This window comes from Biomphalaria glabrata, chromosome 10 (assembly GCF_947242115.1).
Source record: "Biomphalaria glabrata chromosome 10, xgBioGlab47.1, whole genome shotgun sequence".
Taxonomy (NCBI): domain Eukaryota; kingdom Metazoa; phylum Mollusca; class Gastropoda; family Planorbidae; genus Biomphalaria; species Biomphalaria glabrata.
In genome coordinates, this window is record NC_074720.1 from 45,154,339 (window position 1) to 45,298,517 (window position 144,179).

Below are 144,179 nucleotides of genomic sequence, written 5' to 3' on the forward strand. Positions count from 1 at the left end.
AGAAAAATCTAGATCTATTACAAGTTGGATAACATAACTAATACAAAACAATGGACCTCATTCACCAATCGTAAACAAACAACATTTAGCCACGTGGTGCTTCATCTCTTCTATATAATTTACGATCTCATGTTTAATTCATGATGGTTGTCACGTGACAGTTTTTCCCGTTGTTTTATCAATAAGATCACGTGTTTCATCTAGACTCGGCCTGCTAATTGTCTCTTCTAACACAGTTTTTCCAAAGTGTGTTAGCCTACGGCACTCTAACCGACTTTCACATCCAGCAGGGGTAACCTCCCATGTATAGGCGGGTTGTGACAGCTGGATAGCTAAGTTGATCGAGCATAGCGCTAATAACAAAAATGTCGTGGGTTTGATTACATAATGGTCTTTGTTTCACTTTTTTTGTTTGCACAATGACTAATAGGAATGTTCAGTTCATTCTGTTATTTGAACATTAAGTAGGAATACATTTTGCAAAAGTTAAATTTATTCACTGTGGTGTCAGCACTGACGGATGTCACCTGGTGAGGTAATTCCCCCCCCCCCTAGCTAGGTCACTTGCTATGTAACTATTAATACATAAAGCATTCATCTCACCATTGAATCACCCATTCCATCAATTGATAGCGTAACTTCACACCGTAAAACGACACGAGAGCATTTACATAAAGAGGTTTCCAACTTCCCATAAGTCAATAGTTATCCAACCTCAGTGCCGTGTTTAGAATTGAAAAGTCCTTGATCTATTTGAGATATGGGGTCCTTTTACGTGCCGGAGATGCTAGAGGCCTGTAAGCTAGGCATCACTGCCATAATTAGTATCTCCAGAATCCAGATATCCCCCATTCACACGCCCTATGAACTAGTACAGTTCCCCTTTCAGACCTTGCGATCTATAGGGCAGATCGATGTAATGGTCATCTGTTTCTGTGGCCTACGATTAACGAGGGTGTCATGTGGCCAGCACAACGACCAACCGCCTTTACGTTTCCAAAACTAATGTCAGGTACCCTTCCCGAAATTAAGAATCCCAGTCTTTACCAGGATTTCAACCCGTGACGCCCGGTTCGGAAGCCAAGCGCTATACCACTCAGCAGGCCCCCTCCGAATGAGCTCAAAAAGAAATAAACAGTTAATGTAACCGAAGATTCATTTTTCTCATGACAGTGCTGCAATTTTATCTTCTTTCACTTCGCATCATGTAAATCTAATTATGAAGATAACGGAGACATTGTTCCCACTCCAGGCCACGGATTTTTTTCACTGTCTTCTGCTCGACTGATGCATAGATATAGGGTCACATGTCACGCTCTTCAGGATAAGAAATCATAAGAAATCTATCTTCTGCGTTTATCAAAGTATTTTAGTAGGCCTTAAAAAGGGAGAAAAGGGGGGGGGCGAATTTCTTGATTTTACGTCTAAACATTACAAAAGCGTTTGTTTCCCTCTCTTTTTATTTTTCATCCTGTTTGGTTAAAACAAATGTTCGAGGGTCATGGCCGCTTTAGTTTTTGGAATGTTCCAGTTTCAACTGATCATTTCAAACATTGTAAATTTTGGTGTCTTATTTGTAAGTCACCTGCTGCCAGGTGCTCTCTTCTATGTCATTTAAAGCAAGCTGCCTGACCTTTAAAGCGTTTCGGGGAAAAAAAAAGGGGGGGGGGCTTATTTCGACCACCTTTCAGCTCACTAAAAAAATATTGCCTTTGGCATATGGTAGTTGTCACAGCTTTCCTATTATATAACTCTATCTACTTATAACTCGATAGAATTTACCTTAGGTCTAGATACGTCTCTATGTGTCCCTGGTTCAGCTGTAGTTAACGAAATAAAACAATTGAATCACTAGATCACATAAACTCTAATGATCTTTACTGCATATCACACAAGCTGGGCTCTGTCTAATCACCCTCTGAGAACAAACACACTTCCGGTCAATCTATATTTAATCATGTTTATTTAGGCAACCGTTTACCGGGTAGCCAACTAAAGAGACTTCATTTTAGGGGTGTGGCTGGGTGATAGTGTAAAACAGTGATGCCCAAAATACGGCCCTCGGGCCAGATCCGGCTCGCGACGTCGTTTCATCCGGCCCGCCGAAACGTCAGCACAGAGCGTAGAAAATCTTCCCCCTTCCGAAAATAAAAGATGAAAATGTATTTTTCCCTATGTTAGGACAGTCACGCTTTCATAGATGGATTGGTACCATGGCCTTTTAAACTTCAATTTGAAATCTTCCTGGAAAAGTGAACGGACCTTTACTTGTTTTTTTTAGGAACATGATAGTGAGTCAACATATTTGTTTGATAAGATACTGTGGATGTTTTAAAAAACAAAAACATAATGAAACAGGCATATCTGGTACCGCTTAACTCTTGGTATTTACGGTATAAGCAGCAATTTTGAAATAATAGAGGAGTTAATAGCTATGAGGAGGATGCATGGGACCATCACGCAAAGACCTGCTCAAAAAGGTTTCAACCATCATAAAGGATATTTTTCTTGGGAGAAATTTATGAGAGTGACTACTGATGGCGCCAGAAGTATCTTATATAATACAGACGTTACTTCAAAAAAAGAAGATGATTACGTCCTACGCGTCATGCATTTAGTCATGCATATTAACCAATGACTTAAATTAAAAGTATGGTTGGATTCCACTGTGGACTGGAAGCAAGAGTTATTAGAAAGGTTGTCGAGTCAAATGGAACCAAGTGTCTGCAGCTTCATTGCTTTATTCACCAACTAAACCTCTGTGACAAGGGTTTAAACCTGGAGCATATGATATGGTACTAAAACGTGTTTTTTTTTTAAATCAATATTTGAGACAGAGCATTCAAAGCAAGTATCTCAACTGAACTACCACACAAAGTTGTGGGATTTGGCTATTTGATGAGACATTACATCACATCGGAATGAACTCAATATCAAACTACAAGTTGATTTCTCTTAGCATGTCTTATGCTGACATAAGCGCTTTCGAACAACATTGCAGCTCTTCATTCAGCATGGGAAGGGGTGCATCTTTTCAAGTTCTAGCCTGTACCGCTCTACAAAAATACAAGCAGCTTAATATGTCTATCCCAAAAAGATCAAAAAACGATCTAATTTCTAAGGCCACTGAAGGATTATTCACTGAAAGATTTATCGATTTTCACATTTTTAAAGAATGAAATAAGTCTCTTCGAAAATCCATTAGCGGCTGATGTCAAGAGCTCTGTCATCCCTGTAACTGGAACTGATTGACTTACAAAGCCAGACATCATTTCTTGATACATTTCTAACCATGCAGACAATTGATTTCTACTCCGTGGTGCCTGCAGAAACTTGCCTAAATCCGCCGAAACAAGAGTTAAGGATGGTCACCTTGTTTACAAGCACAAACTTTTTCAGTGATGAAACAGGCGAAACCAATATTAAATCCTCGTATCACGGACGAGAGTCTGGATTCAGTGCTCTGACTTTGTGTCTCATCTATGCAGCCGGATATTCAGAAGTATGTTTTCGAATAAATTTCTAACAAGCAATTAATGTGTGAATAATTACATAAAAATGATTTCAAGTCAATTTTCTTTCTTTTTTATTTGATCATTTCGGTGGTGTGGCCCGCGACACGAGTGTCAAAAATTAAAATGGCCCACGGAACGAATTAGGTTGGGCATCACTGGTCTAAAATGTGAAAATGTCCGGCTTTTAATTGTTGTATACTACAAAGCCAAATTATAACGCCATCTAAATCAATCCTTTACATCTTCTTCTTTAATCACTTAAACTCACCCACTAATGATGAATTGAATGGGAGATGGGTTTTGAATTATAATCATTTGTGTGACCAGAATTATACAAATCGTTTAGAGAACAGAAATATTGTATTCTACGTGGATTCTTAGAACGCTCATAGGTCCACCTAATCTAATCCTAATTCTAACTCTAATTTAGCCGGACATCTTTTAAACAAATATCCATATAATAAAGTACCAAAATCAGTCTCAAGTCTTACGTAACAATCTCTTGTTTACTTCTACTCTAATGAACTGGGTTGCTATAAGAATACTTCTTATCTGATGTTATAAATTACATACGTTTCTCAAAAAGATAATTACGTCCTAATCGAATACATTTGTTAATCTAGTCACGCGTGTTAATTAGGAACTTAAACTCTCAGGTTTTTGGTTTTCCTGGCTGATTCAGGCAATCTATTTTATGCTCTAATGGCACTATGGAGAAGAAGTACTTGCAAAAATTTGTTCTAGTATATAGGATAAGAAATGTACCTTTATCGTTGTGTCTGAGTTTCTTTTTTATTGAGTTGTATTTTTGCATTTGTAAGTTATGGTTCAATGTATTAGTGCTACTTTATTGTCATTCTTCTGTGCTAAAGTGTCTCTAAATTGCGTGATTTGACTAATGGCGTCACTCTAGTCAGATCTGAATATTTGTTTGCTATAAATCTCGAGGCCGCGTTTGTTCGAATGTCTTCATGTTTTCTTCAGTTGAAGGTTTGCAAAATGTTTTACGTTCGTATGTTCTTTCAGATTTGAAGATAATTTTATCCGAGCTCAAACATCGAGCAGGTCAACGCAGGATGGCAGTGGGCAGGGCATAAACCTAGGACCATTGGGACCATTCGAATAACAGTCAAGTGTGCATACCACACGCCCAGGCAGCCAACCCAAACAAAGGACGCATATTGAGATATTCTATTATTCACATATACTGATGTCACATAAATTAAATACACGATTTGAAATTCTGAACTCGGAATAAGAAAAAGGGAAAACATAACATAATCTGAATATTCTGAATGAACTTGTTTGACATCTTGATTAAGTTGCCAGCTTTGAAGGACGTGGTCAGCATTCTCTAGATTAGTGTTTACGAAACTGTGTTCCGCAGAACTGTAGGGTTCCGCGAGGCCTGAATAGGTGTTCCGCGGACTACTAGAATAATTAACTAGTAGGCCTGTTGTTACGGCGCCTTCGATATATCACGAAAGTCACGGTTGTTACCGGTCGTTGACTTGTAGCACCAGACTGCTGGAAGACAACTAAACCGTTGTTAGGCGTAATGCATCTTAATTTAAAAACTTCAAATAACTTGAATAACTTTTGTGAACAAAACTAAATAACATTTTAATTATAATATAGACTAAATCAACTTGTGATTAATGAAATAGATGTAGTAGACTTAAGTAATAATTCATATTTCTTAACAAAATCTAACTCACTACAATAAATCAACCTTTCAGTCTTCCGTTCTTGAGTCGTCTGTCCTAACTAAGACCAAGTGACGTCAATGCCACCTATGTTGCATCATTCACAACCGCTAACCTCTCCCCACCATCACCATATAAATACACACAAACACACACTCACACACACCATAACAAGGCCACCACGTGAATAGAAAAAATAAGCGAAGTGCTCAGCTAAATACTCAGAACGTGCGAAGTGTTCCTTTAAAGCAGGGGTCTCAAACTCATATCAGCATATGGGCCGCAGTGGGAACTAACAACCAGTCAGCGGGCCGCACCACGAAAATAGTATGTTTTTCCATTAAATTTTACGAACACTGCAGTTAAATGCTAAAATAAAGTTTTTATAATTATTAATTACATTTAGTGTAGTTTATAACATGCACAGGCAGTTTAGATTACTAAAATAAGTTGACGTTGTGTCTGTCACTAATAAAAAAGCAGAAACTGTATTTCCCTCCTCCCCCCCCCCCCCAAAAAAAAAAAAAAAAAAAACTATAATTACTAGGCCAACTGCAGTTAGCTCGTCACTCATGTTTCTGTCCACTCATCTGAGAGCGTTTGGCAGAGACCAGACCATCGACGTTAGGCATGCAGTCGCGTGTAGTGGCAAGCCTCAAGGTTGATAGTAATGCTGTTTTGTTGATCTTCATTCTGGAGAAAAACTGTTCGCAAACGTACGTACTCCCAAACATCGCTAGAATTCTAGCAGCTGCGCAGAATAAGTTTGGAAACTTCTCTCTGGGAAGAAACTGGTAGAAAATCTGGAACGCCAACATCAGCGTATTTTTGCTTTAGAACAGTGTCACACTGCAGGTCCAGTAGATCCATCTGGACTTCCTCTGGAACGTTTTTCACGTCAACTACGATACAGCAACTTTTCTCATTCCGTTTCTAAATCAGCTAGAAATTACACAAACTGTCTGTGGTTGAGACCCCGTGCACGTATGAAGTTCACCATCTTCACGACAACATCCATCACGTTCTTCATTTGTAGACTTTTGCCACAGAGTGCTTCTTGGTGCTGAATGCAATGTATGGCTGCAGAAGGTCCCGCCAAGCTGAGCTGATTCCGTTTCTCTACAATTAATCCAACAACACCAACCTTCTCTGAACACATTGCTGGTGCACCGTCCGTAGCCACTGAAACAAGTTTTTCCCACGGTAGCCCACACCTGTCAATACAAGCTTCCAGTTCTTGAAACACGTCTCGTCCAGTCGTCGTTCCTTTCACAGCGTCCAATAGCTCTTCAACAATGTTCAAGTTTTCGTCGACCCCACAAATAAATACAGCACAGTATGCGGTGTCTGTTACACCAGTAGACTCGTCCAGTGCAATGGAATATGCTACAAAGTCTTTTGCAGCGGCAATCAGTTGCTGTTGAACATTTGTCGCTGACTCGCTAGCGGCCAGCGGTTAGAATCAGGCCACCGTTCACCCAGCTTCTTCTGAAAGCCTAAGCGGTCGGTGGGCGACAGTGACACCTCATTTACTGATTTGTGGAGTTGTAAATCATTTCACGGCTTTTATGTGGTCATTGTAAATTTTATCTATTTTTTTTTTTTTTTAAATTTGCGGAAGTGTCCGCTGGCCACACAAAATAGTTTCGTGGTTTAGTTGCTCATGCAATAGCGCCGACTTTTATCTAGGTTTGCTCTCAGTGGACAGTGACTTGAAATACCCTCCCCTCTTAAAAGTTAGTATATGAAAAAGAAAATATAAAAAAATACTTAAAAAAAAAAAACTGTACAAACTTTTTACCAGACAGACAGAGAGAGTTGATATACGCTTAGTAAAAAAAAATGTGTGGCCGCCTGTTCGAGTGATATGCGTTTTAATTCTAGTCGTCAATGACGTCATCCCCTGACGTCATGCATGATGTTATGGTCTGGAATGAATTATCTTCATTTCAAAATAAGTGTACGAAACTTGAAAAAACAAAACTTTAAATTGGGAGATCACTTACACAATCAACTTGTCTTTACACAGCTTAGATCAACTCACTCTGTCTGGTCTAAAGTTTTAACACGTTATTTCTCCCATACCCATTCTTGGATCATGCTTAAACTTTGCACAATTATTCCTTGGTGAAGTAAATACATGAATCGATAACAAAAAAATTAACCAATTAATCAATGCATCCTCTGTTTGGGACCCCTCAACTCAAGAAAACATTAAGAAACTAGAACAGACACAAAATAGAGCAGTGCGATTCATAACAAACGAATATTCACATTTGACTAGAGTAACACCTTTAGTAAAATCACTAAATTTAGAAAGCCTTCAAGACAGAAGGCTCAAAAGTAAAGTAGCAATCATACATAAAACACTGAACCATAATCTTCAAATACAAAAACAAAATTTAATAAAATACACTGAAAGACACAAAGATAAAGGCACATTCCTCGTCCCATATGATAGGACAAATTTGTACAAATACTCCTTCTTCCCTAGTGCTATTAGAGCATGGAATGGGTTGCCTGAGCTAGCCAGGAAAACCAGTGACTTGGCAGAATTTAAGTCATTGGTTAATATGCATGACTAAATGCATGACGCGTAGGACGTAATCATCTTCTTTTTTGAAGTAACGTCTGTATTATATAAGATAAGATTTTTAAGTACTGGTAATTAAATATTTTGTTTAATGCCAACAAGGGAAGTTAATCATTCAACAGTCACAGATATGCTAAATATGTAGGGTTTCGTCCCCATAGATAATTGTGCACGTTATTTCTCCCACATCTATTTTCGGATCAAGTTGAAACTTTAAACAATTATTTTTTTTTTTACCTAAAAAAACATGAATCAATTAAAAGTTAACCAATTTGCCAATGGACCTCATTCACCAATTGTAAACAAACAACATTTAATCACGTGATCTTATTGATAAAACAACGAAAAAAAAAAACTGTCACGTGACAACCAACATGAATTAAACACGAGATCGTAAATTATATAGAAGAGATTGGTGAATGAGGTCCATTATATATTGGTTATCAATTATTTTGATATGGAAAAAATAAAATAGCTTCTACAATATTGAAATTTATTGTTGCGAAGGTGGAGTTCTTCCTCCTATAAAAGTTTTTTTTTTAAAAAGTATTTCTATATTTTGCCCTTTTCTTGTTCCTATTGTGTCCAGATAGTGTATCCAGTACTTCTGAAAGACCTTTTTTGTTCCAGGTTATTTGCATTGCTGGATAGGAGTAAGATCATTCAAAAATCTATTCAGAAAAGCAACAAGTACACTACAAACTTAAATTCCTGTTTTTTTTTTGTTTTTTTTTTTAAATTAGATTTTAGATCTATATCTAGACTTAGCTATCACAATGACTTGTTCAATTAAATGAATCATCTGAACATGTTAAGAGGTGGGGAAGTTAACAACGTACACAAATCATTCGTATAATGTTTTATATGTTTCGGATGTTCCTTCAGGACGACGGGGGATGGGAGCGGGCAGGGTTTGTACCCGGGACCCTCGATGAATCTGAACGACAGTCCAGCGTGCAAACCGCACGCACCGGGCAGCCATCCACGACCAGGCAGCCATTCAAACAATGAATGACAATTGATCTATATTTGTTTTGATAGTATTCCTTCTTATTTAGATCGATCTAAAATTACTTAATTCGAGATCATCTAAAATTTAGAGCATTTAAAGTTTAAAAAAAAAAAGAAAAAGCGAAGACCAGAAAGTGAGGACTTAAAATTATAAATGATGGCTCCCCATGTATCAGAAGACAATGGATGCTCCCATTAGATCTATAAATACGAATTAGAAAAAAAGATGACTTCCGCTACAAGTTTTTATTATTGACGTCTGAAACTAACATGACTAGCTAGCTCTATTGACTATTAGACTTTAATTTACAGTCTGGTATATAGACGCTAGATATTTCATCACGGTAATCTAGATTTATATAGTTACTAGACTAGTAGAATCTACTCTAGTATTTCCTGAATCATTCATAAATTTCATACATTTATTGTTTATAAATCGATGGCGCTGAAGACCATGTCATGCGCATGTCCATATAGGCCCTATGGCATAGGGGCATAGGCATAGCATGATGATGATGATACTAATGATAGCCCAGATAGACTCACTGGCAATATAAGTTTAAAAGTTGTAAGTTACAAGTAACTACAGTGACTAACAGTGACAGTCTGAGTTAAGTTAAGAGTCAGAGACAATCTCTTACTCACACTCATCAGTGACTCTCAGTGAGTAATTTAATCATTTAATCTGTTTTTTGTGATCTTTTGTGAATCAACAACCCATCAGGTACGTAGATATTTCATTATTCTACTGAAATGTTAGCTTATTACAAATAAGTTTGATTGCAATATCCTAATCGAAGTGCTTTTTTATTACGAGGTTACTAAATTTAACCATTCAATCATGACGTCACGTGAAGCGTCTTGAATACAATTTAGTCTTAAATCGTAAAGTTAATTAATTTTAAAGCCTGTTACTAAACAAAAAGTTTATATTTCTAAAACAATTATGTTGATGTAATAGTAGACGTGTGTAGGGATTTTAAAAAATTAATTTGTTTTTATTTTGAGAAGTAAATTGGATAAGGCATTGAGGTGCTCCATGGGACCCCGTGTTGGTGTTTTCCATGCATAAATTGTGGCGTCACATGTAGCGTCTAATACGAGTTCAGGATTTGTTAAGTTTTCTGTATTCATGGAAAGTTTCAATTAAGATTAAATGATTTTAATATATGTAATAAACTATTTTCATAATCATTTTAAATGAACATTTTTTTTTGACATCTTTCATTTTATATTTTTTTGTAATTTTACTTTACATCGTTTGGGGCGTTTCAGTGGACACTACTCCGTTTATTTACAAATGGTGTCCTAGTTTACGTCTGTTAAGTCCAAATAGATTTTAGTGATACTTTGTTAAAGATTTTACAGTGTCAGATAATATTAGCTACATCTAAAAGAAATAAAGCGGTACTGTTTAAGAAATATTAAATAATTAAAATTTACTTATTCTGTAAATAAGATTTAGAACTATTTGATCTTTCGTTTGAGGCGCATCTCGGACACTTGTCTTTAAAACTTTAAAAAGCTAAACTCTAGATCTAGAAATCTAGACTGACTAGACCTCTAGACCTAAATCTAGATTTACTCTAGATCTAGATCTAATTATGTAATTCATTATCTACATTTACTCTAGATCTAGACCTAGATCTAATTATGTAATTCATTATATTATAGCTAGATTTACTCTTGATCTAGACCTAGAGTAGAGTACAAGAGTCTAGAATAGTCTAGTCAGTCTAGATCTAATTCAATATCTAGATTTAGATCTAAACTAGATTATTAGATTAGAAATCATTAGATCTTTTATGAATCTAGACTAATGACTCTAGACTAGGTCATTAATGACTAGATTTAGATCTAAACTAGATTATTAGATTAGAAATCATTTATCATTAGATCTTTTATGAATCTAGACTAATGACTCTAGACTAGGTCATTAATGACTAGATTTAGAATCTAATTCTAGATTTTTTATCTAGAAAAGTATCTAGATCTATATTATAGACCTATTCTATATTAAAATGTAGATTATATCTAAAACAAAGTTTGGTTTAACCTGCACTTAATTTCCATTGTATTGTTTATACAGTAGATTCAATTATATTGTATTCAGTTCTTTCAGTCTTAACTTAAGTTAATATAATTAACAGTACTAGTCCTATACTATTGATTGAGTCTATCCCTATCAAGCAATTATGGGCATTACTAGACTAGATTTAAATAATGCACCAATATATAATATATGTTTATGAAAGTTATTAGTAGGCCTATATATAATAGATCTATTTATTTTGATACTTATACATTTTTATAAATTACAGATTTCAGTAATGGAGTATCTGTTAGAGTTTCAAGGCGTCTACAAGCCAAGAAAGACTCTAAATTTACAAGCATCAAAGCCTGAGCCGTGTTGCTGTTTTAGAGTGGAGAGAAAAGGAAAGGTTAAGAAAAGCTGCATACAGGGCCTAGTTAAGCCCACATGAAGAAGCTTGGATAAACAGAAAACGCAAAGAAAGAAAACAGCAAGCTAATAGTCCACTTAATGTAATCTCAGCAGAGGTTGATGAATCACTAGGTACTGGATTCCAGACTCCAGTGGCAAAAAGAATGGCTGTTTCAAGGGCTTTGATGAAATTGCCTAGATCACCCAAGAAATATGCTGCAGTTTTTGATGGTCTCACACAAATATGCTCCCCAAGAAAAAGTAAAGCTGTCAATGACATACGCTTTCTGCGCCTACCTGAGAGAAGAAAGCTCATCTTTCTAAACAACATTAAAGAAAGTATCAAAACCTAACTACACTCCACCAACAAAAAAAAAGTCAGATGTCTAGTGCTCATAGACATGTACTCTGCAGTATCCTTAGTAAGTACAAGAAACTCAGAGGTTGTGCTACTCATTTCTAACATTTTGGTCTTCCAAGAAGTTTTATGTCCAAGTGCAAATCAGAACAAATTGCAAGAAAAAAAACGAAGTGATTGCATTGCACAAAATGCCTTGGAAACAATATTCATTTTTTACAGTAGAGAGGATGTCTCAAGAACTGATCCCTCTCAATCATCTGTTAGTGCTCAAACAGGAAAACGTTTCATGCAAAAGCTACTTAACATAAGATGCAGTCTTGCTTATGTGAGTTCTGTTTGAAGATTTTTCTTTATATAGAGGGCATTAATAAATTTCTGATCAAAAAAGGACATAGAGAGCTGACATTAAAAAAATCCAGCTTCATCACTCGACGGTGATGGTACACTGCGAAAGGTAACAAAGTGGCGACCAGTAAATAAAGAAGGATCTTTCAATGACCTAGTGAGAGGTATTACATCTAACACTATTGCTTACAGAAATAGAAGCTGTTTCTGCTTTCCATGCAGAAATTCATATGGCAGTCAGTGCCTGCATGATGAAATATGTGGATCTTGGAAGGTGTTCAAACTTCAGAAACAAAATGGTAAGTACTTGTATTTATTTATTTTTAAATAGCACTTAACAATTATCTGAGAAAAAAACATTATTCATTTTAAAATTACCTAATTGATTTCTAAATGAAATTGTTTCTTTTTCTTCAGTAGTGCTATCTCAGTCAAATCTTGAAGACTCTTTGGATGTCAGTCCCATATGCTCAAATTCAAAGGTAAAGAGCTTTTACATATAAACATTTTAAAAATTTTCATTGAATCTTATGTTACCTGTATTGTATAAGTTGTTTTTTAATAATATACCCTGCTAAATAATTTTAGACTCACTTTAGAAATTAAGTATTTCAGCCCCATGTTGTTGTTTTTTCAGGCCCAAACAAATTCCTTCACTAATCAAAAGTACATTGTAAATAGCTGTGTGATTGTCAAGTATGGGGAAATATTCTATCCAGGTATAATTTTTTGCACTGTGTACCTTTTAATTTCAATAAACAAGTTCAAAGTATGTTTTAGATTGAAGTATTAACTTTTCAACATTGCTGGTAATTTTTTTTCTTACAGGTGTTGTGATAGAAGTCCTGGATGATCAGCGCAGAAATAATTTTTTAAAAAGGCACAGACAGACCTGCCTACCGTTACGCAAAATGGGTATTCGTTATGCAAAATCTCCCAAAAATGACCGTCAGTACGCAAATACGCTTTCAACCCGTCGCGTTACGCATTTCGTATCCTTCCCCCCCCTCTCTTGCCTAGCTTACCATCGGTCACGGAGGTCACGCTAAGCCGTCCTGTTGAGGGGGGTGGAGGGAACAGAAAAGGTGGGGGAACACATTGTGTTCAGATCTATACGTTGATTGGTTCTTAAAAGCATAGATTTAGTCTAGAAATGAAGAACGCGAGAGTGAGGGAGTGGCGGGTTGGTACCGTCAGTTAGCTGATACACCAACGTGACTTTTTTTTTGTAAGTTCATTAGTAGAAAATAATTATGTTGAATCCCTGATTCCCGTATTCATTTGTATAGAAAAAAAAATATCGAAGTGCTATCGATTCAAAACACATTGAGTGACATTGTAGATATCTAGTCTAGATCTAGATCTGGATTCTAGATCTAGAATTTAGATAACTTGTTATACAGGAATAGATCTAGATAGACATTACGACTGATGATTACGTTATGTCATGAGTCTCTACATTACTCTACAATCTAGATCCAATTTAGTTGCAGTATGATTTAGATTGACTAAATCTAGATCGATAACATCTACTACCATCTAGTCTAGATCTAGACTAGATTAAATTCTTAGTCTTAGTATAGAATAGATCAAGGATGAAGGTAGGCTTACGAAAGTTTGGAGTAGACCTACGTTTGTAGCGGATCCACGGCATCGGTAACACTCTTGAGCCCAGATCTAGAGTAGATTATATTCATTATATAGACATAGATCCAAATCTAGTCTAGATATCATCTCTATTGTCGTATTGATTTAGATTGTAGATCTAATCATGACATTTAGATCTAATATTATATATATATATATATATATATATATATATATATATGACAAAATAGTGGTTCGCGTAAGTGTTACGCATTCTGGTACCAAAATACGCATTTTGACCATCAGCGTTACGCATTTGGACTTTTTTTGGTAGGCAGGTCTGCACAGAAATAAAAAATATATTTGTATATCCAGAAGTGCAGGACATACAGTTAGTGTATGCAGACATGATTGTTACTGAAGTGATGTTGATACCAAATGGCAATAGTTTGAGAGTGGAATGTTTTGATTTCTGAATTTGTCAAATAAAATTTGTGTACAGTTTTATGCCTTTTCTTTTCTTTCTTTTTTTTTCAAACCTTTTTCTGTGTGTTAAAACTAACAAAAGATATAAAATATATATTGTCAATAATTTAAAATAATAACGATCATTGACTTGTGCACAGATAAGACAAAAATGTACACTTATAAACATTATTTTAAAAAATGGTGTCCCATGAAGCACCAGCAACATTTTGTTAGTCATATTTAGCCTACCTTTTTTTAGTGATATAAACTAAAACTTATTTAAACTCATACAAACTGAAAGTCATATATACCTATCTTATTTCATTTATACCTATTTCAATACAAACAGTGGCCACCAATATAAGACTTATTTTTTCATGCACTTATATCAAAATTAGTTACATTTAATTTGATTCACATTTCTGATAATGTGTGTTGATTTGTCTTATTTTGAAATGTAATTTTTGTATGTTGATGTAATTATGACATTTAAATGTTAAAACAAAAAAAAAGGGAACCTATACACTAAGTTTGGTCAACACCTTTATGTGTGAATTGTCCTAGAAATGTGAAAAAGTAGCAATTTTTTCACAATTTTTGCCCTAACATAAATATAACATTTCTATTTTTTTAGGGGTGGGGGGGGGGGGGTCAAAGTGTCCATAGTAATAGATTGTAATACATTGTAATAGATGCTATGCTTAAGAGTTAGTAAGACATAATTGGCAACACATTTATTCATATTGAAAATCAAACAAAATTTTTTTTAAACTCTAATTATTTAACCAAAAAAAAAAATGTTGTGCAGTGTATATGATAATGTGTATTCACCTTTTTGAATTTCAAGATTATATCATTACACTGTTAAATGGATAGAGATGGAAGGTAGTGAATAATGTAATGATAGAAGCATGCAGATGCTATTAGCTAAGGTTGACCCATCAGGGTGCCAAGAAAGATTCCAGTGCTTTTTAAAAATGATGTTGCATTAAATACAAAGTATCTTAAAGAACTATATCCATACCAGTAAGAACAAATTAGTTTCAATGTAGACTTAAGAATTCTCAACATTTAGATCTGTACTCTTATTTTCCAGGTAGATATCAGCAAAATAAACTCATTTTGTAAGTTGCTTGAAGCCATTTTCTTCTACAAGCTTGGTCAATTTGACTGGTCACTAGAATCCTCCAAGATGTTTCGATTTCTGTGCCAGATCTTTGTGTTTTGTTACCTTTGGGCTCTTGGGGGTAACCTCAATGATGAGTACAGAGATGCTTTTGATCTGTTTATACGACAACAATTTGATGAAAATCAAGATGCCAAGGTAACTGAAACAATATTATGTGTTGATAGTTTCAATCAGATATTCTATTTATACATCATAGACAATTTAGGGCTGAACTGGCTCAGAGTTGATTTCATTGTTGGATAATATAACAACAAATTTGGACCTTAAAGAACTGGGTATATTTCTTCTACTCACTAAACCTATTGACTTTATTAAAAACTAGACCCATCTAGTAAAAGACTACATTGGTAGTGATAGTAGAAAACAATTAACAAAACATACACCAAGGAGTCTTCTTTATAAGCATAAAAAATAGTTTTTTTGATTGGATACAGAGACGTGAGTCTTGAGTGCATTTTGAATACTGATGCTTGCTTATAGCTTACTTCATTGAGTAATCTAGTAGCTGGAAAGAAGTCTAGATGTAGTGTATTCTAGATGCACTGCTGAAGTACTATTGAAATGACAACATGTTCTGTTTAAATTTGATGTTATGTTGTCCTTAAAAAGAATACTGAAGTTATGAACATTGAAATTATTTGCAAGATGGAGTGTTTCTCTATTATTAATATAACCTTTCAGCTGCCAGGAACATATCCTTTATGGAGCTATTACATTGAGGTGGACTCAAAGAGAATGGATCTGTGGGAACGTCTTGTCTCATCCTTTCGAATTGACAAATCCATTTCATTTTTTAAAATGATGGTGCCCACTGTGGACACAGCACGTTATGGCTACTTCCTAGAGCAGTTACTTTCTGTTCAAAAACCAGTGCTCTTTACAGGAGGGACAGGCGTGGGCAAGGTAGTATGAAATTAGTTTACCAATTTACCTTCATTAAAGATATGATTATAAGATGTTGATTTAATTTTTTTGTTTAAACTATAACTAAAAAAAAATGTTGCAACTTCTGAATATTTCTTGATTGGTTAATGTTTGTGTAATTGAAATAATTGACTGCATATCTGAAAGAATGAATATATTGTCTCCTTCAACTTTCTCTAGTCTGTGATAGTAAGAGATTTACTTGATCGCATCTCTGAGAGAATGAACTACGTACCAGTTTACATTAACTTTTCTGCACAAACCAGCAGCGGAAGAACTCAAGAAATTATTGAAGGGAAGTTGGAGAAACGAAAGAAAAATGTTATTGGTAAATTTATTTTTTTGTCTATAACTGTAACATTTTAACTTCTTATACAGTCTTATGTTTTAAACTAAATGTCTGATCTCAGTTTTTTTTTTGTTTTTTTTTGTATGTCTTTTTGGTTAATATCCTGACTTATTAATTTCTTTATTTACTCTCTCAAGATATTTTTAGTACTAAAATTAATTTCAGTAATTATAAAATTAAATATCATTTTATGCTAAAAATTGATTACTTAAAATAAAATAATTTTCTATATTTTCAAAACCCTACCAATTGAGTCAAGGTTTGCAGGCTATATAGGCTACTGTTTTGATCTTATGTGCAAAAAGAATCGACAGGGGCTTATTGCAAAAAAAGTCATTTACATGAAGAGCGCAAGTTGAGAAAGAGATCATGTTCTTCCTCAACTACTAACAAACATTTTGTGTTCAACTGCTAATATGCACTTCTCTAATGACCAACAAAAATCTTTTAAAAACTAACATATATGTCTTTAATGACTAACACACATATAGTTCTATAACATCTTCAATGTTTGAAACACATATAAAAAAAAGTTATGTTCACTTGATACGCTTTGCCAGCTATGCTTTAATGATCTAGAGTGGTTCCCTGCCCCAAATGATTGTCTGGATGGGTTACATCTGTTTAACAAATGATTGTCTGGATGGGTTACATCTATGTATAAGTAACATACTTCACACATTGCAACAAATGCATTCAAACAATTAGTAGAACAAACGAAATAGGCTACATTTCTTTTTTTTTTTTTTTCTTTTTTTTTTTTAAAGTTATAAAACAAAAAAGTTGTTTGGTTGAAGTTGTGGCATGTTACCCCATACAGGGGCAACTTGACACATGGCTTGGGGTAACAAGTCACCATAATTGGATCACGGTTGTGGCTAAAAGCAGTATGAAAAATAGACTTTGTCCTTTCAATATACCTGCTGGTGGTGAAAGAGTGGTTTTTATATCCTGTTTTGGACAGTTCCAATAGCAGCTACAACAATTTTTTTCCCTTTCAGCTTTGGCATTTCTTTTTATAATGCCCTGACCCAATGAACTCAGCAAGCTGATTTTTAGTCTATGCTTTGTGTATTTTTAGTTATTTTTTTCCTGATTCTCTCAGGTCTACCTAGTAAACTCATGAAATGTTTCTGAGGCAGTGATCAGTTGCACCATTAAATGTTTTTTTCAAGTTCTTTCAAGAAAACTTGTCAGGTCTTAATTTAACCTGCATTTCTTTTTTCTTGTTTGCTTTCCACACATCAACTGTAGTTTTGTTTTGTACATAACATTGTGCTGTTAGGTAGTTCAGAGTAATGACAGCATAGTGACATGGTATCTGCTTGCAGCCTAATTGTACTTTTAATATTTCCCACATGCTTCATCATGATTGGGGGTCAACATGTCCTAGAGCAATTTTTAATACATTAAATTAACCAACTTTTTGATTGATTGAAATTAAGAATAAGAAAAATTTCAATGTTTAACTAATGCATGGTGACATTATAGTCTAAAACTGACCTAATGTTTCAGTAGTATTAATGTTTAATTACAAAATTTCAGAAAATTGAACTCCACTTTTAGAACAATTAAAAAAACAATACAGTCCAATAGATGTAGGTGGTGAACAAAGAAGTGGCAGGGGCTATAATTGACCATCATTTATATATGTTTCTATAAGCATCTCAATTGTAGTCTTACATTTTCGATAGCGCATCAGATTATGTTTTTGAGGATTTGTGACGACCTGCCCTTTTGACTTAAAGCCCCGCCTTTACCTACATATTTGTAAAATGTTCTTTCAGAGTTGAAGATAATTACTTCCTAGTCCAAACCTCCTGCAGGATGACAGGGATGGGAGCGGGCAGGGTTTGAACCCTGGACCATTGATAAATCTGAATGACAGTCCAGTGCGCAAACCGCATGGCCAGGCAGCCATTCTATCCTTAATGGCTGACATACAAGACCATAGTAGTAACATACAACTCTTGAAAAGTACCGGTATAATTACATCTTAATTCCTGCTCAAAACTTTTATCAATGTTCATTATTATTCATACCAATGTCCTTCTGTCATGCTTTTCTCTGTGTACAGGTGCACCTCAAGGTAAACGAGTGGTCATATTTATTGACGATCTCAATATGCCCAAACTTGACACGTACGGCTCTCAGCCACCTATTGAACTTTTACGACAGTATCTAGACTTTGATGGTTTATATGACAGAGAAACAATGACCTGGAAAGAGATTCAGGTGCTAAAAATAATTGCAAACGTTTTTTTTTCATAACAAAATGTTTACTGTTTGAGTGCATGTGTATGAGTTGAAGATTTTTGATTAAACTGATAATAATAATAATTTTATTTATAAAGCGCTGTTAACAAACAAAATGTAGGCTCAAGGCGCTGTAATAACATTTCAAACACAAACACGACAATAGAAATAAAAAACTAATCTAAAAAAGTTTTAAACAAGTAGGTCTTAATGTCCTTCTTAAAAGTGGTATAGCATGTTGTCTGTCTGAGATCAATGGGGAGTGTGTTCCAAACCTTGGGTCCGTGCACTGAAAAAGCCCGCAGACCGTAGCTTTTGAGGGAGAAACATGGCACCACTAAAAGCGTTGAGTCCATTGAGCGTAGGGCTCTCTGGGGGACTTATGGAGTAATCAGTTCTCTAATGTACAGGGGCATCTCATTGTTTTTATATACACTGATGACAAAGTGTGGCGACCTTGTAATCGATTCTTGTAAACTGATGTACCTGGCATGATAACAACAGCCAAAGAACAATGGGGAGAGTCTTGCAATGTGGACCACTTTTTTTTACCCTTTATGTATTTAGAGGGTAGCATTCTTAATATACTGGCTCGCCATGATATAAAATGTTAAATAATTTTAAAAGATTCAGAATGGCTCATACTGGAAACCCTCATTGACTGCAATTTTGAAATCATTAAAACTAATTCCACCTTGGACTGACAAGCTGTGAAGAGACTATAAAGTTGTTTTAAATAGGCATAAATATAAAAGTATTCAATTTTGTCATTGCAAATATCATTTAAAGAATTCACCTATCCCTTAGCCTGTTTAACTGTTGGGACACCACGCATGATCTGTCGACTGTCTTTCTCCATTCCTCTCTGGTTGTTTTTTTTTGCCTTTAATAGAATCTCTTTCAATGACTGGTCATCCATTCTTTTATGTTGTCTTCCTATCTCTTTCTGTGCTGCCTCTTCTATTTCCTGGTTCTGTTCCCTGCAGAAAGTTTTTTGCGAGCCCTGAAGACCTTGTGGTCATAAAGGAATATGGTCATAAAGTTTTAGTTTTCTGTTATTGACAGTGGTTAGCAGGTCATCTCTGGGCCCGATTGTCATTGTGATCCAGTATCTAATCTTTTGTTTATGTTTCAGTCTTTGTATGTGATAATTAGGATCATTCTGTAGCATATATCTATGGCCAGGATCCTCCTCTATAGTTCTGCAGTTCAAGCATATAAGAATGTGGCCATGGCCAAAGTCTGATTTAAGTATGGAGGGCTATACCTTTGTCTTTCTAAATTGCTATGAGTTAACCAAGTGCTCCTGTGAACTGGCCAGTAGTTCAGTTTTGGTTTCTTTATCTGAAACAATAGCTCTTAGGTATTTAAATTTACTTGTCAACTTTCTTTAAGCCTCCAATACTAATGTCTGTTGGCTATTAGAGTCATAATTAGTGTTTTTTCAACATTGATTTGCACACCCTATGCTGTGGAAGTCTTGTCTTTGAGCAACTAGTAAGCTAGTCCCTGCCAGACCATCTATGTATTCAGCAAAGCACAAGTTAGTAATTTTTCTTCCTTTAATGCTTGCAGTACCTTTGTAACCTTTTATGTTGAAAGCTTTCTTAAAATCTATTAAGACTTGACAGAGTATCCTGAAGCTTAGGATTTTTTTCTGTTGTGCTGTGACCTTGTCTAAAACCTGCTTGTCCTACTAAAATTTTTGTCATCTATTGGTTTTAGATGGTATAATATAATTTTTAACAGGACTTTGCTGGGATGGCTTATGAGGCATGGTAGTTTTGACAGAGTTGCAAATAGCCTTTTTTTAGCAGGGTGATGATGAGTGATTGAAACCAGGGCTTGGGCCAGTCTCTTGACTGCCAGATCCTGTTGCAAATCTTAAAAAGTGTCTTTATCATCTTTACTCCTCCAGCCTTGTAGAAACTTACCCCAAAAAAAAGTATATATGTGTGTGTGTTAATGTCATTAAATGATGGGATAGATTTTGATAAGAGAATAAATAGGCTTTGCAACACAGAAGTTCAGATGATCAATTTAATTCAAATATTTTCACCCAGCAAAGAGTTTCAAGTAGCACTTTTAATATTTAACATTCTTAAAGATATTTTGAGTGTTTATTTCACTTAAGAAATTTGGTTTGAAATGATAGTCCTGTTTCTGAATCTATTCTGAAGTGAAAGTTGGGCTACCAGAAGTTATATTATCAGAATTATATAGAGAATTTAGTGCTGCCAAGAAGGTACAGGTGTGGAGATATATAGGCTTTCACAAAATAATCTATCATCAAACCAGAGAAACCATTACTGACAATCAGCAAAGTGGACATATTTAATCCTGTGTTCAAGATTCCATGAAATAATCTTTCAAATTCTCTTTTAGTCCATTTTAAAAGAAAAAAAGCTGATGCACTGCTACACAGCTTTGTGCACTGACTCAAACAATTTTTTCTGTTACAGGATGTAACACTTGCTGCTGCCTGTTCGCCTCCTGGTGGCGGTAGAAATCCTGTGTCACCAAGGTTATTTCGACATTTTTCCATGTTCACTATCCCATCCCCAACTGAAATGAGCCTAAAACAGATGTTTTTAGTAAGTTGTTTTTTTTATGGATACTTTTCTTTAGTACAATATTTGTTTTTGCTTTTTATGTGTTTTCGATGTTCCTTCAAAATTAAAAGATTATTACATTGTAGCCCAAACCTCCCTGAGGTAGTGGAGGATGGTGACTGTGTTTGAACTAGGAACCATTCAGACAATAGTCCAGAGCTCCTACCGTATCATCAGGCAACCATTTTAACAAGGGCCTCACTTAAACATGTTATAATTTAATTTTTAATGGTATTGATATTTTGTACTTAAAATATTAATATTGAGTGTAATATATATTTTCAGTTAAAAAAATAGTGATTGTAAATTGTATTGACTGCATTCTCAAATGTCAGGGTAAACTGCCTGGTCATTTAGTATTTGTGAATGTTGTCATGTTGGTCACTCCTGTCAGGTCTGGACTAGGATGTTCTAATCTTCAATTCAGATAGAATGTCTGTCCTGTAACACACATTGAAATAAATTACAATTTATTGAAATATAAAATGTTTTCAACTATTTGTGGAAAAAAAAAAGATAATTAGATAAAATATAACTTTTTTGACTAGTAAATTAAAATACATTTGATAAAGACTTTGTTGGCCTCTTTCAGTCATTGAACAAAGTATTTACTTAATAATAAAAACATAGTTTAGGTTATTGGGCCTATTATGTTCGACTTCACTTTTACTTCCAGGCAATCATCAATGGGTTTTTACTAGACTTCTCTCGCAATGCCAGTACATTAGCTGAACCAATAGTCAACTCAGCTGTTGAACTCTATTTTAGAATGAGCTCAGACCTACTTCCTACGCCTGCCAAATCTCACTACGTTTTCAATCTGAGAGACCTGTCTAAAGTAGTCCAAGGTCAGCATTCTACTTTATAAATTGTCTGCTACTAAGCATTTAAACAACAAAATTTCATGAAATTTGCACCTTTTCAATATCCCATATTATAATAATTACTGTTGATATAATTATAATTAATTGCAAGATGATATGAATATAGCTTTAAAATACCACCGAAAATATTGTTCAACTAGTACTATGAATCAGAAACTATGAAAAGAAAACAAAGCTTTAGAATGTCTAAGTGAAAGAATTGTTGTTTAAAAATTATTATCACCTCAAAGCTCGAGAGTGACCATAAGGCCTAGAATGCAGACTGGTTCTGATTACAAATAAAAGTAAACTAACATTATTGAGAAACAGCTCTTCAATGAAGAAGTTGATAAATTCAATATCAAACAACTTAAAATAGTTCCACAATTAAAGCACAGATTTTTTAATTAGAGCTACATTAATTTACAGTAACAAAAGCAGGGAGTTAATTAAACAAATGTTTTTTAAATAGACTGCAAAGTCTCACAACAATGGTTTAGACTTTCTGAAATTTTTTTTTTAATAGTATTTTTAGATTGATATTTTCATAGGATGAAATTATAGAAAAAATTCTATTTCTTCTTTCACTTTTACTCTTTTATTTTTTTTTTATAACAAACCATTTCCTTGTAATTTTATTTCTAGAATTTCAATTTCATTTTCTGTTAATATTTTCAAATTTGTAATGACATTTTATTGTTTTGTAGGTATATTGCAGGCTGATGCAGGAATCTTCCATGAAAAAATTCAAATTGTTCGTCTGTTTATTCACGAGACTCAAAGAGTGTTCCATGATCGACTAATTAACAATGAAGACTAGCTTTTCTTCCACAAACTTATGGCTGAAATTGTGTACAAAACATTCAATGAGGTTATGTTTAAATTACTGTTATCATTATTTTTTATTTAATTATTGTTTCCAATCTAATCAGTAATGTTAATTAGAACTGAAATAAATACAATCATCAATAGAAGTAATAGCATCAATAGAGGCAAATTAATCTTTATTAATAACTCTTTAAAATGTGAACATTTAGGTCAATGCTCTTAACTTGGTGTAAGAAGTGCAAACAGTCTTGTTCCTATTCATATTACAATGTGAACATTCAGTCTGATTGATGAATGTTTGTATAGAAGTTTATTGCATTGTTGATGAGCTTGTCATTGTGTTGTAGTTCTAGTAAGCATTTAGCTTACTTGATACAAAACTCTGAATAAATTCTGAAAATGTTTCAACACCTACAATCAACACACATTCTGTCTCTCATCTCCTACTTCTTTCATCAGCTGTTAAGCTTCTTTTCCCAACTCATCTGTAGAAATCTGACTTTAGCACCAACAGTTCTCTGTCAATACAAACATACATGTTTAATAGTTTTTAGTTAGCTCAGTGCAATGGAATCCATATTTCATTTAAAAGGCGGGGGGGGGGGGGGGGGGGGGATCTGTGAAGAGTGGTGGAAAAGCTTAAACTGCTGTGCTATCCATCAAAGGGGCTCAAGCTCATAACCCGACTAAGAGCTGAGTTGTGTTTGTTGGGTTCCTGAAGGCAGCACAGAAATTTTCTCCCAGATAGCACAAAAAAAGAGATTGGGCCATAGCGCACTACCATAAGCATGAATAATGAAGCTACAAACCAGCCTAAATCTCATTCATTCTCCTGACCTGAACTGAGATTGTCAAGATCTTACTACCCTATTTATTAGACCATCATTGTCGAGATCTTACTACCCTTTTTATTAGACCATCATTTTATCACTTGGCCATCCTATCTAAAATACAAATGTCAATTTTTTTTCATTTTTAAAATTAACTCCAAACATCTGACCCTCATCAAAAATCAATGCCAGTAAAGAATTCTTTTAATTATTTTCAGAACTTTGATCCGCATTCGTTTATCAAAGATCCTTTACTGTTTGGTAATTTCATGAAGATGGGATGCCCACCAGAAGAGAAATTTTATGAGGAGATATCTGACATGAACAAACTTCAACATGTTTTAGGGGAGGTAACAAACTGCTATTTAATGATTTCTAAAATTTATATTTTGTAATGAAAATTTCATATGAAAATAACAAAATAGAACGATAAAGTTCTAGACATTTGGAAACTTAGTTTTATACTTCAAATAGTTACATAGGTATAATGTTTTTAACCATCTCAAAAGTTATCATCAAGCACTTCATAGTCTAACCTCTATATTTTATTTAATCATCTAAATTAAAATACATCTTATATAGAACTCTACAAAACTTTTAATACTTACTGATATAGAAATTCCTTCTGTTTGAGACAGTATCTAGATGACCTTAACCTTACATCACCTAAAGAAATGTGTCTTGTGTTCTTTATGGATGCAATGGAACATATTACTCGACTAGTCAGGATGATTCAACAAGAAAGAGGCAATGCCTTATTGGTTGGAGTGGGTGGAACAGGAAAACAGTCATTAACAAGGTTCAATATATAAATATGTATAATATTTTTACCAGATTGTTGAGTTAAAATAATCATTTTTTTACAGTTTTAAAAGAACATTTATATATACTAGTAGATAAAAACACACCTAAGTATGTGATTATTTTTTTTGTGTGCAGATTGTCTGCCCACATGTGTAACTATTGCTGCTTCCAGATTGAGCTCTTTCGAGGCTATGACTATTCTTCATTTCACAATGACCTGAAAAAATTGTATGATACAGCAGGCATTCAAAATAAACCCACAATTTTTTTATTTACTGATACACAGGTTGGCAAAAGAGTTTACATATATATATATATATATATATATAGAGAGAGAGAGTTACATATGTATGTATGTGTATATCTGTGTGATCATGTGTGTTTGTCAAACTGTATGTATGTGAATATCTGTGTGATCATGTGTGTTTGTCAAACTGTATGTATGTGTATATCTGTGTGATCATGTGTGTTTGTCAAACTGTATGTATGTGAATATCTGTGTGATCATGTGTGTTTGTCAAACTGTATGTATGTGAATATCTGTGTGATCATGTGTGTTTGTCAAACTGTATGTATGTGAATATCTGTGTGATCATGTGTGTTTGTCAAACTGTATGTATGTGAATATCTGTGGGATCATGTGTGTTTGTCAAACTGTATGTATGTGAATATCTGTGTGATCATGTGTGTTTGTCAAACTGTATGTATGTGAATATCTGTGGGATCATGTGTGTTTGTCAAACTGTATGTATGTGAATATCTGTGTGATCATGTGTGTTTGTCAAACTAATGTGATACATATTAATATTTGAAAAATCTAATACTGGTACTATACTATATGGCTTCTTCTATTTGAAAGACAATGGATAAGCCTAGATGTGTCATTGGTTTTAGTTTCTTCTTGAGTCTGGGCAGAATCTGGTGTGATTAAACAAGCCAATTCTTAAGTGTCAATGTTTGCCACAGTTAGTGTATATGAATGCACCTGTTAAAGGGCTATGTGACAGGACAGCTTTCTTTATCATCTTTTTGTCTCTAGCTGCTTCATTCCTTTTGTTCTCAATGAGGTTTGTACCAGTATGCACATTCTATCTTTATGCTGACCAATCTTGGGTGATGTTTGTACCAGTATGCACAGTCTACCTTCATGCTGTTCAATCTTGGGTGATGTTTGTACCAGTATGCACAGTCTATCTTTATGCTGACCAATCTTGGGTGATGTTTGTACCAGTATGCACAGTCTACCTTCATGCTGTTCAATCTTGGGTGATGTTTGTACCAGTATGCACAGTCTACCTTCATGCTGACCAATCTTGGGTGATGTTTGTACCAGTATGCACAGTCTATATTCATGCTGTTCAATATTGGGTGATGTTTGTACCAGTATGCACAGTCTACCTTCATGCTGTTCAATATTGGGTGATGTTTGTACCAGTATGCACAGTCTATCTTCATGCTGTTCAATCTTGGGTGATGTTTGTACCAGTATGCAGTCTACCTTCATGCTGTTCAATATTGGGTGATGTTTGTACCAGTATGCACAGTCTACCTTCATGCTGTTCAATATTGGGTGATGTTTGTACCAGTATGCACAGTCTACCTTCATGCTGTTCAATCTTGGGTGATGTTTGTACCAGTATGCACAGTCTATCTTCATGCTGTTCAATCTTGGGTGATGTTTGTACCAGTATGCACAGTCTACCTTCATGCTGTTCAATCTTGGGTGATGTTTGTAACAGTGTGCACATTCTACCTTCATGCTGACCAATCTTGGGAGATGTTTGTACCAGTATGCACAGTCTACCTTCATGCTGTCCAATCTTGGGTGATGTTTGTACCAGTATGCACAGTCTACCTTCATGCTGTCCAAACTTGGGTGATGTTTGTACCAGTATGCACAGTCTACCTTCACCCTGTCCAATCTTGGGTGATGTTTGTACCAGTGTGCACATTCTACCTTGATGCTGTTCAATCTTGGGTGATGTTTGTACCAGTGTGCACAGTCTACCTTCACCCTGTCCAATCTTGGGTGATGTTTGTACCAGTATGTCCAATCTTGGGTGATTCTTCTCCCACATACTTTCATTGAAGCCTGTGATCATCAAATCTTGCTTGGTTAGTCTTGGGCATCCCTTGGGTGAGACTCCATAATCTTGGCATAGTGGTTGGGCTTAGGAAACTTCCATTTGGCATGCAAGTGACATGTCCAAGCCAACTTAGTCTTTTTCTGTGTCATAATATTATAGATCTATATTGTGTGTATTGGCTAATTTCAAAACTTCCTGATGGGAGACACAAACCCTGCAGGAAAAGGACATTATGTGTCACAGGCAGTGCAAGGTTAAACTGTTTAATCTATTCTCGTGATGTATGCTTGTTGACCAGCTCTCACTACCATTAAGAAGAGTTCACACTACGCAGCTTTTTTGGTCGCTGTGGTCAGTTTGGTATTTTCCCAGACATAATTAGAGAGTCTTGCCACTGCTGCAGAAGCTTTTTCTTGTGCAAGACTTGAGTCTTGGTGAGACTTATTGTAAGTCTGAACCCTTGACATGCAACAACCAGAGCATTTACTAGTTTTTGTGATCTCTCTTGCAAATGGTAGGTGTGCACCTTATTGTCGTGAACAGCAGTCCCTGATCAGGAGATGCAGTTTCTTCATTTTGATGATAAGTCAAGACAGGTTAAAAAGCCATTGGATCTACTGTAGATAAAAGTAGATTGGTGTAAACTGTCTATTTGATCAGTTTCATAGTCATAAATATTTGATATTTAAATAACCTAAAAATTGTATATTGCATACACAAATATTCATTTTATGCCTATACTGAGATCATTAAAGATAACAAACATTTTTAAAATCATTAGATCTATATGAAAACTTAATTTGTAAAATCCTGTATAGAACTATGCATATAGTACTTATTTTAATTAATTAGTCCATATTATTATGTCTTATTAAAATATTTAGTGTTTATGCACTTTTTTTTTTTCAATTAGCAACAATAGAATCTACATTTTAACTAGTTTTAGAAATTGTTTTTTCTTGCAATGCAACCCTTCTCCCATCCTCTTGGAATTTTTTCCAAAACAAAGCAATCCATTATCTTGAAGCCTTTCTCAGTACAATTACCTTTGACTATCTGTGTCTTGCCTTTATGGGTGTCCACTTAATTTGTTTAGATAACATTACTTTACAAGTAGGTCACAATGATGCAGATTGAAATCCCCTCTAAATATGGCCACAACAAAATAACATCCACAAAACTTGTCTTACAAAAGATGGTGGTCAAATGCCTTGTCATCAATGTTTCCCTTGCACTAATTTCAATATAATTGAACATAAACATCAATAATCATACATGTGCACCACTGCGCACTAGTTTTTTAATGTGCTAGCTATACTACAACATAAAGACAGAAAAAAACATGTGAGTTTTGTCATCTGACAGATTGTGGTATAAGAATTTCTAGAAGATATTAACAACATGCTGAACTCTGGAGAAGTTCCAAACTTGTTTGAACCTGACGAGTATGAGAGGTTGATAATAGGCTGCAGACCAGGTGCTAAAGAGGCAGGAATTCCTGAAGGAAATAGAGATGCTATCTATGACTATTGTATCCAGTGTGTCAGGTACAGTTGACATTATTGTTTTAACCGTCAGGCACATATGACCTTACTATATTTCATGTATAAATGACACTAGACCTAACTGTATCCAGTGTGTCAGGTACAGTTGACATTATTGTTTTAACCGTCAGGCACTTATGACCTTACTATATTTCATGGAATGTGCCTTTATCTTTGTGTCTTCTTATATAATACAGACGTTACTTCAAAAAAGAAGATGATTACGTCCTACGCGTCATGCATTTAGTCATGCATATTAACCAATGACTTAAATTCTGCCAAGTCACTGGTTTTCCTGGCTAGCTCAGGCAACCCATTCCATGCTCTAATAGCACTAGGGAAGAAGGAGTATTTGTACAATGTATAATGTCATGTCATGTATAAATGACTCTAGACCTAACTGTATCCAATGTGTCAGGTACAGTTGACATTATTGTTTTAACCGTCAGGCACTTATGACCTTACTATATTTCATGTATAAATTATTCTAGACCTAACTGTATCCAATGTGTCAGGTACAGTTGACATTATTGTTTTAACCGTCAGGCACTTATGACCTCACTATATTTCATGTATAAATGACACTAGACCTAACTGTATCCAGTGTGTCAGGTACAGTTGACATTATTGTTTTAACCGTCAGGCACATATGACCTTACTATATTTCATGTATAAATGACACTAGACCTAACTGTATCCAGTGTGTCAGGTACAGTTGACATTATTGTTTTAACCGTCAGGCACTTATGACCTTACTATATTTCATGTATAAATTACTCTAGACCTAACTGTATCCAGTGTGTCAAGTATGTTTGAACTTTGAACTTGTACCTGGTCATTTGACTTTTCTTTATCCATTTTTCACGTTCATTTGACTTTTCAATGTCCCCCTATAACAGTTTCATTTGGCTTGTTGATGGTCTATTTTGTTGATGATTATATATGTTAATGGTGCATGTGAGTTCATAGCAGACACAACAACAGAATGAATAAATAATATACTTGATAACGCAGGCTGATAACTTCAACAATTTAATAAACAATAAAAAGGGCACAGTCCTCTGTCGTTGCTAGCCTAGCGTCGTCCTCTAAGGCGTCTTGTCCGTTATTCTTCTAGTTCGTAATCCTACTCTGTTCTTACTCGTCACATCACTTAGGAAAAACCCGATTAACCTCAACTTCTATGCATCTTGTGTCATTACAGGCTTATTGTATTCACTGTCAGGTACATTTAGCTTTTGTTGCATTCAGTGTGTCAGATAAGTATCCAACATATCATGGCTTATGAAACCAGAATATGTTCAATCCTTTACCCTTAGAAACTGCCTTGTTCATTAGAATGTGTGGGTGTAGGATATCTAGCACCTGTTCATAGAAAGTCATTAATTCATTGTCATCATGTTCAGAGAATCGTGCTTGTCACTTGACTGGTGTGTAGCACTACATACATATGGTCATCTTCACCTTACGCTGTCATTCAGTCTGTCTGACTGTTGGGGCACCATAAACATCTGTTCAGAGAATTGTGCTTGTCACTTGACTGTTGTGTAGCACTACATACATATGGTCATCTTCACCTTACCCTGTCATTTAGTCTGTCTGACTGTTGGGGCACCATTAACATATGTTGACAGAATTGTGCTTGTCACTTGACTGGTGTGTAGCACTACATACATATGGTCATCTTCACCTTACCCTGTCATTCAGTCTGTCTGACTGTTGGGGCACCATAAACATATGTTCAGAGAATTGTGCTTGTCACTTGACTGGTGTGTAGCACTACATACATATGGTCATCTTCACCTTACCCTGTCATTCAGTCTGTCTGACTGTTGGGGCACCATAAACATCTGTTCAGAGAATTGTGCTTGTCACTTGACTGTTGTGTAGCATTACATACATATGGTCATCTTCACCTTACCCTGTCATTTAGTCTGTCTGACTGTTGGGGCACCATAAACATATGTTGACAGAATTGTGCTTGTCACTTGACTGGTGTGTAGCACTACATACATATGGTCATCTTCACCATACCCTGTCATTCAGTCTGTCTGACTGTTGGGGCACCATAAACCTCTGTTGACAGTTTTTCTCCATTTCTCTCTATCAGGATTAGAGTTTCTTCCATAGACAGCCCCATCCATTCCTTAATGTTGTCCTCCCAATCCTTTCCTTTTACACCACCTTCTTTATTTCCCTGGTACTGTTACCTGCAGACAAATTTTTGTGAGCCCTGAGAATCTCACTGTACAGTCTTAACTTGTGTTATTTAACAGTGGTAAGAAGGTCATCATGGGGCTTGGTTACCATTGTAAATTGTAATCCTGTTTTGGATTTCCAAGTTTGAAAATATAATCTTTGTATGTGATACAAGTTAACCATTTGTTTGAATTGTACTATGCATAGGTAAATATATATTTGATGAATGAACAGTCACAGTAAAAGTAAAAAAAAAGTAAGACAAGATGATTAGAAGGCACTCAAGAATGAACTATTAGTTGCAGATTGGTTGAGAGCAATTAAAGTGAATTAAGAGTATAGACATCATGTTGTGATAGAGTCATACTGTTACCCCATAGATCTTCATTTGGACATTCTTAAAAAGAAAACAAAAGCTGAGATTACAAAAGTGTTAAGGTCTAAAATTAATGTGCATAACTAGATTAACAAGGAATATCTGTAGACTGATAAGATAAAAAAAATTATTTTGATGGTTATGAAGAAAACTTTTCAGAGAAATAAATACTTTAAGACTCTGTACTGTCGTAATATTTTAATCCAGACATAATAAATTTGTTTAATATTATTTTCTGTAAAGCAGCCCTTTAAATTTAATGGCACTTTATCTGTCTGTATTTTTTCCAGAAATAATCTGCACATAGTATTGTGCATGTCTCCGGTGGGCTCTGCCTTTCGATCAAGATGCCGGATGTTTCCATCTTTGGTCAACTGTTGCACCATAGACTGGTTCATTGAATGGCCGAAAGAAGCTCTTTTAGGAGTGGCACAGTCTTTCTTCAAAACCGTATCTTTAGGATGTTCAGATGAAATCAAAGTAAGTTTTACACTAAATTATTATTTTATTGAGCATTAGAAAGAAAATGTGATTCTCAAATATCTATGATCATTAACATCCATTCAAGACTTCACTTGAAAAACTTGACCTGCATTTTTCTAGAAAGTACCACTTAAAAAATATGAAGCAAACTAATCTTCAAACAAATAATGTTTACTATTTAAGTAAACAAACAAAACTCAATAGTTAAATTGTTCTTAAAAAAATATTAATATTGACACTTAATACAATAGACATACAAGAAATGTTTAATTTAGAGCAAAACAAATTTGAATATTTTGTAGCAAAATATATTGTCAACAAGTTACAATTAACTGTAGCATCTGAACCATTACAACAAGAAAGTTCTTATTCATTTTACATTGGTGTTTTATCAAAAGGACTTGATTACATAGGTTTGACATTGCTATTTTATTGCCCTAAACACATATTATATAGAGGTTCCTCTTTCTGAACTTGTGATCTATGGAGGCAGATGAATAAAACTTGTGTTGCCTGGTCAAGTAGTATTCACTCCAGACAGACTGTCATCTCGATGGTCAACCTGAAGGAGGTGGGGGCTAGGAAATAAGTATATTCTATTCTGAAGAACATCTGAAACATGTTAAACTAACAAAGCTTATCTGTTTCTATAACCAAAGGTTAACTAAGGTGTCACATGGCCAGCAGAATGCCAACTGCCTTTTCTTTCCCTATCATATATCGGGTACCCATTAGAGTTGGGTGCACTCAGGGTCTTCCAAAGATCATATATCAGGTACCCATTAGAGTTGGGTGCACTCAGGGGCCTCCAAAAAATCATATATCAGGTGCCCAGACATAATAATAATAATAATAATAATAATAATAATCTTTATTATCCGTAATGAAATTTGTCTTACAATTTGTGCATTACACCAAACAAAAAACATTATAACTATAAGAAACCAAAGTGTACATTCACACCAGACGCACTCATAATTTACATGTGACAAAGCATAATAAAAGCTCACATGTTCCGCCGTTCCGCATTCACGTTTTTTTGTTCCGCCAAGTCTGAACTCCGACACAAAAAAAAAAAAAAAAACGCCGATTTTTCATTATTTATTAATAGTGCGAAATGAAAATACTGAATGAAAATAAAATATATATAGGTCTGTGTTTATTGTTTACATTTCATCTTCTCCCGGACCCGGTGTGTCCTAAATTTACGAAGATATGGTTGAGCTAGATCTAGACATAGATCTAGATCTAGTACTCTAGGTCTAGATACTAGATCTATTCTTAGAATCTAGTAAGTGCTAATAAGCCAAATGTTCTATTCAAATCCCTTTCTTTTCCCGACAATGGCTCTACTCTATAGTCTAGACTCTAGAATCATTCTAGACGTCTTGTACTACTACTCATACTAGAGTATTTAAACGTTTGGAAACACGAACGGTTTGGAAACACCCATCGTATTTTTTTAATCACGGCGCTTTTATTGTAAAAGGAAATAGAAAACTACTACATTGGTAATGCGCATGCATCATTTCTGTTTCTTTCCTGCACGTCTGCTATTCGTTGCTATCCAGACGATCGAGGTTACACGAGGTCAAAGACCACAGGTTCATGAACTTTTTTTTTTCTCCTACGTAGGGAAAATGAAACCAGGTCAGGGGTGATTGCTATTTTTAAGCATCCTGACATATTAGCTATAGCAGACTTGTGTTTTAGGGTTTAAAAATGGTTGGAAAACACGCACTAAACAGCCCAGATTATTCACTGAACAGAATTAGAAATAAAAGGGGGGTGATCACAATTATTTACAAATGTCATAGAGAAGCAAATGGAAACAGTAGTAAAATATAAGAGTAGAGCTAACTATGACTAAGTTAGATCTAATTGCTTTATTAATTTTATTTGTTTATTATACTTTTTTTTTCTCTGTGACAGTCTAGATACCCGTATCCAATACTTGATCATCTATTAATGTCTATGTATATGGCTTCAGAAAAGAAAAGAAAATATATTCACCACAAGCCTGAAATTGTTAAAGCTGCCATAAAGGCAATGGATAAAAATGAAATGTCTATAAGAAAAGGCAACTAACAAAGTTGTGAAGGACAAGGAAAAAGAAAAACAAATGCACAAGCAAGTAATAGAAAGGAAGAAACTAGAAGCTAAGAAAATGAACAAACCGAGTACTTCAAAAGACATAGATGAAGACAGCGATGACAATCCATTATTAAGAAGGGAAAGATGGAAAAAGAGCTGGCTGCAGGTGTTGATGGTGCTGACCAAGTAATAAATCAAACCACAAAAGATACTTGCTCAGGTTGTGGCTAAAAAAGGTGGAAATATTTAGATCCTGTGTGAAATATGTGATCAGTGGCTTCATGTGAAATGCACTCACATGTCAAATAATTTGACAACTGAAGAACTTGAAGATCTTTCTTTTGTGTGCCAATTATGTTGCCCAGATCAATGATCTTGACTTTGGGTGGTTTCCATGCCTTTATGCAAATTTTAATTGTACAAAAATGAGTTAACATCTGCTGTATGTCTGTATTAGTGTATGTAGTATGTGTATAAAATGTATATATATGTAAATATCTAAATGTAAATATGTTTAAAACTAACATTTCCTTTTCAGCTAAATAAATACTTAAAGGCTAAATATGTATATAAATATGTAGACTTTTTTTTTGTGTAAAATTGTAAAGATCAATTGTAAATATTGGCTGTAAATTTGTATATATATATAAATGTAAATATATATATTTTATAATATATATGTTTAAAAAAAACATTGTGTTGTTATTGTTTTATTTCTTTGAAATCAAATTAGTAAAAATACCAAAATATTTATAACAGAATCTAAATATTAAACATCTCCTGCATCAAGCAAAAAAAAAAAAAAAAAGAGAACGAAAAAAGAACATGTATTTTATAAGGGGGAGGGGGCATTGATATCACCTAAAATACTACAAGTCTAGGCACTCTAGGCAACCATATTTATACTCCAGACTAAATAAAAAGAAAGAATAGATGCTGAAGTAAATGTTAAAAATGACTTTAGTTAGGAATCTTAAATTAAAATTAATTTTAAAAACATTTTAATTAACGTGTTTACAAATTCTTCTCAGTGTATTCATTTGTTGCACCTCGAGAAAAAGTGTTTTCAAATGTTGACGACCCTACAGTAAGTTTACATGAATTTCAATATGAAAAATGCAATGCAGAGACTTGCAACTGACTTATTATTATAGATTAAAAGTTGAAGATTTTCTGGGTACTTTCTTTTTTTTTCTAGGTATTGCCATTACTGAACTATAAATAAAAAACAAAAGATCGTGCCAAAGTGTTTCCAAACGTTTAAATACTCTACTAGATTCTAGATCTATAGTAATCTAGTAGTTACTAGTACAATACTGTCAATACAAAGTAGTAGAGACGACTCTAGATCTAGATCTATTCTAACACTAGTAACTCACTGTCTACTCTAGTTAGTAACACTAACTCAACTGGTTTCTTAGGTTTCTAAGTAAAAGGATTTTTTTTTAAAAATACGTTATTAAAGATCTACACCTAAATGATAATAATGATTTAATGTAATTAACTTAGACACAGTAATGCTAAGGCCTAGATCTAAATAAGGCTATCTATATTATATCTACTTATTACTTACATTATTTACAAAGTCTAAATTGGGATCTAGGCCTAGCACTAGATTAGATTACTAGATATTATAACTAGATGATACGAACTAAATCTACATCTATCTACAGAAATAGACTTATAAGGTGATAGATCTCTAGATTTCTATGTCTATGTATCATTATCATGATTATGTAATAAATTTAGTTCTCAATAAGTCCATAGATCTAGACATAAATATTTAGATCTATGATATAGATCTAATTATTATAATATGTGTTCTTAGACTTAGAGGACTTATTAGATGTAGGTCTATTCCTAGACTAGTAGACAGACTCTTAAATTATTTTAGATCTAGAACTAGAGACAATTTCTAGAGTGACTAGAGTAGAGCCCTAGAAAAGGATAGATAATCAAGTAGATCTAGAATAATCTAGATCTAGTCATTATAAATTAGAATAATTAGATTTAGATCTAGTACTAGTAGTAGTAACTAGTTAATTAGAATAGATTTTTTTTAGAATTCATCATATAGCAGTTAGAACTATTGATTTCAAACAAAGGATATAATTATGAATTAAAGGTTTTCTTACTTTTAATTATATAGTATACTATTTACATCTAATGTATAAGAAGCAAACTAGTATTGTTATTAAAGTAATTATAATTGAAGTTTTATTTATATTGCCTACAGTATGGCTGACAAACGTAAACGCGTGTATGTTCCACATCGGGGTCCAACATTCCACATTTTCAACCTGAGTGTTCCACATTCTGGGTCTTGGGGGTAGGCATGTCTGGGTGCCCATTAGAGACTCAGGGGCCTCCAAAAATCATATATCAGGTACCCATTAGAGTTGGGTGCACTCAGGGGCCTCCAAAAAAATCATATATCAGGTACCCATTAAAGTTGGGTGCTCTCAGAGCCTCCAAAAAATCTCAAAATTAAAACTCCAAGTCTTCACTGATTTTCAAACTTGAATCCCTCTCATCAGTTTAAAGCCAAGTGCTTTAACACTTGACTTGGATGGCTGCCTGGGCGTGCGGTTTGCGCGCTGGACTGTCGTTCGGATTTGTCGAGGGTTCAAATCCTGCCCACTCCCATCCCCCGTCGTCCTGCAGGAGGTTTGGACTAGGAAAGTAAACTATCTTCAACTCTGAAGGAACATCCGAAACATGTAAAACAAACAGACCATCATGTCCCATAAATTGTGTAATAGTTTGAGTATTTCATTTACAGGACAATGTATCTAAAATGTGTGTAGAAATTCATATGAGTGTTACAGAAATGTCGGAGAGATTCTTCACTGAGCTAAAGTGTCGTTACTATACCACACCCACCTCCTACCTTGAGCTGATCAACCTGTACATTACCATGGTACAAGAGAAAACAAGGTACACTCGTTTCTTCTAAATAAATATAATTTGAAAGAAGTGATCGTAAATTGCACTTCATATTAAATCCTAGAATAGAAACTACCTTCTATTGTTCTAATATTTCAAAGTCAGTTCTTCATTATAAATATTTTTTTATTAAATAAAGCCAGACTTATTTCACATTTTTGGATGTTATTAATGTAAAAACACAAATTTATCTTGGATTGTACTAAATCTTGCTCTTCCTTTTCGACCATTGCACAAATCTATCCTTTTCAGAGAGACTCTTCTCAGCCCTTTAATCTTTCTCTATTTTTTAATCCTTAAAGTAATGTTCTTTTGCTTGACTTTGACATGAGTATATATTATTGGTTTAGAATAAGTTATTAGATTTGTCAAATGAGGTTAGTTAAAAATAGCTAAGTTGTAGTAGAGCTGATGGCTGTAAACATAGTGAGCTAAATCTGGATATAACTGAAGTTTGATCTTTCTATCTAAGTTATGACTGTCACTAAATGGTTCATCTCCTTGGCTCTAATTAAGTCATTTTTTGTGCTGTTATTCTATAGTGCAGTTGCAGGTCACATTTGCAGCTGGGACTGTGTAGCCATGTAAAATTGTGAATTCCTCACTAATCTTTGGACTCAAAGAAAAAGCCTTACTATTATTATAGTGCAGTTGTATTAAAAAGTGATACTTCAAATGGTATCATTATAAGTGTCCATAGACATCAATTAGTTTTATAGTCATATTTTAAAGCTAGGATTATCTTTAGTCATAATAAGAGTAATATATTTGTCACACAGACATCTTATAATGCAAGCACAAATCAGGATCAACTAAAGAACACTAACATATTAGTTTAGGCTGTAGAAAATGTTAATAGCTTTACTCATGTTGGTTTATTTAATATACTTCTGTTGCATATTTTTCTTGTAGTAATATTAAGACTGCTCGTGAGAGGGTAGCTAATGGACTTTCCAAGCTGTTTTCGACCAATGATTTGGTTGACAATATGAAGAAAGAACTTGTTGCTTTAGAGCCTGAACTTAAACAGAAGTCTGCTGACACTGCTGCATTGATGGAAAGACTTAAAATAGATCAAGAGAAAGCTAATGTTGTAAGTTGACATTTGAAAATAGGACGTTTCTATTTATAACATAATGCATTATTTTTGTGCATTCATCATTTAATTATCTTAACTATTTAGATTTTGAAGTTGGGACAAGTAATGTTGTATGAGTTCAAGTTTCATTGAATGATGGAATTAAATAAATGGTAGTATTGGTAATTATTAAGAAAGTATAGGATGATTGCTGTCAAACTCTTATTTAGCTTTTGAAAAAAAAAAAAATATATATTCAAAGAGAGACAGAAATGAACTTTATATTATCACTATATTTGAAATAGGAATACAAAACTTGACTAAAGAAGTCAGAATGTTCATAAAGTTTACTTTAAAGAAACAATCATGTCAAAATATAATTTGTACTTTAAACTTACTGATTTTTATCTTATCTTATCTTATATAATACAGACATTACTTCAAAAAAGAAGATGATTACGTTTAGTAGTAATATAGTATTGATGTTCCTTTTTAAATGCGATGGATAAGAAAATAAAATTGTACATAGGTTATCGTTTACTAATTGTACTTTTTAATGATACATTTTAAGATTTGATGAACAAAGGGCTGTTTTGGCAATTAGTATTTTTTAAAAAAAGGACAAGCTATGGCTGAATAGTACCAATGTTTGATTTGTAGGAAATAAGAAGAAAACAAATCTCTGCTTTTTTCTATATTATATTGAAATTCAAGGGCTATTAAAATTACTGTTCTTGTTTCAAATACCTGAAAAGTCAGCACCTCTAGACCATGAAAACATCACCTTCACTTATCCCTTAGCCTGTTCAACTGTTGGGACACTACACATGATCTGTAGACCATTTTCCTTTGTCTTTTGCCTTAAGTAGAATCTCTTTCAATGACTGGCTTGTCCACTTTGATGTTGTCTTCCATTCACTTTCTTTGCCTCTTCTTCTTTTTCCTGGTACCGTTCCCTGAACAATTGCAGTGTAATAAAATTCACTGATAATAACAATTATAAATTGAGTGATTATTAAAGTTAAAATTTGATGTAGAAACCAGCTATCATTTAAGAACAAAAGACCTCTATCAGTATTTCAATGCACTAATGAGATTCTAGGCTGCTTTTGATCTATTTGACTATGTTCTGGTTAGGCTCAGAAATGGCTGCTGTGGATTGTTTCAAACCTCTAATCAACATGAAATATTTAATATGTATGGATAACATTTTCTTTCAATTTATCAATCAGGTTCAGAAACAGGTGGCTATCGATGAAGCCAAAGCGAAAACAACTGCTGAAGAAACTCAGGCTATAGCAGATGATGCTCAGCGAGACTTGAACGAGGCGCTACCTGCGCTGGAAGTTGCAGAGAAAGTAAAACATTTTTATAAATTACAGACACTCTTTCTAAACAGAAGAGAGTTATAGATTAAGCATATCCATTTGTTAATCTGGTCATGTAAGTTAATAACAGACTTAAACTCACCTAAGTCTTGATTGTCCTGGCCGATTTAGGCAACATGTTCCTTGCTCCAATAGCAATAGGGAAGAAACATTTGTACCAATCGTCCTACCAGATGGAAAAAGAAATGTTCCTTTATCTTTGTGTCTTTTGGAGTATTTCATTAGGTTGTGCTTTTGTATTTATAAGTTATGGTTGAGTGTTTTATGTGTTATTATTACTTTACTTTTTAATCTTCTGTCTTTCACAAAGTGTCATTACATGACAAGGTAGTTGTTCCTTCTCTGTCATTGAAAAATGATCTCATTTTCATTTAACTCAAAGACTGCTAGGGAAGATTATCTTCATTTGAAAAACTGGCATGAAAAGGTTGGGTATCTTAAAGTTGCCCACTTTGATAAAAAAAATTTGTGTAAGAATGTTCTTTACTGATGACCATAATGTCCTTGTCTTCAATCTCATACACGGCTTCATGCCATGAGGTGTAATAATAAATAGCATTTCACATTCATGAATGTCAATTTCATTTTCTTTGTGGGATCTCTTGAGAGTTGCCTATATATCACTTGGGAGCACTTTCCAGCTCACAGCTCCACATAAAATGTCATTTGGGGAGGTAATTTTCAGGCAAAAGAACTACATGTTCAGCCCATCATAGTTCTGACCTTTTTGCTGTGGCAAAAGATCTTAAAATCTCATATGTAGTCAAACATTTTTAACTGGTTAAGTTTTTAGACATCAGAGATGGTAAGAGTTCAGCTTTTTGATGTGACTGGAACATAAGGTCCAGGAATCTGAAGCATAGAAGGACTACAGTATTGTCAATTTTTAATTTTTGTACAAGTGCTTAGTCTTCTTGACCATACTTGTTTTTAAAGTCTGAGGCACTGTGGCATGCAACATGGAAGTCTACCTCAGCATATAGGCTGGCATTTAGTTACCAGATAGACAAACATTTTTACGCTTACTAGTTTCTGGCCATCTTTAAAAATGTCTTGTTTCTTGGCAATTTTATTGGGAGGAGGTTGGTACAGATTTTTTGTCTTTGCTGCATTGATATTGAAGCCAAAGTTTTTGCCTTAGTGAAGAGGGTCAAGCTCTTTTGAAGACCCACTATATTTGAGGGAAGTAAAGTGCAGCCATATGTGAATAGCAGATCTCTGATTTAATCATATTTGACTTTTGCCTTTGCTATAAGTCTCTGAGATTTGTCTTGTTTTATGCTGGTTTTTTTTTCAAATTTTAAACACATAAAATAAATTTTAAATTTCATATTAACCACTTCATTAAAATTTTAAACACCTAATGTTAAGTTAAATTTAAACTTTAAAAAACTATATATATGTGAACTAATGAAACTCTCAGAAAAGATCTACACATAACCACTATGCATATGAAGTATTGATAACTTATCACTCTAGAAGAGTTGATTGCTGGAAAGCACTGAAGAGTTTAATGCTGGGGGAAACAATAAATTAATTTTATTAAACTCATGAGCTCTACCACATTTTCTCATCTTCTTCATCTACTCAGCTTAGCTGTAGGCTCTCTGCAGTGGCATGCTGTTCTTCCTAGTTGTTCCACACTGCCTTACAGAGTGTTAGTTATTCTAGGTTGTTCAGTTCAATTAAATTGTGACATTCTATAAGAAAATAATTGACAGTCTTGTAAGAAGATGACAACATCCTACGCGTCATGCATTTAGTCATGAGTATTAACCTATGACCTAAATTCTGCTAAGTCACTGATTTTCCTGGCTAGATCAGGCAACCCATTCCAAGCTCTAATAGCACTGGGGAAGAAAGAGCATTTGTACAAATTTGTCATAGCATATGGAACGAGGAATATGCCTTTGTGTCTTTCTGAGTATTTTATTAGGTTTTGTTTTTGTATTTGAAGATTCTGGTTCAATGTTTTATGTATAATTGATTCCTTACTTTTGAATCTTCTATCCTGAAGGCTTTCTAAATTTAGTGATTTTACTAAAGGTGTTACTCTAGTCAAATGTGAATATTTGTTTGTTATAAATCTCACTGCTCTATTTTGTGTTTGTTCCAGTTTCTTAATGTTTTCTTGAGTTGAGGGGCCCCAAACAGAGGATGCATATTCTATTATGAGCCTAACAAACATTTTAATTATGCTTAATGAATGCTTTGTTTGATTTTTTGATAGTTTAATCAATAATCGGGATTCCATGGCAGGTTTTCATTTATTATAACACCTAAGTATTTTGCGTTTTTAGTCTGTGTTACTGGTTAACCATGAATAAGATAAGTGGAATTTATTTGTTTTAGTTTTTATAATAAGAATGACAATGATCTGTTATGACTCTGCGCTTTCAGGCTTTGTTAGCACTAGACAAAAATGACATTGCTGAGATACGAGTATTTACCAAACCTCCAGAACTTGTTCAGACAGTTCTAGAAGCTGTTGCCATACTCTTAGGCAACAAGTAAGTGGAATAAATAAACGAAACATTAAGGTTTTATACTTGGTGAACGTCTAATGACCGTGACCTTCAGTAATTCATTGCACTAAAATGTTGATTGCATATGCAATAATGTCTTTCAGGACAGACTGGGCGAGTTGTAAAGCCATGCTGGCAGACACGAACTTCTTGAAAAAAAATTTATGAATATGACAAAGAAAATGTCCCAGCTGCCAAGCTGGCTAAAGTCAGGAAATATACATCCATGCCAAGTTTTGTACCTGACGTTGTAGCCAAAGTTTCAAAGGTAACTTATTTTATTGTCAGAGGAATCATTAAATTATTTCTAAAAACTCATTAGACTGAGTCCCAAAAAGCCTGTGGAGTCTGGGAGCACAAGAGGCAGGCGCCCTGACTGCACTCCCCGTGGTGGAGGCTGTCCAGGCCTGAGCAAGCTATTATAGCACAGTGCAGGACAGGCCACTGTCCTGTTGGCTCATATTTCTCGCGGCTATGGCCAAATTTTGATTCACTGTGCCCCCGCTGCGGGGAAGAAGAGGAAACCCTGCCTCATATTCTGTTTGACTGCCCCAGATTTGCTGATCTCCGTCTCGACAGGTCTGGGAAACCCAAAATTCTCTACCTGTATGGCGACATTTATGCACTACACTAGACAGCAGGGTTTCTGTCCAGGGCTTTTGCAAGAGAAGATTTGAGCCTCTCAAGCCCTCACTCTAATGGAGTTTGATGATTATGATTAGACTGAATAATGAAAAGGTAAAAAGCTGGCAACACATGCATTCCAAGGACCAAAAAAAATGGAGGATCTAGATTTCACAAGATGATATCTGCCTCCAAAAACTACAACATGCTCATTTAAAATGAAACAAGATCATTATAGAAGTGGAGAAAACTGATTTAAAAAATCATAGAAGCACAACTACAACTTCAAGGAGAAAACCTAGTAGAAAGAGATGATACTGTCTATATTGAAAGCATCATAAGCAAAGAGGGATGATTAACATAGATGTTTAAAATTAGATCAACTAGGCTAGTCATGTGTTTAATATTCTACAGAAGATCTGGTGTTAAAAAAAAACACAACAAAATGTGAATGTGAAATCATTTCTTTTATTTGGATCAGAGACTTGAAGAGTAACACAGTCTAACATTCACCCACAAATGTTGTAATAATAAAATGATCTGTCTGATAAGTTAAGCCCACAGTATGTCAAAACAACTCCACTTTTCATTGAATGTTGTTTTGTTTGTTTTTTTTCTTCTTTTTTATTTGCCAACCAGCAATCTTCTAAGCTGAAAAACAATTTCTGTATTTGGTGGGAAAAAAAAATGTCTATAGATGCATTATTGTTTTTTTTATCTAGTAGACATTATATTTTGTAATTACATTGTTTATGGAAAAGTTTCATAGTGAATGTAAATCTTAAATCATTAACTACTTATCTGAAAATATTTGTGATATAATGTTTTGAAGATTCTTATGACCACCGAGTAATGATGGAATGTTGTTTGATAAATCTATTCTTCGTCTAGGCTTGTAAAACTTTAGTCCTATGGGTTCGAGCAATTGATGTTTACTCTGCTGTAGCTAAACAAGTTGAGCCAAAGAAACAAGCGTAAGTAATTGGAAGTCAAAGGATTAAATAATTAGCTGACAAAGCATTAAATAATTAGCAGTCAAAGCATTAAATAATTAGCAGTCAAAGCGTTGCTATTTTTTAAATCATTCTAGGTATAAGTAAAAAAATATTCAATTATATTTGTTTTCTTAGACTTATTTTAATATAACTTTAGTGGTCATTACTTAGTAAACTTTGTACTAAATCATAATGATGTCACTTTGAACATGGGATATATATAGTTTTATTACAGAAGTATATGTATAGTTGGTATATTATTATTACAAGATGTATTATCTCTTCCTTGTCAGACTGGCTGAGGCTCAAGATGTTCTCAATGAGGTTTTAAGTGTCCTCAAAGCTAAACAAGACCAACTGGCTGAAGTGGAGAAACAAATTAAAAATCTTCAGGCTGTCTTTGACAAGAGTATGGCTGAAAAAAAAAGTTTGGAAAGAAACATGGCTGTGACTGCCGCCAGATTGAAACGCTCTTCCAAACTGACAACAGCCTTAGCTGATGAACAAGTAGGTTATTTTAAAATCTATGAGAACTATTATAACATTAAAATATGATTCTTAGTCAGACTTGGCCTACTGGGCGTAGTTTTTATAATATCAAAGATAAATTGAAATGATCAAACAAAAATATCACCTTGAGGAATAAATTAACGATTTGAAAATATGTGCATTCATTCACTAAAACCATATTTCCATACTGGAGATGAGACATGCATGGCACACAGTCTTAGAAAGAACTGTGAGACTACTTTTGTCACTTTTTTGGTGTGATTTTTTTTTCATATTTCTACTTTAAAAAAATATACATTTCAATAGCTCAACTATCTTTGAAACAATATCTCAATCTAATGATTTCATGTTTAAATAAGGATTGGACATTACTAGAAACTCATTTAGTTCTCATCTTTATCATTGAAATATTTATTCTCTGCTCCTTGAAATATTTATTCTCTGCTCCTTGAAATATTTATTCTCTGCTCCTTGAAATATTTATTCTCTGCTCCTTGAAATATTTATTCTCTGCTCCTTGAAATATTTATTCTCTGTTCTGCAAGGTTGTTAAAAGTGGTAATGGATATAAGCACTCCACTACCTAAAAAATACTTTCAATGGCTTTCAGATAGCCTCTGACAAACAGCCTCTACCCGTTAGATGTTAGATATGGGAGAATTGTTATCATTAACTGGGGAAAATGTGTAACCAGTGCCTAAACCAGTAAGCTTCAGGCTTAAGGGGCTCATTAGCCTTGGTTGGCTACCCACCTAGGAGAAGGAAAACTGAATTCAAACCTCTGCTGCCTTGCGGCTATACCCAAATATGTGAAAGGCTTTGGGAGTCTATCTTGAGGAAAAAATAAGGAGCAGACAACCTTAAGGCAGTTTGCAGAGCCTGCGCCACCGCATTTCGCATTCTGTATCAGCACTTGCTGTTCCTTTGGATTCATCAGCTGTGCTGAGAAATTGGAAAATAGCTGTTTGGGTTACATTGTTCCAACCATAACTAATGCCCAGGCATTCATCTCATTTCTCATTTCCATAGTAATTTTGCAACTGAAGGAGGCCATTGTATTTATTCCCTTTCTACATCATGTTTCTTATAGGTTCGCTGGGAGGAAAGTGTTGCCAACTTTGATGTACAGTTGAAAAATGTAGTAGGAGATGTTTGTATAGCAGCAGCTTGTGTAGCTTACTATGGAGCCTTTACTTCTACTTACAGGCAAAAACTTGTAGAAGGTAAGTCTAAACATCAAAAACAATGTACTTTTAAAATGTTTAGATACAGACACCCTTGAAAACTAGTACCATTAAGAGAGCAAACTGGTCGTGTGGTATGCCTTTAGAACTGTCATCAGTTTGAACCCTTCCCACTGCTGTCTGCTTTGGTTCTCAAGAAGTTTAGATTGGTACATGATAATCTTAATTTCTGAATGAATGTCCAAAACTTAAAAAACGAAACCTTTATTAATGCAATGTCTGCTTATACCATATTAACTGATTGTTTTTTGACTAGCTTAAGTCTTGTGTTGGATACATAAATACATTTTTTAGACCTTTGTAGCAGCTTTTGATTCATTTCAGTTGTAAGTTTTCCTAATCGCCCATTAATCTTGATACATGACAACTAATCATCCTCAATAAGAAAATATGAATAGTACAAAATGAATTAGGTTTTGAAAATGGTGAAGGCTGTTTCTAAAAAATGTTTATAAAATGTTTTACATGTTACGGATGTTCCTTCAAAGATAAGGATAATCTACTTTCTAGTCCAAACCTCCTGCTTTCTGCTTTTGAATTGATCATTTGAGACTGTATACCTTCCTGGCCAAACATCAAATTATACAAACTTCTTGTTCTCATAACTCTTGAAAATATTACTAGGTCTAGCTTGATTTTTCATTATTTAGTTATGCTTTACTCTCAGATATATGATTGAGTAGTTAGAAACAAAATATTTTACTTCAATTATTATTAACTTAGGAGGTGCGGTGGCTGAGCGGTAAAGCGCTTGACTTCCAAACCGGTGTCCGGGGTTTGAATCCTAGTGAAGACTGGGATATTTAATTTCAGGATCCTTGGGCGCCTCTGAGTCCACCCAGCTCTAATGGGTACCTGACATTAGTTGGGGAAAAGTAAAGGCGGTTGGTCGTTGAGCTGGCTACATGACACCCTCGTTAACCATAGGCCACAGAATCAGATGACCTTTACATAATCTGCCCTATAGACCACAAGGTCTGAAAGGGGAACTTTACTATTATTAACTTAACTGTATCTTGTATTTCTCACATTTAATTATTTGTTAAAAACTTTTAGAAATATTTATATTAATATATATATATGAATGATATATATTTATATTAAGAAAGAACATTTTTAAGAAAGTAGCATAACATAACCTAAATATTACCGCAACGACCAATTGACATGACTGAAATACTGTGATGTATCTAGCATGAATACTTAGATTCATTATAAGACATTTGAATGTATTTAATAATTTGGATACAAAAACTTTTCTACAGGTTGGACTAAACGATTGATTTAGCTTCAAATACCTGCAACAGAAAATATGACGCTTGTGTCAGTCTTGGCAGATATATATGAAATTCGACAATGGAATGCTGATGGTCTGCCAAGAGATGCTGTGTCAATTGAAAACGCTGTTCTTGTAACTAAAGGTCGCAGGTGGCCTTTGATGATTGACCCACAAGAACAGGTAAAGTTTCTAAGTAAACAAATAATGTTTCTAGTATGTACTTGTATTGATTAAAGCTGAGTTTTATTGTTGACACTTCTTTCAGGCCAACAGATGGATCAGAAATAGAGAGGCTCTAAATAAGCTTAAAATTATTAAATTATCCAATTCCAACTTTCTGAGAACACTGGAAGCGTGCATAAGAGCAGGTTTACCTGTTTTGATGGAGGATGTTGGTGAAGCTTTGGATCCAGCACTAGAACCTGTCTTGTTAAAACAAACCTTTATACACGTAACATTTTTCTATTACAACTAAACATTTAAACACTTTACTGTATACCAAAATTTTCTCTGTGTGTGTAAAAGCTGTGTTTGTAAAAGCAAAAAGATTTAATGATGGAGTCATGTCTCCTGACTTGTTACAACTTTACGTAATCTACCCTTGGACTCCAATATGTTTTGAGGGTTTGGTCAGTGCAACATTCAATTCATTTCTCCATCTATAACTAAAGTGCTTTACATTACAAGTAACATATCAATCTTTAAACTCCTTTAGGTAATTGAACCTTTTATGTAACCTTATTGACTTTTTCAGTTATATATTCATAAGTAAGGTCACTTTTATCAAATTTGACACTATGAAAATGCTTCATTTCTAAGGACTTAACATGTTTCTTTATAAGAGTAGATCCAAAAATTTTGACTTTTTTGGGGTGCCTAATTAGGTATATGTGAAGTAAAGCTATTGCTTGTTTTAATCCCAGAATTCTCAAAGAGATGCACAGGACTGTGTTAATGTGTTCAGATGCAAATGTATTGTTGAACAGAGAGGAAAAAAATGTTACTGTAATCTTTTAGAACACCTGTCTTGGTTGCTGAAGTTATCAAAATATATTTTGTACACAAATAAATAGTATAGTGTTGTAGGTAACTGTGAATGAAAAAATGCGAGGCTAAAATGATAATACATAAAAGGTTAAGGATGATTTTATGGAATGCCTCCCCCCTCCCCATTTGCCAATGCTTTCAATGAATTTCATAGTGTTGTATCTGGTCTCCTTAGTGGTTTTCTTGGAATGTTCCTGGTTTTAATTGAATAGAGTATATGTAGTCATAACGTATGTCCAATTAGAAAATTATTTTCTGGTCAGAGCCTACTTGTTATAATATAGCAGAGAACAGATCATCTTACCTTATCTTGTCTGCCTACCATATTCCTTTGTAGATTGAAATCTTGATAATGATATTTTAAACATTCTCGAACATCATTCTCATTATAACTATGTTATGGGCTGATTTATGATAATTTTTCTTTCCTTTTCTAAGGGAATGAACTAAGTTTTATGTTTAGGCTCACAATAGATTTATAGGAAATATAAGAAAATATAAGATGGAGTTCATTTGCCCCTGAGTCCACCCAACTCTAATGGGTACCTGACTTTAGTTGTGGAATGTAAAGGCGGTTGGTCGTTGTTCTGGCCACATAACACCCTGCTTGTTAACTGTTGGCCATAGAAACAGATGACCTTAACATCATCTGCCCCATAGATAGCTAGGTCTGAAAGGGGAACTTTACTTTTACTTAGCTCGTGTCTCATGTTTACAGGAAGTATTCAATGAACAGCGTTTTGGATGTAATCTTTAAAATTAAAACAAAAGTTAGTTTATCTTGTAATATTTCTAAAAGTAATGAAGTCTATTCACATGTAAAATATTTCACATGTTCCTTCAGATTTGATGGTAATTTCATCCTAACCAAACCTCTCGCTGAACTGTAGGTTATGAATCTGGTACTATTGAGACCATCGAACAACAGTCCAGTCAGCATATCACACTACCTGGCTGCCGTCAATGAAACGATAAGGAAAAATCTTAGCATGAATAATATTATAATAAATGAAATGACCATAAATAGAATCATGATGAATCAACTAGTAATTAATAAGATTATTATAAATAAAATCAGCATAAGTGAAATTATAATTGAATTTGTCATGAATGAGCTTAAAAGGGATTGGAAGGATAGAACTTGCAGTTAAAAACTAAATTTTCAAAGTGATACCCAATGTGTAGAGTTTTAGGCCAACATTCTGATTAAATAAAAATTACTTTTTAATCTTTTTTTTTCGTTGTCTTTTTTCAGGGTGGGCGTGTGTTGATTCGCTTGGGGGATAGCGATATAGACTATGATCGAAACTTCCGTTTCTATATGACCACCAAACTGTCTAATCCACATTACTTGCCAGAAGTCTGCATCAAAGTAACAGTTATCAATTTCACAGTCACCAAGAAAGGCCTTGAAGATCAACTTCTTAGGTTGAAAATTTCTTTTTCATCTGTTTTTTTTTTAGTTACATGCATTTTATTTTAGCTCTGGCTTAATATCCAAAGCATTCTTTCTAGACTAAATTAACCAGTTGAATTGTTAAAAAGATTTTTAAAAAAATAAGAATAGTTAAACTAAATACATTACAATTTTTATTACCAAAATAAAACCTACATTTATGTAAATGTTGTTTTATTGTTTTGATTATGAAAATAGAAATAGAAATTTTTTTTTGGAATACAATCTGTTTTTAAATAGACTAATTTTCAACTAGGAACAGTAAAAATTTCAACTAGTTACATTTAAAAGGTCAGACATGAAAAGGTTGTTGTTTTTTTTTCTTTTGGTTGTAGTGATGTTGTCAGTTTAGAGAGACCAGACTTGGAAGAACAAAGAAATGAACTCATCATGAGAATCAATGCTGATAAGAACCAGCTGAAATCTATTGAAGATAAAATTCTTAAGTTACTTTTTGAATCGGAAGGAAATATATTGGACAATGAAGAGCTTATCAATACATTGAATGATTCTAAGGCAAGTATCACATAGGCCTTGAAATGTGAGAGTTTCACATGTGTGAGTTTCACTTGTTTCCATTGGTAATGTGGGTGTTTATGACCATTAAAGCATCAATCAAATGTCCCAAGCACATCTTGAGGATCTCTCATTCCTTATATCTCTCGGCAGAAGTAACACAGCACTAAAATAATTTTTTTTTATAATTCCAGTAGCAGAGTTTAATATATAATAATGATCATATAATTATAATGTGATTTAGAAAACAAAGATGTAGAAGACTAGAAATCAAACAGAAAAAATACCATTATGTTTTATTAGACTTGGTTCAAGAAAAAACAATGTTCATAAAGTTAAACAAAATTCTAAGATTAAAATGGGTCTAACAATGTTACCAGAAAATTATATCATGAGGGTGTCTACCAATAAATTTTACTGCTATTGGGAAAAAATTGGTTTTAGTTACCAATTTAAAGTAAAAACATCAAGTAACAGTGTAGATACTCTTGTTGAAATAAGTTCAGATGTAAAATGTATAGCAGACATGTATTAACTAGTTTTTAATTCTGATCAACTTAAAGAAAAATATTGAATGGTTTCTTGACAGGTCACCTCAGCAGTTATCAAAGACTGACATTGAATTGTTTCTTGACAGGTCACCTCAGCAGTTATCAAAGTCTTACATTGAATTGTTTCTTGACAGGTCACCTCAACAGTTATCAAACAAAGACTTGCTGAATCCGAGACAACAGAAGAAAAGATCAGTGAGGCCCGGGAGAAATATCGCTGTGTTGCTGAGAGGGGTTCGGTTATGTACTTTGTGGTGTCTGACATGGGGGAAGTAGATCCCATGTATCAATTCTCTCTCAAGTATTTTAAACAGGTAAAGGAATGGATAAGCCAATAAAATCATCACATTAGTATGTGTAATTTACATTCCTAAACCAATAAGTATTGATCTTAGTACCCAAAGTTGGTCTCTTTCAAATTGTAGTGGGCCCATGCATAAATGTAAAATTTTTAACTTTACCCATATTTACTTCATATACATTTTGCAAGTATTTAAAAAGGATATTGTTATAAATGAACTTATTGATATGGGTAAGGTTAGATGTGCATATGACACGCTCTCACAGGTGACAGAAGCCATCTACTGCTAGCATTAAACCAGGATGAGGGATGGCCCTTCAGGAACACTCTACTTGAAAATAGGTTGTGATGTGGTCATGTGATTTGTCTAAAAAAGGTCTGGGGACATTCTGTCATTTCCTAGAAGGCCTTCATTGGCCCTTTATAAAGAGAAGAGGTGGCAGAGTCAAGATAGTCTGGTAGAGTCCAGTATGAGTTCAGGACAAAACAGATAGTCTAGTATGATTCAATTAAGTAGAGCAGTACCTTTTTGTAAGGTTCTCTACAGTGAAGTGCTTGTGCAGTCTTTCTAACTTCCAACTGTACAGTATTTGACATAGTTTATTAGAGTTGATAAAGTACCTGGCAATCTGAGTTTATTAGAGTTGATAAAGTACCCGGCAATCTGAGTCCAGTGTTTCCAGGCAGCCAGATAGATAATTTACTCATGTATTAGCACATGTGTTTTTTTCTCATATTCTTTGACAATCAGTATATGTCTTATCCAAAATATCCATTATTTACAGTTAAAGTTTGAAATACAGTGTCATTATTAACTAATTTAGAAAATTCATTTTAAAATGTTTAGCTTCTTTGTGTATTGTGTTGCTGATGGGCAGAACCACTTTAAACATTACCCATGTAAACCCATTATAATAATAATCTTTATTATCCATGAATGCTTTGCTAGATGGTATATTAGATGACAATGACGGTATATAAGATGATAATGACGCCAACCTGCAACAAATTTTAGCACTGCAGCTATGGTTCTTGACAAGGCTAGATGGGATTCTTCTGTAAAATCCATTGTTTCTTTGTGATTAAAAGAATGAATTACAAGGTGTCAACATTTTTGTCATCTGTGCCTCTGTAATAAATTGGTAGGGTTTGAAAACAGGACTAGGCAGTAGTCAAAAGGACCGAGGAGCCATCTGTATGAGTATGGTGTAGAAATTAGTTTGGTGTATTTTTTAGAAAATCTGAAACAAATTTGAAAAATGAAATGATGCTAGAATAGAGTAGTTTTCTCCCCTACACCCACATTACTAATAAAAATTTAAAAAAAAAAAAAATCTCCCTCCCCATCATCTGATTGTCTGAAAGGAAAATTGGTCCAGTCCAAAGTTAGGCAATCATGTCTGAGTTTAATTTGAATTTTAGCCTTTATTTTTCCAATGTTTCAAATGCTTAGGATTTAGTCAGAAACATCTTAACCCTTTTATTATTTTAAAATTTTATTCAGCTATTTAACAATACAATCTCAACCAGTGAGAAGTCCGATGACTTTCAAACACGACTGGACATTTGCTTAGAAGAGACTACAGTATGTATTTACAAGAATGTTTCTAGGTAATTCTTGTATTGTTACCTGCATTGTGTCTCATGGTTTCAGTAATATTGACATTACTGGAATAGGTGTAATGCAAATAAGCACTCCACTGCCTATAAAAATGCTTCCAATGGCATGCGTCTCAAATAGCCTCTGACAACTAGTCCAACTAAGATATTGGATCCGGCTTGAACTGTTATCTGTAAAGAAGAGCACTGGTGCTTTAACAAGTAATCTTCAGGCAGGAAGGGGCTCCTTAGCTTGCTGGCTACCCACCTAGGAGAAGGAAAACTCTAATTCAAATCTCTACTCATTGCAGCTATATCCAAACATGGGGAAAGTTTTCAGGAGTCAACCCTGAAGAAAAATCAAGAGCCAGTGACCCTTGGGCAGCTTACAGTGCTACACCCTGGCAGAGTCTGGGATGCCGATAAAATTTACTCCTTAACTTTATTGGCATTAACCTTCATTTGGATAGATCAGCTGGTTGCAAGGGGAGGGGGGGTGAGGACTGCTGCGTGTGTGACATGGTTCCAATCATAGCCTATGTATTCATCTCAATTACATGAGACAGTAGTTGTTTCATGACTGAAGGAGGCCATAAAATAATCAAATGTATCTCATAGTGTCTCTAGTATATGGTTTTGTGGGTCATGCTTTATTTTGTAGTATGCTTGGTCCCCTTTCACATCCTTCAGATGCAGATGATGCAAAGGTCATCTGTTTCTATTACTGATGGTTAACAAGGGTGTTATGAAGCTAGCCTTTTCTTAGCTAATGTCAAGTACCCATTATTTATATTGTAAATCTTAAAGAATTCATTAACTAAATTAACTTTGATCTTACTTATTGATTAATGTGACATGTGAAATGAGATATTCCTCTAGTGGTTGCTTTGATTTTCTTTCAGAGGTCTCTTTGAAAAACACAAGCTTGTATTTTCATTTTTGCTTTGCTCAGAGATTATGAAAACTGAAGGGGAAATAACTCCCTTGGAGTGGAATTTTTTTCTCCGTGGACCTATTGGAGGTATAGAGAAGGTACTAGACATTTTGATTATTATTTATCTTCTTCTCTTATTTCAACTTCATTTATATTAGGAAATGCCTTCACAGAAATGAAATGACTTTCTAGAGATCCTATAGATATATAAATATGTTATCATTTTATTATATACATTAGGAATAAAAAGTTTTAAATAATAGTACACTTGTATGGAATAGTGATTTTCTGTGACCGTGGCTGTGTATCAATGATTAGCCTCTTTATGCAGAAGAGAAGTTACAAAGGGAAGATTGTAAATTTCAAGAGATGTAAAATGCTGAATGCCACAGAATTTTCTGTACATCTTAAAGATTGTAGCTTATTCAAATCAATTAAATTTGAGAGTTTAAATTTATATAACCATTGAGAATCAACACACTTTGTCACCACTGACAACTTGACATATTTATGGATTATTTAGAATCTTATTGAAAGAGGAAGGTTAAACAATTATAGAACTCACAACTTCTATCAAAATAAAAACTTTTTTTCTTTTATTGTAATTAAAAGCCATTACATTTTCTACAGCAAAATGTCCCCAAACCAGAAAACACAACGTGGCTTCCATTAAATGTTTGGAAAATGGCCTGCGAGATGAGTGACACATTTGAAGACTTCCGTTACATCCATTATGATTTGGATAAAACACCTGTATGGATAAGACTGGATGAAGGCCCTGAGGTAATGATAATGATAACAAAATGCATTACCCATATAAAAAAATATTAAAACAATCAGTCTCAATCAAACTGAAGACTACATATCTTAATAATTAGGACATATCTTCAAAAAAGATCATTTCATTCTTTGAAATCTGTCTCTTTAATCTATTTGTACATAATAATGAGAGACTTAACTCTGCAAAGGCATTGTTTTTCTGGCTGATTTAGGCAACCCATTTCAGGCGTAGGAAATAAATAGCACTTTTTAGAATTTGTCCTAGCATTTGGAATGAGAAATATGCCTTAATCACTTGTCTTATATTAAATTGTTTTATTGTGGTTTTAAATTATACAAAATATTTTACAGTTTGTGGCATAGTAACCATGGCACAAATGGGTTCGTGAGCCCAGGCTCATTACCAATCTCTTAAAAAAAAATGTGTTTTAATGTTTTGAATTATTACATTATTTTATTTCCCATTAATTCTGTGATTATAATTTTTAAATATTCTGCAGTATATTGCCATTTGATAAAGAAACTGATGGGGCCTCCATACAGGATGACTAAATTTAGTTTTGTCATTCTAGATTCATTGTTTTAATCCTGTGCCCAAGAGTCTCTTGCTACCCCTTCTGTTTACTCTGTAATGCTAGCCAAACACATTTTCTGTAATAGTATATAGCCTGGTGAGCCAATACACATAAAGCGATGAACAATCAAAATAAACCCTATATTTCTTATGGCCCTAAAGAATTCACATTAGTCTGAACACATTTGGATGAACCTATAATAAAAATCTGTCGTTGAAATCATTAATGTATACCGTGTACAGCTCTCTGTATTTTTAGCTCCAGTGTTACTGAATTAGACTCAGATGGCGAGTCCAGTCACATTTATTGGGTTGGTCAGTTCTTGGCTTCATATCAGGATTTCCTGACTACAAAATCACTCACGAAGCTCTATTGCTATCTTAAAAAGCTGAACACATGGACCAAATGAAGATCTTAAGATAAAGAGCAGATAGCTGCCGTCTTTGCACCAAAAATGCAACAGCTTTTGTTGAACCTTATGATGATAATATTCTTGAGGTCAAATTGCATTTTATTGATGAAGCCAGTTACCTGATGAAAAAACAACCACAAAAGTGCAAACATAAAAAAAAAAAAAAAAAAAGCAGAAGATGCAGATTAAGGAGACGCCCACAAAAATTAAGACTTAAGAGACAACCAGCAAACTTGCAGACAAAAGAAACAAGCATGAAGATTAAGACAAGAAACAATTAGCAGAAAATGCAGACATAAGAAAAACACCTTGAAGATACAGACATAAGGAACAACAGGCAGAAGATACAGACATAAGAAAAACACCTTCAAGATACAGACATAAGGAACAACAGGCAGAAGATGCAGACATAAACCTTTAAATTCAAGGGTGTAAATTTGAGCCTCCAACGAGGAACAATTAAGTGACTTGGCATCTTTCACACAAAAATTGTAATGCTTGTGACAATAACAAAACAATAGTGCCTTGTGACAAAAATAAAGTTTTTTATTTCACTTTCTCTAGTGGGTATTCCCATTTTACATAATGATTTATCAATCTAAGCAATGGACATAAAGTTTATACAATAACTGTTGTAAATAAAGATAATGAACAAGATAAAGATTATTTTGGTGTATGATTAGTTTAGTTCTTTCCTTGTAAATCCTAGGCACAATTTGAACCGGAGGGGGTATGGGGTGAATGTTATGAAAATGATTTAATGTATCAGTTGTCGTTGTTATGTTAACATGTGCTTGTAACTCTCCATAAGAATGTGTTCAGCAAATATTAGAGATGTGTGTTGTGTAGTCATTCAGTGTATTTCGACTCTATTGTACTATTATGTTCCTAACAGGAGGCAAGAGAAAAAAAGTGTTTTTCTTTACAATAATTGTTACAGAATTTTAAAAAGGCTCATTTTATTAACAAGGATGTATTTTATATTCAGCTTGACTTGGGCCTTTAGGTCTAGGTTTTACATTGTTATGAATGCAAGAAGCTTGTGAAAGTTTTTGCGTTTTAAAATTGTATAGATTATAACTGAGAAAGCATGATTTTTTTTATATCAAAAACTTAAGTTCGAGCAAATCCTCCTCCGGAGCGCTATCTCTACGCTGTCTTGGATCCCCCTGAATATAACGATGGTGATCTGCCTCTTCCAGATAGAGTTAATGGAAATTGGAATGATCGCCTGACAGCTTTTCAAAAATTAATGTTTGTTAAAGTTTTCCGTGAGGAAAGGGTGAGTTTTCAATTAAAAGTTTTGTTGTGTGCCCAAATGAAAGAGCATCACACTCACGTCTTACAAACCAGTACATAGACCTACTATTCTAACTGTGAAACTGGCAAATGGGATCAAAGGATCTTGCGCCATAGCCTTAAGTTTTCTTACCATGGTCATAGTTTAAATATTAGATCTATGTTCTGCGGCACAGGTTCTCTGTAAAATCACATCACATCTTAGATCCCTGGGTTAGGGCAGTTAAATGGATAATCTAGATCTATGGCCTGCTAACCAAACTCCTTCCCAGTTAAAGGCTCATTCTGGCTTTTTACAATATGATGAATTAAAAACAATGCTTACACTCACAATGTTCAAATGTTTAAAAGGAGTTGATATTCTCTGTAACATGAATTAACAATGTTGAGGTAGAAAGACTAATTGAATAGATCTAGATCTAGATTAATCTAAATTGATTAATCTAATAGATATCTTGGGGCATTATTGAGATTGTTGATCCATTGAAAATGATAGAAAAAAGTAGCAGTTAGGATCAAAATAATCTTCTAACTATAAAGCACTGTGTGTAAATTTTTTTCAACGAAGATATTTTTCTTGGGTTTTATGTGAATAAAAATTAATTATATCCTTTTTGGATTTATTGTTAACTTTTATATTATGTCAATTCTGTTTTTATCCTAGACAACATTTGCAGTGACAGAGTTTGTTTCTGAATGTTTAGGGAAACAATTTGTTGAAAGTCCTCCTGTCACATTGCCAGAACTCTATGAAAGTATGTCTAATACTACTCCACTTGTCTTCGTTCTTTCTCCAGGATCAGATCTAATGATATCATTTTTACGTTTTGCTAAAGATATGGGAGTTCATGAAAAGTAAACACAGACATTTTTTCAATAAATATATTCATTAAATTATTTTTCTACCATAAATGTCTTCTTTAAATTAAGCTAAATTCTATGGGAATTTAAATATGATTGTTATGGAAAAGAGAAACATAAATCTTACATGGAGAAACTGCTGCCATTTTTGTGACATCTTTTTTGTCTGGTGTCAGTCTGCTGCCCTTTCATATCAGTTAGTTACTTCTTGAAAATTAAGTTTTAAACGAAACAACATAGGGAACTAGATTTCTTTGCAACACTAGCTTTTAATACAAGTAGATCTACATCATCTCATTCACAAAGTCAAGGCTCTAACTCTAGTTAGACTGAGAGTTTCTTATTACAGTGTTCCCCCTGCTTCCTCATTTTCCAAGAGTTTCTGTAATCTCCTCAAATTTACCCATATGACTGAAACAGCTCAGCTTTGTCTTTTCACATTATAGACTTGAGAAGTTCCTCCTTTTTTTGTCATCCAGAGTGTTGACTTGTAAGAGTAAAAACCCAGCATTTTTCTGTAGCATTTATTTGAATTTTTTCTTTCTGTGTTCAGTATCCAACTTACACAACCATGTGGGGGTTCAGAGACCACTAGGGAAGAATGCAGTTTTAATTTTGTTGGAAGCTGTTACTTTTCCAGATTCTCTAGATTGCTTATGACAGCAACTGCCAAGCTTAAAAGGGTTTTTATTTCTTATTGATTTGAAGTCCATCTCTTCCAATGTTTGACCATAGGTATTTAAATGAGTCAACTTCTTCTAATGTTAGTTCGTTCGACTGTACCCCAACATCCTCAACATCTCATTATATCTCCAGCACAAACTTGTATTTTGAATTTATCAGCACTGATTTCCATGCAGACTGCTCTAGTATACAGTTTTGAAGTAATATCTTGTACCTGGTCTGAAATTTCCCCAATGAGGTCTATATCCTCTTCAAACCCGAGATGGACAAAGGCTGCCCATATAGTCAAGTAGGAGTAAATCCTTCTTGAGTTTCCATCATAATATGCTTCAGAAATATGTTAATAAGAGCTGGAGAGATAGTGCATCCTTACCTCACTCCAATGGATGTCCTAAAACTTTCTCCAACTTTGTTGTTCAGAAGTATTGAGCTGTTTACATTAGGGTATAGGGCTTTGATATTATTGATAATGTTTTTATCCAAGCTGAACTCCCCCATCACTTACCACATACCATGATGCCAAAACCAGTCAAACGTTTTTTTTTTAAATCTGTGAAGTCGTGTACCAGTTTATTTAGCTGTTAAAGACATTTTCTCCTTTAACAGTCTAATGTTAAATATATGTTCAAGAATGCTTCTACCTTTGCAAAGGACCTCCTCAACTTTTGAGTCTGTTGAAATTATTTTCAGCATTATTTTGCTTGGATAACTATTAGACTTTATCGTTCTATAGTTTGTTAGTTTTTTTATTGTCTCAAGTTTTCTTTCTGGAGCAGTGGAATAAAAAAAAATTTGGTTTTATTCTTGTGGCAATATTTTTTTTAATCCCATATTTTCTGGCAGATAGTCCTAAAAATTTTGTTATATTTGAGCCATTGTATTTTAAAAGTTCTGATTGTATGTTATCCCTCTGATGATACAATATAAATACCATCAGAAGGATAGAAGTGTTACTTATTTGAAACCTATCAATTTTTTATTTGTTTTATCTTTATACAGTTTAATTCTATATTTGATAAATTCTTCTTTGTATAACTTTTAATTTGGAGCAAGCTGGCTAAGGGAAATTTCTGTGGCATTTTACGTCAGGAGAGACGATTTTTTCCCTTTGCAACATCTTGTGTGACTAAAGAGGCCAATCCTTGATACACAGCTGTGATCGCAGGTTGGGCATATGTGATCACCAGGCGCCATTGCATTATCACCCTTCTTTCTGCTTCTGTAGTGTATGGCATCTGCAATCTGTGACCCTTCCTTTATGCTCTCTCTTCTTGTAGATCTATCAAGTGCTACTTTTTCCCAGCTGCTAGTGTCGATTTTGAAGAGCTTCATGTTGCGTTTGCATACATCCATATAACGTAAAAGTGGGCGACCAGCGGCTCTCCTGCCTTCTATTAGATCACCATACAGAATATCTTGTGGAAGTCAATCTACTGGCATTCTACGAACGTGGCCAAGCCAGCCAAGGCATCTGCTGCTGATAACAGAGCGCATGTCCTGGCATCCTGCTCTTTGTAGCACTTCCTTATTGGTTATCCTATCTTGCCACCTTATTTTAAAGATCCGCCTTAGGCATCGGAGGTGGAAGACATTCAGCTTTTTTTCTGCCATGAGTAAGATGACCAAGTTTCACTTCCGTATAGCATAGTGCTCAACCACACAGGTCCAGTAGACTAGGGCTTTAGTATTGTTAGTCAGCAATATGTTGTCCCACACTCTTTTCTACAACCGTGACATGGTGGCCATTGCTTTGGCTATCCTGTTGTTAATGTCTTTATCCAGTAGAGTATTGTTGGATATGATGGAGCTGAGATAGCAAAAGTGATCCACAATTTCTAGTGGTTGGCCATTAATGTTTACTTGAGGTGCAGTATTTGTGTTCTGGACTAGTATCTTAGTCTTACTTTGACTAATGTTTAAGCCTAACTTCTGGCTAGCAGCAGATAGTTTGTCAACTAGGAATTGAAGCTGAATATCAGAATCAGCCACAATAGCTGCATCATCAACATACAGGAGTTCCCTGATAAGTAGCTTCCTAACCTTGGTTTTTGCCCGCAGCCTTGATACATTAAATAGCTTTCCAGAGGATCTTGTATGGAGAAACATACCTTCGTTGATGTCGTTGTACGCATGATGCGGTAGACAGGAGAAGAATATGCCAAACAGAGTAGGTGCAAGCACACATTCCTGCTTGACACCACTGCTTACCTCAAAAGGTGTCGACTGGGCTCCATTGAATTGACAGTTCATTTCGTTTCCTCATGAAAGCACTCAATGAACTTAGTAGTTTGGGAGGGCAACCTATTATCCTTAGGAGTTTGAAAAGGCCACTTCTGCTGACCATATCAAAGGCTTTAGTAAGATCAACGAAAACGATGTAAAGGGGTCTGTCTCTCTCTGAATTTCTCCTGAGGGAAATTTAATTATTATGTTATTATTAGAGCTAACGAAAGACATGACATTTCCTAAATTTTATTTATGGATGATTAGTTATTGCTTAATTACATTGTGGTTGTTTTTATTAAATCCTCATCACATTTAGAAAGTAATTTGTAGGTTTGATTCCTTATTTTAACTATTCACTTATAGTGTGAAATCAATTTCACTTGGCCAAGGTCAAGGTCCAGTGGCGGATAAAATGATCAAGAATGCAACCAAATTTGGTGAATGGGTTTTTGTACAGGTAAGGAACAGAAGCTAGCATTTTTTTTTTCTTAGACCTTTCCAATCGTCATTTTCAAAAAGTATATAGGTAACTGTTATATTATAATCTCTCCTAGCCATTGACTAAACAGAAACCAATGTTTGTTATTTTTGTATAAACATAGATTTTTTTTCCCCAGATTTATAAATATATTAATTAAAAATTTGATTGTATTAATTTTAAAAGACTTAACATTTTTTGTTTTAAAAAGTTATTTAAACCAAAACATTTAGTTTAAATTTAACTGAAAAATTCTTTTTAGAATTGCCATTTAGCCGCTTCATGGATGAATGCCATGGAAGACATTATAAAAAATATCCAGGAGACCAGTTCACTTTTACACAGTAACTTTAGACTCTTATCTGTCTTCAATGCCTGCCAAACATTTCCCTGTCAGTGTTCTTTAGAATAGTGTCAAAGTCACTAATGAGCCACCTAAGGGCATTAGAGCCAATCTAAGAAGGGCATTCATAGATATGTCAACTTCATTTTTTGAAGACCACCGTAAGACTTTTTTGTTTTTGTTAGAAAATTGTTTAATAATTAACAATAAATTCCAACACTTTGATAGTATTGATAGATGATAATGTAGTCCTCTGTGTTAATAGTAATAATGTTATTTACACTATGTATTGTGTATGGATTATTATAGTGTTGGTTTAATCCTGTGCACTCCCAGGGGAGCATAGGGCCGCAGCCACACCTCTCCACTGAACTCGGTTCTGAGCAGCTTTCTTAATCTGCTGCCATGTCATTCCAGTACCCTCAGCTTCACTGATGACTGACCTCTTCCAGGTTTGCTTGGGTCTGCCCACTTTCCTCTTTCCTTGTGGGTTCCAGTCAAGTGCCTGCCTTGCAACATTGGTAGCTGGTTTTCACAGGGTGTGTCCTATCCAGCTCCATTTTCGTTTTGTGATGTCTTGGGCTATGGGCTTTTGTCTAGTTCTCGCCCACAAATCGATAGTAGTTATCTTTTCTGGCCACATAATTCCTAATATGCGGCGTAGGCATCTGTTAACAAAGGTCTGGAGCTTTTCCATATTTGTTATATTTGTTAATATAGTGTAGGTTGATTGATTTTTTAATTTAAAAATGACAAAAAAAGACATTTTAAAGATTAGTAATAATAATGACTGACTTAACTTGTGTTATTGTTTCTATATAAATTTAAAAAAATTTTTATAACAGCTCTGGGAATGGACTGGAGGAAGATCATTTTTGGCATTTGTTTTTTTCATGCTGTTATTCTTGAGAGGAAGAAATTTGGACCATTAGGCTGGAATATTACAGTAAGAGTCATGTTAAGACTGTAGAACTGGGATATTACAGTTAGAGTGTAGAACCATAATATTACAGTAAGAGTAATGTTAAGAACTGGAATATTATCTATTAGTGTAAGGACCCATTCAATTTTTTTTGTTTTTTAGATACTATTAAAGCTATTACATAACAGACATAAAACTCAAGTGTTAAAATGACCCATTAATCTAAAAAAAAAGTTTTGAACAGATAGGTCTTAATGTTCTTCTTGAATGTAGTAGTGAAGCAAGCTGTTTGTCTGAGATCAATGGGGAGTGAGTTCGAAACCTTTAGACAAGCACTGAAAAGGCCCACAAACTGTAACTTTTTAGTGAGAAACATGTCACATTGAGTCCATGGACTGCAGGGCTCTCTCTCTAACATATGGAGTGATCAGTTCACTAAAGTAAAAGGACATTCTTAGTTTTGTAGTCAATTCTTGCATTCAATGGAGTGTACACAAGAGAGCAGTAGCAGAATCACTTCTTGTTTTTCATAGGACCATTCATGCAGCATTGTTCTGAATTTGCTCTAGCTCAGCGGTTCTCAACCTTTTAAGGTCGGCGACCCCTTTTAGAATCCCCCACTCTAACGCGACCCCCCCTAACACACACAGACACAGCAATAGAAGAATAGAAAAAAACAATCTTTATTTTCGATGGTCTTAGGCGACCCCTGGTAAATTGTCAATCGACCCCCAAGGGAGGTCGCAACCCACAGGTTGAGAACCCCTGCTCTAGCTGAATGATGTTGTTGTCCTGTATACCTACCTGCTAGCACGGGATTGCAGTAGTCAAGGCAGGAGAGTATGAATATCACAGCTAACTTTTTTTTGTTGACTCTGTTGTCAAAGATGGTCAGATCTGGTCTAATCTGCACAGCTGCAGATAGAGATCTTTGCAGAGCTAACTTATGTGTGGGTCAGAAGAAAAGAGTTGAGGCAAAGAAAACTCATATTAGCTTAATTTAAAGAACTAAGCCACGAGCTAGCACTAGTGCTCAAAATACTTTTTCAGGCAACTCTTAATCAGGGTTAGGTACCTAAGATTGCAAACTAAGTGGATAAAAGAAACCTGGCAGTTCATGATGAATAGGGAATGTATACTCTCTACATTTGTCATGTAGTTTTCTTAATTGCTTTTGTCCTATCTTTATTCATAGTAATATATATATATATATATAATCCTTCAGTCACGAAAATGAATGCTGTAGTTGACGACTTATTTGACTTAATCCTGTGCACTCCCAGGGGAGCATAGGGCCACAACCACACCTCTCCACCAAACTCGGTTCTGAGCAGCTTTCTTCATTTGCTCCCATGTCATTCCAGTAGTAGTATAGTGCTTATTGCCATTACCACCTCCAGCAAAGAAAACCTTACAATCTGAACAATGAAAAGGAATAGAAAAGCAATCTCAGCAACATGTGTCATGAAGTTATCTAAAAAATCAAAAGTTATTTATGTTAAAAAATAGCTGGAAAAAAAAACAGTGAGGCAATAAAGAAAAAGCTTAGGAATTATGTTGTTGTTTTTTCAGTGTTTCTATTGTTATTATTAGAACTTAATGTTTGTTTTTATTCCAAAAGAATCAACTTGTTTATTAAGGCTTGTCCCATTAAATTAATTATGACATGAAGCTGATATAAAATAATAATTTGACGAGAGTTAGCCTTACTTAATGCTAATTAGGCATGGGGCATCTGACTGTGTTAAGATTATTAAATTTCATTTAGTGCTGGATATTCAAAAATAAATCTTTTCTCTAGGTTACTAGGACAACATTTTGTAAAACATTTATAATTGTCTAACAACCTTTTTTTTTTGAGAAAATTCATCTACCTGGTATATTGAAAATACATTTTTTGACCTTTCCTTATAACAATTGTGAAAGACTATACCAGTATAGAGTCAGAATTAATTGAAGCTGGATGATTACTTATATAATATTGTTATTAAATCTTATTTGGATAAAAGATTCCTGGCAGACATTAATCAACTGGCAAAGGAAGTTATGTATTAGAAAAATGTATTCCCTGTGCTGTGTAGAAAAAAAAAAGAGAAAGAGATAATCAATGTTTGAAAGTAATGAGAGGCTGTATTATGGGAGTAGCTACTGTGATATATGGTAGACTAGATTTGTTCAATTTAAAATAGAAAATGCAATTAGGGAAGAAAAATGTGTTTTTGTTCAGTACAGACCATCCTGGCAATGCAAGTTCTAAAATTGGTGGCTCATGAATATAAAAAAAAAAATGCTCAACACACACAAAAATATAATAAACACACATATAAAGTATAAATATTTCTTTTATTTTTTAAAAAAGAAAATGTTCAGCATCAAAACATGCAGCAATATGGACCTGTTAATTAAACAACTAATAAATCATAATGAACCTAACACAGTTAACAATAATGATATTGTTGTGTCTCTCTCCTTTGTTTCTTGATTGAAATCAAAACAGCTACCACCAATTGCGAGAATGTGGCAACTCAGATTCTAAATAGGCTGATACTTTATTGAGTCTAATGTATTACATGCCAAATAGTGTACTTTATTGAGTCTGATGTATTACATGCCAAATAGTGTACTTTATTAAATCTGATGTATTACATGCCAAATAGTGTACTTAATTGAGTCTGATGTATTACATGCCAAATAGTGTACTTTATTGAGTCTGATGTATTACATGCCAAATAGTGTACTATTGGCAACACAAAATTTCTAATTGAATAACTGTTGTACTGTTCTGATCTTGTACTGGACTCCACTGTGCTAGACTGTCTTGACTCTGCAACTCTCTCTCTCTTTCTTTATATAGGGTTTCTGAATGTCACTAGTCCTCTCTGGATGATCCTTTCTTCACTTTCCTAAAGTAATTCATTTCAAAATATTATCTTTTTAGAAAAAAAAATGTATGTATACAGTTTTTCTTATAAATAAGTCGTATCTATTTTTATTTTAGTACGCTTTTAGTGATAGTGATAGAGAGTGTGCATTGCTCAACATGGAAATGTTTTGTAAAGATGGTTACATCCCTTGGGAGACACTGATCTATATAACAGGAGAAGTAGAGTATTGTGTGTATTGTCATTTGCGCATGAGATATAAATATTTTAGTTTCTTTCTAAAACACTAAGCCAAAAATATTTATCTCTTGACTTTTCATGACTTTGTTATAAACGTGTAATTAAAAAGAAAAATTTTAAAGGAAATTATTGTAATAGTTTGAGACAACTTCATTAATAATTTTGTAATTGGAATTGACCAGACATGGATGCCCACTTCATGTGGAGCGAAAATGACAAAACAGTGCACATTATATCATATATTCTATATGGATTTTGCTCAGCAGCTAGACATGCAATATCAGGCTTTGAGACCAAGCTGGATTAAAGGAGTAACAGAAGTGGGCTAAATTGAGTCAAGAGAGAAAAGTATCATTTTGTCATCAGACCACAGATGGCTCACATTTAATTATTATCGCATTTCTTAAAATGCAATTGTGCATTTTAACATTTTAAAATAAAATACCACCACAAGTTTCAAACTACATACATCCATAAAAGACTGCATACATTAATCTATATTCGTTAATTTTCAAATTTTAGGTTAACATTTTTGAAGGATTATTTTTTTGTACAGTATAATACACAATTAGTTGAATGATTTAAAACTTCTTTTATCACCACAGATTACCTATGGTGGTCGAGTCACAGATGCCCAAGATCAAAGATGTCTAAGGACAATTTTAAAGTTTTTTTTCAGACCTGAAACCTTAAAACCAAAATATAAATACTCGGAATCAGGTAATTGTATGTTGAATATAAAGTACATTCTAAAGGAAGTCCTATTCATTATTTGTGGCAGATGTTGATGTTGATGGCCAGGGGTGTCAATGGGGTTAAGCTCCCATTGTCTATAAAATACTCCTAATGGCATGCGTCTCAAATAGCCTCTGACAACTAAGTCCAGCACCTGGCCTGCTCGTGTGGCTTAGATATTAAGCCCGGCGAAACTGCTCTTACTAACAGGTGAAGGGGTGAAGGCGGATACCTGGCGCCACAAAACCGGGAGCTTCGGGCAGATGGAGCTCGTCAGCCTAGTAAGGCAGTTCATCTAGGAGAGGGGTACTCTGACTTCAAACCCCCGCTGCCTTGCGGTACTGAGGCTTCAGGAGACAACCTCGAGGAGAAATCAGGAGTGAAGCCCCTTAGGCGTTGGGAGTATCAGCTGCGAAATTCCCTCCGGCAGCTTCTGCAACTGAGTTGGTGCCAAATGTAATGCGATGCGTTCCTTTGGATCACATCAGCAAGGTCGAGAGAGGGATCATGACGCATGGGCCACCCATGACCCCTTTATCCAAGGCCCAGAAATGCGCCCCAGAGAGGAAACTCTGGTGCTGCTGCAAAGTGGCTAAAACAACACGGGAGACAACAGTTACGGGTTATAAGTCCAACTTGATTGGCGTAATGTATGGACGCCACGGGTTGTCTCTGACGGTGGGAGAGGTCTTCGCGCCTCACTGATCAGCTACCGCCCGCCTCATCCTGGGCAGCCCCCAGTCAGTTAGGTGCTGATCCGCCACAGCCTGCCTGCTCTAATGGGTGCTTAGAGCTTAGTTTAAAACGACAAGTAGGCTGGAAACTTGCACCAAGCAACAAAAGAAGAAAAATTAAACTGAAAAAGAAAATCCCTGTCATGCGACTGGCCACTTGAAATGTCAGGACAATGTGTCCTGGTCTCACTGATGATCTAAGGCAGATCGACGATGCAAGGAAGACGGCAGTTATAAACAACGAGCTAAAAAGGCTACATATCGACATTGCAGCCCTGCAAGAAACCCGACTGGCCGAAAACGGCATGCTCCGCGAGACTGACTACACTTTCTTTTGGAAAGGGAAAGCACAGGATGAGACTCGAATACATGGTGTGGGCTTTGCTGTCAAGAACAGTCTTCTTCCCATGATAGTCCCTCCAGTTGGTGGCTCGGAACGGCTACTAAGCATAAGTATGATGACAGCATCTGGAAAAGTCACTCTAATTAGTGCCTATGCCCCCACACTAAGCTCGCTTCAGGAGGACAAAGACAAGTTCTATGAAGACCTCAAAGAAGCCATTGCAAACATTCCTCAAAAAGAACATATGATCCTTCTAGGTGACTTCAATGCCAGAGTAGGATCAGATCACACTACCTGGCCAGACTGTCTTGGGCTTTTTGGAATCGGAAAGATGAATGAGAACGGACAAAGACTGCTTGAATTCTGCACATACCATAAGCTCTGCATTACCAACACATACTTCAGAACAAAACCACAGCACTGTGTCTCATGGAGGCACCCTAGGTCTGGGCACTGGCACCAGCTGGATATGATACTGACATGAAAAAAGGACATTGGAAATATACTGCTGACACGTAGCTACCAAAGCGCGGATTGTGATACTGATCATACTTTAGTGTCCTGCCGGACAAGACTGCTGCCAACTAAGATCCACACATCACAGGGAAAAAGAAAATCACGCCTGAATACTACTAGCACAAAAAATCCTGATCTTTGCACCGAATTTGAGAACAAATTAGAGGAAGCTTTTAAAAACTTCTCTGTGACTGAGGTAGAAAAAAGCTGGACGTTTATGCGTGATACAATCTACCAAACATCATCACTGGTCTTTGGAAACAAAACCAAGAAAAGCGAAGACTGGTTTGAAGCTAGTCTACCAGAAATGGAAACTGCCACTACGAACAAGAGAGCAGCCATGCTAATCTACAAGAAGGATCCCACCCCAAGCAACTTAAAAAGGCTCAGAGCTGCACGTAACAATGCCCAAAGAGTAGCGAGACAATGTGCTAACAAATACTGGCAGGAGCTATGCGAAGATATTCAATCTTGTGCCGACTGTGGTAACATAAGAGGACTATATGAGGGCATGAGAAAAGCCTTTGGACCTCACACCAGCAAGTGTGCTCCTCTCAAGTCAAAAGATGGCTCAATCATCAGCGATCGTGCGCTGCAAATGGAACGATGGGTTGAACACTATGCAGAACTCTACTAGATTGAAAACGCCATCTCACCAAATGCTGTTTCCAACTTTCCATCACTTCCAGTTTTGACGGAATTAGACGAAACGCCCTCAGTAAAGGAGCTGAGCATTGCCATTGACATGCTTGCACATGGGAAAACACCCGGAGGAGATGGCATTCCTGCTGAAGTAATTCAGGCTGGAAAACATGCCCTAATCAAACCACTCCATGAACTGCTAAGCTTGTGCTGGGAACAAGGAATGGTCCCCCAGGAATTGAAAGACTCCAACATTGTTACAATGTATAAAAATAAAGGCGACCGCTCTGATTGTAACAATTACAGAGGCATCTCACTGCTTAGCATAGTCGGAAAGGCTTTTGCTAGAGTATTACTAAAGCGATTACAGATCCTGGCAGATCGTGTTTATCCAGAGTCGCAGTGTGGCTTTAGGGCAGGTAGATCTACAACAGATATGATTTTCTCTCTTCGGCAGCTACAGGAGAAGAGCAGAGAACAAAAGCAGCCCCTCTTCATAGCATTTATTGATTTGACCAAGGCCTTTGACCTTGTTAGCAGAAGCGGTCTGTTTGCTGTACTAGAGAGAATCGGCTGCCCAAATAAGTTAAGAAAACTAGTGTCAGCTTTTCACGAAAATATGCAGGGCACCGTTCAGTTTGAAAGTTCTTCCTCCAGGCCATTCTCCATTAAGAGCGGTGTCAAACAAGGATGTGTACTGGCCCCTACACTATTTGGCATCTTCTTCTCAGTCGTACTATCCAGTGCTTTTAAATCCCTGGAAGACGGAATATACATCCATAGCAGATCCGATGGAAGGCTCTTTAACCTGGCACGTCTTAAAGCCAAAACGAAAAGGCGTCATATCTTGATAAGGGAGCTGCTTTTTGCCGATGACGCGGCACTCGTATCTCACTCACAAGGAGGTCTACAGAAGCTAGTGAATGCCTTAGCAGCTGCTTGTCAAGAGTTTAGCCTTACTATAAGTCTCTCCAAGACCGAAATCCTGGCACAAGACGTCACAGAAATACCTATAATACAAATTGGGAACCACACCCTTTCAGTGGTGCAGGAATTTACCTACTTGGGTTCAACAATTGTCAGTAACCTAGACTTAGACATCGAGCTGACAAAAAGGATAGGAAAAGCTACCACAGCATTGGCAAAACTCTCCAAGCGCGTCTGGGAAAATGGTAAATTGACCACAGCGACCAAAATCCTAGTCTACAACGCCTGTGTTGTGAGCACTCTCCTTTATGGCAGTGAGAGCTGGTCAACATACATGTACCAAGAGCACAGATTGAATAGTTTCCACTTGCGCTGCCTGAGACGCATAATGGGCATCTCTTGGAGGGACCATGTCTCCAATCAGGAAGTTTTAAGATTGGCCAATATGAACAGCATGTATGCTCTCCTGACACAAAGAAGATTACGCTGGCTCGGACATGTCACCCGCATGCCAGATAGCAGAATCCCGAAAGATATCTTATATGCTGAGCTTGTGGAAGGAGTCAGACCCAAGGGCCGCCCAAGACTAACATATAGAGATGTCTGCAAGCGAGACATGAGAGCCTCAGGCATCAGCGAAAGTATGTGGGAAAACATAGCCAAAGACCGGAGAGCATGGAGACAACCCTTGCTGAGAACAAAAGAATTGAAGCGGCTTTAATCAAGAGGGATAAAAAGAAAGCCGCCCTGTCTGCTAGCCCTAAATCAGAGGCATACACATGTACGAATTGTGGCAAAGTCTGCCGTTCTAGAATTGGCTTGATTAGCCACACCAGATTCTGCCCCGTCTCAAGATTAAGCCAAAACCAGTGACTCATTTGGGCGCATCCATTGCCTTTCGAGACAAAAGGAGCCATATATGATGTTTATTAGCAGGTTTCAAACTAGAACTAAAATAAATTGAATATGTTTCCTTTTTTTCTTTTTATACACCATATCTGTGATCTAACCTTTGAAAGTAGCATCTTCGTCTTCGTACAAGTATTACTTCATTCAGTACACACACACATACACACATTGTCCTTAACACAGATCAACATATTTTGATGTAAAATACAAATATTCAAAATTGATTTCTCATCAGTAATGTTTGTATAATGTTCTACTAATAATTTGTAAAAGATTAAGATGCTGGTATAGTCAATAGCTTATGGCACATCAACATTATTTAGATCTCTATTGATTGTAGAGAAGCTGCAGGGTTTAGAAGCGTTGACAACTGATCAAAAAGTTTGTATTGCTATTAAGATCAATGTCATAGAGAGGGGTGTAACATGCACTTTAAAATAGTTGCATGGAGTGATCAAAGCAAAATTCCTTTTCAAAAATATGCAAACAAAAAACATACATAAATTATAACCAGTTACAGAATTGAAGTATGAGCCTAATCAAAATTGATATAACAAATTAGATTAAATCCATTCTAATCTGACTTCAGAATCCTATGCAACTTGAGCAAAGATTTAACATAGTGAAAGTAGATTTGATTAAGACTGTTTTGGTCTGTCAGGGTGAGGAACTTTTTAGCTCGTGATACATTGTTTATTTTACTATTCCTCTTATCAGCTGGCAAAAGGGTTAAAAAAAAACAACAAACTTGGATGGACACAGATCTCAAAAATAGCTCTAACAAATTTAACAGTTTAAGTATAACTTTGGGAAAAGAATAACCAGCTAATTGGCCGCACTTGAAACTTGTTTGACCATTATAATTTTTCAAAATATAAATTTCTTACAATTACATTTTGTCTGGAGGTCAAAGAGTTCAATAAATACATTCAAACTTTTTCAAGAACATTTGACATCTTTGAAACTTTTATTACTTGTATTAATATCTAGATCCAGTATTCTAGTCTAGGCTACCCTTTTTTAAAATATTGCCATGTCTGCATCTGTATCACTAAACTAGAATTTTATATATTCTGACTAGATTTATACATGCCCTTAACCTTGATTTATTTCAGGTATGGGGGAGAGGGAATTGTTCTTTTGTTTAAAATGTATTATTCATTAGTAATTAATAGCAAAGTAATTGCTTACAAAAAGTCATCAGCCTCATAAGAAAGAATGTCTTTGAAAAAAAAAAGTTATGTTGTTTTGTATTAAATACAATGGGCCATGGAAGGTAATTTTTTAAATTTAATCTATTTTTAATCTAAGGTATTTACTATCCACCTCTTGTCAAGACATTGGCTACTGTCAAGGCTTACATAGAATCTCTACCACTTATAGATGAGCCAGAAATCTTTGGGCTCCATGAGAATGCAAACATAGCCTTTCAGTTGAATGAAACCAATGCTTTACTTGGTAAGTCTGTGTTTGTTTTGGTAATGGTTGTATAGAAACAAAAACAGTCGCAATTGACTGCTATGTACACTTACACTGGTTTTGTTTTGAAATACTTTAGTTAAGAATATGATTCATTGTCATATAATAAATTGTCATATAATCTTTTTTACACTGCTTTATTATGGCTTACAACATTGTAGCCATCAGTGAGTCTTATGCTCTATGGACAGACTCCTTTGCCACTTTTCTCCCTAAAAAGATACAGATTGTGGGTCGTTTAGAACTTGCTTTTTGTTGATCTCAGGAGAACCACATTTGATAATGTTCAAGAAGAACATTCAAACCAGTTCGAAACTCTTGCTTTATATATCTGTTTTGTTCACCTATTACCTTGAGCCTACTGTTTTGTTAGCAGCACTAATAAATCAATTGATTCTTCTTATTCAAATAAATCAACAAAAAAAGGGTGAGATGTTTGGAATTTAAGACAAAAATTTTTGTTCATGCAGAACTAAAGGAGTAAAACAAATTTTTATCTAGCTACAATACTTGATGTTCAACCGAGAATCGTAGCAGCTGATGGTGGGATGTCTAATGATGATATTACTTATGAACTTGCTGAGGCTGTCCTGGATCGATTGATTGACAAACTGGATATTGAAAGAGCGAATCCCAATATGTTTACAGTACGTACTAATATTATTAGTTCCAAGTAAAAATGGTAGTTTTTAATTCTTAGTACTTACTTTACTTAGAGTCCATCACCCCTATTTAAGTATGGGCCACCAGCAATGGATTTCCATATTCCCATTTATTGGGCCATCCTTTTAATTCTTAGTAGGCCTTTCTGTTTCTAATATTGTTAGTGATCCATAGTTCCATAGTTCCTAGTATTACATGATAGTCTTTTAGTTCTTGTGATGCTTTAGTGTCTAGCTTTATATAGTAGTGTCTTAGTTTTTATCATGCAATACCTAACATAATAGTTTGCTCTCTTAGCATGCAATAATACCTAACAGTAGATTGCTCTCTTGGCATGCAATAATACCTAACAGTAGATTGCTCTCTTAGCATGCAATAATACCTAACATAATAGATTGCTCTCTTGGCATGCAATAATACCTAACAGTAGATTGCTCTCTTATCATGCAATACCTAACAGTAGATTGCTCTCTTAGCATGCAATAATACCTAACAGTAGATTGCTCTCTTAGCATGCAATAATACCTAACAGTAGATTGCTCTCTTAGCATGCAATAATACCTAACATAACAGAATGCTCTCTTGGCATGCAATAATACCTAACATAATAGAATGCTCTCTTGGCATGCAATAATACCTAACATAATAGATTGCTCTCTTGGCACGCAATAATACCTAACATAATAGAATGCTGAATGTGAAAACTACTACATTATTAAAAGCTTCTTATTTAAAGAAAAACAACATAATAGTGCATACAATATTTTTTAAAATATCAAAAACCATGTTGTTGTTTTTTTCAATAATATTAGATATGCTTAGTAGTAATTGACAAATTGATTGCGAAATATTGTTTCTTTATCCACTAGCCTGACGCCAAAGGTCGCATAAACTCTTTAACCATAGTATTGATGCAAAAAACTGAAAGATTCAATAAACTGCTTATAATAATCAAGGTACATGTTAATAAGATTTAAATATAGAATAATTAATGAGTATGTTTTATATTATTGTATACAAAGACCTTACTGTTATTATAAAAGGTTTAATGTAAACGAAATCTTAAGTCTAGATTTATTTAACGAATAGTTCACGAGGCGAATTACAAGAAGATTGCTTATGATATGATATTGACACAGAATAAGTTCCCCTTTCAACTTTGCAATATTTATGGCATATGATGTCAAGGTCATCTATTTTGCTGGCCAAGGTTAACAAGCAGGGTATCATGTGGCCAGCACAATGACCTACCGCCTTTTCTTTCCCCAACTAAAGTCAGAATTTGGATTAGAATTACAATTTGAATTAAATTAAAATTAGAATTTGGTGGACTCAGGGGCGTCCTAAAATCACAAAGCCAAGCACTTAACCACTCAGCCACCGCACCCTCAATATCTCATGTAGTGAAATCAAAAAATTCTTAACTGGCCGTTTCTTGTAAAAGCAAGTTGGTAGCTCCATTCAATTTTCTAGGCTTTCAATGCATTCATCAACTTGAAAAAATTACTCTGGAATCCTTGATACACTATAATGAATCTCCACCCTGGGACGAAAGCCCTCTTCCTACTATAAGGGACCATATTGAAAACATAAAAAGAAAATCTGACTACAGACCAACAGAGCTCAAGGAAATAGTGAATTGTTTTCTACAAACCAATTATCCTAGCAATCAGTGGATCAGAGTTTACAGGGACGGCTCATTCCATAAAGCCACCACAAATGGAGGAGCTGGAATACTCATCGAATGGCCAGATGGAGGAATACTAGAAAAATCCATTGCCACTGGAGAGCTCTCTGACAGTCACAGAGCAGAAAGGGGAGCACTAGCACTAGCTGCTACCATGCTAGCAAATCATCCACACAGTTCCCCACACAGTCAGATTGTCTTTCTAACTGATGCGAAAACAACCCTCCAAAGCTTGCAAAACTCTGATTCCTCTTGTATTAAAAACCTCAGAACAGCACTTACAAAGCTCAACAACAACAGCAAAAAAACTGTTATTCAATGGATACCAGAATAGAAAATACCCAGCAATAACTGTTGGAATTCTCGTGATAATGGTGAAATGATAGTAAGTCAGAGCTTCATTTTAAGAGATAATTTGGTCAAGTTTTTTCAAATTTATTTTTACTCCTTTAGACATCATTAGAACAACTGAAAAAAGCCATCAAAGGTTTCGTAGTGATGAGTGAGGAATTGGAGAATGTATACAATGCTTTTTTAAATAACCATGTAAGTAATTTATTGTTTACATTTAGAATGAACGTAGATCTATCTGTTAAATTTTAGTTTTATTTTTCCCGAAAAACTTCACACATTTTATTGGAAGCTTCAACTTAACGTCAGCTTCTCTTATACAAATTTAGTTCAAAAAGAAGATAATAATTCCAACCTGAATTCATCCTGTTACCCACTGGCTCATGTGAAACCTTTACCTTTTACCTTTACCTATCCCTTAGTCTGTTGGACCGTTGGGGCACCAGGCAAGATTTGTCGACTGTCTTTCGCCATTCCTCCCTTTTTTTTGCCTTGTTTAGAACCTCTCTCAATGGCAGGCCCGTCCATTCTTTAATGTTGTCCTCCCATCACTTTTTCTGTCTGCCTCTTCTTCTTTTCCCTGGCACTGTTCCCTGAAGGAAAGTCTTTGTAAGCCCCGTAGATCTTGTAATGTGGCCAAAGGTTTTAAGCTTTCGTCTTTTTACAATAGTTAGCAGGTCATCATGGGCTCCAATTGCTACAGTAACCTTGTCTCTGATTTCTTGGTTTGTGATGCGGTCTTTGAATGTGATGCCTAGGATCCTTCTGTAGCATCTCAATTCCATTGCTAGGATCCTCCTCTCAAGCTCTGCATTCAACGTCCATGACTCGCAAGCATATAAAAATGTGGCCATGACCAGAGAGCGCATCAGTCTGATTTTGGTGCCGAGGGCTAAGCCCTTATCTTTCCATATTATTTTAAGTTTTGAAAGGGCTGCTGTGGGCTGTGCTATTCGGGCCAATAGTTTGGGTTTTGTTCCCTCATCTGAGACAATAGCTCCGAGGTATTTGCAGCTTCAAATACCTCATGTGAAACAGAGCTTAAAATTCTTTTAACTCATTGTTTTTCTTTTCCTTCCTTCCTTTTCATTCTCAAATTGTTCTTGGAAATAAAGATTATTTATATTAATTTGTTCTAGCATATGGAATAAGAAATGTGTCTTTAGCCTTGTGTCTCTGAGTATTTATTATATTAGGTAATGTTATTGTACTTGCAAGCTATAATTTAGTGTTTTAGGTATTACTACTACTTTGTTTTCTAGTGTTTTGTCTTGGAATTCCTCTAAATGTTTAGTGATATCCTAAGTTGCTAATTTAGTTTAATGTAAGTATCCATTTGTGATATGCCTCATAGCTCTATATGACATCTTTTAGATTCTTTATCTATCACATGTTGAAGGATCCCCCAAATTAAGATGCAATTTTGCATTGTGGTTTAAGGTGAAATAGAATTTTGTTGTGATATTACTGTCTGATTTGCAAACATTTATGATAAACTATAGTCTTTTGTTTGATTTCTTTATTATGTCAATATGGGAATTCCAAGATACTGGTAGCTTTTCATTTATTTATGTACGGTATTTTGAGTTTCTAGTCCTCACTCTTCATTCAATGTATCATAAGATTAAACATTCATCAAGTCAATATATGAATTGTTGTAGTGGTGTTTCTTGTTTGACATAATTGATTAACTGTGTCAGGGGGCCAGGACAGATAAGGCAAGGCTTTAAAATACAACCTGACACATGTATGGATCAACTTTCCATTCATTATGTTTTTTCTAACAAAATCATTGTTGTGTAAATTATATGACTTACTCAATTTCAATAGATTTTTAATTTGGTTAGGGTTATTTCTTTCTGTTTGTAAAGCACAAGTTTCTTGCTTTATAGCAAGCTTCTTGAATTATAGTCCAATTCCTTTTGTGGATCAGGGGGAGACAATGGGTTGCCTTCAGGCACTCAGCAAACACAAGTCTGGTCAAGTTTGGAATAAAACTCAGCCCTCTCCCCCCTCCTCTCGATGGGTTGCCACGGAATTCTTTTTACTCAGCCACACATCTCACATATTATAACAAAAAAGAAAAATAGAACTTCAATGAAAATAAATTATGGAATATCTTAAATCAACTGTGCTTACTAATGGTTTAAACTTATCCAGAGTTTTCCAATCACTAATGTGTTTTATGTAACAATAATAATCAAATATTTTTAACAATATGTTTAGAAGCACTTTAGTATATTTGATACACATTTTGATACACATTTTCAGGTCCCAGAATTATGGGCCAGAAACGCTTATCCTTCGTTAAAGTCTTTAGCATCTTGGGTTAAAGACCTGATAATGAGATGTTGTTTTATTGACAATTGGATCAATAATGGACCTCCTAAGTCTTTTTGGTTGTCTGGCTTCTTCTTTCCACAAGGTTTGTAATTTTGTTGGGAAGTTGTAGATCTAAATGTAAGATACTTACAATATCTTTCCACAAAGTTTTATGTGCCCTATAAACATCATGAAAATGTGTTTGAAAATAAATTACTGTGCTACCTGTTTTTTCGGAGTATTATGTTTCTTAAGCTGTAACATAACATGATTGGGTATGACTTTATTGCCCTATATTAAAGGATGAGTTTTGATCTTCCCATTTATGATCACCTTGATTTAAGGCAACTGCAGGTGATTGCTGTTAAAGCTAAAGTGTCAAAACCATGTCAGGAACAAGTGAAATATAAAAAGTACTTTTAAAAACAAATAGCATTACTTATTTTGAATTAATAATCTAATTAATTTTTAACAGAGCTAGACTAATAATAATAAACTTGTGCAATTGGAAATACTTTAATTAGTTGTTTTTGTTTATTGCCACTTTAATGCTAATAGCTTGCTCAGTGCACTATGGTCCAATAAGTTTCTGTTGGGGAAGGGGTTGAATCTGGGAGAAAGTTTTGGTGCTGCCCTTTCAAAACCAATTTTTTTTTTTTTTAAACTAAGAAAGTTGCTTGATTCTGTATTTGAAATGGAGGTCTCAAGTATCTAGGATGGAAGGCTAATGTACTAGTCACTGAGCTGTTCAAGTACTGATAAAAAAATAGAAGGTTTTACAGTCTTAAAAAAAATGTGTCACCTTATTCTCTACACAAGGCTTATCTCACTTTGCTTAGTACATTTAGGACTAATAATGAGAAGGCATGTATTTGAGTCTCAAGGGGGAGTGCAGCATTTCACTCGGCTAGGCTGTCCTAGCTGTGACCTACATATTTTGCCACACCCAATGCAGACATAATTGTTGTAGACATTGCTGTGATCCGTTTAGGTTCTCTTTCAGTAGTCTACGTCTGTCCTCTGTAGATTTCCTTTAGATCTCAAATTATGTATCCTTCTGCCTTTGTAACAGACCTACTGCTGTCTTGTTCACAATAAGCCTGCTGTCTGGTAATTAACTGCCTGGTCGTGCGGTTTTCGCGCTGGACTGTCGTTCGGATTTATCGATGGTCGAGGGTTCAAATCCTGCCCGCTCCCATCCCCCGTCGTCCTGCGGGAGGTTTGGACTAGGAAGTAAACTATCTTCAACTCTGAAGGAACATCCGAAACATGTAAAACAAACATTTTAACTATTTGCTTAATTTTGTGATTGATTCATGTGTTGTCATCAACAATCAATAATTGTGCTCATTTTCAATTTGGTTTAAGAATGGGAAGTGGAAGAAAAAATGTGTAAAAGATTCCACTTGTACTTAGTTGGCAAGCATTTTTTTTTAAACAGTAAAAAAAAAAAATTAAAACTTATTGAAGACTATATCTTCTATTTATTTACAGGTTTCTTGACTGGAACTCTTCAAAATTTTGCTAGAAAGTACAACCAGCCTATTGATCATCTCTCATTCAAGTTCATTCTCCTGCCATATTCTAGAGAAGAAGCACTAGTTATGGAGCAGCTGCGTACAGTTAAAAAGGGCGAAACAATACCTATGGATCAAAATGTAAACTCTTAGTTAAAATCAAATTATTTCTCTAATAAATCAATATTTATTTTTAAAACAATGGTTAAATCAGTTTACGAAATCAAAATATAGAACTTCAAAATTAAAAACACTAACAAATGATCAGACTTGATATGGAAATATAGGAATTTAAAAAAAAATTAGAGAAATTTAATTAAACTTTTGTGGTTTTCTCCTCCTCGTCATCTGTTAGATTTTAATTTTATCATAACATAATGAGGAACCTAAATGCTTCCCAGGGGGTGTGGTGGTCAAATGGTTAAGGGCTTGGCATTCGAACCTGAGGGCCAGAGTTCGAATGTCAGTGAAGGCTGGGATCTTGAATTTCAGGATTTTTAGGGCGCCCCTGGGTACACCCAACTCTGGGGAAAGTAAAGGCAGTTGGTTGTTGTGCTGGCCACATAACACCCTGCTCGTTAACCGTTGGCTTAGAAACAGATGACCTTAACATCGTCTGCCAGTGTAGAAAACATGGTTGGAAAGGGGGAAACTTTTACTTTACTTAAATGTTTCCCAAACATGTTTAATTTTTAAAAAAAAAAGCATATCTAGTAAACTTATATTTCAATCCTATCTATTTTCAGTTGGATGTTCCTGATGTGCTTGTACATGGACTCTATATGGATGGTTTTGCCTGGGACTGGGATCACATGACTGTTGGTGACCAATTGAAAGGCCAGATGCAGGCAAAGTAAGAGCTCATAAAAAAAGGCCACATTGGCATTAATGTTTGCAACACGATCTTATTAATATTGTATACAACTTTCATTCAGCTACATATCATCTAGCTAAATGAACCAATACTTAAATACTGTCTGAATAGAAGCCATCTGTCTTCTACTGACTGAATAGAAGTCATCTGTCTTCTACTGACTGAATAGAAGTCATCTGTCTTCTACTGACTGAATACAAGCCATCTAACTTCTACTGAATGAATAGGAGCCATCTGTCTTTTACTGACTGAATAGAAACTGTCTTCTATTGACTGAGTAGAAGCCATCTGTCTTCTACTGACTGAATAGAAGCCATCTAACTTCTACTGACTGAATAGAAGCCATCTGTCTTCTACTGACTGAATAGAAGTCAACTTACTTCTACTGACTGAATAGAAGCCATCTAACTTCTACTGACTGAATAGAAGCCATCTGTCTTCTACTGACTGAATAAAAGTCATCTGTTTTCTACTGACTGAAGTCATCTTACTTCTACTGACTGAATAGAAGCCATCTAACTTCTACTCACTGAATAGAAGCCATCTGTCTTCTATTAACTGAATAGAAGTCATCTTACTTCTACTGACTGAATAGAAGCCATCTAACTTCTACTGACTGAATAGAAGTCATCTGTCTTCTATTGACTGAATAGAAGTCATCTGTTTTCTACTGACTGAATAAAGCCATCTAACTTTTACTGACTGAATAGAAGTCATCTGTCTTCTACTGACTGAATAGAAGCCATCTGTCTTCTACTGACTGAATAGAAGCCATCTGTCTTCTACTGACTGAATAGAATTTGTCTGTCTTTACTGACTGAACTGAAGTCATCTCGTTGAAGTTCAAAAAGCAAGTTTGAAAACATGTTTCAACTATTAAAAAAATGACTGACAAAATGGAAGATCCAAAATAATGCAAACAAATATTGTTAGACTTAGAGAAAGTGATGACAGAAATGAAACCAAGAGTGTCCTAGTCTCGTCACAATTTATGTGAACATGACTCTTATACACACTACAAAAAATTCAGCCTGAAGAAAAAAAAATAAAATTAACTCAACTACATAGGACAATGTAATTTAGAAATGCATTCCCTGGAAGATGAAAATCTGAACCAGCGACACAGACCCAAGTAGAATAGTTCTAAAAAATGTTGTTCAGATCTGTGCTTTTCTTCATAAGAAACTGGCCTCAAGCTAACCTTATAAAAGTGTAAAAAGAACTAAGCAGTTTGAAACATGTAGGACTATTTATGACCTCCATCAATTGACCGTAATATAAAAAAAAAGAAACAACTTTCTGTTTTGATAGTCATATTGAGGGGAACAAATCAGAAAAAAAGAAATTACTGCTTTCATTATTTCTATACAAATTGAGTCATTTAATTCTTTGTTTCTAAATGATATCCAGTTTGCCTGTAATGCACATGGATCCTCGCCTAGACTATGAACCAGATTTATCTCTCTATCCAGCGCCACTCTACAAAACTGCTGCAAGAGCTGGCACACTTTCCACTACAGGTAACAAGTTAACAAATTTCTTTACAGCTGGGATCAATGTTCTCACAAAACACTTTCTATCTTTTGTTAACTCCTACCATAGCTTTCATGGGCATGTCTGGTTAAGTCTTGCTACAGCTCTCACAGGTTTATTTTCTCCAAGACCTAACTTGTTTACTTTAAGATCTAGCTCTCACTTGTTTCTTCTTTGTATATCTCTCACTGATTTACTCTGTATATAGATATTGTTAAGGCTTCCGCACGGTGTTGATTCTTTGAAATATAACTAGTGTAGATCTACGTCTGCCTGGAAGTAACACTGAACTCAAACTACTTCAGTAACACCGGCGAAAGGCCGAAACAATCAAAATATGTAGTCGACGCTGATGTTGTTCTACAAATATATTTAATAATCAAGAAGGGAATTGTCCGATGTCAGCTATGTCCGTAAATCCGTATATCTATGTTACTGCTCTACACGAAGCGTCTTCTTTTTAGTGTCACTTGGAGCGTTCTTGTTTTTTAAAGATCTGTCACGTCACTTGTCACTAAGTAAAACTTTCCCCTTATTCCCGAAACAAATAACTAAATCCTAATCATGTCATAACAATATACAACATTTTTTTCTGTTCATAACAAGATTGGTTAAATATCAAGATAGATTTTTGTGTTCAATAGTTTCTGTAGCTAGTACAATTAGTCTTTCTGTGAATAAGAAGAGGATTCCTGAATTTCTCAATCATTTCTGTGTTGAGAACATCCTCATTTGCACAGCTATTCATTCAAAAATTCATTTAGGAAATGGACTAAAGTCATGCCTACTACATACCCAGCCCAGCAGAGTTTGGACATTTTTTTTTAAAGTATGGACACTGTTGATTTGAGATGTAAAGGATCTTACTATTACATGTGAAATTTTTCTTAGGAGGCACAGATCAAAAAAGAGTTCAGCTATTGAATGTGTCAAGACTATAGAGACCATGGCTTATAAAAGTGAGGGAAGAACTGTGGACTTTCAGCTTTGTTGATGCTGAGTCCTCGCCTTGGTCCTCCTTGTTCTTGAAGTCTACCCAATGCTGCACTAGCATGTGTAACACAAGTTTGTTTAATCATCTATATTAGCATATATTGTTACAGTGCTCCCCAACTGGACACATTATTGCATGCTGACTCTTTGTTTTAATACATTGTGGATGTTCCTTTAGAAATGGAGATTGTTACCCCTTAGCTCATTCCTCCTGCATGACGGCCAGCTGGCAGGCTTTGAACTCAGGACTAGGTTGATGACAATCCAAAGTGCATACTGCTCAACCTATCAATCAATGACCTGACATCAGGTAGTTTATGGTCATAGTATTTCTGGTTCCATGCCTACTGTGTTTGTGAAGCCAAAATGTGTACAGGGATAAGATCTGCTTCATTTGAGGCATTCAGGGTGCAAGCATCAGTCCATAGCAAATCTCTAATGCAGACATATTTTAGTCTTCAGTCTCTGTGTGTTGAATAGACCTGCATCAGAGAGATATAAGATGTCATAGTATTACTATAAGGCTTCTAGCCATGTTGTTTGTGTTTCAGGAACTCTCAGATTTATTCATTGGTTTCATCAAATCAATAATGGTGTTTGCATTTTGGCTGTGCTAGTCACAGTATATAGAGTGCATGTGATCTTTCTAGTGGTTTTCCAGTGTAAAGATTGTAATTGAGGTATTTGATAAGTTCCTGTTTGCTTTCTGTTGTTTTTTTAGCTTTAGTACATCCATTGGTTTAACATGATTAGTTTCCTGAAGCTGTCCATTTTCTTTACAGCTTAGTTTTAATATATGTCCAGATCTCAGCTCAGCACATAGTTTTTGTGATTGTCTGACAATAGTTAGGTATAGATCTATTTGATGCCACTGTTTGGGATACATTCAAGGGAACTGAAAAAGTGTATATGTTATGATTATAAAGTAAGGTAAAGTTCATCTTTCAGACCTTGTGGTCTATAGGACAGATAATGTAAAGGTCATCTGTTTCTGTGGCCTATGGGTGTCATGTGGCCAGCACAACAACCAACCGCCTTTACTTTTCCCCAACAAATGTCAGGTACCCATTAGAGCTGGGTGGACTAGAGGCACCAGAAGATCCCAAAAAATTAAAATCTGTCTTCACCAGGTTTCGAACCCTGGACCCCAGTCATCCACCGTGCCTCCTATGTTATGATTATGAGCTGAGTGTATTTCTAATAGCAATATGCCATTACTTCTATAAAATGGCCGATGACATGTTTGCCCAGAAAATGACTTCAGGTTGTCCAATCAGATTATGTATTTCAATACTGGTATAGTAGGCTTATCTGGTTTCTTTGTTTGTTTAAGTTTAAGTTTGATTAGAAGCTTTCTTTGATGTAGTATGGATTGGACCAACTGTACTTTATAGAAAGCTAGACATGTTTCCTATTCTTTCCTATATGTTGACTGAAACAAGAGATGTACTATTTTGAGAAATGATGTTAACAAAATGCTAAAAATAAGAAACTTAAAAAAAAAATCAACCATTTAGTAGTAGAAATTACTGAATTTAAAATTATGATCAGGCTTCAGTGCCTGCTTTGAGCATTTATTTTTTAATTGCTTGCTTTTAATGTCTATTTTTTTATGTTCTTATTTCATCATAATTAATTTTATTTTACACTTTTTTTTTCTGATTTTAAATAATAAGCATAACGTTATATTTATATATTATAATAGAAGGCTAAAATAGGCAATAATTTATTAGGGTTAATGATGAAATGTGTTCACATTGACATTTCTAAGATTACCTTTGACCATTCAATAGATTGGTTTTTAATATTAAGTAGATTTAAAAAGTGTTTTATTTGTGTAAGATTGCAGCATACAAAACAGATTGGCTGACATCTAGGGGTGTTTTTGTGTTTTAGAATATTGTTATTATTGATTCATGTAGGGGTAATTGTGTGTGCAATCAGCTGACACTGATAGCACAGGCCAGAACTAGGTAAGTGGTCTACTGTGATGAGGGATGACACTTCAGGAATGATCTGTATTCTGAATACTAAATATGCAATTGATGATGATAGTCTTATGATCATCAATCACTTTCTAGAACAGGGGTCCCAAACTCATTTCAGCATGTGGGCCACAGTGGAAAGTAACAACCATTCAGCGGGCCGCACCACAAAAAGAGAATGTTTTTTCATTAAATTTTACGAACACTACTGTCACTGCAGTTAAATGCTAAAATAAAGTTTTTATAATAATTAATTACATTTAGTGTAGTTTATTACTTGCACAGGCAGTTTAGTTTGCTGAAATAAGTTGACGTTGTGTCTGTCACTAATTAAAAAGCAGAAACTGTAGTTCCTCCCCCCCCCCCCCCCCCCCCCCACAAAAAAAAAACAAAAAAAAAAACCTACTGCAGATGGCTCGTCACTCATGTTTCAGTCCACTCAGCTGAGAGCGTTTGGCAGAGACCAGACCAACGACGTTAGGCCTGAAGTCGCGTGTAGTGGCAAGCCGCAAGGTTGCTCTCAGATGCTTATCAGTCAGTCTTGATCATAATGCTGTTTTGTTGATCTTCATTCTGGAGAAAAACTGTTCGCAAACGTACGTACTCCCAAACATCGCAAGAATTCTAGCAGCTGCGCAAAATAAGTTTGGAAACTTCTCTCTGGGAAGAAACTGGTAGAAAAATGGAACATCAGCGTATTTTTGCTTCAGAACAGTGTCACACTGCAGGTCCAGTAGTTCCATCTGGACTTTCTCTGGAACGTTTTTCATTTCAACTGCGAACGGAGTGGCAAGAAGGAAAAACTGTGGTTCGAGAGCAGTGAATTGATGAAAGCGGTGTTCAAAATCTTCCAGTAGTCTGAAGAGGATGTCTACGTAGTCTTTCAGGCGCTGTGGTTCAACCGTAATGCTCTGTAGAAAAGACAAATGAGCCAGTTTTCCATCTGCCAGAAGAGTGGCCCACAAAGTCAGCTTGTATCTGAATGATTTGATGTGGTCAAACATCGTGATAATCAGCTGCTTTGTGCCCTGTAGTTGTGAATTGAGTGCATTGAGATGTTGCGTGATGTCAGTAAGAAAAGCAAGATCTGACAAAAACATTGGGGCACTGAGGTGTGTCTCCGTCTTTCATTGCCATGAACAATGCTATTTCCCGTCTCAGTTCAAAAAATCACTTTTCCACGACTCAACCATCTGACCGTATGATAAAGCAACTCTCCGTATTCCGTTTCTAAATCAGCTAGCAATGACACAAACTGTCTGTGGTTGAGACCCCGTGCACGTATGAAGTTCACCATCTTCACGACAACATCCATCACGTTCTTCATTTGTAGACTTTTTCCACAGAGTGCTTCTTGGTGCAGAATGCAGTGTATGGCTGCTAAAAGTCCGGCCAAGCTGAGCAGATACCGTTTCTCTACCATTAATCCAACAACAATAACCTTCTCTGAAACAATAACCTTCTCTGAACACATTGCTGGTGCACCATCCGTAGCCACTGAAAAAAGTTTTTTCCCACGGTAGCCCACACCTGTCAATACAAGCTTCCAGTTCTTGAAACACGTCTCGTCCAGTCGTCTTTCCTCTCATGGGTAGTAAGTCCAATAGCTCTTCAACAATGTTCAAGTTTTCGTCGACCCCACGAATGAATACGGCACAGTATGCGGTGTCTGTTACACCAGTAGACTCGTCCAGTGCAATGGAATATGCTACAAAGTCTTTTGCAGCGGCAATCAGTTGCTGTTGAACATTTGTCGCTGACTCGGTGATCCTGCTTGCAACTGTGTTCGCAGACAAACTTATGCCTTCGAAGAGTTTCTTTTTCTCGGGGCAGATAATTTCACACGCCTGTAGCATACACTCTTTTACAATCTGGCTTTCAGTGAATGGTCGTGATGCCTTTGCTATCATCTCGCTAACAACAAAGCTTGTCTTCACAGAATCTTCGCTTGCAGTGGGCGGACACTTCATTTACTGATTTGTGCAGTTGTAAATCATTTCACGGCTTATATGTGGTCATTGTAAATTTTATCTAATTTTTTTTTAATTCGCGGACGTGGCCGCGGGCCACACAAAATTGTTTCGCGGGCCACATGGCCACCTGTTTGAGACCCCTGTTCTAGAAGGTCTTTGAGAACCCTATATTAAGAACAAAGGTGTCAATCTAGATGATTCATGATTGAGTGTCTCACGATTCATTGTGAAGGCAATAGGAAACAGTTAAATCCAGGATGAGGTGGAAAGGCCTGTAGAGTTTGGTACAGCTGTCGTTATAATATTATATATCCTTTTTTTTTTTTTTTTGGTCATTCCTTTGGAATTAGCAGCTGCCAGGTGAGGGGCTTCTTTGTGGATGACAAGATCTCCTAACCAAGACCATAGCTTCAGGCTTTGATTTAATAACCCTATAGATGTAGGCAGTAACATTCTTTATGCAATGATGTTAGGAGCCTCTGCCCTGGTCTATTATATTCACATTTTAGAGATAATTAAAAAATAAAAGTTTTTTTTAGCTGCTGCAGCCTAGGTGTATAGTATGATCTATAAATATTTGAACTCCACTGTTTTAACTTTGCTTTCCTTGTTTCTTTGGCAGGACATTCTACTAACTTTGTTGTAAGTGTCCACCTTCCTTCAAGCAACACAAAAGATTACTGGATAGCCAAAGGTGCAGCACTCTTATGTCAAATTTCTGATTAATTTTGCTTACAGATAAGTTGTAAAGCATTTAACAATAAAAACAATGTCCATTTCAAATGGTTTTTTAGTTATTACTTTGTGTTTGTTCTCCTGTTTGTTTGTTTGTAGGCTCACACAATGTTAGATATGTTAGTGAGCAACTTTCTTCTCTGATCACTATCTAGAACATCTTGTGTTCATATCACTAAAATAAAGTCTTTAACTACTTTAAGATAATTATATTTTTTACCACTATAAAAATGAAGTAAAAAATACTTTATAAAAATTTCTATTTAGTCATAATAAAATACAATTTTTATACATTGAGCTTCTCTTGACACATGAAAGAAAATAATATGAGACTATGTATCTATACAGTTGAAATTATATGATCCAGGCATTCAAATCCACTCTCATTCAGTCAGAATCACATTGCATAGTTAAGCAATAAATTATTCTCAAGGTCCGCAAAGTTGTAATTGTTGGAAGTGGTAATGGATATAAGCAATCCACTACCTATATCTGCTTCCTAATGGCATACATCTCAAATAGCCTTTGACAACCAGTCTAACAACCAGTCTAATTCATGTGTGGCTCATATATTTGAGTCCGGTGGAAGTCGGTTTGGTTCTTAGTGGGGTATCATACCATGCCCTCAACTGTAGAAAATCAACTGTGCAAGAATTATGGGTGTGATACTAAATGTATAGCGCAATGAGTACTGGTCATTTAAAGTATAAATATTTATTATACTCGGGTCATTTAAAGTATTGTTACGATCTTCTCTACCAGGCCTTCTGCAAACACTACTTAACTACAAAACACAGCACATCTAACTCAAGAACTTGACAACAAGAGCTTCTAGTAACAAAGTGGCGGTTTAATGACAATTACAATTACATCAACAGCCAATTCAACACAATTGGCTACATCAAATTCAAATGCTTTAACACAATAGAACTGCCTAACTTAACAAGTCTCTCTAGCTCGTACAGCTACATTTTCAAAGGTACCACAGTCCTTACTGCCTTACTGTTCTGGACTCAACTGTCTCTCGTTACACACCGTGTCTCTCGGTCGTGAAGGCTCTTGATCACATGACCACAACACAGGTCATACTTGCGTGAACTAGCAGTACTGTCCCTTGTCTATCGACACCCGTTGACCTGTGTGATTGACCTGAGTCGTGTGTATCAGTAGGCCGCACACACATTAACCCTTTCGGTCCGCCACTGGAGTTACTACAGTATAATAAATAAATATCTATATCTATTTATATTCAACTTGATGGAGATGACACAGAAGTCGACTCTCTGATAATATTATTATAGACCGCACAAACTAGTAAGCTTCAGGCAGATGGGGCTCGTTAGCCTTGGTGAACAGGATACTGTAAAGAGACTTGAATTGATGCATCCATGACTTGTAACTTATTGTATTTAAAGGCTGGTATACTAGAAATATAATAGAAATATGGAGTGTCCCGGCTTGGCCTCCGGTCTTTGCATAAAAGAAAGTGTAGGCTATCATGGTTCCAGTTAAAAATCTTACCTTTCCTAATTTTTATATTGAGGATTAACAAAACTCCCACGGGATGCCAGGAAAGGTTTGACCCGGGATTTTCCAGACCACATATCACTAGACAATATCCCACGACCAGGCAGCCATCCGTAGTTTCATAGCTCACACTATGCACAATAATAAATGTGATATATTATTTATTGCATACATATGTTTGTGTTTCACATATGTTGGCTTGAGCATGTTTGTTTATTAAGTGGAACATTTTTTAAATGGTTAATTTAATTTCATTAATTTATGGACTATCCAGCTATATATAGGCCTGCTACATTCAGTGAGGTCTTGTCTTCAGTTGTTTGCCTTTATCGGTGCCAATAGAAAATCCTGTTACCAATATCATCCTTACCCAAAATAATTTTTTCAATTAAATCTACCTTTTAAAAAGTTTCTTAGCTTTTACAGACATTTTAGCCTAAAAGTCTTTTGGAAATAGAAATCAATGGATCTAATTTAATGCGCTTGGCAGAGCTCGAAAATAATATAGGGGGGAGTGAAGCTTGATCCTAATAAAATGACCATATGTCCATGCGACCAAAAAAAATTAATGCAACATTACCAATACCAGGCAAGGTTGACTCATCCAGCTGCACAGTCATACAATAGGTCAGCGTGTGTGTGTGTGTGTACTGTATCGTTATGAACTGTTTTGTCATTCGTATGTAAAAAGCCTTAGTGTTCTATATAAGGTTATTACCATTGTGTTATTCCACTGCAAAGTCTATGTCAGTGATGATAAAAATGTAAAAAAAAAAAAAAAAGGGACACGAAAGGTCATCTGACGTCATCGAGAAGTACATAGAAGTCTAACTTATAGAGCGCTGGTTGTAAGTATGTATGTGTTCCGTGTGTGAATCTTGTTCGTATTTGCATCTATATTGTTATTGTTACAGTAGTTACTTGAGGTGGTCAGTTCTAGACAAACAATTTTCATTTGATTGGGTCGATAAAAATTATCTTGCCTGAAAACAAAACATAATAAAATACTCAGAAAGACAGATGGGTAAAGCACATTACTTGTTCCATATGCTAGGACAAATGTGTACTAGTGCTCCTTTTCAATAGTGTTACTAGAGCATGGAATGGGTTGTCTGAATCAGCCAGGAAAAGCTATGACTTGGCAAATACTAAATCACTAATTAACTAGCATAACTGTATTCTCACAGGCCGTAATTATATTTTCTTTTGATGTAACGTCTGTAATTCATCAGATAAGACAGGCGCAGTCGACGCAAAAAAAAAAAAAAAAAGAACTTAGACCCCAGAGAACCTGCTTTTTTGTGGCAAAATATGCAGTTCGCAACTGGGTCTACTTGGCCACTTTAAGGGCAGGAGAAACACTCAAAAATGATAGTTTTGGGAAAAAAAATCGATTTTTAGTTTTGACATGTTTCAAATAGTTCAACATGTTTTGCTCGTATTTTACTTAATGATAACATTGAAAAAAAAATTAATATGTAAAAAATACATTTAATAATGGTCATCTTTTCATAATAAGAGCTGAAAATGACCAAAATACTAATTATTTTTACTTGATTTTCGTTAACAATAATTAAAGGGAGCCCGCCATGTTTAGCCTCATTTAAAATAAACATTCTGTCATCGAGAATTCATAGAAGTCTATTTATAAAGCGCTGGTTATGAGTGTGTATGTGTTTTTCGTGTGTGAATGTTGTTCGTATGTGTATCTATATCGTGCATCTATATTGTTATTGTTACAGTAGTTACTTGAGATGGTCAGTTCTAGACAAACAATTTTCATTTGATTGGGTCGATAAAAATTATCTTACATATTACAAACGTTACTTCAAAAAAGGAAAATAATTACGTCATATCACGTGTCAATCTAGTACCAAGTGTCTGCAGTCAACCCCGCAACGTGTCATACAGCCCAGAAGTATCTCCGTGCTTCAACACAGCCATCGCGTGTGTCCATTAGCGCACGAGTTTCTCGTCAAAATAATGTCAACATTGGCAAGACTGCACTGGGTCGGAAATAATAATAATAATAATAATTTTATTTATAAAGCGCTGTTAACAAACAAAATGTAGGCCGTGAACTGAAAAAGCACGCAGACCGTAGCTTTTGAGGGAGAAACGTGGCACCACTAAAAGCGTTGAATCCATTGACCGCAGGGCTCTCTGGGGGACATATGGAGTAATCAGTTCTCTAAGGTACAAGGGCATCTCATTGTTATAAATACACTGATGACAAAGTGTGGCGAAATTGTAATCGATTCTCGCTTTCACGGGAAGCCAATGGAGCGTGCGCAAGAGCGTAGGAAAGTAATTCAAGACATTATAATAGGTTAATGAAGGCCTGCTGACCACTGTAAAAAAAAATATATTATGGCAATACCATTATGTCCTCAGTACTTGCAAAGTCCTTCATTCAGAGAACAATACCAGGAAAAAGAAGAGGCAGACAGAGAAAGCGATTAGAAAACAAACATAAAAGAATGGGAGGGGCTTGTCTTTGAAAGGATAGACAGGGATGGAGGAAGACGGTTGAGCGATCATGAGTGGTGCCCCAACGGGCTAACCAACCAAGGGATAGGTTGAGGTCAATAAAGGCGCCACGACAAATGGTGCAGAGACAGCTGGTTCAATGACACCGAGTTAATTCCAGATCCCCCTGGCCTTAAGGTGGCGCCTCGATAGAAATGTTAGTGGAAGCAGATAGGCGAACATCGGGTAGTGAGTCTCGCTTCTGTCCGTTTTTTTTTTTTAGTTTTTTTTTTAAATATCTTTGTAACATTGTTTTTTGTTTTTTTTTTGGTGCTGTTTAAAAATGTTATTTTATGTTTTTGTTATGTTTTTTTTTCAATGTTTTCCAGTGCCTAAAGAGAGAATCTTTAGTCACCTCCAGCCCATTGTACAAATATTCGTGCCCCTAATGCTATCTTCAATTTTTTTTAATACAGTTTTGTAGAAACAAAGGGAGGATACTAGAATCAAAGCATACCAAACGACGAGAGAGAGAGGAAGAGAAACACAAAGAGAGAAAGAAAAAATTAGAGATGTTGACATAGTGTGGATGTGGATGTGTTTGTGTGTAGAGTTATTCCCCTTGGTAAGAAACCTCCTATTGTTGTGCGTGTTATGTAAGAGTGTGTTATTAAAGCAGTGTTTCTCAAACTTTTTTGTCTGGCGGCACAGTAAAAAAAAACTACAAAAGTTTCGCGACACACCACGAAGAGCAACAGATGTTTTATAATAAAAAGAAAACAAATATATTACCTGTTTTTAAGTAATATATTTAATGTTAAGGGTGTGCCTGTTGTTGAGAGCAAATGTGATCTAATCGAGGCTCCAGAGTCGACAAACAAACTCACATTTCATCGTCTATTGTAAGAAGTCTCTCTCTTTTCTTAGACTTGATTTCAGTCAGTGCTCAAAATCCAAACTCACAAAACCATGAAGATGCAAATGGAAGAATTATTTTGATTGCTTTTAAACTGATTGCAGGATATAACTTGTTGATTGAAATCTAAAACACATCCAGGCTTTTCTCGGCAAAACTTGACTTAAGAACGGCATCGTTGCTTTAAATCAATGAGCTTCTCTGCTTCTTCAGTTGTCAAATTTGTAGCTTCATTGTTTCCAAAGTGATAACTGACCCATCCAATCCATACTCATTACTTCCAAGTGTTGAAAATTTATGCCACAATGCTGACTGCAAGTGTGTCAAAGTGTCCAGAATTTCGGGGGTGATTTCTTTAGTTGAAGCACATTCATTGTAAGTAGGAAACCAGTCGAAGACTCCTTTCGAGATCTTACTTTGCCACAAAGACAATTTTTCACCAAATGATTCAGTTTGAGGATGCAGTGATGATGGTTTCCGATGGTCCTTGAATTTAATTTGTCAAATAAATCAGAGAGAAACGTCACATTAACCACCAGATCTCGTCATGAATAGAAAATCCAACTTGAAATCAATCCCTTTTCTGGCAGCTTTAGGTAGTTCGTAAGTGTCTTAGCTTGTTTATTTTGTTGAGCCCTGATGTTTTCAAAAGTATTTCTTCGGTTGCGCTTTTACAGCAGGATATTTAGTTTCCAAGTGTCTCTTCAATTTGCTTGAAACAAGCGTCTCATTCGACAGAGTTGCATTGCAGATCAGACAGAATGGCAATGGTTCAGAAGATATGAAACCATATCTGGTGTAATCTTCTTTGTACCTTCGTTTGGTTCCTTGCTTTTCATTTAACGCTTTCGCAGTTTCATTCTTGCTAACGTATTTCTCCATGGATAACAATGAATAAGGCTTATTATTAATTTGTTATTATTAGCATACACCTAACCAATTTACTTGAAACACATCGCTTATTATTATCGTTACCAATTCGAGAACTGCTGTGCGTCTGCTAAGGCGGCCAACATTTTATTCATTATAATAATATATGTATAGTGGACAATTCCATAGCCTGAATAGCTAACACCCCTTTCCGTCATAATGGAAAGATCCACTACTACTACTGGTCATTGCAAGTGGAGATGTCATCGCAACGTAAAATAAAAATTTAATATTAGGCAGACCTGTGTAACGCTGCACGTGTGGCGTTCTAAAAACTCCCGCGGCACACCTGCAAATCTTCGGCGGCACACTAATGTGCCGCGGCACACAGTTTGAGAAACATTGGTGTAAAGAAAGGACAGTTGAGTCCAGGACAGCAAGAGAAAAACTGTGCAGTACCTTGAGAGTCCTCGAAGATGTAGCTGTACGAGCTAGAGAGACTTGTAGGGATTAGTTAGGCAGTTCTGTTGTGAAGAAAAGCATTTCAGTTAGTGTAGCCAATTGTGTTCATTGGCTGTTGTTGATGTAATTTGTCATTAAACCGCCACTTTGTTTATTGAAGCTCTTGTAGTCAAGTTGTTTTAGATGTGTTGTGTTGTTGGCAGTGTTTGCAGAAGGCCTGATAGAGAAGATCGTAACAATATAAACACACACATACACAATCCATATTAAGGCCACCAAGTGAAAAACAAATAAGCGAAAAGTTTCGCTAAATACTCAGAACGTGCGAAGTGTTTGGGAAACAATGCACTAGAGACACAATAGCGCTGACTTTTATCTAGGTTTTCCTTCAGTGGACAGTGACTTGAAATTCCCATCTTAAAAATTAATATATGAACAAGAAAACATAAAAAAATACTTTTTGAACAAAAAAACTACAAAACTTTTTGACCAAACAGACAGAGTTGATATAAGCTTTGTACAAAAAAATGTGGGGGGGGGGGAGTATTTGAAAATCCCCACGGCCCCCCCCCCCCCCCACTTGAGAAAGCACCCAAATTAGTGTGTTTTTTACATTAAAAAAAATATTACGCAAAATACAGAGGCCTCAAAAGAGGTCAAGCCCTGGGCCCCCCAACGATGGAAAATTCCTAGCTAGGGTCCTGGGTCCGAATCTTGGTGAAGACTGGGATTTTGAATTTCGGTCTACCCAAATCTAATGGTGACCTGACTTAATTTGGGAAAGTAAAGGCGGTTGGTCATTGTGCTGGCCTCATGACACCCTGCTCGTTAAGCTTTTTAAAAAGTATTTTCATATTTTGCCTTTTTTATGTTCCTATTCTTGTCCAGATAGTGTATCCAGTACTTCTGAAAGACCTTTTTGTTCCAGGTTATTTGCATTGCTGACGAGGAGCAAGATCACTCAAAGTAATCTATGTGCGTATTCTGAAAACCAATATGCTCATTACAAACTTAAATTCCTGTATCTAAATTTATCTATCACAATGACTTTTTCAATGAAAAAACATTTTTAAACGAATCATCTGAACATGTTAAAAAGTTAATAGCGTACACAAATTCTACGTTCAAACTATGTCAGCATAGCCTAGGGCCTGGCCTAGATTATTGATCTATATTTGTTTTATTAGTATTCCTTCTTACTTAGATCGATCTCAAATTACATAATTCGAGATAATTTAAAATTTAGAGCATTTAAAGCGAAGACCAGAAAGTGAGAACTTAAAATTATAAATACGAATTACAAAAAAAGATTACTTCCGCAAGAAGTTTATCTTATTGACGTCTGAAACACAAACATGGCAAGCTATAGAGTCAATATTTAACCATTTGACAACTAGAGTTGCCGGGAGTCGCCGCTACTGGTAGTCAACTAGCCGGAGGAAATTCCAGCTACACGTCGCCTCAGCGTGGCCCTCCGGAAGAAACGTCTAGTGATGGAAACTAGATAGTCTAAGTACGTGTAGCGAACCAGGCCCGGCCGGGCTTCCCTGGGTGAGCTTTTGTTTTTTTTTCTCTCACTCGGGGTTGGGATGGAAAAAACGCCCGGAACCCAGTCCAAAAAGTCCGTCACGCCGTCCCACAAGGGGGCCGTCATCAGTGTCCCGTTAGCTGGAGTGGCGGTCCTTGTACGGAACAGTGGCGGTTACAGTATTAGTATAGGAATATGAGACAAGCTCCCCTCAGTTAGCATTGCTCTCAGCCACTTGTAGCGAGTGGGGCCCAGGAACGGTGCGCTGTGTAGCCTACACGTCACGGTCCGGTCTGGCCCAGTCAATCGATATGGCCGTCTACCGTTGGGAGCCCTCAGACAGAACAGGGGTAAAGAGCCCCACGTCCAGGCCTGGTAGTTAGAAAAAAGCCTTTTTAACCACCAATGGGATAATGGCGCCTACAGGCGCCGACGCCCTTCTGGACAACTAGAGCGTGACCTCAATGTCGAAGGCGCCGACTAAAGTCGCCGATTTTGGGTTGTTTCGTTTACGCACGCACTGCTAGTTTTTAAATAAAAATTTATACCTTTACTAACTCTGACCTAGAAGAGCGATAGTGAAGCTATTTTTAGATGTTTATCTAGATCTATATCTCTACAGCATGGAGTTTTAAGATTTTTTGAAAATTATTTTTTTTTGCTAGCCTTTAAAATGGAACATATTTAGGCTTATGTGTAGGCTTTAATAGAATAAGATTCTAATGGGAATATTAATGTTTATATGGATATAAACAATGATTGGGGTAAGTAATTTACTTAATTTAGAATTTCAATTGAATTTTTTAGTTTTACTTTTGTAACTTTTAAGTTAGATCTCTAGGTCTCGACTACTAGATCTAGTCTAGATCTAGATCTAGATCTAAAATCTAATACTATTTACTAATAGTGTTATAGTCTACTTTAACTTTACTAAGTATTGACTTAGGACTAGGCTAGGACTACTCAGGGTCTAGACTAGATCTAGATCTAGACTAATCTAGAGTTTCTAGAATCTAGAGCCATGGCCATTTGTATAAATTTGTTGAATTTGTCTCATTTGACTATGATTTGACAAATTTGAGTTCAGAACGATTTTTTTTAGTAGTGAAAATGAATAAAAAAAATTGATGCTAGGCAGCTAGATTAGAATTCAGTATTGAATATGTTAGATCTAGTGAAAGTGAAACGGGAGATTGGAAGGCAACTAGATCTAGATCTAAATATGACGTGATATTTTAATGTTTTTGAGCTCTGCAGGCCTATTTATGACTTAAAACATGATGAAAGAATCAGTCACCAGTGACCCAGTGAATTATCATCATAATAATTAGATCTAATAATAATATCATTATAATCATTCAATGATGCTGAATGTGAACCCTAGGTCTATTGTATTTTTTTCTATTATAAAAAGAATGTTTTTGACTTTTTTGTTAGGTTTTATTAGATCTAATCTAATTAGTTTTTTCCTGTGAAATTAGTCATAAAATTGATTTTTTTAAATTCTGATACATCAGAGTTATAGTTATATATCCCTTCTCTAAGCCTGTCTTCGGTGATAGATAGTTTCTGACAACTGTTTAGTGGTGAAAGGGTTAATATAGACTAGATCTAAAATATAATAATATATAGATCTCTAGAGATAGATTAGATCTAGATCTATAGAAATCTATACTAAACTGACTAAATGGTATAATACTATTATAATGTGTATAAGTAGATCTACTGACTAGATGACTACATTGTCTAGATCTATAACTAGTTAGTAGTGTAACTATAATTTAATACTATAATAATTTAATAAAGTATAGACTCTATAAGTACTATATATAATATAAAAATATAGTATAAATAATATTAATGGACCTCATTCACCAATCGTAAATAAACACATTTAGCCACGGCATAATATTGTCATATTGATAAAACAATAAAAAATATGTATCACGTGACAGCCACTACGGATGGCATACTTTGTATAGTAATAGAGGATATAGATAATCACATGGCTAAATGTTTGTTTACAATTAGTGAATAAGGTCCATTAACTATATTATAATTTTATTTAGTATGAAAAAATATAGTATAAAATAGTAGTATTTTAATTAAGTATAGTCTAGTGACTATAGTGATGGTATAGTCAGACAAATAGTATAGACAGATACTCAGATAGTGTGAGATAGTCATACTATTTTAGTATTATAATTAAGTATAGTCTAGTGACTAGTCTATAGTGACTATACTCAGACTAATAGTATAGACAGATAGTGTGAGATAGTCATAGTATAATTCAAAATAGTTGTTAACATTGACATCCTCAAGGGTTTTGAGTCTTAGATAATTAAAATCTTTCGTGTCGAAGCGACAATAGAAATCATTTAACTCGTTGGCCAATGTTTTTTCGTCTCTTGTAGCAAGATTATTTTTAATTTTGACTTGTGCTCCTGCCATTTTGTTCATGATGCCCCACGCCTGTCTCATGCCACTTGTATTAATTGAGTCTTCCAGCTTGGTGCGGTAGTTTCTCCTTCCTTCCTCAAGAACGACGTTGAGATTTCGTTGAGCAATTTTCCTTGTCTGTCCATCGCCACTCATAAATGCTCTTTTCTTTTTTATTATTTCCCATTTTATTTTTGCAGTGACCCATGGTTTATTGTTGGGGTATATCTTGATGCTCTTAGTGCTGACACACATGTTTTCGCAGAATTTGATGTAATTTGTCACTGCGTCGACCCATTCTTCCAGATTGGAAGTGGTCTCTTTAAACAAATTCCAGTCAGTGCAGTCTAGACATCCCTGTAGTTTGAGAATATTGTCTTGAGTCCATTCTTGTACGTTTTTTTGAATGATTTTTCCTTCTTTAAGTTTTGTACGGTAAGTAGGCAGCAGTTGTATTGTTTTGTGGTCCGATGATCCTAGTGGTGGCTTTTCACGAGATGTGAATGCTCCTTTGATGTTACAATAACATAAGTCCAGAGTTCTGTGCTCTCTTGTCGGACATGAAATGTGTTGATAGAAGGTGGGTAGGTCACCCTTCAAGGTGCATTTATTAAAATCACCCAGTTTAACTACTGGTGCGTCAGGTGTCCTCGTTTAATGTTAGCAAAAAGGCCTTGGCTATGTTTTATCACGCTCACATCTGCAATATTTTAAGTTTCAATATCACTGCCTGGTATGGCAATCTGAGCATTAAAAATAGGAATAAACTTTATAGAATCCTAAATGCTGCTGGCAAAATCATTGGCAAAAAACAAACCCCATTTGGGCAGTTGTTTGAGACAAACATCTCTAAAAAAGCTAACAAGATTTTCGAAATAAAGAATCACCCTTTGTGTCAGGATTTTGTGATTTTACCATCACAAAAGAGATACAAGACACCGATAGCAAAGACAAACAGACACAAACACTCTTTTGTTCCCCTGGCAATCAAATCATTAAATAAGAACAATCTGGTATAAACTTTGTCACATGTAAATTATGAGTGAGTCTGGTGTGTATGTACACTTTGGTTTCTTATAGTTATAATGTTTTTTGTTTGGTGTAATGCACAAATTGTAAGACAAATTTCCTTATGGATAATAAAGATTATTATTATTATTATGATAATAATGACTATTGTGATTGTCTAGATCTATAGTAATATATTTTATATAAATAATAATAAATTATAATAGATCTTTTATAAACTAGATCTAGAGTAGTTTATGCTATTTGGACACCTATAGGCCAAAATTTGACTTTGTTTGACTTTGACAGCGCGTTATTTGACAATGGTTCGACATAGAAAAGAAATAAGTATCAAAATCTTCTTTAGTTTAAGTTTAAGGAGAATAAGGATGACTACTTATATTTGTACCCCTAACCTATGTTTGTTATTATATTTAAGGGCAACGAGGCCGTGTGTTTTCATTTAATGCAGACAAATTTGACCCACATTATTTTATTCCGGAGACCATTTAATTTATTTCAGACAGTCTCTATATTTAGGCATCAATAAACTCTGATTTTAATTCTATATTAACATTAACTAAATTTTTGTTTTTTGTTTATTAAATTAATTTAATAAATTTCTAATACAGATGATCTTTTGTAGTATAGTACAGGTTAGGATAGCCATTCTTGCCTAAATAGCTGAATCCTCTATATTCTCTCTCTATAAATCTATCTAGTAGGTCTAGATCTAGGCATTTAGCTACATTCAATGTACCAAGCTCACTACAAACATTTGCCCATTTATTCTCTATGAAAAAAACAAACAAACAAATATAATATATAAGATCATTAACATTGATGTCCAAAACTGGCTGTCTGAAATAAATTTTGGTAAAGAAAATCGTAATTTAATTCCAACACCCTATTATTTTTGTTGTATAAAATCAAACAACTTGGCTTATGAATCAAATAAAACAGCTCCAAAAAAACAGAATAAGTATTGCCGGGCTCATTAGCATAGACTTAGCAAACCAAAAAATATAGTCTTAACCCTAGGAAGAGGTAAAGTCCTCCGGGTAACATAGGGAAAAACAAAAACCTGATGTAGACATTTGAAATTCTTTTTTCTTACATAAAAAGACAACTAAATGGAAGGAAATTGGGTCAGAATCATTGGAAATGGACATGCTAGTTTCATATTAAATATCAAAATAAAGATTTAATGACCACACAAACAGCTAGTGTCCGAATTCATGTAATGTCCGGATTAAATAAACTACTCTCTATATAATTATATTAGATCTATATTACATTATTAGTATATATAGATTCTAGTTTCTAGATCTATCTCTCTATATATATATATTTATATCTCTAGATGTAGTATTTGTGGATGGCTGCCTGGTCGTGCGGTTTGTGCACTGGACTGTCGTTTGAATTTATCGAACCATGCCCACTCCCATCCACCGTCCTCCTGCTGGTGGTCTTCACGTCTGACCGAAACTATGATATCTAGATCTATATGGTGACTATGACTATGAGTAAACTAAGTGACAGTCTACTAGAGTCTAGATCTGAATCTAGATCAAGTATTACAGTTAGACTACGGTATTAGTGACAGTAAGAAAGCCAAAGTGCTGCCTGTAATCCTGTATTGTTGCATGATGTAGAATTTTAGTGCATCTAGAAATCCAGTCCATTCCTGTATGATTTATGTATATGATGATCAAGTCATGTATATGTATCACATATGATGTCAAGATGATGAGATTTATCACTACATCTAGATCTTATTTAACCTATTTAATACAAAATAGTTATTTTGAAAGAAATACTTAAGACATCGTAAAATATGAATAGAGCTAATATTTTTTTTTGTTTTAATATTGTCATTATTTTTCAGTCATTTTGCAGGAAACACTTTTCATCCATCCATCCCAATGGCACTACAGCCCATGGAGGGCTTTAGCTGGCTTCAACACATCCCTCCATTCAGATCTCTCCTTAGCCTTTTATCTCCGTCACTATCTGTGGGTCTTCATACAATTGATATATCTCATGGTTAGTACATGTCCTCCACCCTGTTTCATCTTGTATAGCACCATAGATTTAGAATTTTACGTTCCCAAGTATTTAGTATATTTTCGGTTGTCTTTGTCAGCATTCAGGTCTCACTTGCATACACTGCAGCTGGTCTTATGGTTTTGTATATTATTTTCTTGTTTTTTCATATTGTTTTGTTCTTAAGTAAATGGTGGGTGCTATAAAATGCCCTGTTGCCTCCTGATATTCTTTCCTTTATTTCTGTTTAGTAGGTCATTTTTTAAATCAATTGTACTTCCTAGATATTTGAATGCTTTGACATTTTCAAATTTGTGATTTATGATTTTAATATATGGTCCTATCTTTTTGATTGTCTCTTGTCATTGCGATGTACTTGGGTTTACTGTCATTGACCTCAAGTCCTGCTGGTCGAGATGCTTCTAGTTGTGTGAAAAAACTAGCAATGTCAGAGGTTTCTTTACCCAATAAGGCAATTCATCTGCATAAGCAAGGTATTGTAGAGGTTAGCTGTATATCGTCCCTGTTGGTTGTGGAAACATATTTTCTCTCCTGAAGTATTTAAAAAGTTAGTAATATTTCCCCTCAAGTTTATGTGTTTATTTCTTATAACTCTCCAGTGTCAAATTGAAAAGCATGCAAGTAAGTGAGTCACCTTGTCTTAATCCTCTTTTAATTTTAAATTCCAGTGAGTGTTCTCCTTCTATCATGACTTTACTTTTTGAGTTATTTAAAGTCATATATGTATAAGTCTTGTCAGTTTGTTAGGTATTCAAAAATTTTGTAGAGTGTCATATAGATATTTCCATTTGATACTGTCATAGGCCATTTTATAATCTAAATAGAGTTGGTGGATAGGTATGCTGTATTCAAGGCATTTTTCTATTATAAATCTTAGTGTGAAGATGTGATCAGTTGTGGATCTATCTGATCTGAAATCAGATTAGTAGTCACCTAAGATTTCTTCTGAGTATTTTCCAAGCCTCTTAGTTATAAGCCTAGACAGGATCTTATAAGTCACATTTAGTAGAGAGATTCCTCTGTAATTGCAGCACTTTAGCTTGGATCCTTTTTTGTGTATTGGGATTATAAGAGCTGTTTCCCATTCTCTTGGTATTACTTCTTCTTCCCAAATTCTGGATATTAGTCTGTGTATTTGGGAATCTAAGTCTTTTCCTCCATATTTAATTAGTTCTGCTGTAATTTGGTCCTCTCCTGGTGCTTTGTGATTCTTCGTGGTCCTAATTATTTCTGATGTTTCAATGAGTGTTGGTTCTCTAAGGGATCTGGTCCTCCAATGTGACAGTTCATATACTTCATTGTCCCCTCAAAGTATTCAGCCCATTCCACAATCAAAGAATTTAAATAATTCAACCGTTTTACTAGAAATAGTTTTACCTTTCAGCAAAGGAAAATGTCAAAATCTGTTTTCACTTGCTTGCCTGGAAAAATGGGAAAGTTTTGTTTGAAAAGATTTAGCATTCACATACATTTCATGTGCATTACCTCCGAAGAAAAAAAAAAGTTTGAGTCTTCCACTCTTCATTAGAAATATTAGTAGCAAAGTCATAGTCAATGTCCTTCAAGGAACATAACAATTTCTTCCTTTCTATTACTTACAGGTATAAATCCAATGACATTATCTGCCATTTTCTTTTTACAGCAAAACCTGTACCTAAGTTAATGCTTCCACCACTATAAAATATAGTATGTATATACTCCTTAGTTCTGAGAATGTCTTTCCACCTGGTTTCCTGTATGGCCTCAAGAGGTATCCTTTATTTCTTTAACACTTCAGTAAGTTGGGCTAGCGCACCTGCTCTATAAAGGCTTTGCATGTTGCATGTCCTTTTCCAGGCCGAGGCCATTTTCCTTTGAGATCTGTCCAGGTTTTCTTGTGAGTAGAAGCTTTCATAACAGTATTTGTTTTTTATATGACAAAGTAGTTAGGGCTGCCCCTTTCAGCTCTCTGGATAGCTGCCTTTATTTTCAGGTAAGGTGCCATAGCCTTTGTGGATCCTTCCACTAATTTCTCACAATTTATTGAATAAGAATTAGAAAAAGCTGAAAGGAAAGAGAGGGATAAACTAGAAACAGATATAGGGGAATAAGAGAAAGAGATGAAAGAGCAGCTCAACGAGCTCATCAAAAAGAATTAAAAGACTTAGAACTCAGACAAAAAGAAAGTGAGGAATGGATAGAACTAGCAAAAGTAGAAGCAGCCAAAGTAAACCTTAATATATCGACCCAACAAACATCTCCAAATTCCATAACTTTAACATCAAAGAGGAAACTCTTGAAAATTACTTGGATCAATTTGAACACATAGCTTCAACCTACACAGTGTTTAGTGAAGAAATGGCAAAAGAATAATTATTCTGTCTGGAGAATCCTCTCTCGATATTAATTGGAAAAAATATATATTTGTTTGGTTTTGTATATTGTAATAATTCTGATTCTCTCTAACAGGCCTTCTGTAAACACTGCTCAACAGAACACATCTAACTCAAGAACTTGACAACAAGAGTTCCAAAATAATGTGGTACTTTAATAACAAACTATCTCTCTATCTCATTCTGGACTTGTGACTGCTTCACTCAAGGATTCACTGTCCCTAGACCGACTTCACGGTAGACTGACAGTTTGGTCCCCAAAAATCACATGGGACATATTTTTGTGTAACATTCATACCAGTACTGTCCCTTGTACACCAACACAGTATGCTGAACTGTTTTACTGGCCTGGGTCACATTTGTCAGGTTATCACACACAGTTAACCCTATCGCATCTTTCAGAAATAACCATTTCTTCAACCAAGCCCAAACTTCTCGCTGGATGGCAGAGGATGAGCTGGGTTAAAACTTGGAACAACATCTAGATGACAGGATGGTTGATCGATTACCATATGAACAGGCAGGCATCCATCTGTATTTCTAGTACTCAATTCAATATAATATATCAAAAACTAACCCTATAGCACTATTTTTAGGCTATCTTTTAGATTCTGTAGAACAGAATGTTACATATTACACAGCACTATATCTAGGCTACAAAGCACATATTCCAAAGCACAATAATTGAACTCAAAAACATTTAATAAATGAGTTGCCTATCTCTTTAAATAAGTCTCAAGTGTCTCACATTAATGTGATCTCTAATAACACAGCAAAATCTAATCTGTTTGTTTTTTAACTATCACTCAAGGTGATGCTACATATGATGTCATCTGTATTTTGTTGATGTTGCTGTTCCTTTATCACTGCATCTCTTTGTGTCAATTTTCAGATTCATTTAGTTTTATTTTGTATACGATTGCTGATGCAGAGCTATAACGAGTATCACAAACTTTTTTGACTATTTTTATTAGAAGAGTCCACTTTCTTCTAGACACATTACATAAGCAGCAATGTTTTCATTAGCTTTTTCACGTTTGACATTAAGAACTCTAGCAATTGTTATTATTATTCATATTGTCTGATTTAGATCAATAATATGTCTAATCTGGGTCTGTCAAGTTTGTGTTGATCAGAAGATTGATTGTTTCTGTACACATAGTATTACTCTTATTAACAGACTTACAGATCTTGACATATGTTGGGAAGCATGGCCCAGAGGCTAAGTACGTTTGTGTTGGCTACCTATTAAGTGGGCTCGAGGTTCGACACCCAACTTGAGCAAAGCACCTAAAGGCATCACGGAAAACCTTCTCCCAGATACCCCCCCCCCCTCCACTGGTCCACAAATGAGATTGGAACATAGCGTTCTGAGCATGCTATAAGCATGAAAGTAGCGCTATATAAAAGCTATTAATTATTAATTATAATTGGAACATAGCGTTCTGAGCATGCTATAAGCATGAAAGTAGCGCTATATAAAAGCTATTAATTATTAATTATAATATGTATATTCCAAAGAACAATAATAAATAAATCTGTGTGTGTCTATGTGCTATGTAGCCTAGACTAGATATAGTGCTGTGTAAAATGTAATATAGCCTAAATTTTTTTTTATCAGAATCTAAAATATAGCCTCTAGAAATTGTGCTGTAGAGTTAGTTTTTGACAGAGTGTGAGTTAAATTGAATAAATAATTAGTTATAATTAAGTGACCATGTATTCTCTGACCCAGTTTCTTGAGTTAATAGCTTGCCTTATTTTTTTGTCAGTAATAAACATAAATAGACATAGGTTTACATGAGTTAACTTAAGTTTTCTTTTTGATTTCCTTCCTTCAAGTATCTGCACTATTCAAGACATTCAGAGAGGAAGCAGCAGCTCAAACTTCAACATTTTTGAGTCTTTCAATTTTGCTGTTGTCACGTTCTCCACTGTTGGCTATGGAGATGTTTCCTCTGACATTTGGCTGGGCTGACTCTTAATGATTCTAACCATTTCCCTGGCATTTGTTTTTATACCTAGCCAGGTAATCATACTCAAGTCTCATAATCTAGTCTAAGTATTTTTAGGATTAGTTCATAATCTAGCTAAGTATTTTTACAGTTATTTCATAATTTTGCTATGTTATTTTATAGTTCCCCTTTCAGACCTTGTGATCTATTGGGAAGATCATGTAAATGTCATCTGTTTCTGTAGCCCATAGTTAATGAGGGTGATATGTGGCCAGCATAATGACCTACCGATTTTACTTTTCCACAACTAATGTCAGGTACCCATTAGAACTGGATGGAATCATAAGTGCCATATGATCCCAAAATAAAAATCCCAGTCTTCACCAGGATTTGAACCCAGAACTTCCCCTGGTTCGGAAGCCACTCAGCCACCATGTCTCAATGTAATGTTATATAGTTGGGCATTATCAAATAAATAATCTTAATGTATTTCATAATCTTATTAATCAATCATATACATATTTCATTATGAAGTTAAGTTAATAATATTTTGTAATGTCTCTTAGTTATAACTTGTTCTTTACCTTACCTTTACCTATCCCTTAGTCTGTTGGACCGTTGGGGCACCAGGCAAGATTTGTCGACCGTCTTTCTCCATTCCTCCCTTTTTTTTGCCTTGTTCAGAACCTCTCTCAATGGCAGGCCTGTCCATTCTTTAATGTTGTCCTCCCATCGCTTTTTCTGTCTGCCTCTGCTTCTTTTCCCTGGCACTGTTCCCTGAAGAAAGGTCTTTGCGAGCCCCGTAGATCTTGTAATGTGGCCAAAGGTTTTAAGCTTTCTTTTTTTCACAATAGTAAGCAGGTCGTCATGAGCTCCGATCGCTACACACAACTATACACAAATAATCTAGAAAGGTACACATGGGCATGTATTGACTTGGCCATTTGACATTATAAATATTTATTTTCATCAGTATCTAAAACTAATCTTTGCCTTTAGATGTGGGATCTAGAGGCTAAGTACGCTTGAGATTGGCAGCACGGAAAACCTTCTCCCAGATAACTACCCCCTACTGGTCCACAAATGAGATTGAGCCAAAGCGCTCTGAGCATGCTATATGCATGAAAGTTGCACTATATAAAAGCAATAAATTAATTAATTAATTAGTTGAAAATTTTGATTTTAGTTATCAAAAAAAGTGTTTCTTTTAAAGTTTTTTTTTATGTTCCTTGAAAAATGAAGTTTATGTAGTAATCCAAACCTCCTCTTGGGTGGTGGGGATCCCAGAGTGCATAACATATGACCAGGGAACAATGTTATAAAAATTAGTTACAAACATACCTGGGAGCATGGGTGCTGAGTCGTAAAATGCTTGGCTTCCAAACTGAGGGATCTTGAGTTCAAATACAGGTGAAGACTGTGTTTTGAACTTCTGGAATCAAGGATGCCTTAGAGTCCACTAAACTCTAATGCCTACCTCATATGGGTTGCCTGAATCAGCAAGAGAAACCAATGACTTAGCAGAGTAATTCACTGATTGACTTGCACGACTAGATTGACATAAGAATTGCAAAGTAATTATCTTGTCTTTTGATGGAACATATATATATATATAAGCCCTTCGAAGTATCAAACGGGGTAAAACAAGGCTGTGTCCTATCACCTATTTTGTTCAGTATCATGTTCTCCGCTATGCTGACAGATGCATTCACAAATAGAGAAAACAACGGGATAAATATATCATACAGATTTGATGGTGGCCTATTCAACCCGAGGCGGCTTAAAGCAAAATCAAAAACAAATGCAGCAGTAATCAGAGACTTGCTATTTGCTGACGACTGTGCCCTAAATGCCTGCTCTGAAAACGATCTGCAGAGCATCGTCAGTGACTTCTCAAGAGCATGCTCAGACTTCGGCCTTACCATCAATACGAACAAGACTGAAGTCTTATATCTACCTGCTCCTGGGAAAGCCTACTTGGATCCAAGCATCACTATAAATGGACAGGATATAAACGCAGTGGACAAATTCACATATCTTGGCAGCACACTCTCCAGGAATGGAAAAATCGATAGTGAAATCGATCTGCGTATCGCCAAGGCCAGTGCATCCTATGGCAGACTGTCTAAAACTGTCTGGAACAGACGTGGCATCACCACAAACACAAAGCTAGGGGTCTATAGAGCTGTCATCCTCCCTACATTGCTCTATGCCTCAGAAACATGGACAGTGTACAGTAAACATGCAAAGAAACTGAACCACTTCCACATGACATGTCAGAAAAATACTAAATGTCAAATTGCAAGACAAAATACCAGATACAGAAGTTCTTCTAAGAGTGTGTCTGCAAAGCATCCACACAATCCTGATGCAGTCCCAGCTGCGATGGGCAGGTCACATCTACAGAATGGAAGACCACCGCATCCCTAAACGACTCTTGAATGGCCAACTAAGCGAAGGAAAGCGCTTGCAAGGTGGTCAAAGAAAGCGCTTCAGGGGCACCCTCAAAGCTTCTCTGAAGGTGTTCAGCATAGATCCAGGCACCTGGGAGACAGAGGCACATGACAGAGCATCATGGCGTCGCGCTGTGAAAACTGGCGCACAGGTTGCTAAGAAAAAAAGAACAACGCTGGCAGAAGAAAAACGCCAGAAAAGAAAAGCAAGGCAAACAACACTAGCTCCAGCTGGAATAACCTGCCCAGTGTGCGTCCGAATATTCCGGGCTCACATAGGTCTCACCAGCCACATGAGGAGGCATAAAACCCCAGTGCAAAGCCCTCAGCCCCCTGGATGACAAAGTGGTCATCATCGAACCACGATGGACGAACTATATGTTATATATATATTTATATATATATAATATGAGTGTTTCTCCAGTACTGGTGACAAAAAGTGTCACTTTAGGCCAAAAATTAAAGTGGAAGGTTTTGGTTTTATTTTAAGTGTATTCACTTCTTTACTCATTGTACTTTAAGAATTTATCAATAAAAAATGAATAGGAATACATACATTTCCTCAGCAGTGCTGGCAAAAGGGGGTATCCACCTAATTCTAATGGGTACCTGAAATAAGTTGGTCATTTTGCTGGCCACATGACACCCTTGTTAACCATTACCACAGAAACAGAAGAGCTTTATATCATCTCTCATAGATTGCAAGTACCTATCTCCTAAACTTCACTTTTGAGATCTGAGTTTAAAGCAATAAGAAACAGTTGTAATAAATATAGTTTGTTAAGATGTTGACCATTTGTCTATATTTCAAAAGAAATTGGACTGAAAACTTGATTAGTTGTAAAGAAAAAATTTAACCCAAGAAACTTAAAAATGTTTAATTCAGCTATCAGAATGCTTAACCTTATATATATCTTTTTTTTTTTCAAGAATAGAGATGTAATTCTGCTGTGTCCCCGTGAGTTGGAAACCAGTAAGCAAGTCTTCTAATAGAGGTCTGATAGAGTCATGTACATCAAGGGATCAGCACTAAAACTTTGATTCCATGAGTGGTACTCAGACATTGGTCTTTGAATGAAGCTTGCAATAATCTCCTGGTTAACTGAAAACACAGATTGCAGTCTCTCTTCGAAACTGAATGATGCATATATATATTGCATATATAAAGACTGTTTCTGGGGTTACTGGTTATTGCCCTGCTTGTTACAGTCCCTCATTGTGTTTATATAATTCACTAATTTCTCTTATAAAAATGTGGACCCTAGTGCTTCACATATGCTATATGTATGCATTGTTTATTGTTTCAGCATTTAGCGTCACGTTGAAACTGGCAACAAAAAAATAACTAAGAATTAAAGAAGCAAATTTGTTCAACCTATTACCCCACAATATTTTTCTTTCTCTCTTTCTTCCACTTCTATTGAACATGCCAAATATTAAAAAAAACAACTCTTTGGTGTTTAAAACAAGAAACACTGTTTTTGTGACTGTTCTAAAGCCTGAGCCGGATTATGTACATTAAATAAAAATAAAATTCATCAAGATTTTCTAGTTTGTATGAGACTTCATTGAGTTACTGAAATTTTTTCAATTTTATGCTCCAGACTAGTGGCAAGAGCACTAAATTATTTATGTAACTACACTTGAACCACTGAGACATGATCTGACACCATTCTCTCTTTTTACTTAGAAATATAATAAACACAATAGTGAATTAATAAAGGAAATTTCACAGAAGTTAATTCATCGCAGACAGAACCAATTACCACAAAATAACCAAGACTGTATGGCAGTGTAGAACAGCTAAAAAGTAAACAGCACATTTTTTTCTATGGGACAGGTTGTGGTGACTAAGTGGTAAAGCCTTTGGCTTTCAAACTGAGGGGTCTCAAGTTTGAATCTGAGTGATGACTGGGTTTTTAATTTCAGGATTTTAAGGGCGCTCCTGAGTCAACAAAACTGTAATGGGTACCTGGAAATAGTTGGGGAAATGTAAAGGCCATTGGTCATTGTGCTGGCCACATGATACCCTCATTAACTGTGGGCCACAGAAACAGATGACCTATACATCATCTGTCTTATAGATCACAAGGTCTAAATGAGGAAAAGTGGGCAGCTAAAGAGCTTAAGGCTCAGCAACAAAAATGTGGCTAGAAGAAGAATGAATTAAAGCTCTCAATTTATAAGGTTACATCCTGACAAGTTGATTTTATAAAGAAACAATGTTGTAATACAGAAATATAAGATCACAATATAGTTTCTCAATACATTGAGCCTCTAATAAGAAAGAAATGTAACAAGCAAAATTAAAAATAAACAAAGCTTATTAAATAGCTGCACATTTACAGGCACATATCTCAATACTGTTAGTTCTATTTCACTTTTCACATTCTTCTTCTTCTAGCCAGCTTTATTGCTGCTGAGCTGTGAGCTCTTTTGCAGACTTTGCCAAGGAAAAAAAGTGTGCTGTTGGTTATGTTGGGCTGTAGGGGAAGTAGTGTCTGCCTAAGGTGGATTAGGTGGATTAGGGAGGGGCATTCAAAGAGGATATGGTTTACGGTTTCAAAGGGGTGGGCGCAGTGTCTGCAAAGGGGGAGTTGTGTGGAGTTTATTTTGTTCAGGTGGTAATTTAATAGTGGTGTGTGTCCTGTTCTTAGTTGGAAGATTGTAGGTTGTTCTTTGCGGGGAGGAAGTTAATACTGTCCAGTTTGTTAGGCGTAGTCATTTCTCTGTACATGGCTCTGCCTGTGTTTCCTGATGCCCATTGGTTGAGCCACTCCTCTTTGTGATTGTTGACTAACATTGACCTTAGGGTGAGGTAGTTAACAGGTCTATCTGGTTGTTCCATAGATGAACCTGCCTTTGATAGCTTATCTGCCTTTTCATTTCCCATGATGCCAATGTGTCCAGGGATCCACTGTAGTGTGATATTGATATTTAATTTTGATATCATCTGGTGGATTATCACAATGAGTGTTGTCAACTCTCTTGGGCTGTTTGAGGTGCTGCTGTTAAGTGCTTGCAGAGTAGATTGGGAGTCTGTAAAGACAACAATATCTGATGGTGGTTGCACTCCTTCATATAATTTGTTTTCCACTGTCTGAAGTGCTATGGTAATTGCCTCAATTTTGGCTTGGAAGTTTGAGCAGTAATCGCCACAGGGTGCGCTTATCTCAAAGTGTTTATTTTTAGGGAAGACCAGGAAGGCACCAAGACCAGCATTGATGGTAGCTTTGAAAGCCAATCCGTCTGTATAAATATGGAAAGCTGTTTTTTGATAGCTTTCGATTGTTTCAAGCGTGCCTACTTTGAGCTCCAGTGGATTTGATTCTTTTGTTAAGGTGTTATTTAGTAAATGTGTTTTGATGGTTGGTTGTTTGTAGTTTAGTCCGGGTGTAATGTTTGAAAACCTGGTAATTTTTTCTCTGTTATTGGGTAGGTGGTGTTTTAGGGCTAGTTCGTCAGTAAGTTGGATCAGAGTCCTTTGCTTTTTTTTGGTTGTTTTTCCTATATTTCCTCCAACCTTCTGTATCTCTCAATAGCTTCTAATGCTGCTCTGTTGCGCCTTAACTTAAGAGGTTCAATATTGGAGTCTATTTCACAGGCTGCTGTGGGAGTAGTTCTCATATCTCCACTAATTAGCTGCAAGGCTTGGTTTTGGATTGTATCTAATGATGATTGATAGGTTTTGTTGGCAGCTACTTGTATGGAGAGACAGTTATCCATTACAGATCTGACATATCCAGTGTATAACTGTCTTAAGGTTTTCTTTTCAGCTCCCCAGGATGTTCCTGCTAGGTGTTTTATTATGTTTAATCTTTGTGATGCCTTTTCTTTTAAATCTGACATAAAGTGTTTTAGAGACAGTCTTTGGTCTAGTTTTACACCAAGATATGTTGCATTTTCTTCTTTATTTATTAGCTGAGAGTCTATTTTTAGGATGTAGTTTCTTTTTGCTGTTTTGTTGCTGTGGCTAAAGATTGAATAAACTGACTTTTCTTTGTTTATTTCCATTTTCCATAATTTTGAATATGTGGAGATAGTTGTGAGGGCTCTATTTAGTTTGGATCTAGTCAGCACTGGATATTTCTCTGTAGTCCAAATTAAAAGGTCAGAAAGAGAGTGCAGCTAAGGGCTGAACCTTGTGGTAGTCCTTCTTCCAAACTTTTTTTACTAGAGATGGCACCTTCGAATCGGGTTTGAATGGTTCTGTTTTTTAAGAATGCCCTGATCCAGCTGTACATTTTTCCATGGATGCCCATTTTTTTCATCTTCAAAAATAGACCTTTTCTCCACACTCTATCATAGGCTTGCTGCAAATCTATAAATACTGCTGTAGTGTGCTTGTTTTCATGAAACCCTTCTACTGTGTCCTGGATAAAACGAAAGAGGTGATCTTCTGTTCTACTTGCTTTCCTGAAGCCAGCTTGTGCATTGTGGAGTGAGCAAGTACTTTCTAGCCACCAATAAAGTCGGTTATTGATCATTTTTTCTGCCGTTTTGCCAATGTTGGATGTTAGAGATATTGGTCTATAACTTTTTGAGTCTCCAGGTGGTTTATTTTTCTTTAAAATGGGTATTATGTTTGCAGTTCTCCATTCCTGTGGTATGTCTCCAGTTTTCCATGTATGGTTGATAAAGTTAAGTATACAGTTTTGGGCCTGTGGTCCTAGTCCCCGAATCATTTCATTTGTTATTTTATCGGGTCCAGGGGATTTTCTTGACTTGAGGCTTGAGGGCAGTATTGAGCTCATGTAGAGTGAAGGGAGTGTCAAAGATCTGACAGTTGACTGTTGGAGCTTTTTCTTCTTTCTTTAAGATATTACTAAAGGCCTGGTCCAGTTGTTTTCTTGGCTTTGACTTGTTAATGCTGGCAAAATATTTATTGAAGGTTTCAGCCTTTTTAAGGTTTTCTGTTATTATGTCGTCAGTGCCTTTTATAGGTTGGGGGTTTGTTATTTGTTTCTTTCCTGCTAACCGGTGCAGAAGGGTCCAGGCCTTTTGACCATCCTTGTTCGCATGTTGTGATCCACTTTTTCTTTTTTTCTGTTTTAATTTTGTATCTTATAAGCCCTGTCAATTTGTTGTAGGTTGTCTTGTTCTCTCTAGTAGGTTTTTTTTCTATAGTCTTCCTGGCCATGTTTCTTTCTTTTACTAATTTATCTAATTCAGGTGTCCAAAAAGGTTTGTATTTCTTAACTTGGCCTCGAGGGATGTGTTTTTTTGCTGCTTGTAAGATGTTGGAGACTATAGTTGTGTAGGTTGATTTGACGTCTGTGTCAATTATGCTTGATAGTCTTGTGTCTGTTTCTTGTGAAAAAGCTGCCCAGTTAGCTTTTTTATAGTCCCATCTAGTTGTTTTGTTGGATTGGTATCTACCTGGCGTTCCAATATTGAGGAGTATAGGCCTGTGGTCACTACCTATGTCTTCAAGTACTTTTATTTTAGAAGAGTCTGTAATGTCTGTAGAGATAAAAGTTAGGTCAGGTCTGCTAGTTGTGTTGTGTGCTCTGTGGAGGAAAGTTGGAGGTGAAGTTTTGTTTTGCAGAAGTTGTAGGTTAGAGGCATTTGTTACATCCTATATTTCTTTGCCACGCTTGTTGTAGTGTGGATAGCCTAGGGAAGGTGTGTGTGCATTGACGTCGCCAGCTATTATTGTCCTTGTGTAGTGTGGTAGTTGTATGTCTATTTCTGCTGTTGATGATGGTGGGCAATAGTAGTTTTTGATGGTGTACTTTGTTCCTCCTCTCCATAGAAGTATTTCCTGCATGTCGATATCTGTAGTGTTCTGTATTTGTTTTACTGTGGCTTGTGTGTCGTTTCTTATGAGGGTCATAATTCCCTGGCATTTGGTGCAAAGGCATCTGTACTGTGTGTAGCCTGTGATGTTTATTTTTTTCTTGGGCAGTAGTGTTTCTTGCAATAGCGCTATGTGTATATCATGCTTCTTGAGTATGTGTTGGAGTTCTGTTGTCTTGTTTTGTAGGCCTAAGATGTTGAGTTGCAAAAGGTTTAGGTGTTTGCTGCTAGTCTGTTTTTTATTTCCAGTAGCTGACTTATCACAGGCACACGCTAGTCATCAACATTTAGTTTGTTCTATTCTGCTAGACATAGACCACTGTCTTTTAGGTCTTGTTGCTTAGTTTAGCTTGAATTTTCCATTGTCCTCACTCTAAGTCTCTCTTGTTTTTTCCTTCTGTCCCTCTTTCTTTCACTATTCTTGTCTAGGTCAGTTTATTGTTCTCATTCTAAGTATGCAAGTAACATAAAAAAAGTTTAAAAAAAAAAAAGACAATTCCTCCTTTATGAAGCTGACAACTTTTTGTAAGAATGATTACTTTGCTCTTAACTCTTAATAACTAATTCTTCTTCTTCTTCTTCATCGTTCTCATTGTTATGTTGGAGTGTTCATATGACTAGACCAATACATGAGATGAACTGCGCAGTGGTTTCCAAATCAGGGAGCTCTCCATATAGTTTTCTTTCTATTGGGGTGATTTGGGGCCAATGTCTTATATGGGCCTCTTGGTAAAGAGAGCAGTTTTGGAGGACGTGGTCGGCATTCTCTGGTGATACTCCACATGGGCAGATTTCACTGGCTCCAATTTTGAGCTTCCGGTGCATGTGTTGTCGCATTCTGTTGTGTCCGGTCCTGAGAAAGATTAGACGTTGGTCTTGTCGGGATAGCTTATAGTAAGCTTCATCTTTCTTGTGATTTGGATGAGAGCTCATCCATTTCTCATTTATTTTGTTTACAATTCATTTCTTCATTTCTTCTGGATAAAGTGCAGAGTTTATTTGAGAGTTAGTTCTCCCACTCTTGGCGAGTGTGTCAGCCTTCTCATTTCCTTCTAGTTGTATATGGGCTGGTATCCATTGAATAACAGTTTTTTTGCTGTTGTTGTTGAGCTTTGTAAGTGCTGTTCTGAGGTTTTTAATATAAGAGGAATCAGAGTTTTGCAAGCTTTGGAGGGTTGTTTTTGCATCGGTTAGCAAGACAATCTGACTGTGAGGGGAACTTGGATGATTTGCTAGCATGGTAGCAGCTAGTGCTTCCCTTTCTGCTCTGTGACTGTCAGAGCGCTTTCCAGTTGCAATGGAATTTTCTAGTTTTCCTCCATCTGGCCATTCGATAAGTATTCCAGCTCCTCCATTTGTGGTGGCTTTATGGGATGAGCCATCCGTGTAAACTCTGATCCACTGATTGCTAGGGTAATTGGTATGTAGAAAACAGTTCTTTATTTCCTCTGTTGGTCTGTAATCAGATTTTCTTTTTATGTTTTCAATATGGTCCCTTATAGTAGGAAGAGGGCTTTCGTCCCAGGGTGGAGATTCATTATAGTGTATCCAGGATTCCAGAGTAATTTTTTCAAGTTGGTGTTTCTTTTTTAGGTTTAGAGATTCCTGTATGAAATTGTTCCTTTTGAGACGTTTTTTTGTGCCAGTTTTATGTATTTTTGTTCTGAGTGGGTGCCTCTCCAAGGTTTCCAGTTTAATGAATTGGGAAAGGATTTTTATTTCTCTTCTTTCATCCAGAGAGATCAGGGCAGCGGTTTCCTCCATAGCTCTTATGGGTGTTGTTTTGATTGCTCCTGTCATTATCCTTTGACCAATATTTTGAACCTTGTCTATTTTTCTTAGGTTGGTTTGGGCTGCTGAGCCCCATGCTGTGGCACCATATTCTAGTACATGTCTTACATAACTGGTATAAGTCTTTTTCAGGATGTTGTGATTAGCTCCCCAATCTGTGCCAGCTAATTTTTTCAAGAGGGATAGTCTCCGGATGCCTTTACTCTGTGTTTTATCTATTTGGTTTTTCCAGGTTAGTCTCGGGTCATAGGTGACTGCAAGATATGTAGGGCTGTCATTTTTTTCTAAAGCTTCCTTATCTAATGTTAATTTTATTGTTTGTTGTTTTGTTGACAGTGAGAATATGGTATATGTTGTCTTTTTTGTGTTAATGGACATGCCCCAGTCTTTGGACCAATTATTGAGTTTATCGAGAGCATCCTGTAATCGAAATTTCGATGTTCCTACATATTCTTCTGTGCTAATTAAGGCAAGGTCATCTGCATACATGCTGCTTTTAACTTTTCTTGGTAGGTTTTGATTTAGATCGTTTATGAATATTAGGAACAGTGTTGGGGATAGGACTCCTCCTTGGGGGACGCCATTTTTTATACCCACTGTGTGGCTTCTTTGTCCTTGCATGCAAACTAAGACTTTTCTATTATTTAGATATTCCTTTATCCAGTTGTACATTCTGTGGGATATGTGATGCTGGATTAGCTTGAGCAAGAGACCTTGTTCCCAGACTTTGTCAAATGCTTTTTCTAAGTCAACCCACACAATTGTTGTTGGTTTCTTTTCTTGAAAGCCGTCTTCTATTTCTTGTGTGATGAAGGCGATTTGATCTTCTGTTGATCTGCCTTTTCTAAAGCCAGCCTGGGCTTCAGTGAGTAGGTTATTTGACTCAAGGATCCATGTCAGCCTTCTATTTATCACTCTTTCCATCAGTTTGCAAGTACAGCTAGTGAGGCTGATGGGACAGTAGCTATCCAGTTTATTTCTTGGTTTGCCGTGCTTTAGTATAGGTATCATAATGGCTTTTTTCCAGATGTTTGGAATTCTGCCAGATTTCCAGCTAGCATTGAATATTTGTAGCAGTTTTCTTTTGGCTTGAGGACCCAAGTTAAGAAGCATGTCATTAGATATTTTGTCTGGGCTCGGGGCTTGTTTTGGTTTGAGGACTTTTAGGGATTCATCTAGTTCCTTCATTTTAAGATTAGTGGTCATTCCCAAGGAGTAAGCTGGATTGTTTTCTTTAATTTTATCTTGTATTTCTGAGCTTACATCTTTATTTCTACTTTCATTAATTTGTATTTGTCCTACGCTTTGGAAAAACTTAATGAATTCATTTGCTGCTTCTTGGCCTTTCAGGGGTTTGTTGTCCTTTTCTTTTACTATAGGAGTTGTTCTGTTTTCTTCCTGGTTGAGACATTTGGCTATACGCCAGAGTTTGTGGCCGTCTCTATCTACGTTTAGTTGTTCTGTTTTTTCATGCCAACTTTTCCTCATGGCGGAAAGGTAATTTTTCCTGAAAACTGCGTTAGCTGCTTTTAGATTTATGTTATTTTCTATACAAGGGTTATTTTCTACTGTGTTTCTGGCTTCAATAGTGTCATTGTGGAGTTGTTGAAGGTGATCAGACCAGTTGGGGATATAATCTTTTCTTGCTCCTCTGGGAATTGATTCCTTAGCTGCTAGGAGGATTGCTTTGGAGAAAGCTAAGAATGACTTATTAACCTGATTTGATTTGCAGTTTATTGAAGTTGTGTATAGGTCTGTGAGCTTTGAGAATAGGTGCCAGTTGGCTTTTTTGTAGTTCCATCTGGTGATGGTGGAGTTTTCTGATATTTTGAAGAAGGTATCGATACTGATCAATATGGGTCTGTGGTCACTGGTGGCTAGCTGGTCTGCAACTTCTCTTGTGCACTTTTTGGATAAGTTGTCAGTTGCAAAGGCTAGATCTGGAGTGGTTGATGTTAGCCAGGCTCTTGAGAAAAAGGTTGGTTTATCCTCAGGTTTATTAAGCAAGATAAGTCTGTTCTCTGCTTGCCATTCTTCAATTTCTTCTCCCCTGGCATTTAGGTCTGGGTATCCCCAGCTCTGAGAGTGACTATTCATATCTCCTAAGATTAGACAGTCTTCTTGGTCAGGTATTTGTATGTGGTCAATCTCTATTTCCTTGTCTGGTGGAAAGTAGCAGTTAAATAGATTAATATTTCTATCTGGGAGAATTAGCTTAGTTCCCATTATTTCTGATTCTGAGGAGTTGGGCATAGTTATGTCTGTGGTAGGGATGTCATTTTTAATGAGGGTTTGGATTCCTCCTTTGGGTCTGATTTCTCTATCTTGTCTGATGCAGGTGTAGCCTCTAATGGAGAAACGAAGATTACTGTTCAAATGAGTTTCTTGGATGCAAGCTACATCAATTTCTTTCTCATGCAGAAATATTTTTAGAGCTTCTTTTTTCTTTTGGATGCCCTCTGCGTTCCATTGTAAGATTTTTAGACTTTTGGTCTTGGAGTGTTGGCCAGTAGTATTTACTTTCTTGTCCCTGCTCCTTCGAGGCGGAGAGCCCGGCCCCCTACCTGCGCAGCGGGATTCCACAGGCAGAACGCCACATCTATTAGAATGGTTACTGAACTCCAACATAGATGAGGTTGCGTGTCAATGTGTTATGCGCCAGGAGGCCCATTGACTCCGACTTCAGCCTGCTTTTTTTTCTGGGTGTGCTCCCATAGCCTTTGATCATCCAAGATCATCTGCAAGGCAGCAGGTGTTTATTTTCGGAGTTTTCTCTCCTAGATGAACTGCTATCCCTAGCTAACGAGTTTCAGCTACCCGGGTTTAGAGTTAGAGCGCCCTATACTCGCTTTTTGCAATCATTTCCATGGATTTCTGAGATGTTTTTAGTAAATATTCTAACCACTGGAATACTTCATCTCATCCTCCATGACTGCAAACCAGTTGGTCCGCGGCTGTTTATTTGCTATTCACAGCTAACCCTTATATCTAAGGGTCTTTCCTCTATCCGCCACCTGGGGACGCGCTTGGTAGAAGGTGGTAACTCCCCCAAGTTAATAACTAATGAGTTTTGGGGCTAGTGTCTTGATTGGGCCTCTTGATAAAGTATGCAGTTTTGAAGGACATGATCAGCATTCTCTGGTGATACTCCACATGGGCAGATTTTGATAGTTCCAATTTTTTGCTTCTGAAACATATGTTGTCTCATTCTGTTGTGTCTGATTCTGAGGTGAAAGACTAGACGTTGATATTTTTGGAATAGGCATTGTCTTTCTTGTGACTCAGATGAGTCTATTTCTTGTTTATTCTATTCACTCTGACCTAAACAAATCCTGGTTAAGCCCAAGTATTAATCTAGAGTGTATAAAATTCTAGCTTGATGATGCAGATCCAGACATGGCAACATTAAAAGACAGTAGTCCAGACTACAGTACTGTGATATATGTTATGCGCTTCCGCGGTGATGAGTAATTGAACTATAAACAAACTCAAAGGCTGCATACATTTTGAAATAAAATTCCAAGTTTGAATTCAACCAATGAAATATTTTCAAACCTACATTATATAAAAATTAGCTTAACCAATATTCTTTATGACTATTCAAAGTCAAAGTTACTATATATAGCATTAGTCATTTATTAATTGAAAGGGGCACTTATTTTTCCTTCTAAATTCCTTATTTTTGTAGTTTTAATATACTTAACTCTCTCTGGAGGTGGCATCAAGGTTGTTCTACTGGAGATGGGATGACTTATTTATTGTTCCCCCCTTTTAGACCTTGTGATCTATAGGGCAGATGATGATTAAAGAGCAGGATGTCATGTGACCAGCACCAACCGCCTCTACTTTTCCTAACTGAAGTCAGGTACCCATCAGAGTTGTGTGGACTCATGAGTGCCCGAAATTCTAACTCCCAGTCTTCACTGGTATTCAAACCCAGGACCCTAGTGCTTATGCACTCAACCACCGCGCGTCATCAATTCTTCCGTCCTTGTGGTTATGCAAATCATTTATATCGATGTTTCATTAATTTGACTAACTATGCCTACAGTTTCCCTAGCTAGCTATTTAACCTGTTACTGATGTAGGTGACATTTGATCAATATAATGATCCGTCTTTAATTTCTTCAACAAAAAAATACTCAAAGGGAATCCTGAGATTAGGAAATTTTCTGATTCAAATTTAAAAAACAACAACTCTAGGTCCATGGCTGTTATCTGTCATGCCTGAATATATTTTATAAAATCCCTGAACTTTTTATCCCCAGATTCTAGTGAAGAAAGCTACTGTCAGGAAGTACCAGATGTATGGTCACCTGTACGAAGACTTATGTCGACAGGTAGGCAAGTACCATTTGCTATCTACAGAACCCAGTCAGTGGACAACCTAGAGGTATATGATTCAAGTTCTTCTGGACATAAAGCTGACCACAACAGTTAAAAACAGGTAAATATCAAATTAATAATTATAAATTATTGTCATCAGATTTCAAGATTGCTAAAAGAATCAACACATAGACAAGAAAATAAAAAAGAATCGGATCAATTTCAAAGCTTTCAAAGGTCTGAAATAATTGATCTAAAAGTATGTCAAGTTGATTAACTTAGGATAAATCCAGAGACTGTCTCTTAGGCTCATAAAATGTCTTAAGTTAATTAACCTTCTTATTTAGTAATACTCTTAATCTCTGCTTGACATTTACAGACTGTAGTGATTTACATCATATTGTATAGATTACAGATGTTATCTCAAAAAAGAAGATAATTACATTCATCACATTTCTAGTCATTTATGTTAATCTGTGACTTAAACTCTGCTAAGTGGTTGGGTTTCCTGTACTGGCTGATTCAAGCCATTCCATTCTCTACTGGCACTAGGGAAGAAGAAGCACTTGTAGGACCTAGCCTATGGAGTAAGATATGGGCCTCTATCATTGTGGATCTAAGTATTTGAGTAGGTTTGGCTGATCTAGTGGAAGGCATGAATTTTTTTAGAACAAAAAAATAATGAAGACCAAATTATTTAATAACAAAAACAAAAATATGTCCAGAATTATTTAGCATCATACCCATAAATTAACATTTATTATTGCTTTTATTTAAAGTCTTTAAATTTGGTCCTGTTCTTTCACTACCTTCTTTTCATGTAAAAAACTGTTTTATCTTGTGTTATGTCCTCCACAAGTAGTGGACTTCAACAAAATGACTCTGAAACTAGCTCAGTCTCTTTCCATGGCATTTCACAATAAACAGTAAGTGGGTTTGAGAGTAGGATACCTTCTATTTCTGGATCTTAAAGTAGAGTTCCTTTTATTTCTGGATCTGAAAGTAGAGTTCCTTTTATTTCTGAATCTGAGAGTAGAGTTCCTTTTATTTCTGAATCTGAGAGTAGAGTTCCTTTTATTTCTGGATCTCAGAGTAGAGTTCCTTTTATTTCTGGATCTGAAAGTAGAGTTCCTTTTATTTCTGGATCTGAGAGTAGAGTGCCTTTTATTTCTGGATCTGAGAGTAGAGTTCCTTTTATTTCTGGATCTGAGAGTAGAATTCCTTTTATATCTGGATCTGAGAGTAGAGTTCCTTTTATTTCTGGATCTGAGAGTAGAGTTCCATTTATTTCTGGATCTGAATGTGGTGTACCTTTTATTTATGGAGCTGAGTGTGGTGTACCTTTTATTTATGGAGCTGAGTGTGGTGTACCTTTTATTTATGGAGCTGAGTGTGGTGTACCTTTTATTTATGTAGCTGAGTGTGGTGTACCTTTTATTTATGTAGCTGAGTGTGGTGTACCTTTTATTTATGGAGCTGAGTGTGGTGTACCTTTTATTTATGGAGCTGAGTGTGGTGTACCTTTTATTTATGGAGCTGAGTGTGGTGTACCTTTTATTTATGGAGCTGAGTGTGGTGTACCTTTTAATTTTCTTCTTTGATAGTATCTTAGTTTTCTATTTGGCTAATAGTCAAGTTTCTATATCAGATGGTAGAAGCTACCAATGCTCAATTTTGCTCATCAGCATTACCCATTATATTTATCCCGGTTAACTGTTTATATTAACTCCCATTATCCCTTCCACCTCAGTTAATAAAGACTTGTGTGAAAGTCTTTTTTCATCTTCTTATATTTCTTGAAATGTTAAAGCTGTATTAGTATTGATATATTTTTTTGTTATTGTATCCATGTCTCATAAATATAACGTCTCCAAAATTAACCTGTTAGAACACAATGTGGCATCAAATTTTTTTATTATCGTCTAGAGTTCATCTAGCTAGATCTAGCAGCTAGATTCTAGACTAGAGTCAGATCAGATGAGAGTGTCACTAGTCGTGACTAGAGTCTAGAGTAGATACTAACATAGATCATCTGCATCATGATCATCATACTAAATAACTAATCATACTGAATCATAGTTATGATAGTAGTAAGTAAATCTAGTAGTAACTTAAGTAAGTAGATCTAGCCTGGCCTAGACTAGATCAGTAGATCATAGATGAGATCTACTAGAAATGACTAGATCTAGATCTACTAGATTGTCTAGACTAGATTTACTAAATCATTTACTAGATATATAGAGTAAAGTGCGAAGTTCGAGCAGCCCCGATTTGTCAAGAGGTTTGAACAGTTCACTTTTTATTGCTAAAATTTTTTTATTTGAATGTTTACCAAATTACTACTATATTGCTACTGCGCGTGCACCTTTTTTCTTTACTTCCGACACATACTATTTCCTTTTCCTTGTAAAGGCTAAGTTCATGGTGAGGTCAAACTCAGGAGGTGTGGAATGATTCTTTTTTACTACCCGGTAGTGAAGGAAACGGGTAATGGGCTTAAGGCTATTTTGAAGTCTGATTGCTCATCAGCTTAAAGAGACTATTTGAAGTTGTGGAGGGTGGGAAATGGTGCAATGGATGGTGTTCTTGCGCTGCAGTAAAAAGAAAATGACTATATAGTGAAAATTAAATATTAAAACATGTTTTTAGATATATTTTCTTTGATCTGTTCAAACCTTCCATCAACCCATTCGAGCTTACTAACTGGGGAAAAATCTGCTCGAGGTAAAGTACGCTTGGCGATACCTACCCTACACCTCTTTGAACTCATTTATTTAATTTTAACTAAGCCTAGTGATACATTAAACTTAATCTATTTTTATAGAAAAAAGGATGAGAAATTCAGAGATACCATCAGTTTTTTCATAGGTCAGACCGTTAGGGTGCTATTAAAATCCAAACATGAAAATTCCTGCCTGCTGGCTTAATAATTTCGAACTTTGCACTTTACTCTATGTATATTATAATATGATGTAGATCTTTTCTCTATATCTTAGTATCTAGTCTACTAGATCTACTATGATCAGTATGAACTATCTATGATCTAGATCTATCTAGTGGACTAGTCAATCTTAGATCTAGATCTAATTATCGACTTCTAGTAGTAGTACTACTACTAGTAGATCTCTAGTCAGATCTAGATATGATTATTAATGATAGAGATAGAATCTAGATAGACTCCAGAGACAGATATATAGATAGTGATATAGCCAATCTAAATCTAATTATCGACTTCTAGTAGTAGTAATACTACTAGTAGATCTCTTGTCAGATCTAGATATGTGTATGATTATTAATGATAGAGATAGAATCTAGATAGACTCTAGAGACAGATATATAGATAGTGATATAGCCAATATACTGAATATTATTGAATATACTATAAGGCCTACTATTCTACTTTACTGTCTTTAGTTTAGGGTGGAGGCCTTAGAGTATATTATATATGATATATGGTATAGATTATATTTCTAGAATTCTAGATCTAATAGAAGATCTACTTAGATTCTGGAATCTCTCTCTTAGTTTTAGTTTTATAAATCTAGCTAGATTGTGAAGTAGATGTTTTATGTTTGTTTTACATGTTTCGGATGTTCCTTCAGAGTTGAAGATAATTACTTCCTAGTCCATACCTCCCGCAGGACAACGGGGGATGGGAGCGGGCAGGGTTTGAACCAGGGACCATCGATAAATCTGAACGACAGTCCAGCGTGCAAACCGCACGACCAGGCAGCCATCAATGAAAGTGATATCCGCTGAAATAGGTAACTGATATTGATAATGTGTTATACATTGCAATTTGTTTTTAGAGATTTTAATTAATTCCTAATATATATAGAGAGAGTAGTGCAAATAGGCTTATTGTACTTTTTAAAGTACTTTTTTACTCTTTAATCAGTTACTTTTGAATTTGCTAAATTGAAAAGGAAAAAAAAATACATTTTTATACATGTATATGGTAATTCAATATTTATTTCTGCTCCTGAAATTGAATATTTTCTCCTGAAAAACTCCTGGAAATCTCCAGAAATCCTGATCTCAGAATGGTGGGGGAACCCTGGATACTATCAGTCACCAACTTCTGTATGAATGGTTCTTTAAGTCAACAACATCTGTATGAATGGTGCTATCAGTCACCACCATTTTTATGAATGGTACTATTAGTCACCACCATCTTTATGAATAGTACTATTAGTCACCACCATCTGTATGAATGGTACTATCAGTCACTACCATCTGTATGAATGATACTATCAGTCACCACCATCTGTATGGTTCAGTGTTTAATGTATAATTGCTAAGAATGGTACTGTCAGTCACCACCATCTATATGAATGGTACTATCAGTCACCACCATCTGTATGAATGACAGCATCTTCATCATAGCCCCAGAATTATGCAGAATAGTCTAGTATATTGTAATAAAATAACCAATACTAGAAAACCACTATATTGGCTTTATTCAACAAGATTAAGCTACAGCCAACAATGAACAAATATAAGTACATCTCTAGTTGTTGAAATACTATAGACACACACACTGAACATGACCTTCTGGCACACTGGACTCATGCAGAAAATTAATAATAAATATACACTACATATATGTTGTCACATCAAACCTGGTATGTATTGTCACATTAGAAATAGTATGTATATATGGCCTCCTTTAGTGGCAAAGCGACTATGGATCATCTCATTATGCCTGGGCATTAGTTATGGTTGGAACGATGTCGCCCACACATCAGTTCCCCCCACTCCACGCAGCTTATGTATCCAAAGGAACGGCAGTGCCGATACAGTTTGGGGTCAGTGGCCTTACAGGTTCTGCCAGAGTGTAGCACTGGGTGCTGCAAACTGCCTTAAGGTTGCCAGCTCCTGATTTTTCCTCAGGGTTGACTCCCAAAGCCTTTCCCATGATTGGGTATAGCTGCAAGGCAACAGAGGTTTGAATTCAGAGTTTTCCTTCTCCTAGGTGGGTAGCCAGCCATGGCTAATGAGCCCCTCCTGCTCGAAGCTTACTGGTTATGGCGCCAGTTACTCACCTTTGCCCCTTCTCCTGTTAATGAGAACAGTTCCGCCAGACTCAATATCTGAGCCACACATGAAGGCCAGGAGTTTGACTGCTTGTCAGAGGCACATAAACATTGCCACAGGTAACTCTAATGTAGTTGACTTTATTTTGTTGGTCTTTGCATTGCCAGCTCTTTATTTTCGAGGATTCATTATAGTTGGAAAAGTTTTAAAAATTGCAAGAATTCTCACTATGATTTGAGTCTCCCTGCCATTAGCTATGGATGATGTTTGATTATGACTGCTAGATATTTATTATTGTTGTGGTACAACAGATTATTGATTGTTGCATTTTCTCCATTATGTTGCCATCTATTTACTAAGTTGTATGTTTTTCAGAAAAGTGAAGACTGTGTGTGGAAGTTTGCCAGAGCCAAGCTTTGGATTTCTTTTATAGAGCCTGGGACAACACTCTCAATACCTTTTGATATCATTCCAACACCTATAGCTGTGGTGAGACTATTTCAAGGTCTCAGGAATGTATTTCTTATCAATCTGTAAGTTTGTTTATTACTGTTACTAAAATAGCTCTGTTGGTAAATAAAATTTTAATTGAACATGGACACTATGTCAAATAAACATTAAGTGGGTAAAACATGCAATTTTATTTCATTCCTTTTTCTAAATATAGTTCTACTATAAATGTTCACATTATTTTCTTAGTCATTTACAAGAGAAAGTTTTAGTTTGAATCAAATCAATATCATGTTAATTCTTTACAAAATACTAACACATATTGCAATAACTAGTTCAGATTTGTTAAAAAACAAAAACTAAATTTTTCTTTAAGTTTATTTCTATTTCAATTTGAAAGTATTCTTACAAAAAGGTAGCCATGCAAAATGATGTTCTCTTTTGGACTGAAATGGATTGTCTCATTTTGTTGTTTAGTTACTGCAATGCAAATTGGAGTTTGAACAAATTAAAGTAAAAGCATAATAAATAGAATGTATGTATAGTATTACATAATTTTAATGAATTTTCTCAATACTGGCTTTTATCTTTCAGACTAAGTGTTTTTAAGAGTAGAACAATCTTCCTTGTCAAACTGTTTTAAACCAATCTTTTGAAGTAGCCTAAGTAAATTGAATAATTTTTTCATAATATTTTTAAAATCAAGGCAAAGGAAGAATCACATTCAATATCTTTTTAACAGGATTTGTTTCACTTTTCACTGCCCAGGTAAAACAGAAGAAAACAAAATTGAATGATAGTAACATTTTACTGAAATCCAAAAGGGAAAATAATTTTCTTTCACTAAGTTGAGAAAAATGATGACCTTCTTGTTTAAAACTTATTTAAAATGTTATTTTTTTCTTTGTTTTATGTCAGTTTTGCTCTAATTTAGCCTAAATCATGTTTTACACAAAGCTGATTAAATTAAATTACTACTATTATGTAGATGCATTTTTTATAAGTAATGCTGAAAATGCATATTGAATTCTTCTTATTATTATTGTTTTTGCATTGCATTGAAAGAGAATGTCATAAGAAATAGAAATGGTTTTGTTCCTTAAATAGCCATTGCATAAGATTGTTTGACTAATCTCGCATTCCCTGTGTATCAGTCTCTCCATAGACCTTCTATAGTTCTTTGAAGTATATTTCATATTAAGGTATATATTATCTCTTTTAAATGTAGGAAGGGATTTATTTGCAATGGTTTTTTTTATTTATACTAGAAAAAGTATCGCCATTATTTCCTTTAATTTTAAGAAATCGGTCTAATTGAAATGGTAAAAATTAATCTAATTTTATGAAATACAGATGTCACTTTAAAAAAGAAGATGATTAAGGCCTATGCATGTTTCTAGGTCAATCTAGTCATGCATGTTGATCATTGACTGAAATTCTGCCAAGTCTTAGGTTTTGTGACTCACTTAGGCAGCCCATTCCATGCTCTAGGGAAGAAGGAGCATTTATACAAATTTGCCCCTAGCGTATGGAACAAGAAATGTGCCTTTATCTTTGTGTCTGAGTATTTTATTGGGTTTTGTTTTTGTATTTGAAGATTATGGTTCAGTGTTTTATGTATTATTGCTACTTTTAAGTCTTCTATCCTGAAGGCTTTCTTAATTAAGTGATTTTAGTGCCTAAGAATTATACAAAGGCCCAGTGGCTGAATGAAATAGGACTTTCAGTGTTAAAATTCTATAATATTAGGTTAAAAGCAGACAAAATGCAGTAGGCTTTATTTCAGCTTTATCCAATACCACACAGAAAATATTTTTTTCTTGAGCACGAGAATTTTGCCATATACTCACTACATAGAAACTTAACTTTATTTGTATATTTTTTTTATTTTGTCTAAATATTGTTTAAAGAAATTAACACCATAATATTTTTTAAGATGAATGTTTGCTGTTGTATTTAGAAATGGTAAATCTTCACAGACATTGCAATGTTATCTTTTGAATTTATTCCCTAATCAGGTAATCATGCATCACATGCCCTCAGATATGTACAAAAAATGAAGTTTGAGAAGAAAGAGAAAGGATCAAGATGGTATACTTTGAATTCTACAAATTAAATCCTGCTAAGCTTTATTCAGTTAAAAAATCGAGTTTATGTGTAACTACTATGATTCTACAAATATTTTTTGTTTGTTTGCTATGCACAGATTTACAAGACACTAAAGAAGTTATCTATCAACTATACTCAATGTATGGACGACTTGCAGCCAGACCAGAATTATAGAGAAAGATGTTTTTCTGCTGGCTAAACATGTATGGGTATGTTTGTCTGTCTTTCATTATGTCTATCTAAAAAATAATTGTTTTTGTTTGTAATGTTGTTACAGTGCCTTGAGCTTACATTTTGTTTGTTAACAGCGCTTTATAAATAAAATTATTATTATTATTGTTATTATTATGTAATGCCTAGGATTCTTCAGTTGTAATACCTAGGATTCTTCTGTAGCATCTCAATTCCATTGCTAGGATCCTCCTCTCTAGCTCTGCAGTCAGCGTCCAAGACTCACAAGCATATAAAAATGTGGCCATGACCAGAGAGCGCATCAGTCTGATTTTGGTGCCTAGGGCTAAGCCTTTGTCTTTCCATATTATTTTAAGTTTTGAAAGGGCTGCTGTGGACTGTCAGTAGTTCAGGTTTTGTTCCCTTATCTGAGACAATAGCTCCTAGGTATTTGAAGTGGGCCAAAATGCTCTTTTGAATTTAATAAAGACAAGCTGCAGGTTTAATTATTGTTAACTGCATTTGTCGACTGGTTGTCAGTAAAACCAAGACTTGGTAGAATTTAAGATTCTATTTATATTGTTACATGGTGCAGCTTTAGTGAAATCCAGCTAGTCTGTAGAACTGGCATGTCAAACATTGTCCATATATTTTTGTAATTATATATATATATATTTCTATATATATGGTATATTTCTCTTCTTATAAGATTTCTAGAGCTTGATATATTCAGTAGTGTCCAAACTAGTTTAGCGTGAATTCCCCTATCCATCCATCCATCCCAGTGGTGCTACAGCCCATGGAGGGCTCTGGCCTGCTTTAACATATCCTTCCATTCAGATATCCTGGGCCTTTCGTCTCCACGCCCTAGCCCCAAGCTGCTTCAGATCTGCTTCCACATCATCTATCCATCGCATTCGGTGTCTGCCTTTGGGTCGCCTGCCTTTTGGTTTTTGCCTGTATACAATTTTCACCCCTCTGTTGTCTGACATTCTTTCAAGGTGACCTGCCCAACGTAGTCTGTTCTTTTTTATTTCGTTCACTTTTGGTGGGTCTTCATACAATTGATATATCTCATGGTTAGTGCGTGTCCTCCACCCTGTTTCATCCTGTATGGCACCATAGATTTTCCTAAGAATTTTTCTTTCCCAAGTGTTAAGTAAAAGCACAAACTATTCAACAAAATTTGGTTAACAGAAACACCTCCGGGTGAGTGGAAAAAGGGCTTGCTAATAAAAATACCAAAGAGTGGAGATCTATCACAATGTGAGAAATGGCGAGGCATCACTTTGCTGTCAGTACCAAGCAAGATTTTTAGCAGAATCCTACTAAACAGAATAAGGGAGCATGTGATGAACACCTAAGGGAAGAACAGGCCGGATTCAGAAAAGGGAGATCTTGTGCTGACCAAATAGCTACACTCAGGATAATTGTAGAACAATGTGTCGAATGGCAATCTCCTCTCTATGCAACTTTTGTCGACTTTGAAAAAGCTTTTGATAGTGTCGACAGAGAATCTATTTGGACTGTAATGAGACATTATGGGATCCCCAATAAAATAATAACCATAATCAAGAACCTTTATGATGGTTTCACCTGCCAAGTAACCCACTGTGGCAAGCTGTCAGAGGAATTTCCAGTCACAACAGGAGTCAAACAGGGATGTCTTCTTTCACCACTCCTGTTCCTTCTAGTACTGGATTGGGTCACAAAAGAAGCCTACTCTAACGCAGGGAAAGGAATCCAATGGACTCTCACACAAAAGCTGGAAGATCTGGAATTCGCTGATGACATAGCCCTATTATCACACAGACTACAGGATATGCAAGAAAAGGTCACAGCTTTAAGCTAAGTAGGAAAAAGAGTAGGCCTCAAAATAAACCACCAAAAAACTAAAGTACTTAAAGTAAACAATAACAAATTGGAGACATAGTATTGGATTCTCAGACAATAGACCAAGTAGAAAATTTTATATACCTTGGGAGTGTAGTCAGTATATCAGGTGGAACAGATGAAGACATTAATCTAGCATGTCAGACATTTACACAGCTAAAACCAACCTGGAAATCTCCTTACATCTCAAACAAGACTAAACTAAGAATCTTTAACTCTAATGTCAAGGCTGTCCTACTGTATGGTTCTGAAACATGGAGAACAACTGAAGCCACAACAAAAAAATACAGACCTTCATCAACAGATGCCTGAGAAATATCCTAAAAATACACTGGTATGACAAAGTAGAAAACACCAAACTGTGGGAGATGAGTGGACAGAAAAATATAGAAGTGCAGATCTTAGAGAGGAAGTGGAGATGGATTGGTCACACCCTTAGAAAAGATACCAGCAACAGAGCTAGGCAGGCCTTAGAGTGGAACCCCCAGGGAACAAGACGCAGAGGAAGACCAAAAAGAACATGGCGACGCAGTGTACTTGAAGAAGCAGAGAAGACCGGGAAGAGCTGGGACACCATAAAAAAGCTAGCAAGAGACCGTGGAGAGTGGCGTGTTTTGGTCGAGGCCCTATGTTCCATGAGGAACTCAAAGGAGTGATGATGATGAAGTGTTAAGTAAATTTTCAGATGTCTTTGTCAGTGTCCAGGACTCACTTCCATACATTGCTGCTGGTCTTATTATAGTTTTGTATATTATTTTCTTGGTTTTCCTTGAAATCGTTTTGCTCTTAAGTAAATGGTGGGTGCTATAAAATGCCCTGTTGCCTCCTGCTATTCTTTCCTTTATTTCTGTTAGTAGGTCATTTTTTAAATTAATAGTACTTCCTAGATATTTGAAAGTTTGGACGTTTTCAAATTCGTGGTGTTTGATTTTGATATTTTGTCCCTCTGTTTGATTGTCTCTTGTCATTGTAATGTACTTGGTTTTACTGTCATTGACCTCAAGTCCTGCTGGTCGAGATGCTTCTTCTAGTTGTATGAAGGCTCTAGCCATGTCAGAGGTTTCTTTACCCAATAAGGCAATGTCATCGGCATAAGCAAGGTATTGTAGAAATTGTTGGTTGTGGACCCGTGTTTTCTCTCCTGAAGTAGTTAGTAATAGTTCCCCTTGTGTTTATGTGTATATTTCTTATAACTCTCTCCAGTGTTAAATTGAAAAGCATGCAGGAAAGTGCGTCTCCTTGTCTTAATCCTTGTTTAATCCTAAATTCCCGTGAGTCTTCTCCTTGTATTATGACTGCTTTTTGAGTTGTTTAATGTCATATGTATAAGTCTTGTCAGCTTGTTGGGTATTCCAAAATCCTGTAGAGTGTCTTATAGGTATTTCCTTCTGATACTGTCATAAGTCATTTTATAGTCTATAAAGAGTTGGTGGATTGGTATGTTGTATTCATGGCATTTTTCTAGTATACATCTTAGTGTGAAGATGTGGTCGGTTGTGGATTTGTTGGGTCTGAAACCACATTGGTAGTCACCTAAGATTTCTTCTGAATATTTTCCAAGTCTCTTAGTTATAAGCCTAGACAGTATCTTATAAGTCACATTTAGTAGAGAGATTCCTCTGTAATTACAGCACTTTAACTTGGATCCTTTTTTGTGTATTGGGGTTATAAGAGCCGTTTCCCATTCTGTTGGTATTACTTCTTCTTCCCAAATTCTTGATATTAGTCTGTGTATTTGGGAATGTAAGTCTTTCCCTCCATATTTAATTAGTTCTGCTGTGATTTGGTCCTCTCCTGGTGCTTTGTGATTCTTCATGGTCCTAATTATTTCTGATGTTTCAATGAGTGTTGGAGGGTTCACTAAGGGATCTGGTCCCCCATGTGGCAGTTTATATTCTCCATTATCTCCATCTTCAGTGGTATTTAGGATCTCCTCAAAGTATTCAGCCCATCTCTCAATGACCCTGCTGTTTTCTGTAATATAGCATGCTTTATTATTTCCCAATGCTCATTTATGTTATTTTCGCTGTCCTTTTCTAATGTTGTCAGTTGCGTTTGGAGTGCCATTCTATAAGTTTCTGCAACAAGTGGATCCTTTGTGAGTTTTTGACTATCATATTGCTGTGCTCTCTTTCTTTGGTAATTGTGTATGGTACTTATTCTTTGTCTAAGTTTAGCTTTTACTAGTAGGTGGTCTGAGTCAGCATTGGCTCCTCTGAAACTTCTAACATCTAGTATGTCTGATCCATGATTCTTATCTATGAATACATGATCTATTTGATTCTGGGTGTTGCTATCAGGTGAGATCCAGGTAACCTTGTGAATATTCTTATGTTGGAATTTTGTGCTGCTGATAGACATTCCTTTTGCTGATGCAAAATCCACTAATCTTATGCCATTATTGTTGGTCTCTTCATGTAAGCTTTCTTTGCCAATTGTTGGTCTGAATGCTGGTTCCTTTCCAATTTTTGCATTGAAATCTCCTAGTACTATTTTGATGTCATGCTTTGGTGCTTCATCATAAATTCTTTCCAGTCCATCATAGAAGGCTTCTTTTGTGTTATCATCTGCATCTTCAGTAGGGGCATGAACATTGATAAATGATATGTTGAAGAATTTTCCTTTCAAACGCAGTGAGCAGAGTCTGTCACTTACAGGTTTAAATCCAATGACATTACCTACCATTTCCTTTTTAACAGCAAAACCTGTACCTAAGTTGTTAGTGCTTCCACCACTATAAAATATAGTATACTCCTTGGTTCTGAGAATGTCCGAGTCTTTCCACCTGATTTCCTGTAGAGCTACAAGCGGTATCCTATATTTCTTTAACACTTCAGTAAGTTGGGCTAGCGCACCTGCTCTATAAAGGCTTAGCACGTTCCATGTCGCAAAACAAAAATCATGTCCTTTTCCAGGCCTAGGTCGTTTTCCATTGTGGAGTTTTTGATCTCCCATCGAGCGCCTCCCCAGGTGGCGGATAGGGGAATGCCCTCCAGATATGGTGGGTACCGGGGAAATAAAATACCCGGGGTGGACCAAAATCAAACCTGCTGCCTTGCAGGAAGTGGAGGGATCAACAAAGGCTAGGGCACCTTACCCGAAAATAAAGGCAGCTATCCAGAGAGCTGAAAGGGGCAGCCCCCCCAGATGGTTATGCACAGGGCTAACAACTCTGTCATATAAAAAATACTGTTACGAAAGCTAATACACACAAGAATTCCCCTATCACTAAGACTTTAAACACATTATCTTTTATTTGTCAGCTGAATCCCTTCATTATCTCATTAACAATTGTTCTGATCAAGATGCAGACCAAGTTCTCTAAATTAGATCAGCATACAGACTAATGAAATAATCTCCTATGAGTTACAGGCAAAACTTAAAGTCTACATCAAATTTTTTTTCTTTTGGATAATATTACAAACAGGAATGGAAAATATGGCCAACAGATCTTGTGTGGTGCCCCAATGGTCCAATAACTAAGGGATAGGTTAATATGATAATACATAATAGGTTAGCTAAAACTTACAGGTTAATTCAGGAAATTAAGTTAACTTTCTAATTATTTTTTTTTTGTACTAAAACTTTCTTTTTAAGTACTAATTTGATTAAACTATTTAAAAAATAGCTTTCAGTTCCAGTGTCTACACTAATTTTCTTTGTCTAGGTCATTAATTGTAAATGTTTTTCAGATAATGATGCAGAGAATTTCCTGGTGATCAAGAATTAGGAGCTGCACACAGTTTAATGAAACCATATTTTAGGAACAGATAGAAAACAAAGAACTGCAGCAAAGATGGCCTGTTTTTATTCTTCCTCATGGCAAGTAGATTTTTTAAAGTATTATGATATAGTTTCCCTTTCAGACCTTGTGGTCCAAAGGGCAAATGATGTAAAGTCATCTCTGTTTCTGTGGCCTACGGTTATGGTATAGCTATTTTAAATAGAACTTTCTATCTTTGAATGAATGCATAATAAAAAAAAAATAGGCAACATAAATTAGATAGAGCCGCATCAGTGCTTTACATTCTGACTCTGTTCTGGGCTATTCCCCATCCATTTCCATCCTGCCAACTTTCCTTCTTGGTCTGCAGGTTTGATCTATGTTTGTGTCACAGATTCCTTATTATATTTATAATAATAACTCTATAGAATCTACCTTAGTTCTCGATACGTCTAGGTGTCCCTGGTTCAGTTCTAGTTAATGAAATAAAACAATGAAAGCACTAGATCAAACACATAAACTTTAATCAGCTTTACTGCATATCACACACGCTGGTCTCTGTCTAACAACCAACACACTTCCAGTCATTCGCGCAGATTGTAAAAATATATTATACATACATAAACACATTCATCCATGACATCTCGCCCCTCCTAAAATTATAATCGATTTTTACAAAGATTACTAAATAAAATGATTATAAAACAAATATCAAACATTACACCACAATACAACAAAAATGTTCGTTCGATAGGCCACAAATGCTCTGAATATGCCACACAGGCGTTTATGTATCCAAACAAACTTGAACATAGTCACACAGACTTTAATGTAGTCACACAGACTTTAATGTAGTCACACAGACTGCAATGTAATAGGCACACAGTCTATAGTTAAGACACACAGTCTTAGAAGATGAAGACACACAGTCTTAAAAGATGAAGACACACAGTCTTAAAAGCTGAAGACACACAGTCTTAAAAGATGAAGACACACAGTCTTAAAAGATGAAGACACACAGTCTTAAAAGATGAAGACACAAAGTCTTAGTTGTAGACAGAAAGTCTACCATCAAGCAACAAAGTCTAAACTGTTGAAGACACAAAGTCTTCGATGAAGCAACACATGCTTGTGAGAAGCCACGTAGGCTTATATCTATGATAAGCGTGGCAGAATGTCCGCTATGACGTTTCCTTTACCTGGAATATGCTGCACTTCGAACTGAAAGTCCTGAAGCATCAGGGGCCCAGCAAGTTACCCTGGAATTCACCGACTTGTGTTTAAACAGCGTAAGGGTGCGTGATCTGTGCGCAGTACGAATGTTCTGCCCAATAGATATCTGGCCAACTTGGTTACTGCCCAAACAACTGCCAAGCACTCTCTTTCTACTGTGCTGTATCTTTGTTCGTGCTGTCCCCATATGACCCACAAAAGGTGAGTCATGACCTAACTCCAAAATTCTTTATCTTTCGGCGGCAGGGATGACTAGCTGTAGTTTCTCTTTGTTATCTTGTCTCATCAGAAGTCCATTTTTCACTTTAAATTTACTGGTGGGACGCTTTGCCAATTCAAAAAGTTTAACCAATGTTTGGTCCTCCTTTTGTTTCAATGCATAACTGGATGTTAATTCTGATTCTGGCTGTTCAATCTATGTAGGATCGGTTGTCCCATGTTTTCTATTACACCAGATTGAGATCTAGACATTGCTCACCTTTGCCACTTGTAGATATCTGTGATGGTAGGCTCAGTTATGCCAGTCACGTTTCCTAGAATCAAGTCAGCTGCAGGCCTCTCCAACACACATGCTTCAACTTTTCCAGATAAAAATGGCGTATCAATGTCAATGACAGCTGTGGGATATTCTTCAATTGTTCCTCCAAATGTCATACATTAGACTTTCTTACCCGTCAAGTGGTGAGGGTGCACATGTAGTCTCTTCACTCCAATTGTGGTCGCTCCTGTGTCTCTTGTTAGACACCTTATTTATATAGGTTAGTTATTTTAGTTATTTAGCGACGCACCATAGTAGACGCATATTGAACGGGACTAGTGACGTTTGGGATATGTTGGGTTAGAGACCGGAAAATCAGTTAGCGTTAGAACATTCCAGGGTAACGACGTGTTTAGTGACAGAGACTTCTACTGTGGCCTTTTATCATAATAAATATATATTAACTTGTTCATCATCGTTGACTACATCTCTTCACCTGTTACAATCGATGTGCCAGTTCTTGTTTGTGTTGTTGGTCAACTACACGTAATACACCCGAACAATTACACCCAAACGATTGCAGAGTAATTGGTTGACTTCAAGACAGCCTGAACTAGCAACATCACAGTGGCGACCCCGAACCTCGAAGCCGAACCTCGAAGCCGAACATCGTACCGGACCTCGAAGCAGAACGTTTACTCAGGTGAGGGTCGTGCACTCGAAGATATAAGATTTCATCGGAGTACGGCTGAACACAGCAGTATCGCAGGGTGACTTTGTTCTAGATCTACATACAGTCGTCGTCTGTTTGATCGCACGTTCAACGAGCCGTTAACTCAGGGTGACCTTCGTCAGGACCGTAATCATCGCAACGCCTGATCTTCATATGCTGAACCGACCTACAACCAGAGAAACCGTTCATTCATAACGGGTGAGAGATCGTTAGTGAACCTGTTGGACATATTTTTTTTCTTCGTCATAGGAGCCACGTCGAGTATCAAGTTTTACCTCGTCAGTTTCGAGAAGGACAGTTTGCCCGCTGTCAGAAGTATTGTGAGTACTACAAGTTTGGTAGCTAACTAAATCGAAATCGCTCTGTCGTCTTACCCTTGGAGAGATTCTTGTGGAGCAGTTTGCTCATTGAACCGGTTGCTTGCCACGTTTATAACGGTCACTGTGTTTAACCTTTGGAAGGTTAGTGAAGTAATATTTAACAGTACTGAACATTGATATATCTAGTATTCGTCGGTCTAGACCATACCTAGACTTGTTAGCAGTGAAGTTGTGGAAACAGCTACATTCACTTAATTTCGTTGAAAACCGTTAATCGTCTAACGGAACATCGTCGGAGGTGACCTTGGTTTCACCTAGTCTGCATTGGACAGTTTGGTCTAATGAAGCAGAGTACAACAGCAAACTTCGTCGTACTACCAGAGTAGCAGCAGAAGCAGTGAACTATTTTAGAGAACCGTTATTCGTCAGCCCAGATCAAGTCATCGTCAAGAAAGTCGTTATTCGTCAGCCCAGATCAAGTCATCGTCAAGAAATTCGTTATTCGTCAGTCGTCCAGATCAAGTTGCCGTCAAGAGACTGTTATTTGTCAGTAGTCGTCTACACAAGTCAAGTCATCGCCAGAAGAACCGTTAACCTATTCGTCAGTAACTGTGTACACAAAGTCGTCGGAACTACACATACGGTCATCAACAGTCGTCGAAGAAACTGGAACATTTTGCTGTGGCATATCAGGACATCTGTGGCATTACGTGGGATACTGGTAGCACCGGAGAACAGAGTCAGAACTGGAAGAGAGGCAGTGGAATTTGTTGTGATCTAACATATTCGGGAGTCCGAACAAAGGGATCTTTCTTATCAAAAGCTAAGTGCCATTTTTCTTATTAGTATATGTTTAGATTGCCCTTAGAAATAGATTTTGTCTAAATTTGGTACGTTAGCCTGAGTAAAATCAGGTGGTGCGCCTTAAAACCCGTCGGGGTAGAAGACGTAATTTAGATGAAAAGCTATATTATACATTTAGGATTGTAATTTGTTTTGTTTGTGTAAACGTCATATCCGTTGTTGCCTGGTTACTTCGTGACGTTATCATTGTGTGCCATATTGTCACATCCCAACCCATAGTGATAGTCTCATTTAATTATTTCATTTGTTTATATTATTTTAAATTATTTATTTTTATTAATTTAATTAGATCTGTAATTTTTTTTCACTTAATGATAGAAAGTGCGGGTAGGATTCTTTTACTGTGAATCAGACTAAAATAATTTTAGTTTGAGCGGTTAAAATCAAATATGATTTTGCCATGAGAATAATGCCGAAACTGGCTATGTAGTCAAACACTATCGTCTGGCTAAATTTAGATCTGCAAATTGTTGTACATCTCTTTGGTACAATTTGAGTATCTAGACTCTAATTTAAAATATTATTAATTGGAAGATGAATGAAGGTAGTACATTCTAGATATATATATCTTGTTGAAGATATATTTGACATTGTATAAACATATTTGTTTTATACGGTTAAATAGAACCATAATCTACTCTAGATCTAGACTCTAGACAGTCTTTGAATTTACTCTAAACACTTCACTGTGACTTCAGTCATACCAGATTTTAAAATTGATCATAGTTATTCATACTAGATCTAAAAGTCATAGTGCTCTTGATAACTAGATCTAAATAGTATTATTATACATACTATAATATACTAGATTTAAATTTGTGTGTAATACTGGACCTAATATACAGATTTGAATATAACCATAATAACTCAGACTAGATTTACACATTTACTAAATCTATAGATAGAGACATAACACTTAAAACTTGTATAAAAGTGTGTAAAAATATAAAATAAGTTTAAAGTATAGCCATAACCAATATAGGCTAAGTAAAAATATATATAAAATATAAAATACAATGGCTACATCATCATATGTGGACCTTAAGGAGGTTAAGGAAACAGCTATGCAGGATGGAAAGGCCATGGAGTTAAAAGGAAAGGACTTAGCAGCTTATGTACAGCAGGTGGTGAGGGAAGAAGTAGATAGACAAGAAAGGATCAGAAAGGAAGAATATGAGAAGCAAAAAGAGGACCAAGAAAGGCAAGACAAAGAAAGAGAAAAAATTAGAGAACATGAAGCTAAAATGGAGAAGATGAGACTGGATGCAGCACAAGCCAGAACTCAAGCTGAACAAGGAAATAACACAAATAACTCAAATAATTATACCACTCAAAGAGACAACCCTAATTCGCAGACATGGCTAAAGAGAAAAATACAAAGTTTTGATGAACAGAAGGATGACATTGGTGATTTTTTGAAAAGATATGAGGCAAAAATGTCTACATTTAATATGCCTGAAGAAGAATGGTCTGAAATACTGATAGACTTTGTTCATGGTCAAGCTCTAACAATATGCCAAAATCATGACCATCATATTGATGATAGCTATCAAGTTTTAAAAAGAGAATTATTGAATGCCTATGGTCATAATGCTACAACTTTTAGAAAGAAATATTTTGACAATATACCATCATTAGAAATAGAACCCCAAACTACCATTAATATGGAAAAGGATTTTTTCAATAAGTGGGTAAAATTAGAAAAAGTGAATAACTCTTATGAAGGATTAAAAAATTTTATTCTAGTGGACAACTTTGTAAATAAATGTGATCCTCAATTACAATCTTTTATTAGAGAAAGAAACCCCAAAACTATAGATGAAATAACAGAGATAATGAGAGTATACAAAAATGCCTATCCAAATAAACCATTTTCTGATAGGGATAAGAGCAAAGTAGATTTAATAGGATACACCAAAGAAAATGTTGATAGAAGTAGAAATAGAAACAGATCAAATAGTGGAAATAGAAAATATAGTGAAATAACTTGTTTTAAATGTCAAGGAAAAGGTCATATAGCAGCTAACTGTAGAAGAGGGAATAGCAGGTCTGGAAGTAGAAATAGATACAATGAACAAAATAACAGTAGATATAGGAGTAGAGATAGGAATGACAGGGGAAATTATAGAAATAGGAGTTACAGTAGGGAATACAAAAGTAAAGGTACAGATAGGATATATTTCATGGAAGGAAATAGGAACAATTTTGCAGTGTACCCAGGGTTTGTAGATAGAATTCCGGTGGAATTAATCAGAGATTCAGGTTGCAACACCTTGGCAGTAAAAACTAAATTTGTCAAACCTCATTGGTATAAAGGGTTTACTAAGAAAGTAGAATTAGCAGATGGCACCGTAAGGGAATTTAAAGCTATAAGGGTGTACATTGAAACTCCATTTTTCACTGGTTATTGTGATGGCATTGCAATACCAGAAATGAGATATGATATGTTAGTAGGAAACATAAAAGGAGTTAAAGAATGTTCAAGAAAAGAATTAGAAGACTGGCAAAACAAATACAAAAACATAAGACAAAATCATGAAAACATAGAAACACAAAATATAACAAGTATGGTAATAACAAGATCAATGAATAAACAAGATGAGAAACATGAAAATACAATAAATGTAATAAGTAAGGATGAAGAAAAAGAAACCAGTAATGTAATACAAATAGAAAATACAGATGTTAAGGAAAGAGAGATAGAAAATGAAACACAAAATAGTCTTGAAACACAAATATCTCAAAGTGAAAAAGAAACAACACCCACATTTGCATTAGAACAAATGAATGACAATATTATTGGGAAAATTTATTCAAGAATATTAGATAAAAACAATAATAATCCAATGGAGAAATTTTGTATAGAGAATAAAATATTGTTTAGACAAACAAGTAATGATAACAAGAAAATAAAACAACTTGTCTTACCACAGAAATATTGGAAAGATGTTTTAATCATGACACATGATAATAATTTAGCAGCACATAGGGGAGTAAAGAAATGTTATAGGAATTTGTCAAAACAAGTATTTTGGCCCAAAATGAAAGCAACAATAAACAAATACATAAACTCATGTGACATATGTCAAAAGAGATCTAACAAAAGCCTAGTGAATAAAGCACCTATTCAAGAAATGGATGAACCTACAGCACCATTTCAGAAAGTATCTATTGATTTAATAGGTCCTTTAATTCAAACTGAAAATAATAACAAATACATTCTAACAGTAATAGACATGTTTAGTAGATACCCAGAGGCAATCCCATTATCAAATACAAGTGCAGAAAATATCATTAATGCCATAACTCAAAAAGTAATTACAAGACATGGTATACCTAAAATTATATTGAGTGATCAGGGATCTCAGTTTAAGTCAGAACAATTTAAGAAATGGACTAAACAATACAATATACAACACATATACTCTTCAGACAGTAACGGTTTATGTGAACGATATGGTGGATCATTAAAAAGATCACTAACAAAGATAATTCAGAATAATCAGAATAAGTGGGATCATTACATTAACTATGTACTATTTGCTCATAGAAACAACATCCATGAAGCAACACAATTTTCACCATATGAAATAATACATGGAAGAAAACCTAGAGATGAATTAGATGTTTTCAAAGAAAATCTAATAGACAATGAGAATAAATTAAATAATGACAGTGAAACAACAATCACAACAGAATTGAAAGAAATATGGACTCAAGCATATAACAACAATAAGAAGTACAAACAAAGTGCTCATGAGAATATAAATAAGAAAAGACAATTGAAAACACTAGAAGTAGGAAACAATGTATTAATATTGATAAATGACCTGAAAAATAAAATTGGTAAACAATGGAAAGGTCCATTTAAAGTGATAAAACAAATTAATGATGTGAATTATCAAATTGAAATAAATGGGAAAATTAAAACATATCACATAAATAATTTGAAACTGTATCATGATAGAGAAGATGAGTTAATACAAAACATTCAGGAGGAAATAGAAAATAAATTTTCAGAAAGAGAAGAATGCTTGATGATAATAACAAATGAAAATCATAATGAAAATGATATTAAGGAAATACCTGTAATAGAAACAAAAGAGAATCAAACTTGGCAAAAGATTAATCTTAATAATCTAACTAAGGAAAAGTCAAAAGATATAACTAAAATAATACAGGAATACAAAGAAATTTTTTCCAGCATACCAGGAAAAACTAATATTATTAAACATGACATTAAAGTAACAGACACAAAACCTATCAAGCTTAAGCCATATAGAATACCGCTACATTTACAAGACAAAGTAAAGAAAGAAATAGACAATTTACTAGAATCAGGTATAATTGAACCATCAACATCTCCTTATGCTTCACCAATTGTGATAGCCAAAAAGAAGAATGGAGATATAAGGTTATGTATTGATTATAGGAAACTTAACAACATCACAGAATTTGACCCATATCCAATGCCAAATATAGAGGATATTTTACATAAATTAAATGGAGCAAAATTTTTTACTAAATTGGATTTAACTAAAGGTTATTGGCAAATACCTTTAACAGAAAATGCAAAACCTTACACAGCATTTGTAACACCATATGGTATTTTTCAATGGAATTATATGAGTTTTGGATTAGTAAATGCACCTGCCACATTTAATAGAATGATGAACATGATAATTGGAAACAAAGAAAATGTTATTTGCTATTTAGATGACATATGTATTTTTAATAATAGTTGGGAGGAACATTTGGTAGATGTAAAAGAAGTATTCAAAATAATAAAAGAAAGTGGACTTACAATTCAAGCAGAAAAAGTAGAAATAGGATTGGAAGAAATAATTTTCTTAGGACATAAAGTAAATAACAACATGATTAGCCCTATTGAAGATAACATAAAGAAAGTATTTAATATTGAAATACCTACAACAAAAAGACAAATTAAAAGCATATTGGGAATAGTAAATTATTACAGAAAGTTTATAAAGAACTTAGCAGAAATAGTGAATCCATTAAATGACTTACTTAAAAAAGGAAAACCTCAAAAAGTAGTTTGTAATGAGGAATGTGTGAAAGCTATTGACAGAATTAAAGATGTTTTTAGTCATGAACTAATATTAAGACTACCTGATAAAGACAAAATATTTTATGTCACAACTGATGCATCTGGTAATGCTATTGGTGGTTGTTTAATGCAGAACTATGATAACTTACATCCTATATTATATGTAAGTAGAAAATTGTCAGAGGCAGAAAAAAAATATAGTGTCATTGAAAGAGAAGCCTTAGCTGTAATATGGGTAATTACTAAGCTAGAGAGCTATTTAATAGGAAGGAAATTCATTTTATTAACTGATCATAAACCTATTCAGTATATACAGCAAAAGAGCATGAAAAACAGTCGTGTTTATAGATGGTTCTTAGCACTACAGGAATATAAATTTGAAGTGAAAGCTATTAGTGGATCTATGAATATTGTAGCTGATCTATTGTCTAGAATGACATTGAAATGAAATAAGTTTGTAAATAAACTATGATTATATTGATTATGTAATATATATTAATATATTGACACCATTTATATGTTATGAAAAAGGGAGATAAGTAAAGTTGATGTTAAGCATTTAAAAGTAAGTATGGATATTTTTTTTTGTGTGAATCATTTCATATATCATTGACGAAAGTTAGTTCTATGGAAAAGGGTGAGTATAAAAGAAAAATGGACAAAAGCGTATAAAAGGGTGGTAAGAAAAAATGTATTGAATGTGTAAATAAAGTTTATAATTGTTTTTTGAAATATTGTATTTTATCAGATTACTGCCAGTGAAGAACATTTGAGATGTGTAGGACATGCCCATAAGATGCCACATTTTCCTCTATGATGAACTGTGTACTAAGGAGGATGATTTTGGAATGTTATGAACTGTTATGAACATTGACATGAATATGAGGAACTGTCAAGATGAAGATGTCAAGATGAAGATGTCAAGATTTTATGTTTGTGGTCTTCCCCTTAGATTGAAAATGCCCTTGTAAGACTTGACAGTAGTGGAAAAATATTGACATATTTTTTTTCAAGGGGGGGAGGAATCTGTTAGACACCTTATTTATATAGGTTAGTTATTTTAGTTATTTAGCGACGCACCATAGTAGACGCATATTGAACGGGACTAGTGACGTTTGGGATATGTTGGGTTAGAGACCGGAAAATCAGTTAGCGTTAGAACATTCCAGGGTAACGACGTGTTTAGTGACAGAGACTTCTACTGTGGCCTTTTATCATAATAAATATATATTAACTTGTTCATCATCGTTGACTACATCTCTTCACCTGTTACAATCGATGTGCCAGTTCTTGTTTGTGTTGTTGGTCAACTACACGTAATACACCCGAACAATTACACCCAAACGATTGCAGAGTAATTGGTTGACTTCAAGACAGCCTGAACTAGCAACATCACACTCTCAAGACCCAAATAGATTTCTTCCCAACGAATCCAGGATACATTTTTAATTTCCCGGCGTCACAAGTTACAGCTCCAGCCATCTGGATCTGATCAGATTCATGGAGTTGTTCACCATGTTGATAGTCTATGCAAACTTACGCATTGTATGGATGTCCAGTTGGTCTTCCCCTGTTGCTGGTTTTAAACTCCTGACTTCTGCTTGAACCCATAGTCTCATTTCGTCTTAAGGGGCTTTTGTTTCTACATTGGACTGCTAAATGACCCGTTTTGAAACACTTAAAACATTTTCTTTTTTCACCAACACTTCTTTTCTGCAGACGGTCCTGTCTCCATTCTTGTTTAAATCGACTTCTGTTATCATTAGTCTTTGCAGCAAATTGTCTTCTCTGGATGTGCAGTAATATAGTGCTGACACAACTTGACTGCTGTTGGCACATCTTTCGGTTTCCTTTCATGTAGAAAAGCCACTAACTGAGGATTGCAAAATGTGAGGATCTTGTCTCTGATGAAAAGATCAATGAGACCTTCGAATGTCTTTTTAGTATTAGACAATTCTACCCAACGCATTAAGTATCTTCTAATGTCCTCAACAAATTCATGAAATGGCTGGTTTCTCTCTGGTTTAGCTTTATGGAACTTCTCTCTATACCCATCATCTGTCAAGTTGTATCTTTTCATTAATACTTCTTTCACCTTGTCATATTCCTCTAAATCTTTCTTAGAAAAGTTGATACAAGCTTGCAGTGCCTTTCCCTGTGACAATGTGTATAGATGACTTCCCCACTGAGTTTTAGGTCTTTCTGTAGCTTGAGCATGTACTTCAAATCTCGCCAAATATGCATCCATTTGATCCACGTTCTCATTAAAAGGTGGCAACTTTGGCTTCCATACAGGTTTTATATGCTCTTTAAGTTCTCCTTTCGTCTCCCTAAGCTCCAACTCTCTGACTCTCAATCTGTGTATTTCTACCTCAGCTTCTTTCTCTTTAGCTCTCTCCACCGCCTCTCTTTCTTTAGCTCTTTCTTCTCTCTCTTTAACACGTTCTTCACGCTCTCTGTCTTCTCTTTCTTTTTCTTTCTTTTCCAGCTTGACTTCTCTTTCTTTCACCCACTCCTGTAGAGCTGTCCCACACAATCTCATCTCTTTTCCAGCAGCTATTAACTGTGTTAATCTCTCTGACATTTTGTTTATATCTCGAGTATACAATATACACAACACAAATAGTTTTATCACTGTGTTTGACCTGGTTTCGTCTCGGCTGATTGACTTAGTTTTTTTTCCCGCCATTGCACATGAGCGCACACTCTTCACGACTTCACAGCCTTCTTTGTCCTTGACCTTTTAACAATGGCGAACCGCAGTTCTGCCTAATGTCTTCCAAGACTAAGTCAAGACACTAGATAAACGAGCCTCCAAATATGTCACAGATTCCTTATTATATTTATAATAATAACTCTATAGAATCTACCTTAGTTCTCAATACGTCTAGCTGTCCCTGGTTCAATTCTAGTTAACGAAATAAAACAATGAAACCACTAGATCAAACACATAAACTAGATTATACATACATACACACATTCATCCGTGACAGTTTGCATGGGTCTACCAGACTTTCTCTTCCTCTCTGGGTTCCAGTCCAGTCTTGCAATGTTGTCTACTGTTCTTCCCAGTGTGTGCCCAATGCATCCCCATGTGCATCATTTGATTTCTTGTTCTATCTCTGTTTACTTTTTTGTTTCCCATAGGCTGTAGTTTGATATTTTGGCTCAATGAATAAGGTTTATACTGTAATAATTTCAGTATTCTTCTCAAAAGATTGGCTGATTGTTAAAGGGCTTGGTTTCTGAATCTAAGGGTCTTGGGTTCAAAGACTGGGATGGAATTTCTAGAATGACCCCTAGCCCTAATACGTACCTGACATTTGTTGTTGAAAGTAAAGGTGGCAGGTCATTGTGCTTTGCACATGACACTCTTGCTAGACAATGTTGACAGAAAGTGTTATGTGTACTCCTCAAAAGTTTTATATGAAATAATTTGTTTTTTAAACAAAGCTAGACATTAAATTTCAGTTGTGATTGATTTCAGCCCACCGACACAAGGGACATACTTTTAGACTTAGATCCTCCCCCTCTGGCACATTGGGTAGCAAGCTGTCTCCAAAAAGATCTGTCATTGGCAGAAGCCTCTTCCCTCATACTTATAGAAATATAAAAATATGCTGACTTCTAGAAAAGAGAAAAATGGAAAGACAAACTAAACTTTGTCAATGTATTTAAAAAAAAACAATGTTGAACCAGCTAATAGTTTATGATGAGAAATGTCATCAGCCAGCCACCTTGGCATCAGTACCAAGATTGACTGCTATCCAAAAAACTGCCAAACCAAATGTTAGGCACTATCATCTTTGTCTTGTAGATGGCATTCAAAGAGGATGCAGTTTAAAGTTTCATAAGGGTAGCTGACAAGACATTAATGGGGAAGTGGGGACTCAAGATATGGATACCATCATTTATATTTATTTAACTTCTGCATTATACTTTTTATATTTTGCATTTTAAAATGTAATTTTTATTTTTATTTTATCATTATTTTTTTTTAGATCAAAGGAATGTACATGCTGCTGATATAGAACAAGTATCTGACTGCTTCCAGATCAGTGTTCTTAGTTCCGCTAATGATCTACTATTGCACGATAAATAAGCAAAGTCCTGAAAAGCCTGCAGAATCTGGGAGCACACTTTAGTTAATAAGCATGGTGTCATATGGCCTGCACAATGATCAACAGTTAGCAGTAATGACATACTTCAATGAACCAGTCCTACTTACGCCAAGATGACAATGTCTTTTTTAGTACTGTATTGTATATTATTTTACACCTTAATTGGTCACTGTAAAAAAAAAAACTAAGTAAAATATTTTTAAAGGTATAGCGAGTATAATTTATTTTTTTAGAATCCAATGTAGATAGTTTGTTTTTTAGGTGTTATTATTAATAGTAGTAATAGTGTTATGAAATAAAAACTAAAGAATTATGTTAAGACATATTTTATATGGAAGCTCTTTAATAGCATTCAACAAATTACATAATCTACTAGTAGCAAATAATGGCCTACCATTATCTCTAATATAAAAAACAAAAATGATAAAAAATACCTTTTAATATTAATAGCATTGTAACTAACTAAAAAGCAATTAAACTATTATTGAAAACACAACAACAGTATTGACCATCACTGTATCCATAATAACAGTAATGGTCGGTTGTACTTTTTGTTATGGCTGCTCTCGTGCTATGATATTTTGAAGTGATACCCAGATGTAGTGCCATCCGGACACAATGTGTGATTGTTATCCTGGTCAGAGCTCATTGAATATTAGGAGCATTTTTGGCACATAGCTTACAAATATTTTTTTTTCAATTTCGACCCTTACAATGTGTGATGCACACAGGTTCTTGTTGAAACAATGCGGTCATGGAGATTATTGTAGTCAACTGCATTGAGTTTATCATAGTGTGCATCTTCAAAATCGACACTAGCGGCTGGGAAAAAGGTGGCACTGGATAGATCCACATGGAGAGAGAGCATAAAGGAAGGGTCTCCGATTGCAGATGCCATACACAACAGCAGCAGGAA

At 35.5% G+C, this 144,179-nt stretch overlaps 3 long non-coding RNA genes and 1 pseudogene across 3 annotated transcripts; all 4 read left to right on the plus strand.

The window, feature by feature from the left end:
- The first annotated feature begins 9,022 nt into the window (after positions 1-9,022).
- LOC129928684 (dynein axonemal heavy chain 6-like) lies at positions 9,023-85,128 on the plus strand (annotated as a pseudogene).
- Positions 85,129-93,424: 8,296 nt separating this feature from the next.
- Positions 93,425-101,134, plus strand: LOC129928692 (uncharacterized). The gene is made up of 3 exons (XR_008780166.1): positions 93,425-93,616; positions 98,188-98,345; positions 100,815-101,134. It is a non-coding gene; the product is annotated as an uncharacterized LOC129928692 (long non-coding RNA).
- A 19,720-nt stretch (positions 101,135-120,854) lies between these two features.
- Positions 120,855-130,544, plus strand: LOC129928690 (uncharacterized). Its single transcript, XR_008780164.1, has 4 exons — positions 120,855-121,687; positions 124,568-124,640; positions 124,756-124,867; positions 130,415-130,544. It is a non-coding gene; the product is annotated as an uncharacterized LOC129928690 (long non-coding RNA).
- Positions 130,545-130,550: 6 nt separating this feature from the next.
- Positions 130,551-140,382, plus strand: LOC129928695 (uncharacterized). Its single transcript, XR_008780169.1, has 2 exons — positions 130,551-134,618; positions 139,891-140,382. It is a non-coding gene; the product is annotated as an uncharacterized LOC129928695 (long non-coding RNA).
- The last annotated feature ends 3,797 nt before the right edge of the window (positions 140,383-144,179 follow it).